Consider the following 144,179-nt stretch of genomic DNA (forward strand, 5'->3'; position numbering starts at 1 on the left):
AGGGCGGAGTGGGTGAGGGAACAAACGCGGGTTAATGACTTCTTAGTTGAAATCAAGAGGAAGAAATGGGCTTGGGCAGGGCATGTAATGCGAAGGCAATATAACCGCTGGTCCTTAAGGGTAACGGAGTGGATTCCAAGAGAAAGCAAACGTAGCAGGGGACGGCAGAAAGTTAGGTGGGCGGATGAGATTAAGAAGTTTGCGGGGATACAGTGCCGGCAACTGACAAAGGACAGGGTTAATTGGAGAGACATGGGAGAGGCCTTTGCCCTGCAGTGGGTGCAGTCAGGCTGATGATGATGATGATATTAACTCTATGCCCCAAATTCGCCGCATGTCTATAGGCTCCGTGCGCTGGTATGGTGGAGCCAGCAGCGACCGCATCGCCAGCGCCCCCGCACGGCACTCCCCGCGTTAACTGGATGCCCAATGTGTTTCAGTCAACCCGTCCGCATAGCAGACGCGCAGTGACATCGTTGCGAGAATGGCACCTCGGCGGGAGACCTGCTTTTATGCGGATTTGTGCAATGTTCGAAATTACAGACCTTTCCCCGCTGAAAATGAGAAGGCGGGAAATGGAGCATAGATGTTCTTCTACAAAAAAATCGTCCAAAAAGATCTTGAGGAAATAATCGGAATTGCCCTCATAACAAAAGGCCTGGCAGCAGTTCAACGTGTTGTTTTTGTTTGGATTACTTTTATTTATGTTCCTGAGCAGAAGTTATGAATCGTTGATGAAGGAGAACCTTAAACATGCGCACCGAATGCCCCTGACGCGGCCTAATAAAGGCATGCCAATCAAATACGCCAGCCTTCTCAGCGCGCACCCTTTCATATGCAGCCGGCATGGCTTCAGCGCCTAGGAAACGGCGCCTAGGAAACAATAAAATGGCACAGACAGGCTTGAAGACAGAGGTATGACTAAACGTGTGGCCCAACTGCAATGCATGAAAAGCAAGAAATAAAAGTGTGAGTGCAAGATTATGTGCATCCTGAAGATCCTGGAAGCAATGTTGAGCCACGATGTGCATTATGAGAGGACCCGACAGAAATTGCATAATTAATCATCTCAGAGGCTTCATGGCGCATCCCTAGCGAAAAATCCAAATTTTTAACCTTTTCAAGTAACTGGAAAATAAATCATGACTGAATGGATTACTATGAACAGCAACTAGCATTCCAAAGCAGCAACTGGCTGATGGGTCCTCATCACTGAACTGCATTGCATAGAATAACAACATGCAAACCCAAGAGCATGACTACACAAGTCCGTGCATGCAAACAGCCTTCTATCTAGAGAACACCAAATGTGAACACAGGCAGAAGCCTCACTTGTGCTATTAACCAGGCATAACTTCCTCTTTAAGAACAATAGCACTTTCAGGAGCATGAGGGTTGTGTGCTGTCTTTAGCCAAATGGCAGATGTTCTCCAGTGTGAGCAAATAGGAGCTGTCACAGGGAAAGCTAAAACCCACAAGTGAATAGATGACTGCAGGTGCTCAAAGGATTCTGAAAAAATCTTTTCAGGCTGCTTAAGAATTATTTCCTTCCTAAATCATTTATGCTCACCTCATTTCTGCTTTGCTGTACATGCTTACATGCTCTTACACCACACAACATTTGGGGCACATTATGGTAAACAAAACCTTGAAAATTAGCTAAACATACAAGGTTCTGTCATGTGCATCTTAAAGGGGTGGAGACACCAAATTTTGAAGCTATAAAAAGCCTGCTATTGGATTCCTATGTATGCAAGGGCACTCACAGCCAGATGTTGGACGCAACAAACGTTTAAAAAATATTTTAATTCGCTTCCAAAGATTACCTAAATGCTCACTCTCACGATCTAGACCCATCGCTAGCGCCATCAACCATGACGTCACAAGGGGTAAAGAAAAATTAAAGTTTTAGTGACGTCATACCAAAATACAGTGACGTACGATCAGCGGGGCACAGCCGCGTGAGCGCAGTCGACGCACCAGCGAGCCGCGTTTGCTGCTAACCGCCACTCGCTCGGTTTGCGGCGCGCTGTTGCGAACAGCGTCGCAACGTCCGATCGCAGCTCGTCGCCTGCGTCCGGCCTGCTAGATGTCAACGGCGGGCCGCTCGCGGCAAACGCAACGACGGGAAGCGGCAGGCAATACGAGCGCGGAGAGCGGCAGCATCATGACGACATATAGGGCGCACTCCTTGGAGCCGGGCGGCCTGCGCCAGTCTTCGTGCCGACCGCCGGCATCTGAAGAACGCGATAGTATTGTTTGTTCACGTTCATAGCAAACCCTGGGATATATGAATATCAAAAATGCATCGTTTCTGACGATCGTTGGCAAATACCGAGTTCCTGGTAGAAGTGATGACTGCGATGCAAGCAAATTTAATCCCATAGCCCGTTCGCCTGCCGTCTGCTAGCTCTGTTGCTGAAGACGTCGTGGAAATCGAACATATATTTTATTATGGGACGAGTTCACAGTAAAGGGGTGCCGAGCGGAGCACGTTTCTGAGCGCTGGCCAGTCCCGAAGCGCCCTCAGCTGCGGAGTCAATGCGAAAGCAGCTAGGCCTAGCGACGACTAGGGCAGTCTGGGACCAGCGCGCAGGTCGTCGGCCGGCGTTGCCGCAGGCAGTGTCGCTGCCGAAAGGTCCACTTTTAGCACAGTCATGCTGTCGTATCTCGAATCTAGAAAGCATCCTTTCTGGTAGCATGGCTGTTTTGTATTTTCTTGTGCGGACGTGAAGTACGCCGAGTCTGCCGGCCGGTAGGTCAGCCTGGATACCGTCTGCCGACGTCATAAAAGCGAGCTAAAGAGTGTTCTTGACGTAAATATTAAACCATGGGACAAGAAATGTGAAAAAAGTGTCATTTTTGAGGATCGCTGACCAATACTGAGCTGCTATTAGAGGTAACAACTGTGATATGAGCCAATTTCTCACAACCGCGCCTAGCAGCTGCCGCTGGCGCGACGTTGGGGTCCGGCTCGCCTGGCGCCCGCTCGCGCCGCTGCCGAAGGCGTAGAGGAGATTGACCATACTATTATTTTATTGTGAGATGATTCTGTTAACACTACAGCTATTTGTGAAAAGTAGGCCTTTTATTATAGCGCAGGCGACTTCCGAAGCGCCGGCCGCTTGCTAAACAGGCTATAGGCCTAGCGACGACCACGGCAGCCAGGCAGCAGCAGAGCTCGTCGCCCGGAGCGCCCGCGAGCGGTGCCGTTGCCGAAAGCTCCCAACATAAGCAGACATGCTTTGTCGCTGCTCGAGTATAGCTGGCAGTTCTGATAACAAGGCGATCTTGTCTTTTCTTATGATATTTGTACACCATCCCAAGCAGCGCTCAGGTACTGCTGCACGGCAACGAAGTGTGACACCGCGGTTGTGGGCGCAGCTTGGGTAGAGCGGCGCAGCGATGCTTACTGGCATTTTGCAAAGTGTTTCGCATCCTCACGCGAACCCGCGAAGGCGATATTAGCGCGCGAACAAAAAACAAAAGTCTACGTCCTCACTCATTGGAATTAGATCTGTCAGAAACCGAGCTGCTGGGACTAGACATGCAGTCGTTTGCTTTCATGCGCTGGTCAGCACGTGTGTGAGAAAGCAGACGATGCAGCAGTAGGTGCCGCGTCACAACTTTTGTGGGCCCACGTGACCAAGCGAAGCAGTTGATCTTCCCCCTCTGTGACGTCACTGTACAACTCGGCGTTCCGAAACCGAAACCGAAAATCGTTCACCTAAAAATGCTATAATAAATTATTCACTTTGAATATATGAGTCTTTGAGTGTGAATCATGCTTCCTGGAGCCATAAGAAACGTTTGAAACTAAGAACGCGCGAACCACAAATTTGGTGTCTCCACCCCTTTAAGGAGAGCCTATTGTAAATGTGGCAAACCTGTGGTAAAAAAAAGAACCACATTATGTCCACATTTAGAATAGTTACATTATGTGTGGTGAACACTGTACCACGTACGTGCTAAATAATTAAGTTAATGGAACAATACACAGCAGCATGACAAAACATAACAGAAGCAAAAAACGCAACCGAAGAGGGCATCACATATTTAAAAACAGAGAAAGTAGAGCAAACAAAAAGAAGCCGTGCTAGTGTTTAAAAAAAGAGAGAGAACTATCAACACACAGGCGATTTTTGTAGACAAACTACTCGATAATGCTTTACCTACATGTTTTCTGCTAGTTTCTTCACATTACCCTCATCCACCTTTCGTTCAAATATATTTGTGATATGTCATTCCGTTTTCGTGCGAAATGACGCAAATAAGAGAAAATGGTAAACTGAACAAATTAATGTGCACATACCACGTCCACAAAACCTGAACTGTAGCACTTATACTGATGCCCACATGACCATGTCACCTACTGCTCACATCCCTGCTCTAACAATAAATGCCTAGGGCACAGAAGCACGCACTGCACATGCTTTTGATTTTAGAGCGCAGCTCTTTGGCGTCCGTTCCTGGGTTTCGCGTCGTCGTCGGCGTTGTCGTCGGCGTCGGCCTCGTAACCAGCTCCACCCCCTTTCATCCGCAGCTGGGGTTGACTCACTATCGGCGTCAGCGGCATCAGTCAGTCGCTGCTATCTCTTCCCTCCTCCCTTTATCGTGTTGTCCGCTTGCTGCGCGCGCTTCTGCCCGCATCGTTTGCCGCTGGGTGTACACGCCGCCCCCCTCCCCCCTCTTCCTGCGAGTCTCCGGTTGTCAAAGCGCCGGCTCGAACTTAATTCCTTTCTTCGCTCCTCCTCCAATGCAACCCCTGTGCGGCGGCAATCAGAGAGCCAGATCGGTGGCGGCGGATCTGTATATGTGCACCGCCCGAGCCGAAATTGCCGCTGCCGTTCGCCCTGTGCGGTGGCAATCAGAGCTAGAGCCAGATCGGTGGCGGCGGATCTGTATATGTGATAGTAAAAATTCTGTGATAGCGCATACATGTGTTGCTCGATTTCTTTGCCTCAATCTATCGAAAAGGTGAAACAGCTTATTTGCTGGGCCCAAAATTTCGCATTAGGAAGTAACGTAATCGTCGGTAATTTTTTCTTTAAAAAAGTCTACTGCAGTGCCATAGCTACCCGCCTGTGAACTACACATAACTAACGGAAGCCAACACAAATAATTTGTCTTCCATACAAACAATACACATACTAAAAAACCAAGCCAGGGAGTGAGCATGTGTGTGGCAGGCTGGAAGAACTAGTGAGACAACTGCAAAGAGCAGTTTCTTAGACCTTGCATTGTTTACTAGTTTGCACATGCAAATTGCATTACTTTTCAGCCCAGACAGAAAGTTGCACTAAACAGTTGCTACTGGGGAAAAAAAGATGTGCAGACATATAGAAAACAAGCTAGCGAGTAAATAAAGAGCCAAACCTGCTGCACAAGTTGGAAGAAGAGTGGTCCAGTTAACTCCAATTAGCCACTGATAAAAACACTCATAAAAAGCATTAAAGGCAAAAACAACTCTTGTCATTGTCAAAATTGCAGTTAAGAAAAACCTCAACATGCATATACAGGAAGCCGTACTCAAAAACCCAAGATTAAAAAATGCCTTGGCAGTGAGCACAGTATACCATGAGCTCCAACTAGAATGAACTGCATTGAGCACCAATAATTTGACGAGTTTAACAATTTGAGAACCCTTATTCAGTTTCCCACAGGCACAAAGTAAGTAAACACAGACCATCTGACTTGTTACCATCTCATGATGCAAACTCTGCCAGTTCCACACCCACTAGCACTGAGTTGCATGAAGCAAGGGAAGGAAATGCAAAAGAGAGAGCGACAACTTAAAGAAAGCCAAGGCCATAACCAAATTAGTTCGTATACACAAATTCTTCCAGCCTCAGAAGAACAACAGTAAACTGCAGGCGACCTGGCACATGCCACGTAAATAGGCATTTCGAATTTTCAACTGCAAGTTTTTCAGGTGCATGTGTTGTAAGCATCTCTGGCTCATGTTTTGCCTAGCCAGCCAATACAGACAAACTGACAGCGTTCTCTGAAAATGAGAACGTCGGCAAGGCTTTGTCCCGCCCTTCTAATCTAAAGCATACTGATCAAATCACGCTACAAGGAACATACACACGGAAACACAAACGGACGAAGCGCATGCGCTTCGTCCGTTCGTCCGTTCGGACGAATGCGCTTCGTCCGTTTGTGTTTCCGTGTGTATGTTCCTTGTAGCGTGATTTGATCAGTATGAAGCACCAACTAGCCCCCGCTCTTGCATTGCTAATCTAAAGCCGCACAGTACTACTGGGCGAACACACAAAGAACTTAGTCAAAGTGATGAACACTTTGACAAAGGTTCCCAAATAAAAAAAAACTTCAAAAAACAAGCTAAAAATGTGCGCACTTGCTACCTGCCAAGCACAAAAATGCCACGGTGTGTAAAATATCCGTGCACATGCGCAAAAAAATCAACATCAAAAACCTTGACATGGCAGATCCCACCAACACAGTGGCAGCCTTCAAGGCTCATGGCTGTTGCAACACATGCACCAATGCAAATCCTTCCCTGCTCACTGATGGGGACATCTAAACAAGAACACCACGAGGTCTTAATATATGCATGGCCAACAGCAGTCAACTGAATTTCGCTAAAACGCTAACAGCCGCAATAGGCATGTCGTCATGCAGCAGCACAGACCACCACAAGGAACCTGCAAAAATATGATTTGATAGTGACAATACTAAGCATCACAGCTGCTCAAATTAAGACAGACCTACACACTACCCACCATAAAATACTGCAGCTCCAAGAGTTTCATACAACAGGAATGATTCAGAGCAATTTTACACAAATTATTTCAAACAAAACGAGCTACAACTTTTGTATACAGAAGTGGGCATATACAAGGTTCTTTTCAGCCATATGGGCACCATGTAGCTCTTAGGAATAATTGGATGGTAGGTAAAACTAGATAACACTGTTCGGCTAGTAGGATCTCAGGCTTTTGAGGAATGGGAGACAAACCTGTGCATGGGCTTACGAGGGACGCTGTGCTCCGGATTAAATTTGATCACCTGGGGTTCTTCAACGTACACCGACACCACATAGCACAATGGCACTTTTGCATTTTGCCTGCATTGAAATGTGGCTGCCGCACCCAGGAGTTGATCACGTGACCTTGGGATCAGCAGCTAAATGCTAAAGCCACCGAGTAACTGCTGAAGAAACAGAAATGATACTAAGTGTTGTTGGTCAGAGAGTTTTACCCTCTCATACACCAGCCCTGTGCAGCTCGTACACTGCTGGTAGAGGTAAAAATTAGCTGGTGGAGCTAAAACGTGGTTAGGCTACAGTGCCACATTACACTGTGGCCTCTACTAATCACAACTGCCTTCGTCTGCTAAGAACAACAATGCGACCCTATGGCTGATAACAGCCTAGCATGCACTTCTTTATTTTTTTTTCCTGAATTCAATTCATCTCATCTGATACAACATGTACACAGTAGAACCTCAATGATATAAATGTCAAGGAGTCGCGAAAAATATTTGTACCATTCCAAATTCATACATAAAAAAAAACTAACACAAGATTCAGCGACAGCTGCTTGCGGTGGCGAATATACTCTTTATACGTTATTACAGTAAAAGCTTGTAAACTTGAATCCTGTTAATTAAAAAATCCGGATAATTCGAACTGTTGGTGTGGTCCCGGCCAACGCTCATGTAAGTCTATGGCATCACTTCACTCGCTCGCAAATTAAGACGCTATGGGTCTCCCATTGGTTAACTCGAATGGCTCCCTAAGTGTCTAGGTACGAGTGCCACAGCAAGCAATCATCCAAATAGTCCTATTCAAATCAGACTTTCATGCTGCAGAGTAGCTCGCACATGCAATGGTAGGCCTGACAACGGAAGGCACCGTCCAACAACAGCCCCACTGCATAGATTCAGTTTCGCCTTCCCGAGCTTTGTGGCAGCCCGCATTAGCCAGCCAACCGAGCTCAGCTGCCCGCCGTTTTGGGCCCTGATTGGCGGGTCTCGCTAGTCTTTCCTATTCCCCCCCCCCCGCCCTTTTTTTTTCTTGCGGCTTCAGTGCCGCTGCGTGTTTGTCTGCGTGGTTCTTCCGTTCTTCCAGCGCACCGAAACTGCATGCCATTCACATGTTGTGCGCAGTTTGTGCGATGAAGTCCCCTAACATGTGAAGCTACAATTTGTGAAGTGTGTGATGCAGCAGCGGTGCAGCTCCACCACTAAAAATAAGTCATTTTCATGTCATTCTCATCTAGCTCAAAAGTAAGCAGCCAAATAAATTTACCGTGATGCAAGCAGTTCCTGCTGGTTTTTTAGCGGCCATTCAATAATACGAACTTTCGGGAAATTCAAACACTTTTCCGGTCTCTGTAGGCATGAATTAACGAGCTTTTTAATGTAGTATCTGTCCTCTCACATAGAGTGTGCTTGGCCCAACTATATCGCCCCTTGTTTTGTCATTGTGCTTGGACCACTCAGCGGGGCAGCACTGCATGCAGACCGCTCAGCGGGACATGGCGTTGCGTCGATGGTGCAGTACCGGGAAATGTGCCCTTAAGAGCTGTCACTGTAAAATTAACAAAATTCACAAGTGAAGCACAAGAAATGCAGTTACAAAAATTTATTTATGGCTGACTGGATTTATTTATACTGAGTGGCAGCACCACTCAGTGCATGCAGTGTGCACTACGTGACTGATGATCGCAGTGCAGGCAATGCGAGGTCAACACTCCGGTGTGGTCGTGGCTCCTGCATTTGTATCATCCGGTATTTGCCGGTGTGGTCGTGGCTTCTGCATCTGTATAATCCAGTATTTGCCGGTGTGGTCAGGGCCCCTGCAATTGTATCATCCGTAGAGGTGCGGGACAGTGTTCGTAACAGCCGACATTCTGCGCAGTGTACACAGTGAACACTGGCTATGGAATTTTATGAATTCATATTATATATTAATTCACATCAGTTGTGAATGTATCACCGAGGTTCTACTGTTTCAGAAAAACACACAACTTGCCGAAAAAGAGTGGACTCAAAACTTGGCAGCATAAGGCATTGAAAAGCAATAACAATGACCTTTACAACGACCCCTAGAAAATTAAATTGGCACTGATTTGCGAGAAAAAGGTGTAAGTGAAAATTTGTTTTCCATTACACATATGTAATGTGTCTGGATGTCCACATTTATGTATCTTTCTACCAATTTGACTAGGGTTAGGAGAACAAAATTACTCAAAAGTGGATATATGTACATCAAACATTTTCTGCATACTTTTCAATAACAGATTTGTCGTTCAAAAGCTACTAGTTTATGCTGTAGCATTTGTGGTGCTATATCAGTTTTTATAAAGCAGCAAGCTTAATAAAAGCTGCTAAGAACTGAAGCACTCAATATTAGTAAGTAAACAAAATGCAGTTTAATCCCTGCCAAGCGTGCAAGTTAAGTGCACTTACAGACAGTGCACTTACAGACAGTGCACTTCGAGATCCCAAATTGCACTTTAGGCTATGTGGTGCTAAACGGGAAAGCAACGCGCACTTGTGGTAACAAAAAAAATGGTGACAGAAAATGAGCAGAATTTTTGAAGTCAATGAAAAAAAAAGCTTTTAAAAATTGATTGTTGCACATGATAGCACAAATAAAATGAGCTTAAACGCTTTTTAACAAAGAAGAAAAATATAAATAGAAGAACAGCCAAGACTATTCGGAATTTTGACAACAGACAAGGAGGCTGCTGCTTCGCTTGCACCTATAACGAAGGAATTAAAAAAAGAAAACAGTGTTATAGCAAGTAAAATGAACTTGTGCCAACGAAGTCGCTGATGGTGAGGCTACGCACTCGGCCCTCAAAGTGTGATCTGTGAACGCATTCAGGTCAGAATGCACACTTTCGCGAGTACACTTATTTCACGCCGTTCAGCTGCACTAGAGTGCACTTTTAGTTAGTGACACTATTCATAAGTGCACTTTATTTTGCACACTTCAGCAAAATAGGCCATCAAGTCTTTGTTGAAGAGAGAGAAACTAGAAAGCAACTATAATCTACATCAACCTAATTCCATTTTCGACTGACACATCTGACAATGCATAGACATGCAAATGCATTAGTCCAAGACTTTATCACATTTTATGAAAAGCTAGAGGATCTGTGTCAACTGGATTGTGTGAGCCAATAATAACTATGAACTTTTGCCCAAAGTACTGTGCAGGCCATCAGCCATTAAAAGCAGATGGACAAATCAGAGAGCTGGCAACAAGAATCAGCTCCACATACTAAGTGGTTTGTGTCAATTACCACGAATTGGCTGTTTCCAGTGGCAGTGAATGCCAGGTGAAAATATATGACCTGGAGAGATTACCAATGAACAACCAATTTTCAGACACCTTGCATCATGCAAATGAAATGAGGTGAAGTTTCTCAATTGCTTGCCCCTTTTATTCCTTTGTGAAGGTAAGATTTATGGGTTACTAGCAGCATAACAGTGCCACTCAATTCAGAATAGGGCTTGTGAAAAATTATGCAGGCATCTAATAAGAGCTGCTGGGTTTACCCCAGAGAATTTGCTATTCACCTCTTTGAGTAGACATGTGACCTGTTTCCTCTACTACTTTTTCGAACAATTAACTACCTGCTGCAAAAAAAGGCCACTGCAAAATGTAAAAGGATGAAGCAGTAATGTTTAGTGCAACTGGTATGTGCTACACTGTAACACTTAGGCTGAAAAAAAATATCCACCTGGGTACATTGAACTACACGTGAAGCTCAGAGACATGACAGCTAAACATAGTGATGCTGAAAAACACAATTGGTCATAAGAGGCATAAATATGCCCAAGTGGATGGTTTTCAAAATAGTAGTTGGAACAAAATGCAGTAACTTCTATAGATTCCAGGAACTGTTCATTGGATCAAAAAAATGATAAAAAGTCAAACCACAATTTAAGCAGAGACTAAAGGCCCCATTTCAAGACTGACACAGCAGTGAAACGGCATCATTCTAAAGGCGCGTTCAATTATGTTATGCCAAAGACACAGCTAAAAGGATGCCAATGTAACACGAGCAGCATGACATACAACCTCAGGCTCCGTGATTGCCATTGCTGATTAGAATAAAGCTGGTTTTGAGTTCTAAAAGACGCCTGGTACCGGTCCTGCTTACGTCTGTGCTCTATAGCGTCAAGTGCCATGAATAGTATCGCAAAAACAACAAAGCTGTTGCAGAAAATCTGTGGCTCACGACACACTTGGGATCAGACTCCATCTGAAAATTACAATTCCGGCTGTCACTTGCATCCTTTGAAATTCCTTCTGTTTTCGAGAACTTTGAACTCCAAAATACACTGCTTTGAAATACCACTGCTGGCATTGGCTGTATAAAGCGAAGAGACAAAAAAAGGGTTTCCACCATTTTGAAACAAAGAAATTATAAGAACTTGCTATGTAGACAAGATAAAAGCACCTAATGGTAGCCCCTTTAACTCTTTCGTTATCACGCCACTGTGCTTCGATCACCGGTGATCGAAAAATTCGAAGCGCTAGGGCAGCGCGACCGCGGCTGCTACAGACTTGCTGAGTCATTCGGTTTGTTGTTCACACATTGAACTTCAACTTCCTGTTTAGTTTATATTTTTGCCAAAAAGCGGCAATTTTTGAGACGCGCTTGAAGTTGAGGGTGCGGCGTCGGGCGCTCCGAACAAGCCGTCATCATCGGGAATGGCGCTCGCTCGAAAAAAACCCATTCCACTCAATTCTGCTGCGTTTGCACCACATATTTTTGATGTATCGATTAGCACAGACCCTGACGACGATGCTCTATCGTCAGGCATTGTTTCGAAGCTCAAACTGGGCAATGAGGGCCCAGAACGCTCGCCTGTGCGTTCAGATTCCTCGTTCCGGTCTGTGTGTGCAAACCGAAGCTCCTCATTATAGCCGTTACGGTGATGTGGCGCCATCTAAGTTGTTCTTCGGAGACTACAGTTTCGGTTTCTGCGTAGAGTGCAATTTTCCCATGACGCACAAATTTTTTAAACGCCCTTGAAGCGGAGGGTACGGCGCGGACGCTCCGTGCATGGCATCGGGCGCGCAGACGGCGCGCGCTCGGAAAAACCTTGCTGCGCCCAATTCTACTGCGTTGACTGCAATTATTATCTATGCTACGAGTAGCAGAGTCTCTGGTGACGATGTTGCATTGTCGTATTTTGGTTCAGACGCTGTAACTGCACAAACTGATCCCGGAACGTTAGCCTGATAGTTTCGCTTTCTTTTTCCTGTCCGCTTGTGCGGGCGCATCTGGTTTGTTGTTCAGACGGTTAGTTCCATTTTCGACCTAGTTCGTAATTTCCCCACTGGTCGTGCATTTTTGAAGCGCCCTTGGAGCATAGGCTTATTGCGACATAATACGCGGTGAGGATGGCGTCGCGTCGAGGTCGGGCGCTTCGCGCGCTCGGAAGAGTCCCGCTGCACGTGATTCTTCAGCCTCTGCAGCTGATTTTTAAGATCCTCCGAGCAGCAGTGACTCGGACGAAGATGTTGTAACGTCGGATTTCGATTCTGCAGCTACATCGCAGCTATACTTATCGCATACTATATATCGCAATATCGCACCTTTACTTTGTTGTGTTTATATATTTTTTTCCAATTTTTGACGTAAATTAAATAAGTTTTGATTTGCATTTTTTAAACCCTCGCTTACCAAGCTTTCGTTTGGCGCATAACATTACATTTCCAATTTTTTTTTGTTGGACTGTAAAAATCATATCAAGGACACTCTCAAACGAGCCTTTTCAAGAGGCATAAAGAAAAAAAATTCTAGCTCGAAAACTATTCAAGTTATAATTTTAAAAATTTAATGCCATGTTTTAGAAAGAATTTGAATTGTTTTGTAATTTCTAGAATTTTTTTGTACAAGTGTTTGGAAAGTTATTGTCATATAAACACAAAACTTTTGTTTTTTATTTTTTGTTGTGTTTACTGATTTTTTTTCACAGCATTTCAAGCAGAATATGTGTTCAAATAACTTTCATTATAAAGCGCATTCTATCTCAATTATTGTTATGCATTTTATTAATTTTATCTATCACTTTTTCTAAAAAAATTTTGCCTCAGACATATGAAAAATGGTCGTTTTCCCGTGGTAACGAAAGAGGTAAACTAAAACAGTAGTGCCATACCTCATGCACGTAAAGGCTGGCTGTAAGAACGATGTCCCGATAAATCAATCGAAATGCCTCTTCCATCTTGGCATGAAGTTCAGGGTTGCCAACAATGCCCGCAGCTGTCTTGACCTCCTTGAGGAGTTCAGCCAGGCGCTGGATGCATCGAACGATAATACCTTCTTGCACCTCAGTCATTGCCATGATGCGTGCAAAGTGCTGCATTGTAAGCATAAACAGGGTGCTACAATCAATAGTTTGTAGCAATGAATACCACCAGTTACATCTTCTATTTGCTTAGAAGCTTTGAACTAAAAAAGTCTTAAAGAGCAGCACATAAACACATAAAAAAAAGTGACAGGACAGTTACCATTGTGTAACTGAGAAATTGAGCAACAGCTATGAAAGGGACCCTGAAATGATTTCATTGGGCATATTCTCGTGCAACAGATCTGTAGAGGTGGTCTTTGTGGGTATTCGAGTCAAGTTTGAAAGCTCTGCATGGAGACCATAATTTATAAATCATTTTTAAAAATCGCTGTTCACAGTAGCTCGCAACCGATAACGGCGACACACCTGACCGCGCGTCCCCTACCCCAATAATGCCAATGGGCAGACGGGGTGAGCTTGAAAGCTGGCTCTTTTGCCCACTGACGTCATTTGGGTAGGAGAGTGAGGTGTGTCACCCTCATCGGTTGCGAGCTTCTGCGAGCAGCAATTTTTTAATATTATTTCTAAATTATAGGGTCCATGCAGAGCTTTTAATTTAACTCGAATATCAAAAGGACCACCTCTACAGATCTGCTGCGCTAGAATATGCCCCTTGAAATCATTTCAGGGTTGCTTTAGGTTTGGTTTATTGGTTTTTTACGTCCCAAAGTGACTCAGGTTATGAGGGACGCCGTAGTGAAGGGCTCCAGAAATTTTGACCACCTGGTGTTCTTTAACGTGCACTGACATAGCATAGTACACACGACTCTAGAATTTTGCCTCCATCGAAATTCGACCCCCGCAGCCAGGATCGAACCCGTGTCTTTCGGGTCAGCAGCTGAGCGCCATAACCACTGAGCCACCGTGGCGGCACTCGGGGTTGCTTTAAGGCATTGATATTCTACGATATGTTGAGGTAGAGAATATGAGAGAGACTCCATATCTGTATAGTTCAAGAACACTCTTTTTTAGTATTCCACACATACTCGGTATTCAACTAGCTCTCCCCTCGAGTCCGTCGCTCTATGGATGGATGGATGGATGGAAAAACTTTATTTTCGTCAGAGAGCATGTGTGGACGATTCCGTGTTAGATGGCCATCAACCCATGGCTGACGGCGACCTGGGTGGCCCACTCCACGGCCCTGGTCTGGACGACCGGGTCTGAGCTGGCCAACACGGCCTCCCACTGCTCGAGGGAAGGATCACGCATAATGTCCGCCGGTGGCGGTGCTATGCTACAGCTCCATAATACGTGGTCATAGGTTGCCAATTCGTGACACCATTTGCACTCCGGCTGAATGTCCGGGTAGATTTTGCTCTACACGTATGGGTTGAAGAAACATCTAGTCTGCAATCGTCGCCAGACGCATTCCTGCGCCTTCACCAATTGCTTGTCCGGGGGTGGGTAAATCCTCCGCTCAAGTCTGAAATGATTAGTAATGTCATGAAAGGCCCATCTCTCGCCCAGCCCATCTCTCGTGGACCTTCCCGGGACGTCCGGCTCACCTACTCGGCTGACGAAACCTCGAGCATTCATGTGAGCCGTCTCGTTCCCAGGGTTCCCAGAGTGTGCAGGTACCCAGACAATTTCCGCCTCCGTAATCCCTCGCTCCGTGACCCGATTCAGCAACCACGCCTCTGTGACAGATATTCTGCCCCTCGCCACATTTCGAATGGCTGTTTTTGAATCGCTGAAGATCAGGTCAGCATTACTACTAGTCATAGCTAGTGCTATCGCCGCTTCCTCTGCAGTTTCTGGGGAGCGGGTTTTGACTGATCCAGAGGTGATCAAGCGTCCCCGCCCGTCCACCACCACAATTGCAAATGCATCCTTGTCCTTATACTCGGCGACATCTACATAGACTGCCCCGTTGTACTTCCCGTACTTAGCATGTAAAGCTTTGGCTCTTGCCTTCCTGCAGTCCTCATGATGTATTGGATGCATGTTCTTGGGCAAAGGTTTTATGTACAAGCCCTTGTGCATTTCCCGCCTCATCTGAATTTTCGTGTCGCCGGCTGGAACGTCAACTCCAAGGCCGATCCTTTCCAATATGTCCCTTCCTGCTTTTGTTTTTGAAAGCCTACGAGCTGCATCACCAAGTGCGCCTCCCGTAGTTCTTCTAGGGTGTTGTGCACCCCTAATCCCAGCAGCCTTTCGGTAGACGCATTCGGAGGCAACCCAAGGGCTGCTTTATACGCCTGCCTAATCATAGCCTCCACCTTTCCTTTTTCCGCCGCGTCCAACTTCAAATAAGGCGTCGCATACACTATTCTACTAAGCACAAATGCCTGCACTAGCTTACACAAGTCTTTTTCCTTAACACCTCTCTTACGATTGGCGATTCTCCTGATTAGCCACACGGTAGCATTGACCGTATTTTTAAGTCTTTGCAAGGACTCGCTATTCTTCCTGTTAGTCTGCAGATACATACCCAGGATCCTGATCGTTTGGACCTCAGCGACCGGTACTCCCCCCACATTCACCTCTAAAGGTGGTGGCGGCATATAGTGCCTCGCATGTATCCCTCTTGGTTTATCCATCAGCACAAGAAGCTCGGACTTGGGCTGAGAGCACGAGAGTCCTGCTTCCCCTGCTAGCTCCTCCACAATATCCACCGCCTGTTGTAGAGTTTCTTCCAATTGTGCGTCACTGCCTCTTGTTACCCGTAGAGTAATGTCATCCGCATAAAATGTATGTTTAAGTCCCGATATCCCTTGCAGCCTGGGTGGTATCTTGATCAAGGCGAGATTAAATAGGAAGGGCGATAATACCGACCCTTGCGGTGTCCCCCTGCCCCCCAATGGGAAGGGATCCGATTTCATTTCTCCGACTGCAATCTCCGCAGTCGTACCCTCCAGAAACGATCTGATGTACCGGAAGGTTCGACCCCCCGGTCCTATGTCCGATAGGTTCCTTAATATTGCCTCATGGGTAAGATTGTCAAAGGCCTTAGTGAGGTCGAGCCCCAAGATAGCCTTGGTGCCCGTGCCGTACCCAGGATCAACCACGTCTTTTTTGAGCTGTAACATGACGTCCTGCGTCGATAAATTAGCCCTGAAGCCAATCATTGTTTCAGGTATCAACTCATTGTCCTCAACATAACCCTGAAGCCTGTTCAGGACTACATGCTCCATCAATTTGGCCAAGCACGACGTTAGCGAGATGGGACACAGATTCTCAATGCAGAGCTTCTTCCCTGCTTTAGGAATAAATGTAATCCTAGCATGCTTCCACTCTGGCGGAATCTCCCCGGCCGCCCAATATTTATTCATCAAATTCGTGAGTGCCCCCACTGACTTGAAATCCAGGTTCCTCAGCATTTTATTAGTAACCCCGTCCGGACCCGCTGCTGACATGGTACGAAGCTGGCCCATTGCAAACTCCACCTCCACCACCGTAAAGTCTGCATCCAATTCAAGGTTTTCCTCTCCCGAGTAATCCGGCAAGCAACCGCCCACCTCTTGGTTTACGTAACGACTTCGGAGTTTATGCATAAATTCCCCAATCGTGCCTTGATACCGATGCACTAACCTAGCCATTTGCCCCTTCTGCGCAGAGTTGGTTGCCGCCGGGTCTAAAAGGTGCCTCAACAACTGCCATGTTTTTTTGCATCCGAATTGCCCATTCATCCGGTCACAAATCTGCCCCCACTGTTTGCACTGCAACTCCAATGTGTAGGTTTCGATTTCTCGTTCTAGCTTGGCCATCTTCCTACGGAGGACACCATTATGCCTTTGTTTCCTCCACCTCCGAAGGAGACTCGCATGTGCTTCCCACATGTGTAACAATCTAGAGTCAGCCGTAAAGCCCTCCTCCTCCGTCGGAACCTCTTCTGTGGTACTCTTCACGGCCTGCTTGAGTGTGTCAATCCAGGCTCCTAAGTCCTCGATTTCCCCGTTCACTGTGTCATTCCTGTATTGTCGAAATCGGTCCCAGTCCGTCACTCGAGTTCCTTTCACCGTGTCTTTGTGCTTAGCAGAACTAAATATCGTGGAAAGGATATAGTGATTACTTCCCAGTGGCTGTCCCGTGTTTACCCACTTTGCGTCCCTGATACCATAGGCGCACAGCTCTATCATTCACCCTCTCCTCATGTGGTGCGTTTCACAGCTGCTGCCACAGATGGACCATGCTAGATTCCTCCGCTCTCGCCATACTCTTCCTCCTCCTTTCATGGCAACCACCCTCCGGATGGTCCCCATGGTAACCCCACTCCGGTTATGCATTCCTATACTCTCATCATAGCCTTCTTCTTCCATGGTGACCATTCTCTTTCTACCGTAACTACCATCCAGGTGGCTTCCATGGCAGCCACCCTCCGCTTTCACCTTATACTCTTGCCGCACCTTCCTCCTTCCACAGTAACCACCCTCCAAGTGGTTCCCGTGGTAATTCCCTTCCAGTAAAGTTATCCCATGTTCTCCCCATACCCTCCTACTTCCACAGTAAGCATCCTCCAACTGGCATTCCTACGCTCTCACCACATGCTCCTCCTCCCACAATAACCACCTTCCCGACAGTTCCCATGGTAACCACCCTCCGGTTATGCCTTCCTTTCCTCTCGCCCTACACTTACACAGTAACTACCCTCCAGTTGGTTCCCACGGCAACCACCAACCGGTTGCACCTTCTTACGCTCCCTCTATACCCTCCTCCTTCCAGGGTAACCATCCTTCAGTAGGGGATTCCTCTGGGCTCAGAATACCTTTGGTTCCGGTGGTAATCACCCAGCGGTTATGCACTCCTCCGCTCAAGTCATACCGCCCTCCTTCCAAGGTAACGCCCTCCGAGTGGTTTCCATGGCAACACACCCACCAGTTACACTGACTACTACAGCTACTACGACATGAAACCCAGGAACGAGCATTTAACAGCTGTCGCTGAAAAAAAAAATTACCGACGATTACGTTACTTCCTAATGCGAAATTTGAGCGCAGCAAATAAGCTGTTTCACCTTTTCGATAGATTGAGGCAAAGAAATCGAGCAACACATGTATGCGCTATCACAGAATTTTTTTTTTAGCAGACGGAGGACTTCCATCGGTCGTCTCGCTCATGGCTCAGAAAGAACTGGCAGATAATTTCTCAGTGGCGAACGGCAGCGGCAATTTCGGCTCGGGCGGTGCACATATACAGATCCGCCGCCACCGATCTGGCTCTCTGATTGCCACCGCACAGGGCGAACAGCAGCGGCAATTTCGGCTCGGGCGGTGCACATATACAGATCCACCGCCACCGATCTGGCTCTCTGATTACCACCGCACAGGGGTTGCATTGGAGGAGGAGCGAAGAAAGGAATTAAGTTCGAGCCGGCGCTTTGACAACCGGAGACTCGCAGGAAGAGGGGGGAGGGGGGCGGCGTGTACACCCAGCGGCAAACGATGCGGGCAGAAGCGCGCGCAGCAAGCGGACAACACGATAAAGGGAGGAGGGAAGAGATAGCAGCGACTGACTGATGCCGCTGACGCCGATAGTGAGTCAACCCCAGCTGCGGATGAAAGGGGGCGGAGCTGGTTACGAGGCCGACGCCGACGACAACGCCGACGACGACGCGAAACCCAGGAACGGACGCCAAAGAGCTGCGCTCTAAAAAAAAACTTCCCATGCTTTTCACATAAAATCTCAACAAAGGGCACTGTTGTAACCGTACTTCGGACCACGTGGGCCCGATCAAGCCGCTACCGTGAACATTCATCGAGGCCTGCTGTTGTAACCGTAATTCGGACCACGTGGGCCCGATCAAGCCGCTATCGTGAACATTCATCGAGGCCTGCTGTTGTAGCCGTACTTCGGACCACGTGGCCCGATCAAACAGCTACCGTGAACAATCACCAAGGTCGACAACCCCGCGACGACCATGGGAAGTGGGATGTTTGGAATGCCCCTCCGAGCCTCAGCGGATTAGTGTAGCAAGAATGTCGAGGGCCATTGTCAGCAGAAACCCCAGCGACCACAGCGGAGATGACCACTATAGCGGCGACGAAGGCAGGCGAGGCCCAGGAGCTTTTGTCCGAGCAACCACCGTGAATGCGGAGGCGACTTGGCGGCGCCGGTCACGCTGGCGGATAATTGAAGAATTCTGTGTCCCCGACTCGCGTTCTGGGAAATCGGCGGGGAGGCAAGTTCATTCCCCTGCTGAAAGACTTCAGGAGATTCCTTTCCCGCGGGGCTGGATGAGTCAGCAATCTCCCCCTCTCTTCGACCCAGCTGCGACAGAGTGGACAAGCTCGCACCTGCCCAGCCGTGGGCGGTAACAAGAAGGTCCCCTTCGGTCCATCCGATTGGACAGTGCTCGTCGACCATTTTTCCCCAGCCAGGGATCTGGGGAAACCGGACGATATTTAACTCGGCCGTGAGTGTGGCCGAGAGAAGCCTGCTAGCTCCAGTCGACTACGGTTGACGAAGACGTTCCCCTTCAGCTGAGAGCCATTCTCAGTCCCGCTCTATGTAAATAATGTAAATATGTGAATACAGTGTTTTCCTTCACTTCCCCTACTCCCCGTCTCCGGCCCACTTTCCTTCCTCCTTCGGCACTGCGGCGGTGATCCTGGACACGATGCCTGGTGGGACACGCTTCTAGCATCGACAAATATATCAACTGGTTGGCAGCGGCGGGATCTTCCACGCTTGGTCCTGGCTTCAGCAGTGGTGAGCGCTTGACTTTCTTTAAGAATCTGCCAGGCTTGATAACTCTGGAAATTTATCACTTCCTGTAGATTGTTTTTCTGCACGTGCTCGCTTATGCATTTCACGTAGCAGCTTGTATTGAAAGTCCTCGTTCGGAAGTTGCCATGGATTTGAGCAAGCTAAAGAAGCCAGAGTTGATGTTGCTGTGTGAAAAGCTGGGTATTGAGGCCAGGAAGAGTCACAGAAAGCCGCAGCTGATTGAGGCTATTAGGGAATGTGGTGCTAAGGAGGGAGACAAAATTTTGGAGACCTGGGAAGTCATTCAGGAGGGAATCAGGAACGCTAAGGAGGAGGCCGACAGGGTTGAAAAAGAGCGCCTTTGCCGCAAGGAAGCCGCTAAGAAGGAGGCTGACAGGATAGAAAAAGAACGCCTTTACCGCAGGGAAGCCGCTAAAAAGGAGGCTGACAGGATAGAAAAAGAACGCCTTTACCGCAAGGAAGCCGCTAAGGAAGAGGCTGACAGGATAGAAAAAGAACATCTTCGTCTCAAGGAAGCCGATGAAAGGCAACTTGCTTTAATGCGTTTGGAGTTGCAAAATTTACTGGCGAAGCGCGCCGAGAGGAATTCGACATTAAATCAGGAGGTTTCGGCGCGAAGTGAAATTAAAATCGTGAATGAAAACTGCGTGTCTTTGCCCATTGCCCGCGTCGCAAACGAGAGCCCGCTCGGGGTGCGTCTGACCGAGGCAGCCATCTCCCAAAACCTGCCTAAGCAGCATCACTCGATTTCCTCAAATCGCTCGGATATGCTGCCCAAAGAAAAGGGCCTTTGTTTTAGAGATAACGCTGCGCAGGTCCTTACCACTTCGAAGGCTCGTGAATTCGCAGCGCCAGCAGAGCACGTAGTTGAAGAGGGCAAACCTGACAGCGACTGTGGAGCTCCAAGCCAGAGCGCGGCGTTAGCTGAAAAGCGCGATGCCGCACAGATTGTCCTTGCAACCCAGATAGGCGTAGGCGCAGCGCAAAAAGGTAGTCCTCCAGAAAGCAGTCGCGCGCTGAAGGTGGCAACTGCAAGTTCTACTGTAAGCGAGGAATGCGCCTCATCGCTGCTTGGAAACAAAGATCAGTTCAGCGATGAGGGAACGACAGCCGCTCGCGACCAAACACCCGAAAATGAGTTATGCTCCAATGAAACCAGCGTCTCTTTGCCAACTGGCCGCGTCGCGATCGAGAGCCCGCTCGGGGTGCGTCTGACCGAGGCAGCCGTCTCCCAAAACCTGCCTAAGCAGCATCCCTCGATTTTCTCGAATCGCTTGGATATGCTGCCCCATGAAAAAGGCCTTTGTTTTGGAGATAACGCTGCGCAGGTCCTTACCATTTCGAAGGCTCGTGAGGTCGCGGCGCCAGCAGAGCACGTGGTTGAAGAGGGCAAACCTGAACCTGTAAGCCCGAAGCCTGTAAATTCTCGCGGTGATGAGCCAGAGCAAGCTCTAGTAAAGACTGACGATGAGACGAACGCCGGCGACTTAACCCGTGACGGCTCCGCGTTACCAAATGACGAGCCAGCCCAGGACTTACTCACTTCTAGCACAGGGCTTAAGAGCACCGATAGTAGTGCAAGCTACAGTGAGTCTTCCGAATCAGGCGCAAGTGATGAGCTGGAGCTAGGTGAGGAATTGAATACCAATCTGGTGTTACCCCACTCGGATGGCTTTCTCGAACTCCTTCGTGTAGACAGGGAAACGTTCACCGCTGAGCAAGAGAAAGACCAATCTCTACGCAACTTGAGTCACCAAAGTGACATAGGTGTGTCACGGAAGAACATACCTTTCCAGCTCCGTTCTGGCCTGCTGTACCGCCAGTATAAGGATAGGAAAGGTATCCAATACGACCAACTTACTGCCCGCGTCGCGAACGAGAGCCCGCTCGAGCTGCGTCTGACCAAGGCAGCCGTCTCCCAAAACCTGCCTATGCAGTATCCCTCGATTTTATCAAATCGCTTGGATATGCTGCCCAAAGAAAAAGGCCTTTGTTTTGGAGATAATGCTGCGCAGGTCCTTACCAGTTCGAAGGCTCCAGAATTCGCAGAGCCAGCAGAGCACGCGGGTGAAGAGGGCAAACGTGGCCCTGTAAGCCTTATAAACTCTGACGGTAGTGAGCCAGAGCAGGCTGGATTACAAACTGATGATGAGGCGAACGCCAGCGACTTTGCCTGTGACGGTTTCGCGATTCCTAGTGACGCGCCACGCAAACCAACAGCCAGGTTTTCCACAGAGCGGCAGCGTATAGAGGTGGCCAAACGGGGAATGTTAATGAAGGGGAAAGTGCGGCTCATGTTGACTACTGCACGAAAAACCGAACAGCCGTGTAACCGCCCCAATTTGGCACCTCAGCGCTCAAGAGATCGCACGCACCGCATGAAGGGAACACAGGCTAAGAGAACGCAACGCGCGAACCCAATCCGAGAGAGACGGATACGCTGGCACGGCATTCGCACTCGTTCGCTCCCTTCTCGCATTCTGCTTTCTGAGCGTCAGCTAAACTTCAGAACCGCGAGACTTGGACGAAGAACAGTTAAGGGTCCCAAGCTGAAATTCCTAGCCTTGTGTCCTGTTGCACCTGCTAGAGCAGCTATCGGACCGCGGCCGCGCAGAGGGCGGCTGAAAAATAGGAAGCAGTAAATTCCTCTGATCGCAACGCTGTTTGCAGACGGATTCGAGGAATAATCCCGTCTTGAGTTGAATGCTTGTCTCTTTTGTTCATTTAACTCTCCTGTACAGAAATGCAAGCTGGAATTCCTAGCATTATGCAATGTCTCATCTGCTAAAGGAGCTGTCGGACCGCGGCCGCGCAAGGGGCGGATATGACGCATAATCTCATATTGAGTTTCATGCTTGTTTTTTGTTCTTTTGTTCATTACACTCTCCTATACAAAAATGAGAGCGAAATTTTGGAGCTTGGCATTGCGGGGCGTTTCAGAAAATTGCGAGGTAATGACAACGCTGATGGCCTCAGCCGAAGCTTTCCCGTGTAATGCCCTTTCCTGACTCCCCAGACGTTAATCCGCTATGCAAATTTGTATTTTGTTTTTTTGCTTTAGCGGGAATCATTTTTGTCTGTTTTGTATGTGTGTTCAGCAGCTCCACCTTCCCTTTGTGCTCTCACGGGCGGTGGCTTTCTGTGACATACACCGTGCTACGGCACCCCCCCAAAATTTTAGGAAATTTTCCTCCCTTTTGGCTAAACAAGCTCTGTGTATTCTGGTTTGGTCAAACATGTCAACTTTCGGAGGAGGACGTAAATTTCACGCTACAGCTCATTTTCTCTAAAGAGATTTTGTTGACCGAAAACAGCTTGGCAGTTCTTGAAGTCGGTTTGGCGCTTTCTGCTTGTTGGGCTTTGGACTTTGCTGGTTGAGCTCGTTACAGCTGTCAACGAAGCAAGAAGAACCTTTGGGCCCAGCTGTGACCAAAGGCCGAACGGACACAACTCCAGGTCTCTGCGCGCAGCAGCGTTGGCTGCAACCACTACGAGACCTCTTCGGGCGGCGGACGTGCTGTTGTAACCGTACTTCGGACCACGTGGGCCCGATCAAGCCGCTACCGTGAACATTCATCGAGGCCTGCTGTTGTAACCGTAATTCGGACCACGTGGGCCCGATCAAGCCGCTATCGTGAACATTCATCGAGGCCTGCTGTTGTAGCCATACTTCGGACCACGTGGCCCGATCAAACAGCTACCGTGAACAATCACCAAGGTCGACAACCCCGCGACGACCATGGGAAGTGGGATGTTTGGAATGCCCCTCCGAGCCTCAGCGGATTAGTGTAGCAAGAATGTCGAGGGCCATTGTCAGCAGAAACCCCAGCGACCACAGCGGAGATGACCACTATAGCGGCGACGAAGGCAGGCGAGGCCCAGGAGCTTTTGTCCGAGCAACCACCGTGAATGCGGAGGCGACTTGGCGGCGCCGGTCACGCTGGCGGATAATTGAAGAATTCTGTGTCCCCGACTCGCGTTCTGGGAAATCGGCGGGGAGGCAAGTTCATTCCCCTGCTGAAAGACTTCAGGAGATTCCTTTCCCGCGGGGCTGGATGAGTCAGCAATCTCCCCCTCTCTTCGACCCAGCTGCGACAGAGTGGACAAGCTCGCACCTGCCCAGCCGTGGGCGGTAACAAGAAGGTCCCCTTCGGTCCATCCGATTGGACAGTGCTCGTCGACCATTTTTCCCCAGCCAGGGATCTGGGGAAACCGGACGATATTTAACTCGGCCGTGAGTGTGGCCGAGAGAAGCCTGCTAGCTCCAGTCGACTACGGTTGACGAAGACGTTCCCCTTCAGCTGAGAGCCATTCTCAGTCCCGCTCTATGTAAATAATGTAAATATGTGAATACAGTGTTTTCCTTCACTTCCCCTACTCCCCGTCTCCGGCCCACTTTCCTTCCTCCTTCGGCACTGCGGCGGTGATCCTGGACACGATGCCTGGTGGGACACGCTTCTAGCATCGACAAATATATCAGCACGAAGAGAGTCGAAAAACGTTTTCAAGGTAGCTATTATCTGAATTAACATTGATTACTGAAGGTACACAATAAACAACATGTTAGAAAGATGCAAATGGAATGAGCCCTTCAACCCATTTGTGTGACACAAACTGGCAAATATGCATGACTACCCGACTTTTAATTCTACCCTCCAATAGACACGACATGTAAACACAGTAGAACTTAGACGTACTATTCCTAGTTGTTGCATTACCCTGGTATGTTACTTTTAAAATTCTACTGAACTACGTCAAGCATGCATAGCCCTGGCGCACAGATAACACATTCCCATGCTCTGTATTCTCACTTGACACATCACTGTTTCTTAGTATCCCTGCATCTTGCACTGCATTTTTGATGAAGCAGTGAATTTAGCAGCAGAAATATGTACCCAAATGAACAAAAATTGTGCACTCAACAAGCAAACAGGCTTCATTCTTAAACAAGCCTTCTAGTTACATGACATAGATGAAGGGTTGGGTAAGTAATTCACTGTAGAAATCTTGAAGCAGAATCCTGAGGACAGAGAGAAAACCACCTGATGCAAACTTTTTACACGAGGTGACAAGACCAAGTGTTTTCGTCCCTTGTACCAGTGGTGGTGGGGGGGGGGGGTGGAGGAGGGGGTATCGTATCCCACTGTCGAGACAAGATTAAATAAAGGAACAAGGCGATAAATCAATGACCAGCTATGTGAGCAAAAAGAGGAAAAAGAAGAAATATATATGCCAGAAATGCTGTGACTGGCCACCTCGAAATCCAATGCAGAGATCACAGTTTCCACATACTTTCCATAAACACGTTGTAGTAGCCACTACCAAGACTGCCTTAATAGGGGATTGCACAAGCACCAACAGTGTTGGTAGGCAGGCTAGAACGAAAACAAGCAGGCGTGCATCAAACTCAAAACTTGTTTGTTTGGGCAAACTTACACCCTCCAGCAGAAATCAGCTCAGTGGCCCCAGCAGCAGCAAGTGCACTATCACTGGTAGGATTGCTTTACAACAAAACGAAAAGATCCTCCACCGACGATGCATGATGACACTGCATCCACTATAATGGCACCTCCCACAAAGATATTTTCAATGACAAAGCACCGCAACTTCGAGATTATGCTGCCAACTCTTTTGCATGGCCCCTCTCTTGGTCGCAACGTGCATCACTGCACTAGAAAATTGGCTCTGTTTTTACCTCGCGTCAAATACCGCAGCACTAGTCAACATAGGAAGTTTGTTATATCAGAATCAGTTTACAGGAATTAAAAAGAAAATATAAGGTAGAAAATTTATACAGAAGGATATCCCGTAGTCAATTACTGCACTGCTGAAACACTGCAGCATCTTCATTACATGAAGTTCAGAAATGCAAAAGCTTCAATGGGAACGGCATTGGGCAATTATGAAAATTTGTAACATCGAGGAACTCGCTACACGGAGGTCCATTATATCCAGGTTGAACTGTATTAAGTGTCATTCAGAAACACTAAAATGTTCGACAAGTTCAAGTAAGCAGAAGAGTGATTTTTAAATACTACCAATTCTATTGGTTGGTTGGTTTATTGGGGTTTAACGTCCCAAAGCAAATCAGGCTATGAGGGACGCCGTAGTGAAGGGCTCTGGAAATTTCGACCACCTGGGGTTCTTTAACGTGCACTGACATTGCACAGCACACGGGCCTCTCGAATTTCGCCTTTATCGAAATTCAGCCGCCGCGGTCAGGATCGAACCCACGTCTGAATACTTACTTGGAACAACAAAAGTGTGGTCGAACAGAATAGAAAATTCTATTCACAAACTACAGTCTAGCCCGGTTATAACGAAGTCGGCGGGAATCGGAAATCACTTCGCTATATCCGCTTTTTCGTAATATGCAGACTACGAAAAAAAAAATGCAAACATCGGCATACCGATTTATTGCCGCTGAAAGAAGTCGTCCAGCGTCCCCTGAACATGTTTCGCGAGTGCGGACTTCAGGATTGCGGCTTCCATACCATCCAACTGCGAACCAAAGATCTGGTCGAACTCCGGACTCCCGAGGTACATCCGTAGCGTGTCAACAGCTGCGATGGCCGCTGCGGAGGTGACCTGCTTAGGGGCACAACTAGCATCGTCGCATTCGCTGTCGGAGGCGCTCTCCGCCGAGGTCTCTTCCATGACACTTCCGGCAACTTCGTCTCTGTTCTTTTTTACATTTTTCCCCTGCACTGCGTGTTCTACCGCTCTACGCCGTGACGCATTTCAAGGACGGCGCAACACGATACCGGCGTGCCATGCGATGCAGTGAAGCAACCTTTCGCTCCGCAGGAGAGCAGACGACGCCACGAAAGGACGCCACGAAAGGACGCCGTCAGCCGAATTTTGCTCTTATTTTCGCGGAAAAAATCGCCTCAAGGACGCAAAAATGTGTTGATTGGCAGATTATTTTTTCGGTTGGTATTAAATCTCTTCGTTATATCCGCTGACGCGCTCTTATTTACTTCGTTAAAACCGGACCCAAAATGTATTGGAAATGCAAAAATGGGAATGGGAAATTGAAATCCCTTCGTTATAACCGGTATTTCGCTATAAGTGGGTTCGTTATAAACGGGCTAGATTGTATCCAAAATTTAAACTATTCACACAGCCCCAATTTGAATGACAGCACTTGCAGTATAGCGCCTAATAACTGCACGCAGCAAAAATGCAAAGCCAACCTGTCCATTTGTAAGCACTTCCCCAGAGGTGGTGGTGTAATCTTGAACCTAGAACCTACAAACCGTTGTTGTTAGCTCACTCTGCAGTGCTCTGTTAAAACACCATATGATTACCACACTGTGCACTACAGCAAAGGTTCAACCGATGAGTGCTTTGCTTCCTGCATAGAATGGTGAGTAGCCCTGTCCAATCCCTTTCCTACTGTCACTTTGTGAGGAGAGAGATTGCTTTTTTTTAACAGATCTGCAGTTTAAAAATATAATTTTATTTTCAGTAAAGCCACTGTTTTGAATTCATTACCATGCACTAGTTAGAGAACTAAGTAGTCCCAAGTGTATTGCAATGCGTTAAGTTTTCTTGGCATTTCACGCTGTTGCGTTGTCCTAGCATTTAAATTCATCACATGAAAAACTGAACCGTGCTTTACTTTCACTTTTATACACTACACTTCATCCAATAGGAAAGATAACAAACTACAGCAATTTTTGAACATTAGTGCATGTGGTTTTGGTACTGCATGGTACTGCATATTACATTCTTAATAAAAGCAATTTACACATTTTCCGAAGCTAGCCCTGAATTAAACAATGCTGACATTCAATACAAAGGCACGTTAATTCAGCCCCCATTAATTTGGAAAGCCAGATAATTTAAATTGCCTGTTCGGTCCCAGCCAATGCCCCTGTAATTCCGTGCCTTCAGATGCTAATTCAGATGCTACGGGTCTCGCACTGGTTAATTTGAGCAGGCTTCCTAAGGGAGGCTGCATTCAGGTATGACCGGTGTGGGTAGAGATCTTCGATATAGTCCTACTGAGACCCTGAGTTCCATGCTGCAGTCACTGGCACACCTCTCACATGTGCACTACGGCAGGCGTGACAATGAAAGGATGGCCCATCTCCGTGAACAGTCCAACCGCTTAGTTTCAGTTCCACTTTTCTGAGCTTCACACCAGCCCACAGCCACAGTGGGTCGACCAGCCAGCATTAGCCAGCCAACCCAACCCAGCTGAGCCCCATTTCAAATGCTGATTAGCATGCTGATGGTGTTTTCTTTCCTTCTTATTTTTTACTCTCCGCTTCGGCACCACAGTGCCATTTCCTTCACTTCCATCCAAGCAGTTCCGTTCTTCCATTGCATTCAAACTGTGCACTCATCACATGCCATTCACAGTTTGTGTGGCAAAGCCTCCTTATGATTTACGATGGGTGTGACGCGGCAGCAGTGGAGTGCCACCACATCGCACCGTGAAGGATGCGAAAGGTCCTTAGAATTTTGAAGCAGTTCTGCTTCAATGCTTCGACAGCATACACGCAATAACGCATTGACGGAGACGTGCAAAACAGTCATTGCTGCACTGTTTTTATCACAAAATCGGGCACCCACTGCCAGTAAATAAACTTACCATGATGCAAGCAGTTCTTGACACTTTTCAGGGTCATTCAATAATTCAAACTTTCAGATAGTTTGAAGACATTTTCCTATATCTTAAAGTTCGACTTAACGAGCCATTGCTGTATATCATATAATGTCAAGTAGTCACTTTCCAATGTGAAGAAACAGATATTGCGGAAAGAAGTACCCACCGTGCCCTTCGCCCAGTGGTAGACCACATCGCAGAGTCCAAAGCTGAATTTCTCATAAAACTGTTTCTCAGGTTCATCAAAGCCACTTTCACGCTGCACACGCCCAATATTGAGGGCAATCTCCCTAAATTTTTCTACTGCCTGAAAAGAAAATGAGAAACTGAATTTACAAAAACAGTGATACTTTTGCAAAAACAAAATGCAAATAGGTCATGCAAGAAATAAAAATTGTCCTGTAATGTATCAAGGCTACTACTACGGTGTCATTATAGGGTGTCATAGGAGACGATTTTCTGCATAAAGTTGGCAAAGTACAGAACAACCTCAAACTGATTGTAAAAGCTCTAGCAATTCAGGGCTTGATGAAAATGCATGATACTACATGAAGATTCACAAAAAAGAAGGGAAAGAATGTCCCACATCATTAAAGCTACTGAAAACAAACCTGCCACAAGCAGCAACCTTTAGCATCCATACAACAATGCACTGAATATGTCAAAACAGACTGTTAATCTGGTACCTCGAATACTTTCACATTCCGGTTGTTTTGGTTGGTTTTGGTTTTATGGGGTTATAAGAACTCGTAGCACTTTTTACACGCGTGACTTTGAAGATGCGCATTCCTGCACAGTACCTGTATTGGAACTGGTTAAGCGAGCAGGCAGCGTAAACATGTTTGATACCCTGCCCTTAAAAAGACACTGGGGACAAATTCAATTTCACCTATGCTAATACAGTACGCATTTGAGCGAGAAAAAAGCTACTTTCATAGAATTAAGTTCTTTATTTACCAGAATACCGGACAGTCTCAAGGGATAAAAGTTACCATGTCGAACATTCCCGGGCCAAAACTTTGAAAATTTGGAAAACTGTACGACACTGCTATGGAAATATTGAAGGTAATGGCCCATTCTTCTGATAGGTAGCAAAATATTTCTTTTAGAGTGCTTCCATCGATCACATACAACAGTTAAGACTGCCATAGAAAACCAGTGGGGAACGCTTTTGACGATAGCAAAAACGTTAATAGAAGAAAAAAAAAGCAAGACGGCCGTTCGGTGATCCGCGGATATGTTGATTGTTATAGTTAAATCTTACAATCTATGAAAAAAATTGTGTTCATAAAGGATTTTGTGCCCAAAAATCTTTTCTCCAGAGTTGTTGGGTATGTTGCAGAGTAGGGTAACAAAATAATTACGAAACTATGTTGACAAGGGCACAAGGAAATAGAGACCTGCTAAAAGTTGTATCATGGCAGTGATACTTCTCATTTTACAATTCTGGAAAGTGCATTTGTAAGGAACAGTAATAGCGTAGAGGTAAAGCATCTGCCTCGCGTGCAAGAGGTCCGAGGTTCGAATCCCGGTGCCATGCAATTCTCCACCGGGATAAAAAAAAAGAACTCCGCGTGTTGATGGAATTACCAGGCCTGGAGTGCGGTCTGATCTCGGTGACCAGAACCGACAATGCACTTCCTCACCAGAACAGGATTTGGCCACCCTGGTGCAGTACTTGGCAGCAACCTTCTATGAACAAACCAATTAACCTTCGGCCCTCAGTCCACAGCGGCTGCGGAGCAACTGACTCAAGGCGGCGGTCAGACCTGTGACGCAGCGGAGGGTGCTAAGAATCACTGGCTCCAAACAGGCCGCCATTGGAAACTGAACCTGGCAACGTTTAACGCTGGAACCTTATCCAGTGAGGCAAGCTTAAGAGTGGTGTTGGAGAAATCAGCGGGTATTAAATGGGATGTCATAGGGCTTACTGAGGTTAGGAGGACAGATGAGGCGTCTCCGACAGATGAGGATGTCTCCGATAGCAGACAGACGAGAACTAGGTGTGGGATTCCTCATAAATCAGGATATAGCTGGCAACATCGAGGAGATTTATAGAATTAACGAGAGGGTGGCAGCTATCGTAATTAAGCTTAATAAGAGGTACAAGCTGAAGGTGGTGCAGGCCTACGTGCCTACATCAAGCCATGATGACCAGATCGTTGAAACCTTCTATGAAAATGTGGAATCGGCAATGACCAAAGTAAAATCACGGTACACTGTACTGATGGGCGACTTTAATGCGAAGGTAGGCAAAAAGCAGGCTGGAGACCAGGCAGTAGGTGACTATGGCAGAGGTTCTAGGAATAGTAGGGGAGAGTTATTAGTAGAGTTCGCAGATAAAAGTAATTTACGAATCATGAATACCCTCTTCCGCAAACGAGCAAACAGGAAGTGGGCGAGGAAGAGCCCCGATGGTGAGACTAAAAATGAAATGGTTGATTTCACGAGGGAAGAACAAGTTAGCTGATGTCACAATGTCCAGCCACGAGTTCAGGCGAACTGTAAATTTATAAATTTATGGTTTGGTTTGGTTTACGGGGGTTTAACGTCCCAAAGCGACTCAGGCTATGAGATACGTCGTAGTGAAGGGCTCCAGAAATTTCGACCACCTGGGGTTCTTTAATGTGCACTGACATCACACAGTACATGGGCCTCTAGAATTTCACCTCCATAGAAATTCGACAGCCGCGGCCGGGATCGAACTTGCACCTTTCGGGCCAGCAGCCGAGCACCATAACCACTGAGCCATCGCGGCGGATTTTTAAATTTACGAATGCTTGGGAGGTTTGGATACTTCAAACAGTAAAATTGCATTGCAAATTGAATAGCATATACCATCTGTAAACATTTTAAAAATTTAAACATCCATACACCCCTCACTACCAGACTTGTCTGGTCAAGACAGCAAATGCTTACAGCTGCCATTGTGGGGGGGATGTATGTCGGGGATTCCGAGCGCTGCTCATAGACGAAGCAGGAGAAGAGGCCGGCTACTTCTGGTGCACCCATGGTGAGCAGAGACTCCTGAAGCAGCAACTCCGTGAGCATCACTTCGTGGGTGGAGAGAGCACGTGCCACACGACCCTTGAGTGTCAGCGTACCACTTGGCTCAACGTAGCCAAGTCGCTGCAGTGCCAGCACGTGGCTCCGGTAGTCAGGCATGAAAACAAGGCTTTCCTCTGAGAGCTGGTGCTCCAGGCGCCGCACCTCCTCCGACAGCTTCCGACGCCGGTGCTCCTGCTCAAACTGCCCGCCCAGGCATATCACATTCAGTGCAACTCCAAGCAAGTGCTTGTTTGCACACTGGCTCTAAAAGTATTTAATGCACAAATAGAAAATCAGCAAAAAGTGCAATGTTAAAAGATTACTTAATACGAAATTGTCAGCTGCCAACAAGCGACAGTAACAAGTGCCACAATACTGGCTTGCAGCAAGAGCCTATTCAGCAAGTGGTTCCCAAGGACGTGCTTTTGTTATTTACACACACACACCTCCTGATCAATTCAAAACTTGCATTGCACAGACAAGGAAGCAGGCGATAGTCATCAAGCCAAGAAGTCCTGAATAAGATAGTTATCTGACTAAACTGCATTCAGGGTTCACTACGAAGTCTAAAGGTGCAGCACTACTTGATCAAGGGTTACAACGAAAATGATGCAACCAAGCATGTGCTTACCGACCACTTGCCTAATAATGTGATGACTACCACACAGACACAGCCAGAATAATACAGGGCAAGCAGTGGTGCTCCAACTCCTTTTTAATTGCCTTCTAATAGGAAGTAGGAGGTTTGGTATCTAATACAGTCGATTCTGTACAATATAAAACCAAGATATATCAAGTTAACGTTTTATTGAATAGCAGTCAAAACAACTCATTGAAAACCCCACGCAAAAAACTTCTAGAGCACTACTGCATGTGTTTACCTAAACTCCCGATCAGCAGAACATTCACTGCATTGAGTGGCATGGCAGCATGCCACGTCCCGGCAAGTTGTGCTTCTTTTAATGGTGCTAGCAGTCATCTTCTGCATGCAGAGCTACATCACTGCACAGCCTTGGAGAGAAGGAAGCACAGCCAAGTTGACTGTGTGGCTTTAGTCAGCTGCTGGCAGCAGTGGCCAGCAGATGACTAAATACACTGTGAAGCTGCATGACGAGGAGAATGGGGGACGTGGTAGGGTGTGAAAGGCAACAAAGGAGGAAGGAGAAACCATGCAAGAGGAGTTTAGTTCTACAGCAACAGCTGTCAAGCGCCCGTTTCTGTGTTTCGTATCATCATAGTAGTAGTAGTATATAGCAGTTGTGTCGTCGTAACCAGTGGGTGTACTGCCATGGGAACCACTCGGAGGGTGGTTACCATGGAAGGAGAAGGGCATGTGAGCGAGTGTAAGTGAGCGAGCGAGAGTGAGTGAGTGAGCGAGAGTGAGTGAGTGAGCGAGAGTGAGTGAGTGAGTGAGTGAGTGAGCGAGTGAGTGAGTGAGCGAGAGTGAGTGAGCGAGAGTGAGTGAGAGTGAGTGAGTGAGAGTGAGCGAGAGTGAGCGAGCAAGTGAGTGAGTGAGTGAGTGAGTGAGTGAGTGAGTGAGTGAGTGAGTGAGTGAGTGAGTGAGTGAGTGAGTGAGTGAGTGAGTGAGTGAGTGAGCGAGCGAGCGAGCATGTGTTGTGTGTGTGTGTATGCGCGAGTGAGTGAGTGAACTTTTATTATCCAACAGAAAAGGCATCTCCCCCCCAACGCTAAAGCCAAGGGGGCAGGGACGCCACCTAGACACAGGCCAGGAGGTCTTGTTCCCTGGCAGCGTCTTCGGCCAGTCAGACGAGGAGGAGCTGGAGCCCATGGTACAGGCTTCGCAGCAGGGTCTCCCAGGTTTCTTATTCAGATCAGACAGGTGCATAAGCTGCGAGTCGAGAGGGTCCCTTGACCACAGAATTTGGAAATGTCGCATTCTACCAGGAGGACGTGAGTGGGTGGTCACCACCAGAGCCATCCAAAGGGTGTCTACCATAGAAGGAGGGTATCCCGAAAGCGGAGGAATCCCCAACCGGCAAAAGATACCATGGAAGGAAGAGGGTATGGTGAGAGCATAAAAAGGCATAACTGGTGGGTGGTTTTTACGAGAACCAGCCAGAGGGAAGCTACCCTGGTAGGAGGAGGGGCGTTACCGCGAAAGGAGGATGGTATGGCAAGATCATAGAAAGACACGACCGGAAGGTGTTTACCATGGGAACTGTACGGAAAGTGGTTACCGTGGAAGGAGGAGAGTGTGGCGAGAGCATAGGAAAGCTTAACGGGAGCAAGGTTATCATGGAAGGAGGAATGATGGCGGGAGCCTAAGGCACAAGCAGAGGGTAGTTGCCATTGGAACTACCCTGACGGTAGTTACCCTGGAAGGAGGAGAGTTTGAGGAGAACACACGAATGCATAACCGGAGGTGGTCACCATGCGAACCATACCAAGGTTGGTTCCCATGGAAGTGGGAGGGAGAGTACGACTAGAACGGAGAAATGTAGCAAAGTTGATCTGGGGCAGCTGCTGCAAAACGTGCCACATGAGGAGAGGGTCAATGGTGGCACCGCACTCCTAGAGCAACAGACTGGACAGGAAAGGTAGTTGAAGAGTATGTGAGGAGAACTAAAAAGAGCACTCTAGAACTACACAGATATGAAGCTGCTCTCATATTCGCTACCTCAACATACCGTATTTACTCGCCAAATTTACGCACTTTTTTTTCCTGAAATTAAAACTTCATAAAGGGGGTACACAAATTATGCAGAGATTTCGCAAACACGTCCTAAAAAACTCTACAAAGGTCACATATAAATCGACCCTACAACTGGCGGCCCTCGATGGCAAAAAAAGAAGAAGAAAAAAAAAGACGCGTACCCACCCCTCCCCTGGGCCCGTCCCAGACCCACATGTTCGGATCAGAGAAGATTGCCGCATGGTATGTGCATCACGGAGTGATGCGATTTGATAGCTGTTATTTTGCGTCCCCCCACAGGCGCACGGTTTTCAAATGCCATGAGAAATGACCAAAATTAGTTGAGCAACATCAGCGAAGGTAATCGCGTTTTCAAAATTCTAAAAACTGATATGGCTAATACTAACGGCTGGCTACAAACCTCTAATTACAATCAGGCACCTATCTGCAATAGTAAAAAAGTTCACTAAAGAATGGTTAATCACAAGTCAACATGGTTTGCTGGTTTTTTGACGTCCACCAACACTGGTGTTACTATGCCGCAAAAAGCTTCTCTTTCCCTTAAAACCCTTATTTTTAATAATTAGATGGCGGGCTTCCCGGTATACCAAATTCTCGATAAATGTGCAATACAGCCAAACCCTGCTAAATATATTTTCACTACAACAAAAGTACAGTTAAGCCTCAATGTAACAAACTTTAGTGCAACAACATCCTCGATTTAAGGAAATATTTTAGTTTTCACAATTTTGCGTCCATAGAACACCACAGATTTCTAACTTCTATATAACAAAGTAAATTTTGCCACTGTCAATGCAGCGAAATTTAACGTTCACTACTGGCTCGAAACAAACCCAAGGAAAAAATTGTACCGTGAGCTCAAGACGCTGAGCAGAGTGCACATTGAGGAGCGTAGCAGGGTGCCTACATGAAAGCGGCCCTGTCCAGCTCGGAGATATAGACTTTTCCAGAGTGTAGATGCAAATGTTGAAACACTCCCTCTCTGAACTGTTGTAAACTGGTCCTACTGCTTCTTCCACAGTGCTAGCACCAGGTGCGCAGAACAGTCCAGCAAGCAATATGGCGGTGCCCAGGGAGCGCTTATTGCACAGGTCATGGAAAAGCAATGATGATAGTGGTAAGTGCGCTGACTGCACCACCATCTGGGGTAGTACAACCAAGGCTGCTGAACGTGGTATCGAGCAAATCCACTAGAAGGCACAAGCGTAGACACGGCCTGCCAGGCCAGCCTGAAGCTCTCATTACCTTTCATCTTGCCCAAAATCTGCACTGAATGCGGCGTGCTACCTGTGCTCAGAAGCAGCGTGCCGCGTTTATCGTGTTTATTGATTCCCGAAGTTAGGCAGAAGGACTTAGAGTCACAACCATCAGCACACCCAGCTGCAAAGCCAGTCGTATGCTTCCCGCCTGACACCTCACTTTGAGCTCATACAATGCACGCACAGGCATACGAATGTGCATGCTCAAGCTTGCAGTGGAAAAGCGACGAGGCACAGGGTGGGCCTGATTTCATTTCATCAGGTGCCATCGACACAGAGGATGAGGGAGGGAGGAGAGGAAAGCCAGCGTGGCTCCCCACCACCAACATATCTTCGTTTCTTTGCCTTTTTCCCATTAGGCAGCAGCACTCATCACTGTCATGTCAACGATGACAGTGAAACTAAAACTCAAGACAGGTGGACTGTCCCCATCACAGACGGGTTGCTCAATGCGATAGACATGATGAGGTGGTTCACGAGCTCACTGCACGAGGAGAGCCACCTGAACAAGTGACAAGCCATCTGCACGTGGTGGCGCCAAAGTGCACAGTGGCGAGTCGTCACTGGAGTCTAAAGGGATTAGCACTGGTGTCACACAGTTTGGTGACCCCCCGTGTGCTGGGCGGGGGTGTGGGTCGAGTGTCATATGTGAAGGCCGTTGGCTTGATAATTGGCTACTCCTGGGCTTGATAATTGGCTTGATAAGGCTTGATAACTGTGCTACTCCTGGGTTGTGCCATTGGCGGAAATTGGTGAAGACTCCAGCATTGGCGTCCTTGTGCGAGTGCGATACGCAAAGGTTCGCAACAGACTTTGGTGGAGAAGTCGGTGGAGTCAGCGGCGGTGATGACAGCAGCAATGGCAAGACGAACCCTTCCCAGAATTGGAGAATGCGCAGATGAGGACCAGCTGTGCGATGGTGTCACATGAGTGGTGAGGATGTGTGTCCGATGTTGATTTGTGGCCATCTCCGATGGAAAGAAGGAACATCGCCAGAGTGCGGGCATCGCCGCCCCGGGGTTGAACCTCAGACCCTCTTGGTGGGCATTGCGTGTGAAGGGTATTTAACCACAATGCATGTAAGGATAAGGAATGGACTTTTGATTTGGATGATAAGGTGAACAAATAAATTTCAACCTGTAGCCCGATAATTCGAATGCACCAAAATACATGAGATTTTACTGACTTCACTATATCAAGGTTTAAACATATGTTCAATTCCCCATCAGAAACCATATAAAATAATGCCATTAATTTCCTACACAATGAACTAGAGTGGGGCTCCACTTCAACACAATTCTTGTGAAGATAAGGAGAATTTAACCATTTTTTCTGAAATGTAAGGGACATAATGCCACCAATTTGTTTATTTCCTCACATTGGTTTGGTTTATGGGGTTTAACGTCCCAAAGCGACTAAGGCTATGAGAGACGCCGTAGTGGAGGGCTCCGGAAATTTCGACCACCTGGGGTTCTTTAACGTGCACTGACATCGCACAGTACACGGGCCTCTAGAATTTCTCCTCCAAAGAAATTCTAGCCGCCGCGACCGGGATCGAACCCGCGTCTTTCGGGTCAGCACCCGAGCACCATAACCGCTGAGCCACCGCGGCGGCTTCCTCACATTCAAAGATGCTTAGTGCGTTCAATACCTCATTTGGATTCACCAATGCCTGCCAAAATCGGCATGCACTTCAATATGCGACCTTCCATTTCCTGCCCATGCTGCAGTGCTCGTCGCTGATCGCTGCTCTACAGCAGACAGGAAAGTGAAGGTAATGTGACATGGACGCCACGGAGTGCTGTAAACTGGTGAATGCTACAGCACCAAAGATGCACGATGCTTGAAACACACACACGAAGGCCAAAATTTGTTGAGCCACAGTGACAAGGGTAATCGCATTTTGGAAATTTTAAAAACTGATATGCCTACTATTAACAGCCAGCAACAAATCTGCAATTGCAATGAGGGACCTAACTGTAATACAGTCGAACCTCATTATAACGAAACGGCATATGACGAAATGGTGAATATAAGTAAGCAATTAAGATTCCTCTACGAAACTTGGTCAACATGGGCTATAACAAAGCTATGGCTATAATGAAGTAATTGCCGGGCCCCTTCAACTTCGTTATAAAGAGGTTCAACTAGCTAATAACATAGCCTTTAGGAATTAGTTAACCAGCTTGGTAGTTAACAGGATTAACCAATTTACTGATGTATGCCAACACTGGTATTGCAATGCCTGAGAGTCATTCTATACCTCAAAAACCCTGTTTGCAAATATTCTGGGTAACCTTTGCAGAAACAGCCTGTACATACCCTCACAGCGTGTGCTCAAGCCACCAAAATTTGGCAACATACTGAAATGCCGATGAACGAATGTCACTTGAACTTTTCAGTTTAGCGAACTTTTGCAGAATCCCCCACCGAAACCACCCACTTTCCTACAGATATGAATTATGAAAAAATTTCAGCACACTGCAACTTTCAGTTCAGTACATTTTTTGATGAGCATCAACTTAATGCTTCTGAATCAGAATGCATTATTTCGGCAGATGTGCAACAAATTTCGTATGCACAGGCATAGTACCACCATGCAGAAGAATGCTTACCCTTCCCGGCTCCAATGCTAATTTATAACAGCAAACAGGAAAGCAGCCTGCTTCAGTGTATGCTAGCTCGTTAATATCATATATTTGAGATTTTTCACAGCTACAAACCAATAAAAACATTTCCTTGGTCTGGGCTGCCACAGGGCAAAATTCATGGCAAAGTGGGGTTGAGTTGGCAGTTAGCATGCTACCTGTTAGGCTGCACACTTACATGAGCCTCAAATAGTGGGCAGGTGAGGCACTTGCTTTCCAGCAGCTTTTCCTCAAGCTGCTGGCTGCGTTTCACCAAGTCCACAGTCTCCATGGCTGACAGGCGAAGGTCTTTAAGCACATTAATGACTGGCAGACCGCCAGGGTGAGCTTCCACTAGCTCGAGCAGTTCTCGACCCAGCACATTCCGACACTCTGGTTGCCTGCATAAATTTTTCACATGACTATGGGAAGCCTTGCTACAAGCCATGGTGTAAGGCATATAGGTGAGGACACAACACACGAAACACACTGGATGCTAGCCGCCAGATAAAGTTCCACTCATGCACCTCCAAATCAGGCCTGTTATCCCAGCAGCTTTTACTGGCCAAGCAATGAAACTCCGCTGGCAGAAACAAAAACATACATGAACTACCTCACTGCCATAGAAACCACAAATGCTTAAAATAAATTTTAATTCAGCTCCAAAGAGTCCTTAAATGCTCTTTCTCACGATCCGAGATCTGTCGCATATAACCTTGGGAACGATAGCACTGAATAGTAGTGGCATCACAGCACAGTAACGTGACATACTATGAATGGCGACGCATGATGCCAGCCAGGGCTGATCGGCAAATATATGCTGCCACTGACACACCAGCCAGCACCAGCATCGGCGGCCAAGTGAAACCTTCATGCCGATGAATTGATGACCTGACTAGTTGCTCTTGTCTATACCTTATCCGTATTATTACTGCTATATTTCATATGTTCACCCTTCCACAATCACCAGTGGTACAAGTAAGCATAGTAAGTCCGCGTACAAGTGCAATGTCGGCAATTATGGAGAGTGAGTTCACATGTTTTAGCAAATACAAATGGTCATCAAGCATAATACTATTACTGACAACAGTGACCTGAAATGAACCACTGCTTACATCTTAGGACGCACGTACATTAATCGGGAAGTGCCACTGCTATGCGGTATAATGCAGTCTGCCGACCAAAGCTGCAGGCACCTGGCAGCAGTCATTAGCACCCCTTGTGCACAACAAATTGAGCCACTTTAATTATTGCAAATCAGGGCCGAACATACTTCTAGATAAACCAGTTTAAAGTCAAGTATTGGACACATCGGAAAAAGCAGTTACAATGAACGAGGAATGGCAGACCTACGCGGTGTCAACAATCTGGTTATGAAGTGTTTCCCAGGCTGATGCTCGCATTCATCGGTGATTCTTTCAAAGTTACCACACTGCGTAAACAAGTAAACACAACCAGAACAAAAAAAGGACATTGTTGACCCTAAGAAGAACGTACCGTATTTACTCGCACAATAGGCGCATTTTTTTTCCAGAAAATCCGGCTCAAAGTTCAGGGTGCGCCTATTACGCGGGGTAAAATTTCCGGAAATTTTTCGACTCACAAAATTGAACACGCCGCGTAAACGCACTCGTGTACGGGCCGCACCCCGTTTTCCCGAAGGAATTATTAAAAAAAAAAAAGATTCATGTAAGGGCCGCACCGAAACTTTCCATGACCCACGCGGGAATAGCCTTCGGAATGCACGCGCCGAGGCCTCCGCGATCGGCTCCGGCTGCGCGCAGCGGGCGCTTGATCGCGGAGGCCACACACGCGCACAGGAGCTTCCAGACGCCGCCCATGGAGGGCGCCCAAGGCCAAGCTCATCATCATCATCAACGTTTTCCTTCGCCGTGAGCTTCCGCTATCCATATCGCCATCAGCATCTTCAGCTCCAGTTTTTTTTTTGTTGCTGTCAAGCGCTGGGATCTGCGGTAGCATGTTAGTTCATCGTGGTTTGTGGCTTTGCCGCCGAGCGTTGCTGTTTTAGCTCGACGGGCAAGCACCTTAACAGCTAAACGGCTGGGAGTTTGCTCTCGAACACGGCAAGCATGCGGCAGGTCGGAAATAAGACGTGGCCGACAAGTGCGGCAGTTGCGACTGCGGCGTGCCTAAATTTTCGTACGAGACTCCAAGCGCCGAGGTTTGCGCGGGCCTAAGTCGGGAATGTTTCCGGCTGGAGATGAAGCTTTCCAAACAGACGCTTAAAGTGAGCATCCCTGAAAACTGTGTGCGGCTGTTCCACGCGATGTCGTTGTACAAGCTGTGGGTCCGCAGCAGCTGCGACGGAAGCAGCATTAATGAGGACTAGCAATCAGTTCAGCAAAAACTTTGTTAAAATAAAGATTGGGGGGCGGGGGGTGGCGAGGCGTCGGCTTGCAATCGTTTAAATACAGTATTGATCACAGTGCCAAGTTCGGGGTGCGTCTATTACGCGCGGAAATAAAAAAATCTGATTTTTCGCGCCCAAACTAGGGGTGCGCCTATTATGCGAGTAAATACGGTAGCTTACATTTCATGCTGAACAAGCCAGCAGTTGCTGCCTGTGCACATGCAGCTATGTAAACAGAAGTAGTACCAAGGTGAAGTTGTTGTCATGGATGCATTCCTGGGGGAATTAAGAACTCGCGCTGTAAATGCCGAATCCTATAGAATTATCTTGATGAATTCATTTAGTGAATACATGGACTGTTCGCTAAAGAAGCAGCAGAAATGAAGTGAGCAGCAGATATCAAAATCAGCAGCCAAGGGATGCGGCTGAGTGGGCGAAGCCAACTACCAACTAGGACTGGCACATAGCTGGTCATTTCGTTTTCTCTTTAAAAGCATTCTCGCTGTTCTGTTACACCAATGTGCATTCCCCTCCCTTAGGTCCACATTCGTAATTCGAACATTTTTTGCGATCCCTTGAAGTTCGAATTAACAAGCTTTTACAGTATAGCATTTTTATACTGTCTTCTTTCTTTCGTACTTTGCACTCAGGAGAACAGATGACTGCCATATAAAGACTGCTTAGCTTTTCATGCTTGGAACAAGTTTTTTTTTTTTGACCATTATTCCTGCTCATGAGATACCATAATTACTCGCATAATGGTCGCACTTTTTTTTTCAGAAAATTGACACAGGTTTAGGGGTGCGATTGGTTTGGTTTGGTTTATGGGGTTTAACGTCCCAAAGCGACTGAGGCTATGAGAGACGCCGTAGTGAAGGGCTTCGGAAATTTGGACCACCTGGGGTTCTTTAACGTGCACTGACATCGCACAGTACACGGGCCTCGAATTTCTCCTCCAAAGTAATTCAACCGCCGCAGCCGGGATCGAACCCGCGTCTTTCGGGTCAGCAGACGAGCACCATAGCCACTGAGCCACTACGGCGGCTTTAGGGGTGCGATCATTACACGGGGTAAATTTTCTATAAAAAAAATATTTTAGCATCGAAAACGCAAACAAGTTGCAGGTCAGAACCAAACCAAACCAATCTTACACTAGCTACTAATAATACCCTTGTCACATGGGCGCGCTTGACAGTGGTTTAGGTAACCGCGGTTTTCACCAACTGTGGTTACTGCAGTCCACACAGCAGACCAAACCGGGGTTACGCAGCTAACTGCGGTTATCGAGAACCGAGCTTGGCGACCTCGGCTTGCGTCGTTAACTGAGAAAATTGCGGCGTCTGCGGACGGAAAGTGCCCGTAGGCATCCGTGCGAGAAAAGAGCATGAGCTGGCCCGCTTCAAGAACATACTTTCTTCGCACTAAATCATGTTTCAAGAGCAACGCATCAAACTAGGTCATGCGACGGCACTTTTGTGCAGCCTTCGATCTTGTCCAAAGGTGCAGCAATGTCCCACAGTGCTCAAGCTACGCATTTTACCGCCGTTACGCCGAAAAATGTCCTGTTCCCGCTGCATCGTTGAAGCAGGTGACACGATTCGAGATAACTGCAGTTAATTTGGTAACTGCAGACCGCGGTTAAGCATAACCGCATTTAGACTGCCCGTGACACATCGGAACCCGTTTGCTGCGGGATGACTGCAGGTCAGCCAGCCGGCGGCTGCCACTGTAACAGTGCGGGACATCAAAACAAAACTGGCGGCTGACAGAGCAAGATGGTCATCTGCATGTGCCATCCGTCAGCAAGTGCTGACAGATAGCAAGTACGATCATCTTCGGCTATATCTGGCATAGGATAACTTGCAGCCAAAAGTTCGGGGTGTGATCGTTCTGCGGGGAATAAAAAAAATTTAATTTTGACAACACAATTCAGGGGTGCAATCATTACGCGAGTGCAATCATTATGCGAGTAAATATGGTATGTTTGTACTGGGAAATGTAAAGTAGCATTCTTATTGCTAATACCATATTTACTCCCACAATAAGTTCACTTTTTTTTTTCAGAAAATCCGGCTCAAAGTTCGGGGTGCGCCTATTATGCAGCGTAAAATTTCCGGAAATTTTCGAGTCGCAAAATTTAACATACCGCATAAATGCACCCATGTACAGGCTGCACCCTGTTTTCCTGAAGGAAACATTAAAAAAAAAAATATCCGTATAAGGGCCGCACCCAAACTTTTTACAACCCATGCGGGAATAGCCTTCGAAATGCACGCACTGTGGCCTCCGCGATCAGCCCTGGCTGCGAGCAACGTTGCTTGATCGCGGAGGCCACACACGCACATAAGAGCTTCCAGTTGCCGCTCACGGATGGCGCCCGAGGCCAAGCTCAGCATTATCATTAACTTTTTCCTCCGCTGCAACTTTCGCTATCTACATCGGCATAAGTATCACCAGCTCCTTTTTTTTGTCGCTGTCAAAGGCCCGGGATCTGTGGCAGTGTGTTAGTTCATCGTAGTTGTGGCTTTCGTATGCTGCCACTGAGCAATACTATTTTAGCACGACGGGCAAGCACGTTAATAGCAACACGGCTGGGAGTTTGCTCTCGAACGCGGCAAGCGTGCGGCAGGCCGGAAATTCGATGTGGCCGAGAAGTGTGGCAGTTGCGACTGCAGTGAGCCTAAATTTTCGTATTTCACTCCTAGCGCCGAGGTTTTCGGGGGCCTAAGTCGGGAAGGGTTCCGGCTGGAGATGAAGGTTTCCAAAGCAGACGCTTAAAGTGAGCATCCCTGGAAACTGCACGGCTGTTCCATGCGATGTCGGTGTACGTGCTGTGGGTCCGCAGCAGCTGTGACGGCAGCAGCACTACTCAGTTCAGCAAAAACTTTGTTAAAATAAAGTTGGGGGAGGGGGAGGCGTCGGCTTGCAATCGTGTAAATACAGTGTAGATCACAGTGCCAAGTTCGGGCTGTGCCTATTATGCACGGAAATAAAAAGATCTGATTTTTCGCGACCAGACTGGGGGTGCGCCTATTATGCAAGTGCGCCTATTATGAGAGTAAATATGGTATACTGCAGTATTTTCCTTAAATATTTAAATGCAGTTCCCTTGGCAACACTTTCACAATAAAGCAGCAGAGCAAAAAAAAACATGACTGCATCATGTGAGACCAAAAAAAAAAGACAAGTAAAGGTGTCATGCAAGGAAAAAACACTGCATTATACTCAACTGTGCTGCCATGCTATTGTGGCAACGCTTTATGTTTTCATAACGCAGCTCTACTTCTCACACAAATAAAATGCACTAAAACTGAAGACTCCAACTCACGACATGCGCTTCGGATCAATCTTGATGCTTTTGGCATAAATGCAGAGGACACTCTTGAACATGACGGTCATCTGCTGTACCGTCAAGGCTCCACTTGGGATCGAAATCTTTTTGCAGAGTGGCCAGGGCAGTGGCGTCCTGTCACTTGCCTGGGGCTGCAGGTAACATGCAGGGCAAATCATAAGAAGTCCTGCAAGGCTGATTAAATAATGTATGGCCAAGATCAGTGCAAAAAAACTTACAGAAATTAGCATACGCAAGGTAAAGTCAGTCTACTTATAAAAATTGAAATACAAGCAGAAAAATAGATCCTATATTTCACTAGCTCATTTCACTCACCCAGTTGCAACACTGGCTGCAAGTCAATCAGTAAATGCTCTCACATAAGTAGTGAAAGTTTGCATGCCAAGGCAGCCTTACCATAGAAAGCTGCATCGCATGTTAAATGCATGCTTTTTGATGGCTTCGTTTTTTTTTTTCAATATTCACTAGCGCAGGCAGTGTGCACGGGTGTTGTGTCTCCCTGACTGGTGCTCATAATGAGGTAGAAATAGGGTTGCAAAAGTGTGTGTGTGTTTGGTTTATGGTTTGGTTTATGGGGTTTAACGTCCCAAAGCGACTGAGGCTATGAGAGACGCCGTAGTGGAGGGCTCCGGAAATTTCGACCACCTGGGGTTCTTTAACGTGCACTGACATCGCACAGTACACGGGCCTCTAGAATTTCTCCTCCAAAGAAATTCCAGCCACCGCGGCCGGGATCGAACCCGCGCTGAGCCACCGTGGCGGTCTCTCTCTCTCTCTCTCTCTCTGTGCGTGCGCGCGTGTGTGTGTGTGTGTGTGTGTGTGTGTGTGTGTGTGTGTGTGTGTGTGTGTGTGTGTGTGTGTGTGTGTGTGTGTGTGTGTGTGTGTGTGTGTGTGTGTGTGTGTGTGTGTGTGTGTGTGTGTGGGCGTGCGCGCGTGCGTGCGTGCGCGCGCGCGCGTGAGAGAGAGTGTGTGTCACAGATGGTACAGAAAATCCCACATATGGCAAGAAAAATTGCTGATGACTATGTTACTTCCTAATGCGAAATTTGAGCGAAATTGGCCGCTACACCGCCACTCCTTCACCAGACGTCTTGTTGCAGTCGAGTGAGTGAGACGCATGGCTCCGAAGCGGCCAAGTGATTCCGCGCCAAGCTGTTCGCGGAAGCGGCCGTGGGTTGACCACAAGGCTTTCGTTAAGCACACTTTAGAATTTCCAAAGTGTCTTCGGTATTTTTTTAGGATTTTTTTGCACCCCCCCCCCCCCCCTGGTGCACCGGTTGCTAAGGAGGGGAGGAGGCTGCGCTTTTACTTTCTCCTTTCCAAGCTCCCGCTCCATTGCTTTCGCAGCTTAAAGGGTGTCCACTGCTGGTGGCAACGGCGACGGCGAAACGCAGAAACGGGCACCTAAAAGCTGCGTTCTAAAAATAGAGGGATGAACATCAAGCAGACGTACGACGCACACAGCACGCTGAGCACCGTCACTTCAGGCAATCCTATACATGTCATTTGTAGGGGTGTGCGAATAGTGGTTTTTTGATTCGAAGCGAATTCGAAGCGAATAGCAATTTCTTCGAATAATTTCGAAGCGAATAGTTCGAATAGTACTTCTGGCACTAAAAAAAGGCTGAATGACAGTAGGCATTTCCAAAACCATTTATTTTCCTAACACACGATGCCATTACATACTGCACTGAGGCTTTATTTAAAACCATGCTTCAAAATTTTAAGAGAGCACCTAAAGTGAGTTAAGAACAATTTTTACCCGTTTGGTAATAAAAAGTTATAACACATAAAAATACCGCCTGCTTTCTAATAAGAAATTAGAGATAAAATACAAAAAATTACAGTATAACAGAACGATGCCAGTAGTACAACCAATAACTTAAACCATAGGAGTAACTGCACTACACTGCAGCAAGAGCACTGAGAACAATAATGAAAAATAAAAGGACATTCTGCACTACCGGTGACCAGTGGTCGAACGGGTCGAATATCCAACAGTGAGCTAGGCAATCACGTTCGGTGCACCGACTTGACACTTGCGTTGCTTGCGTTTCTATAGTTTAGGATCCTCACTTCTTGGCTTGGATTGCGCCTTCTTTTCGGTTACGCCGATGGGACTGCTGCGTCCAAAGATGTTAAAATGGAACATAGGCTGACCGGACCTCCTAGCAGCACTGGCAGCATCGAACCATCGCGTATCCAAAGCTCCCACAGCACCGATAGGTTGGCCGTACTGTCGGGGACAGAGCGTTCAGGATGCGCCGCCCATGGCTCAAATGCATCGCCATCACCTTGCGGCCGGAGATTGGCGCGTCTATTTCGCTGTCCGAGGGGTGCTCATAAGGAAACGTCGGCTCAGCGCTGTCTCTCTTGGGTTTAGTGCGGCAAACTGGCGCTCTTCCCGGCCTATGCCGTCACTCTGACAAGGCGTACTCGCACGTTGCTTTTTTTTTCTTTGCATTTCACTGGCAGCTCGCGGCTGCTGTTTGCCGGAGCGTTGCTTCGCTTATCAAGCTGAAGGATCGGAACATCGTTCCGGTTACATTCCCAGACTACCAATGGAAGCGGCTGTACAAAACTCTAGCGCCGCAAGCGAAACGTCATTCGCACCACTCGCGCCTCCTGGCGAAATTGTCCCCGGTAGTACCTCTTAGCATCGCTCTTCCGGAATGCTCTGAGTTGCGGCGACGGAGTGCGGCACACCACCGAAGACGGCTCAATGCCCATGATAACGACGGCATTCCGTTCCCACCATTGCGCAAGCAGTCAGAATAGCAAGAAAAGACGCCAGTCATAGCTGGATGCGATAATTTCGTTCTACTAAAGTTCGTCCGCAGCCTCCCCAATGCCGAGCGTTAACGGCAGTAATCCTCCACGGGTGCACAATAAGTTTGGCGTTATCAGATGCTAAATGCGCCCTTCCCATTGAAGTAAGTATACACTTCGGCGACATCGAGTCCCCGCGCTGCTGCTGAATTTTTCACGCCTCCGCCGGTAATATGATGGCTTGCTTCAATGCTGCCGAGAACGGTTGCCCATGTTCGGTACGCATGACTCGTCGCCTGATTGGGTGAAGCGATAGCGCTGTAGGGCTGCGTGTTTATCTTCGCATCTGTCCTATCAGATAATCTTTTCCGCAGCTCTATTGGGAAAAAAAAAAGTGGGAGGAGGGGGAAATGAACGCGGGCAAGCAATGCCCGCGTTCGAATACTTGCAGCGTCCGAGCTCATCGATAACGTCACCGCCAGCCAGAGTACTATATAAAGGGTTCACTGACAATAAACTGAGGTTTCTTGTTTTTAAGCTTGGACGACTGTCGGCTGTGTTCTTCCTTCATTGCGTCTGCCTCGACACGGTGGCAGCGACGCGGCTTATGGCAGCCTTAGTGCGGAGGTTCGAAGACGGCCAGAATGCATGATCTTTCTCAAGAGCGCGTCGCCCTCACCTTCCTTTCGTTTGTCGCTGGGTTTGCACCCCAGCCTGATTGTTATTTGCGCATTGACTGACCCCCGAGCGTTGAAAGCGCGATAAAAAAAATAAAGCCATCTATGCGGCAATACTCGGAACCGAAACCACATAAAGCAAGCGGGCAAGCGTCCCAGTAACACTGTTCGCGCGAGACGAATACTTCGAAATGTCGAATACCGAGAATTCGGTTCGAAGCGAATATCGAATGCCGTGCTATTCGATCGAATATTCGAAATTATCGAATATTCGCACACCCCTAGTCATTTGTCTATATATATACTCGCCCGCTGCCCGACCTTTATGTGGCGCCAGTTTTCCCAAAAACATTCGTACCAAAATTGTGATGCAACTGTTTGTTGAGCAGCACTTCGGGTGGTGTCACATGATTTCTCGTTGCAAATAGCTTACATGTGACTGTCAAGTTGGAGGCCACAGGGATTTGGACCAATGACATATGCATTTCTAATTGTATGCCTTTCCAGACAGTTTCACATTTTCCCTTAAGGCGCAGTTGAGGTGTCCACCAAGATGTGAGACAGTTATTGCGCCATTTCCTTTCCTCAAGAACCAATTTTTGTAACAAAATTGTGAAGCAACCGTTTGTCGTACAGCATTCCAGTGGCGTTGTGGGCACATGTGTGTGGGTGGTGCATGTGTGGGTGATGCTGTGTGCGTATGGTGCACGACTGTGTGTGTTGGTGGGCGGGCGTCAATGCACCCAGGGACAGTACTGATTCCGTATTCTCACACGTAAGCAGTCTGAAGTGTCACTGCCAAATTCCCTTGGTTTGCTTTGTGGGCTCAAAGAAAGCTGCAGTAGTCAGAGACGTCTTTCACCATCACTTCTCTCCCTCAGCGGGGCTTCCTTCTTGGAGCGAAGGCCCTATTTAACCCCCGCCAATGACAAATGCTTTGCCCAAGACAACTAGTCCTGTGGTCAAAACATTGGCTAAGCACACCGAGGCTCCCCCCTGAGCACTTGTTCACTCAGCTTTGTTTTGTGTTATCAAATGCAAAGGAGTTAGATCAAAACTGCACACCCAACCAATTTTCAAGGAAGCAGCCAGTGGCAAATCTGCCACTTCAAATCCACTGCCAAAAGACACCACTCATGTTGATGCTTTGTTGTTGTGTCGGGTTTTGTGGTGTGTCAGTGGCTAAGGCTATTGCACGTCAAACACAAGTTTAGAAATATATGTGACTGTTATGCTAGTGGACTATTCGTTTTCAAAATGTTACAGTCTGTTAGGAATCTAACAACCCATGACAAGCCTACAACTGCATTTCCTAATCAGAGCAGGACTAAGAGAAACAGGAAAGGCTCCTAGCAGAGAAGGAACAACAACAGATGTGTCACAACCACCCCTCTGCCATTCCTATGCCGAATGCAAGACCCAAATGGGCCAGGTCCACATAGATCACACCACCACAGACAGCACATTCTTGACAGTGCTCACCCTCACTCAGCTGAGCAAACATCGGTTGCCTGCGTAAGGCATGTGAGATCTTAATGAAACTCGACTCACTCTTATCACCCCCTTTTCTCAGCCACACCATTCCTCTGTCAGAGCTTCTCGCCACGAAACAGCTGGAGGTTGCAGCTTCTATGTTTGTATCATCCATACTGGCACAGAAGCACGTTCGAAACTAAGGAAATTCTGCCCATTGTGTGCAATTCATGAATTCAGTCTGACTATCTTACGCATTCATATCATAACGAACTTCATATCAACTGCAATAGCAGCACTGAAATTCCATTGTATTTTTATTTCAAGCGCATATTAGATTCATTTATCGGCATTTCAATATGCTGCATGTCAGTTTAACATGTCATTTACAATAAAAAATAAACTCAGCCTGCAAAAAAAGCACATCTTAATCATGTTAAGGAAAGAGTTAAACTAAAGTCAGAGGAACCGATACCATCTCCAGATACATACCTTAAGATCAGCTAACACCCACAACGTCAGCCTCTTCTCACGAGGTGCCAGGGAGCCCAGTGCCCCAAGCAGGTTCTGCCCCTCTGGGCAGCGTACAAGCAGCAAGCGGCCTGGAGAGAGGGAGCGCGTGGCCTGAGGTTGTGCGAGTACATGCTCCCAGGCAGCGACACGCACGGCACCTTCTTCCTCCAGAAGTTCATGGCACAGGTCCTGGCACGAGGGGCACTCAACAGGTGCCACAGAGCTTAGCTCTGTCTTCAGCGATGCACATCGCTCAGCTATGCTCGTGCTCTGACTCTGCACACAGAAGCCCACCCCACAGCACAGCTGCAGAAGCCATGTGGCAACAGTCCCGGTTCCACAAATACAATTACACACAGCGGCTGCTATAGACTCATCACAGCTGCCTCGAATTAGCAAAAAACCACATTCAAGCACCACTTGCTAATGACTCTGGTGGCCTAATGATGCACCATATACTGAAACCAAATGCTGGACAACTGCTTTGTGATGTAACAGCGCAAAACACCGGGACAAGAGACAAGCGCTGAGACAAGAGACAAGGTGTTTTGCACTGTTCGATCACAAATGATTAACCAACATGCCCAAGCTGCTGTCCTGGTGGACAAATGCGCAAACTCAAATGTCCCATCACAAGGTGGTGTGTGGTGTGGCACACAATGACAATTCAGCAAGGAAAGGAAACTGGAAGCCCAACTTGTTCATGCCATTCCATTACTGGAAACTAAGAGGCTACCGCAGTGCGATTACAGAAGATAAAAACTCTGTTTCACCCACAGCTTGGCAAGAGCCGGCACTCTTGGCATATGCTGCTGTTGTGCCACATTTTTGTGCAACACAAGTTTACTCGGCTCTCCTGAGCACTAGCCTTTCTACTTTCAGCACCAAAGCACTCCAAATTCATGAAACCTCAAGAATTCACACAGAGGCTCGTGTTGGCAACGGTCTGCTGCTTCAAATTTTTGCAAAACCTACCTACATTCATCTGAAAATGGCAAACATCATGGTTCTTTTTTTCTTCTTTTCAGGCAAATATACTCGCACCTGTCAGAATAGAAACTGTTTACTATAAGCAGATAACAGAGCAGGTACTGCAAATGCACCAAATTGTTTTCACAGCTGAAGAAACAAAAGAAACATTCATGTTTTGCTGCACTTGCACATAAATCATCAGATGGCAAGTCAAACTACCACGCAGTATGCTGACACAACAGTTACGCCCTTTAGTAGCCGCTCACATGCATTCCAAGTTTTATCTTAACACTGTGATGCCCTGCACATCACATTTAATATGGATTGTACTAATGTCAATACTTTTGACTTCTACACCCAGAAAAATATCCCACCACCACAGTATTATATTTCTTAATACACTTCTAAAAACAACCTCAAAGTGTCGGCGGGCTTAGATGCAGAAGGCTTGCTGTAAGATTGCTCACAGCAAAAGCTAACCCTCCTGGCAAATCAACCTAAAATTTCAACAGATATACTGCTACATGAAGAGGCAATGGAATGGCTCTGAATTTTGCTGCTGACTTAATGTAAGGGCTTGCACATGTGTGTATAGTTTTATCGATAAATCCATCCAAAAACTAGCCTAACACGCCTGCTTTTATTTAAAGAGGCACTGCAGCAGTTTTTTTTTACTGCTGATTATTCAGGATAAGTGGATTCCTTGCATGTTTCAGACACGCATGCGAACGAAAGTCATTACAGTTAGATATACTTAGAATAAAAAGATCAGACAACAACACACTTCACTCTCCCATTTCACTCATCCAGTGCTAAAATTAGGCGCTATCTTCTTCGGCGGTCAAGGTGTCACACTATGCATACAAAGAATAAAATCCACATGCTTGATTAAAAATGCAGGGCCCCCTTGGCAGTAATTTTTTCTTAATAAATCTCACTTTTTTATATTTCTGCAATGCAGAGGTAAGACACCACAAACCGATTAATGCTGCGAAACTTCTAACGTATATTTTCATTACCTCAGCATCACAGGGTTAAATAACCACAACCTAACTTAATCACTTTAACCAGTTAGAAAAGGCTTGACCATACTGGTACATAGATTTGTAATGTCTATTTGGTCATGCGCAAAGCCACCGAAACGCAGCTTTGTAACTTTGGTTCTGCTGATAGATGCTACCAGATTGATAAGGAATGTTTGTAACGATAAGCAATTTGTTCTGCATTGTTCAAGATAGTTAAAGGCAATTACCATGCCTTCTCTCAAAAGTTCTTCGTCAGTTTTAAATTGAGCAAGGCCGAGAACGGCGGTGACTCTGTTCTGGACGATCGTTGAGCACCTCTGCTGCTTTTGCTGTCGAGCTATTTATTTCTTTGTGGGCGCACATCACACAAATAAAGTTTATTTTGGAAGCTACTCACCATCTTCCTGACTGCTAGAATGCATCACTTCTACGTGACAATACACAGGTTCATCGTCTAGGACCTATGTTGAAGGCGTTAAGTTGTTCTGTCACAGCAGTTAATAGCCAATTTATCTGCGACCCCAAAAAGAAAAAAATTCTCCATGTTTTACTATCACTTTACTAGTACTTTATTACTACTCCATTACTGCAACTGAACATAAGCAATGCTTCAAGAATGCCACGGCTAACTTTGTATAACCAGGAGCAGTTTCATTTGTATTCATGTGCTCACGTGAGCAAAAAAACTTTGAGAAAAATACTTCACTGAAACTCTAAAAATGTAATCACCAAATAGTATAATTTTTTTTCAAAAGAATCGGCAGTAGTTGCTTTTGCAGTCATGAGTGCATGAATACAAACGAAATTGTAATAACAAGCGTTGCAACAATGGGAATGTTGAAAATGTGTCTCGAAGTTTTTAGCCCTTTCAGGTGCCATTTTTTTGTTTCTTTCAAAAAATATAATTTGCTGCCTAAATAGTATAATCTGATCTCAAGACAGATCGTTTTCCAGGGAAAAATACTACTAGCAGGCAACTTTTTTACAGGGATGTGCAAATTTTCATACAAAGTGTCTTATCTGATAGAAAAGCAACATCAAAATACCAGGACTTGCCAAACAAACATCCAAAACATCGCGAAATCAGTTTCTGTTTTGAAAATGCACAATCTGCCTTACGTTGCTCCTGGGGGGCGACATCGAGGCGAACCCCGGACCAGATAGTGCGATTTCGGAGCAATTGAAGTTGATTGCGGCAGACATACAGGAAATAAAGAAAGGAAAAAATGTAACAAACCAGAAGCTCAGCGTTATTGAAAAGAAGCTGGAAGAGATCGGAAGCCTTCAGGAAAAAGTCATGGAATGTGTAGAAAAAGTAACTGAGTTGGAGCAGCAGCTGTCAGTAATGACAAAAAAAAATTGATGATTTAGAAAATAGAAGCCGACGATCAAACCTGATTGTTTTTGGCATAAAGGAGCAAGAAGAAGAGTCTGACGAACAACTTCAGACAATAGTAACAAAAGATATTCTTGAAGATAAGCTAAACGTGACGGTATCAGGTATTGAAAGAATACATTGACTCGGTAGACGAAAGCCAGACAATGAAGGCAAAGATAGACCGGTGATCTTTAGGTTACTAGACTATCGTGATAAAGTGAACATTTTAAAGCAGTGTACTAAACTTAAAGGATCTACCTATTCGATTAGTGAAGATTTTTCACAAAGTGTCCGAGAGGTAAGGAAAAAGCTGTGGAATCGAACCAAAGAAAATCGTGACAGGAAAGAAAAAGTGAGGTTGACGTATGATAAAGTTCTAATTAATGGTTGTCTTTTCGCCTGGGACAACGATAGCAACGACATCGTTGAACCAGAACCAAAAAACGAAGAAAGCGAGGTAGAGCACATCATGGAACCACGGGCCACTCGGTCAAGGGGCCGCAAGCGTTGATCACTCTAGACATGCGCAGTCTTATCAACGAATACGACGGTCCAGAATCTTGCAATCAAGTCATGATGAATGAAGTAAAATGTAACAAAATATTAACAAACACGTCTTTTCGTTGTCTCCATGTGAATGCGCGGTCTGCCGTGAATAAAACTGCTGAACTTGAGTATCTGTTTAACAAACTAGACAAGTTTGAAGTGTTTATGATTACGGAAACCTGGTACTCTTGTGATGAAGAAGTAATTAATATGCCCGGGTACAACTCGTTCTTCATGAACAGATCATTAAATTGTGGTGGCGGTGTTTGTGCTTTAGTAAAAAAGTGTATAAATTGTGACCTGGTGCCAAGATTTTGTTGTGTCACTTCTGACTACGAAATGGTTTGCTTAAATTTTGACCGTACTATTATTGCGGTTTGTTACTGGCCTCCTGATGGCCGCACTGCAGAATTCTTTTCTTTCGTTGACGTATTTTTGAATTTTGTGAACTCTAACAACTTCTGCGTCATTCTAGGCGGCGATTTTAATGTAAACCTGCTTTCCGATAGCAACACAGCAAAAGATTTTATTTTGCTGCTCTCCGCAAACGGCTGCATTAACACAATTGGTACGCCTACAAGAGTTACTATGCATACAGAATCACTCATTGACCTCTTTATTACTAATTTTGATGAAAAGAGCGTTGTGTCCGCTGTCTTTCATTATGACCTTAGTGACCATTTCCCAATATTGCTAGGAGTGAAACCAGGTATGAAGTACAAACCAGCGCGTGCTTGCTTTCATCAAGCGATTACTGAGAAAAACCTTGCTTCTTTCAGACAGGCTGTTTCAGATGTAGCTTGGTCTGACGTGCTGTCTATGACAGACGTGGAAGCCACTTATGAAAGCTTTCTTGATAAATTTAAAGCACTTTACATCGCACATTTTCCATACAAGGCGCACGTAAGACCTCGGAAAGGGCGCAAGGAGTGGATGACGTCACAATTGCTCAAGGAGATACAATCTAAAGAAAAAATGTACGAAGACTTCATAAATACACGCGACCCCGATCTATTAGCAAGATACAAAGTCCTCAGAAATAAGCTAAACAAAAAGTTAAGGCGTGCTAGGGATTCGTATTACTACGGCAAATTCGAATCATGCCACGGTGATTCTCGAAAGTTATGGAACCAGATTAACAACGTTGTTTTACGCACACCCCAGACTAGCCCTCCTCAAGAAGTACTTATTCAAGGATGAAGTGTAAATGGTCAGGAGCTAGCAGAGGCGTTTAATCAATATTTCGTCACGCGAGAATACGTAAGTTCGTCAAACATGCCATATGATGCCCACATAAGTCAAAGTAGCGATTCTATGTATCTAAGTCCAACTACATCTTCCGAAGTATTCACTGCATTCATGAACATGAAGAACAGCAGATGCCACGATGCGGATGATTTGCAGATACGGCCTGTGAAGCATGTGTTAGATATTCTAGCACCAATTTTAGCACATATATTTAATTTAAGTTTTGTGGGGACGCTTTCGTCCCCTGCGTTCGCTTTCCCTCAACGCGCTAGTTCCCTGTGGTTAGCTCCTCCGCAAAGCACTCCTCTCGGTTCGGTGACTTTCCACTAACAGGGGAGGGCGCTCGCGTCGCAGCGACACCAGCGCCACGGATGGCGTTTTGCTGCGCGCTCGCGGGGAGCTACGGGGCCTCTTCTCCCTGGGCACCGGGAAGCAAGCGGACGTTTCGCTCGCGGCTTCGCTCTTCGTCGACGGGCGCCTCTTGGTCGGAACTTACTCCCGCCGAGCCCGTCCCGCTCGACCTCGAAGCTTATCCCTTTGCCCTACCGTGGGCGGACGTTCGCTCGTAGCCGTGCTGGTGAGTCGGACATCCTAGATTCCTCAGTGTATTTTGTTGCTAGCTGGCGTTATTGTTGCTATAGCAATAAATGCCTTGTTTGTGTCAGCCAGTGTGTCGTTCCTTTGTTCCCGTAGAGCACGGCCCGCCGTGGTCGGCGTGCGCTCAGTAGCGTACGCGACCACGGGGTGGGGTCAGCGCGGTTTTGAACCATGTCAGCCGCGCTTAAAAAGGGAGAACGTGTTTATCTCCCCCATTTTAAACCCCATAGTTTGGAATACGGAGTGTTCCCACAGCGCATGCAAATTGCTAAGGTGACAGCTTTGTATAAGAAAGGTGATAAGCTTTGCGTTTCAAATTATAGGCCAGTTTCCGTGCTGCCAATCTTTTCTAAAGGACTGGAAAAAATTATCCACTCGCGAATATCATGCTTTTGTGACAAACACCAAATAATAACAGATTCGCAGTTTGATTTTATCAAACATAAATCTACAGAGACAGCATTACTAAGCCAAAAAGAGTACCTCTTACAGTGTTTCGAGGAAAAGAAACTTGCCCTTGGCGTTTTTATAGATTTTTCGCAGGCGTTCGACTACATCAGCCACAACATACTTTTGACAAAACTGTTCGACTACGGTTTCAGGGGTCGTGTTCACGCGCTTCTTACGTCATATCTTGCACATCGCTTTCAGTTTGTTGATATTAATAGTTGTCGATCCTCAGTAAAAAAAAGTACCTGCTGGCGTACCTCAGGGAAGTATCCTTGGACCGCTTCTTTTTAACTTATATATCAATGATATCGTTAATAAATGCCTGCATGTGAAGTGCGTTATGTATGCAGATGACGTCTCACTGTTTTTCTCATCAAGCGCATGTGATGATGTGATGAACGAGGCCAATGGACACTAAGTACACTCCATCAGTGGTCCCTTAATAATCTGTTGAAAATTAATGTAACTAAAACTAAGGCAATTATGTTCAAACCAAAAAATAAAAACGTTATTCTACCATGCGATCTTAAGCTAGGTTTGGAAACGATAGAGGTTGTAGATAATATTAAGATATTAGGGGTTCATTTCAACAGCCAGCTAAGCTGGGACAATCATGTTAATGCTGTCATCAGTAAGCTTTCTCGTGTCACAGGTATCATTAACCGGCATCGTCACTTACTTCCATGCAAAGTTAAACTTCTCCTATATAATTCGCTCTTTATGTCCCAAGTGATCTATGCGCATTTAGTTTGGGGAACAACTACAGGTACCAATAAAAATAAGATTTATGTTTTACAGAAGAAGGCTCTGCGTGCAGTACTTAATGTCGGTTCTCATATAAACACATGCGATTTATTCCACCAGTTCAATGCCATAAAAGTATCTGAAATGTATAATATTAGGCTAGCTGAAAGATACAAGAAGGACATAAAACAAAATATGAATTACTTGCATGAAACGGCACACCTTTCACTAAATGTAAGAGTTTATCCTAGCAGACACAGCGAACTGTGGCATATTTCAACCTGCCGCACAATATATGGTACACATAGTCTAGCAAACACGTTGCCCCGTCTTCTAAATAAGTTTCAAACTGCACAAGTTGGTCTTTCACGTGCATGCCGCCAAGTTATACACGATGTATGTGCCACTTTATAGATTCATTGCTTCTTTATCCTTTCACTGCTTCTTTATCTCTTTCGTTTCCGTATAGTGTTGACCTGATTTGAGTAACCGAATTCCTGTTGTTCGATGACGTGTATTTTTCTGTTTCCTTTTTTTGTTAGCATTTTTTGTTGTACACTTCATTCCTTGTCATTTTTCTAATAATACGCAAAACCATGTTTGATAACTATTGTTTGCATTTTGAGATGCTATTTGTTTAAAACATTTATGTTACCTGCTGCCCTGCAATGTAGGGGCCGAGGGGCACGTCAAGCCAAAATTTCTGGCTTTTTTCCCTCGGCCCTCACCATGTGTACATGGGAAAATAAATTGAAATTGAAAAAGTTCTGAAAAAAAAAATTATTGGATTTTGGATTTGGATTTTGTTACTGATGGTGGCGAAATCCGTCCACAAAAATGGCAGACAACGCGCTACCTTTCAGTGTTTCGTGGAATATTATTTACTACGCTCAATATATGGCATAAAAATCAATCTCATTTGTGATGTGAAGGCTATGAATTTCACCTAGGCAACGTAATCACTGCTAGATGCAGTCAGTTTTCAGAAAGAGCTGTCAGTCTGTTACGTACACAACTGTGCACAAAATGCCTTAAAGGGTTGAGCCCCAAGTGGACGAGCAGGTGCATTTTGCGTATACACTCCTTTTAGTCTGTGGGAGACAATGCGCGACACATGATGCACGCATGATGTCGAGATCTGACATGCAAGCGTAGGCGTGAAGATTTATTTATTTACTTTTATTTATTTATAGCTGCTGTTGCTACGGCCAGCGGATCAGTGCAGGCGTGAGTGTGGAGGCGCTGAGGGAGTTCTTTCCAGACATTTGCCCTCACGTATAGGGAAAGGCCGTTGCGCTCATCTGCCTTTACAGCAGACTGCGAGGTCGTTCGAAACTGGAGTTGGCCCGCAAGGGGCGCAGCGGGGTTTATGGAGCTTCTCCCAAACGTACACCCCTAAGGAAAGCCGAGCGCCAGGCCGGGGGATGCTTGTGCCCATTTTACCGGCGGGTGTTCGGCGATGGGTTTCGAACCAACCACCTCCCGCAGCCGAGACGGGCGCTCAATAAATATATTTACTGGGCTTAGGGAAATTCCACATCACAATCCACAACAAAAACCTCCGCAACAAAAATTTAATGTCTCTACTTCTTTAAAGGACTATAGACAACAGATTTTTGCTTCCATGTTTTCCTCTTTCAAATGATGCGTTAGACATTCATATACATGGTATATGGTACATGGTGTATGGTGGTATTCATGTACGACCGCTAAATAATTTATAACTGAATTTCTTCTTGACAATGTTTCGGCTTCGGTTTCATCAGTCAAACTATGACTGTGACGCATGGCTGGTGTTTAGATCACAAAACGCATAAAAAAATCGGCCATATAATTGGTGACAGGTCATTATTTGTCATTCCACGTCTTGGAAGAGGCTGGATTAAATGTCATAGTGCATTAAAACTACATATCAGGGATTATATTAGTTTTTCTAGTGGATCACGTGACCAAAACATCAACTTACGTCCTAGTCGTCGTTCGGTCGATGGGACCGAAACAGCACGAGAGAAGAAATTCAGTTATAAATTATTTAGCAGTGGCAGGCGAATACCACCCAGTAATCCATGTATTCTAATGTTTAATGCATCGTTTGACAGAAAAAAACTCGCAATAAAATTAGGTGTCTATTGTCCTTTAAGGCAGGCTATTTGGCTCAACTCGGTCATGGACTGCACTGCTAGAAAGCCAGCATACTGTAGACACAGCAAGTGCAATGAAAAGGACATGCAATCAATTATAAACGCACCAGTGCACGCAAGTGCCAAATGCAGTGGCAGAATTTTTCTCTATTTCTGCATTTTACAAACAATTAAAAAAGCTCTGAACCATGACCAAATGGTCAACTGACATTTTGTCAAGCTTCTTTTCCAACTTGCAACCTAAATTCTATCTTCCAACAAAGCAGTCCATTTCCTTAAAAACTGCAGTTTAGGTTGCGGCAAGCAGGTTCCACCCATCATGAATGCTTTTAAAGCAATACTTCCAAGGTTTGGTCAGAATAAAAAAGAAATGAACTGAGCAGTTTTAAAAGCCTCTGCCATCCAAGACACACCTGGTTGAAGTTCTCACGGAATGAGTCTTTCATCATGTCCTCCACACGCTTGTTTGCTTGGGCCTTGAGGTTAAGGATCATGGAATAGGTAACACGGAACCGCGATTCCAGTTCTGTTGGCCGGCCCAGCATTATTGCCTGCAGCACCGTTGGCCCTGGCACATCCTCGTTGCACATCAGTATAACTGTGCCCGTCTCATCCTTGCCACGACGCCCAGCCCTGCAGAGATGCTTTGCACATCAGCTGAGGTTTCCAGTTCAAAAACAGGCAGTGCTTCTTTTTCTGCCCCCAAAAATTGCTGGTGTGGTAGGCTTTCACACAGAAATGTAAACAGGCACAGTGTTCTTATTTCCATGGCCAGTAGAACAGGCTTTCAATAGAACATTTGGGGCAGGTACTAATCGAATTCACAATGCTTTTTCCGTCCACATAAGACATCTTTTAGAATTTACGCTATCCAGCAGAAATGCGCTTTCTCCATTGACAAGTATATAACCATGCCATTCTTGTCACACTTTCCGCTCTGCAGGAATCACAATGGCCAGCACAGTGAATACAAAGCTGTTCAATTCCACTTTCCACACACATTAACATCGCCCCGCCGCGGTGGCTCAGTGGTTACGGTGCCCGGCTGCTGACCCGAAAGACGCGGGTTCGGTCCTGGCCGCGGCGGCCGAATTTCGATGGAGGCGAAATTCTAGAGGCCCGTGTACTGTGCGATGTCAGTGCACGTTAAATAACCCCAGGTGGTCGAAATTTCCAGAGCCCTTCACTACAGCGTGCCTCATTGCCTGAGTTGCTTTGGGACGTTAAACTCCAATAAACCAAACACCAAACACATAAACATCATAATTTAAACCAAATCAACATAACTGATTAAATTACAACTCCACACATTGTATTAATCAACACAGAAGCAACCCAATAAATCAATTTTCTTACAAAAGAGCGCTTTCATTAGATGCACCTACGGGACTCACTAGCAATGATGTATCATTACCACAGTGAGTAAAAATGGCCCATAGAATTTACCTAGAGAACTCAAATCTTAACTTCTACTTTTCTGACATATAATATACACTACAATGCATCCATGCAGTCAACAGCGCACATAGTGCGTTTGCTCAAAAATTAGTATCCGAGAAAACATGGAGCTTGCAAACACTATACAGTCAATAAAAAAGGCATAAGACCAACCAGCATCTTATGCTGGTGCATCATAAATAATAGTAGGTAACAGCACTAGCTGCACTGTGGAAGGAGTAAGGCAAGAGCAAAGAAAAGACGACAAGCTTGTGATTTCAAAGAATCTGTTGTGCAGCCACCCAGCACGGCACCCATGAAGCCAGGGAGCAAGAAAAAAAGAATAGCAAACTCAGGGGAGCGCTTTGTTGACCTACACTGCGGTGAGGCAAAAGCCTTAAGTGCGGTGTTGCTGCTAGTGTCACTGATCTGCGGTTAAGTGTTAAGCTTCGCCTCTAAGAGTGGAACGTGACAGCGTCTTGCACCGCTGCCAGGGAGTCCACAAAACACCATCGCCCGTTCGGCTCTACGCCTTGCTCATCAGTAAATTGGTTTTTGAGGAAAGAAAATGTATCTGTCTCGCATATCTCGATGGAAACCTGAACCTCGCTGCAACGGGAAGAGAGGAAGATGGGAGTGAACGAAGACACCGTATTCACTAGACGCGCCTTTGTTCATTCCAAACCATTGAGCTGGCATGACGGAGTGGTTAGTTTGCTCGTCTCGCACTCCGGAGACCCCGGTTCGATTCCCCAACTCGACCAATTTCCTACTCGGTTTTATTTATTTATTTTACTTGGAGCATCACTATACCATCCCTTTAATTGGTTGCATGGTTACTAGCCAAAGTACAACTGGCCCCGTTTGAAATTCGCGCACTATGACGGCACGACCATTTGAACCAATTAAAAAGCGTGACATTTCTATCGACAACTCCTGCTTACAACGATGAGGCATTAAAGGCCGCTTTAAAAAAGTAGTCACTATGGAAGAGGAAGAAAAATACAGCAAAAAAAAACTGACCAAAGCTATTTTCTTTGTCATGCCCTTTCTCGACTGCTTTAGGTCCTGCATAATACAATAAATACTGTCTTTGCAAGCATCACATCGCTAAAAAGCCATTTCATTCACTTCTTTTATGAACTGATATTTGAACGTACCAGGTATGCTCACACTCCTTTTTTGGAGGCACTTCTGATAAGAAGTAACAAATTTTCATGACCCTTTTAAGTTTTTCTCAAAAGCATAAGAATCCAGAAACATTGAACTGCTGACCAACTGCTGACGAATTTGCAAAAAAATTCAAACTCATAAAGTGAACGCCCACTGAATTGTTGATCATGGAAGTGCGCTCGGTATGCAAGGCCTACTGATACAAAACCTTGAGTGTCAGTAGCACATTATCAAAAACAGCATACATTATACCTGTGAATGCACTCCAGTGCAAACAAGATGTGGTTATTGTCAATGAATTGGATGATAGATTTTTATGTGCCATAGCAGTACTGCAGGCAGTGAGGCATGCCATAGCAGAGGGCATCAATTAATTTTGACCACTTGGGGTTCGTAAAAAAACACTAATACCTTAATATACAGGTGCTGTTGCATATCACCCCCATAAAAATACCGCCACATTATCCGAGATCAAACTCGCAAACTCACACTCAGCAACCAAACGCCACAGCCACTGAGCCACTGTAGAGAATAAAGTACTATTAGTGACACATTTCTGCTCAGTCCAGAGTACTGTCATGTGGCACAACCAAAGCCCGGAACGCCCGGAAAGACCACCTTAAAAAAGTAGCTGAAATTTCATACCATACATCTGCCCGCTGGCCCACCTGCCCATTTGCTTGTTTGTCCATCCAGCCATCCATGATCAACAAAAGCACAAGGTCAGCCACGTTTGTGTCGCTAGTGTTCAGCACTCCTCAAAGAATTTTGATCCGAACATTTCGAATACTTCTGGCACACAAAATTGTAGACTGTGAGGATTAACGTCCCAAAGTACACAAGGACTATGAGGGATGCCATAGTAAAGGGCTCTAGATTTACTGAGAACACCTGGAGTTCTTTAATGTGGGCTGACACCACACAGCACACAGGTGTTTTTGTATTTCACCTCCATCGAAACACAGCTGACACCAAACCTGTAATCTTGGAATCAGCAGCTGAACTCCAAAGCCACTGAGCCACCGCAGTGGGTATTTCTGGTACATAAGAAAGGTTTAACAGTCAAATAGGCATTTTAAAAATCATCTATTAGCACATAAGGCCATTACATGAAAAAAAAAGAGCGCATTAAAGCTTTGTCGCATTCATTAAAGCTATGTCGACCTTTTGCAGAAATGGTCATCCGAACTTGGGCAAGTCAACCAATATGTACAGCAGACCTATTTGTGAGGTGTGGGACCTATTTGTAGGACCTCTGACTGCTGCTCTTAAATGTGATTGCATCGCTGCACGGCTGTTACTTTTAAGTGGTGATTCCATGGACACCTGCACGCCTGTAAGCCCAGAACTACCCCGCATCAGGCGTCAGGAAGGAGATACAGATACAGATCTGGGTACCGCACTCGCGCCTGATCACATTTGCTGTCGCGCGCATGCGCAGACCGGCTCCGGAACACGCGTGCAAGTGCATGGCACGTACGCCTAGAAAGTATCCACGGAGTGTGAGCTTTGATTGCATGTGTGCCACGATGCCGTCCCGCAGGAGGCAAGTTGAACCAAAACCACATGAAGCAAATGTTCAAGAATGCTATTCACTTGAGCCGAATACCGTATTTACTAGCGTAATGAACCCACTTTTTTCAAGAAAAGTTGACACCAGTTTGGAGGGTGGGGTCAATATGCGAAGAAAAAAATTTGAATATTTTTTTTTTAGTTGAAATTTCATACCATACATCTGCCCGCTGGCCCACCTGCCCATTTGTTTGTTTGTCCATCCAGCCATCCATCATCAACAAAAGCACATGGTCAGCCACGTTTGTGTCGCTAGTGTTCAGCATCGTTCACTTCAAAAGGTGTTTACTGTATCACGGTGCGGTCAGACGATTTTGTGATGGTCGACCACACCGGCTAATTGCAGCGAGATAGAACATGCTGAAAACCGGCCCTGAAGGTCAGGTGAGCGTTTTTTGTGAGAGGTGAAAAAAAAAAAACTCGCAGGACTGTTATGAGTGTGTAAAGCACATGTTTAAGCATTAGCTGTGGTGTGAAAGGGGTAAGCCATTTTCGCTCCCGATCTCGAGCTTGTCAAATCACTTGGGGGAGCTGAACGTCCCGCTTCCTCCATACTCAGGCGGTTGCAGCAGAATTTGTAGAACGAGGACAATGAAAGGAACGGCCACAGAGACGTGGATGGCGAAATGCTACCCAGGTTGGCCAGCTCTAGACGGGCAGTCGCATATGCCCGTCTTCCTTCGCACGGAGGATCTTTGGCAAAGTGACAAAGTGTGAAGGTACGGCTTGTGGCAGAGTGTAGCAACTCATTGAGTGGGCTGCTCTGACCATAAGCCGTGGGTGGAGCGAACCTGGCAAGCACCCAATGCCATCTTTTTGTTCTTACTGGAGATGAAACCGGGCTAATAATGATGATGATTATCGATTATGACTATGTTATCATTACCGATTATGATTATGTTAAATCTAAGCTGCAACTGCTGCTGGTACAGTGACTAGATGTTCCCTCTAAGTGTGCACAGCACTGTAAGTCGGTCACACCTTCTCTATTCTCCCTCACCAATGCGGCAAGGCACACTGCAGGAAGATTAATGTGCGAGACACTATGCTAAATCAGAGGTTATTCAGCCATGAAATATTAAAAAAATGTAAATTCTCAAAGACAAAGTGGGGTGGGTTCATTATGCATGCGGGTTCATTGTACAAGTAAATATGGTATTTCTGAGATTTCCAATGCCAAACAATTGGATTTAATCCAATATTGAATACTTTAAACTCTTTCCTTACCGTGCCCATTCAGCATCGTTACACACGCACACATTTTGGAACCTTCTGCATTGCTTACTGGCAGGCTACGCGTCCGGCTTCTGGGTATTTAACAATTAAAGTTGCGTTTTCAATGTTGTTCTTTTTTTCCCGAACGGGGGCATTTCTTGAACGTGCTCTGAAGCCTCGGTAGTGTCAAAGTCGCTTGGCAGCCTCTGCATGCGCAACGCTCGCTCTAAAACGTTGCAAATCTCAGGACTCTGCTTCGTCTACAAATTATTTTATTGACGATCCAATCAGAAGCGAGTCCGAAGATACTGCCTTGACGTTGGGATACAGTTCTGACATCGTCAACGACGGAAACTAACCTAGAACTCAGGCGGCCGCACTCTGGTGCCCAACTATAGGGTTTCAAGTTATTGTTTTTAGCAAGAAAACTATACTCGAGATACTAAAAACAAACTACTCAAAAAACTACTAAAAAACTACTCAGGGACCGTCCCGTCATGTCTGCCTGTGTATTCGCCTAAAAACGTAGCGCTGTTTAAATTTCAAGAAAAAAAAATGCATCACCAACTAGCTCTGCAACGCGTTTTACTACTCAAGATAGAACTTCTGAGTTTTTCATAGATAGTGGCCAATAGAATGCCAAACATTTTGCATATTTCAGAAAATTCCTAATGTTTTTCTTTTCATATACAAGCATGTCTTTACAAGTTAAATCCTTTTCTAAAATTGTTTCTGACAAGAAAAATTTTCTATTTCAATGCACAATTCATTATTTAAACTTATATCCTAGAAAGCACATTTATTTTGCTTTGTTTCTGTGTATTGCATTAAATTTTCGATACAAAAGTTTTTACAGAAAAAAAAACTACCGAAACTACAAAAAATGGTCATTTTCCCCAAGGTAAGGAAAGAGTTAATAAGGAAGTAATTATTCATTACCATCTGCCGAAGCGCAGCCATAAGGCTACAAAGTAGAGCTATACAGCTTTCAGAGAAACTTCATGGTTGACGAAAAATTTCTGCTGGTCCTTTTACTACCCCGGACCAGGACAAATTTTTCTTCAACCATGAAGCTTCTGTGAAAGCTGCATAGCTCTCCTTTGTAGCTGTATGGCTGCGCTTGGGTGGATCCAAAGGAGTAATTACTTCCTTATAAAAAATCTACTCCACCTTGGAGAATCCCCCTAAACACTGGACCATCAAATACATTACTTTATGAGTGAATATTTGAAATTATCAAATATTCGCACAAGCCCAATAACAACCACAGACTGGTATTTGCTGCTCACATGTCTAGTGCACTGTCACAAAGCATTCTCACAACTCCTCCTCACCTGCCAGCCATCTGTATGTACTCCGCAGGTATCAGGTCCCTATAGCTGGTGCCATCGTATTTTTGAATGCTGTCAAAAATAACTGTCCGAGCTGGCACGTTCACACCCACAGCAAATGTCTCCGTGGCAAAGAGCACCTTGAAAGAGGCAGATGAGAGACCAGGTATGAGTTCAGGAAAAGCTCCCCACACTAAAGAGGAGGTTTCTACACGAAAACTAGAACCATGTTGCTGAAACATCTTTGAAAAATGGACACCCAACAATGATGCTGATAAGGGTTTCAAGTCTATAAAAAAATATTTGAGCATTTACTCTTGCAACCACAGTTTACACTTCCAGCTTCATGCTATTCAGCAGAGTCCCCCTTTTACTACTCAATGAAGCATGTACCAGGTACCCTTCGACACAAGGCCATTCATTCACTTTGTGCCCCACACTGTAGCTGCAGAACACAGTGCTTCGACAAAGTAAAAATCTAAGGTGATACGAAGAGAAATTGCAGAGGCACAGGGCAGTGAGACAGGGAGGGAAGTGGTAAAAGGCAAAGGAGCAACCCAACCATACGCATCTATGCAGTATCACATTTTTCGCCCAACGACTTAGCAATAGCTGTACTTTGCACCATGGGCAAGTCACTGCACACTGGATAACAGGACAAAAGACCATGCCTGGACAAGAGAGCACATGAGGAATTGACATGAGCAGTGAGTTCAAGCTACATCACCTTCCCCATGTATGATCCCACTTTACTTGACCCTGTGGCTCTCCACCAATGTAGAAAGACGACACTGCAACCACCACCAAGGAACCTACAGAAACCACCTCTGTTGTGAGGACAGCCCCCATCCCCAAGGGCCACCTCCCATAACCAAAGCTCATGATCATTCATTTTTTCTTCAAGTGTAGCTATTACAGTGAGTGCATGTATATCCAATTAATGCACGACACCAAAGGAAGGCCACCACTCCTGTACCACCAGAGTCAGTACTCAATGGCAGATCTCTCAAGAATCGTTTGGCCCACATCCCCATAGTCTGGTTTTGTCAGTAACGTCAGCCAAAAGGCTTACCTCACTACAACTTAACGCCATAGAAAGTGTAGGTATTACTGCCTGAACACTGCCACAAGATGCTGTCGAACGACCAAGCCTTCAGAAAAGCAGCGATGGTAAAGCATGAACCCTCTCCTACCCTCATCCATCATCTCTGAAGTGACCTCATGACTGGAAACCTGCATTACCAGTGCTCATATAAGAGTTGAAATACACACAAAGAAGGAACTAGCAGATGGACATGTCCCCTCGTTCCTTTTGTCCTGACCCTCAGTTTATTTTGCTGCTGGTCATCGAAGAAATCATTAATGACCAACTAGCCCGAATATCCTGCCTGTGCATTTCCTTCTGCCCATGTCCTTATTTTGTTGTGCTGTTGGGCTTCGAAGAAATCTGTTAAGGAGTCTGTTCAACTCCCTCACTTGTCTGTGCTTCTTCCCTGCCCATTTTGCCAAGGGAGGCCATTTGTCCAGAAGACCCAAAACAAACGCTTTCCAAATGGCTTATATTTAGCGTGTGTATGTTCTGTTCCTTGTGGTCAAAGGTGTGGTCCTACTCATTCCCTTCTGTCTTTGTCCTTATTTTGTTGTGCTGCTGGGCTTCGAAGGAATCTGTCAAGGAGTCTGTTCAACTCCCTCACTTGTCTGTGCTTCTTCCCTGCCCATGCTGCCAAGGGAGGCCATTTGTCCAGAAGACCCAAAACAAACGCTTTCCAGATGGCTTATATTTAGCGTGTGTATGTTCTGTTCCTTGTGGTCAAAGGTGTGGTCCTACTCATTCCCTTCTGTCTTTGTCCTTATTTTGTTGTGCTGCTGGGCTTCGAAGGAATCTGTCAAGGAGTCTGTTCAACTCCCTCACTTGTCTGTCCTTCTTCCCTGCCCATGCTGCCAAGGGAGGCCATTTGTCCAGAAGACCCAAAACAAACGCTTTCCAAATGGCTTATATTTAGCGTGTGTGCGTTCTGTTCCTTCTGGCCAAAGGTGTGGTCCTACTCATTCCCTTCTGCCTTTGTCCTTATTTTGTTGTGCTGCTGAGCTTCGAAGGAATCTGTCAAGGAGTCTGTTCAACTCCCTCACTTGTCTGTGCTTGTTCCCTGCCCATGCTGCCAAGGGAGGCCATTTGTCCAGAATACCCAAAACAAACGCTTTCCAGATCGCTTATATTTAACGTGTGTATGTTCTGTTCCTTGTGGCCAAAGGTGTGGTCCTGCTCATTCCCTTCTGTCTTTGTCCTTATTTTGTTGTGCTGCTGCGCTTCGAAGAAATCTGGCAAGGTGTCTGTTCAACTCCCTCACTTGTCTGTGCTTGTTCCCTGCCCAAAACAAACGTTTTCCAGATGGTTTATACTTAACGTGTGTGTGTTCTGTTCCATGTGGTCAAAGGTGCGGTCATCAAGCGTGAACATGAAAGGAGGTCATGCACCAGCCATCACCCCGATGAAGAGTTACAACCACAGTTAAGAACTTTACAAACTTGATGTATTGGGTTACATTTTACTGAAATGCAGAAAATCTTTCACAGAATTCAGCAGTCCCTTTCCTCTATCAAAATTGTATTTCAGTAAAATTTGCCTTTTTTGGCTCACAGGCAAACAAAAAGTAGCAGTGGAAAATGAAACTGTCTTAGCATTTCCATCCCTTGATGACAAACTTTCCTGCCACTGCTATGAATCTTCCAAACATAAATAACTGAATGCACAAGGATAAAAAAAGAGCTGAAATTGTCATCATTTTAAAACAATATGAAGCATGATTGCTTTAACAGTGAGCCAGTTATGCCTTGTCTTGCCAGAAAAGTAAAAAAATACCGACAACAATCATAGCTCACACACTAAAGTTCTGTGCTCCTTACCTCACATAGCATATTAAAAATAAAAGGCTCAAGTGAACTCCCCAATAAGCAAGCATAGCAAAACCATGATTTTGTTCCCCACACTTTTGCTCCTTTTTTTACTCTTCAATATTTTCTTCAAACCAAACCCGGTTTCAAGCACAAGAACATAAGGGTATGCGTCTGCCACACTGACCTTCACAAGACCACGCTGAAAGAGCATCTCAACGGCCTCTTTGAGAATGGGCAGCACACCACTGTGATGGACACCAAAACCAGCTTCCAAGAGTTGACGCATGGAGAGCAGCTGGGGTAGCTCCTGGTCAACCGGGTTTAACCGGGCTATAACGTGAGTTTGAAGAAAACGTCGCACAGACCACTTTTCCTCATCTGAGTTGAGGTCGAGCGAACGAAGTAGTTGGGCATTTTCATCGCAGCGGCGTCGTGAGAAAGTGAAGCAAATGGCAGGCAGCCGGTCTGCCCTGCGCAGGTGCTGGATCAGTCCCAGGTACCGGGTCTTTTTCTAAAAAGCATGGAAGCATGTAGCAAAATATAAATCAGTGGACATAGAAGCACATTAATATCTTTATTTACAAATTTTCCTGTTTCTTTGTTTTATTGACAACTGTAAATTGTAAATTTATTTTACAGATATCAGTATTAGGTACATCATGCAGTATCACGAACACAGTAATCTACATAACTGTTATTCTTACGTTCCCTTCTTGAGCAGCTTGTATTACAAAAGATAACATCTCTAACAAATAATAAATATGCCACAGCAAACAAAAAAAAAACACTAAAGTGCCCAATAAAGCATTCAAGACACTCATAATGTTCTTGTTAATTTTCCTACAAATCCTTTAAAACTAACACAGCACACAGCCATGAAGGCACGACTCAGAGTACACATTAACGAGGTTTCACTGTGTTCGTCTGCAAAATAGTTTATTACTATTAGTGCTGCACACTGTGGGATAAACTGGTATCCTTCATCGTTCTCGCGCCAGAGTCACGAGACGAGCGCGAGCCGCCGCTAGGAATGTTCCCCGTTCCCAACAATGACGTGACGTCACGACAGCGCACTGGCTACTTAGGGAAGGGGCACATGCCTGAGCTTGTGGGCAACTGGTTGCCCCTAGCGAGGAATGCCCTAGGGGTTAAAAAGAACTCGCGGTGGGAACATCGCTCTCTTGCCGCTGACCTCCTGCCGAGCTGCCCCGAAGGATCCCTTCCTGCCTGCCAACCTCCGGAGGACCCAACGCCGGTCAACGACGACATGGTGAGCTACTGAACTTCTATTTTATCGGATAGAACCTTCTTCCGCAGTGTGGTTCACCTCGCGTTAGGACAATAAACTATTTCCCCGCGTGCTCTGCTGTTGCCTACTTCGTCCGAACCTGCCGTGGCTGCGACTCTGCACCATGGGTTGGGGAAACGTGTAGCGTACAAGTAACGCCTGTGTGTAGCCGGCATGATCGCCTTCCCGGCCAGCTGGATGCAGACTGACCCCATAATACATAAACCCTTTCCCTTTTCTCAATGTCAGGCAGACCTTACTAGAGTAATAAGTTATGCTGATGCTGATGACGAGTGAAATAAAATTAATTCGCAACACAAGTATTTTTTCATAGCCGTGTTTGTGAAAAAGCATTTGTTTTTAATTTAAGCTCCTGTATTCGTATTCAAAATTGTCTATATGATTCATAACCAATTTTTATTATTCACATCAACTTCGTGACCAAGAACCGATACCCGCACATTTCTACTGTTTGTCTTGCCAAAGTGCCAAAGCACTAAACACCAGAAGCGACAACCGGCACAACGCTGCTTGCCATATGTTCTGTTGTATGCTACCCTGCTGCCATCGTTCATTATGCATTGCATTACTGAACAGCACACTCCTACTCTTCCAGTTGCATCATCACATTGCACAGCTGCTTTTGGCACTCATATGGGGCTCCTGTTAACAGTGCTAACTGTACATGAATAACTGCCCCCAAAGCTGTCATTTTTTGTGACTCTGCCCACATTGACTACGGCAGTGGCACAAAACTATGTCAACTGGATTATTTCCACCAAACGCAGCTAGGATATTGATCTGCAAAAGGCAGATTATAATTTGAAATCAGCACATAACCCTGCATAAGACTACAAAACAACACTCAGTGATGAAATGTTGCACCAGAAATCAAGCCTCACCGTGCAACCACACACTGATGTATAAAACCTAGCTGCTGCCAAACACAGCATGCTCTTTATTAAAAAAAAAAAGCACTTCGCACTTCTCATTGACCTTCTCACTTTTCTCAATGCATTTCATAATGCAAGAAAAGATTACTTTGACAAGCAATGCTTCATTCGCAGTGACATACGCTAGGACAAAGTCAGCCCTGATAAGATGATATGCATCTATTTTTACCGTGCCTCAAAGGAGTTTCATATTAGCACAAAATATGCACTCATTTGTTGTGTACTATGGACGCATTCTAAGTAACATTCACAGTGTTTAGTTCCAAGTTTGCTTTATGCTACACAACAGTGTGATATATATACAACAGCAAAAAGAAAGGATGACTCACATCGTATGGTCTAGTTATAGTCTCTGTTTCTTTCTGCCTCGCACAGGCCTTATTGTAGCTACAGAAAAGAGGGTACACAGCACATGTCAGACTCACAAAGCAAGCAAAATTTAGCACAAGAACTCAACTTTATGACAAAGACAAAACAAATGTGCCACCAACCTGGCTGTCTGGAAGTTGTTATTGGCATCCAGAACAAGGAAAGTCTCTTGATTGAAATACAGGTGGTGTTCCAAAGGCACAGGGCGCTTTGTTGTACAAATGACGTAGAGCTTTTTCTGCTTTATACGCCTGGATCAGCAAATAAAGGAGATTCATGAATAAAAGCTTTTGAAGCATGAAAAAAAATTTTCATTACCGGACATCAGACATACAGCAGAATCCCGATTATGCGTCCCCTGTTCATGCGACGACCAACAAATCTCCCACAGCGATATTGCATTAAAAGCCTCAATTATATGACGGAAAAATATGCATGCCTCGCTTCTTACGACGACCGGCGGGAACCATCCGGAATGAGACACTGGCGGAGCGCTTTATTGGCAGACATGACACAAAACAAAGGTGGTTCCATATCAGAATCAAGACAGAGACGAGCACACAGCAATGCGATCAATAGCATGACCGCCTGCAATGACGGTTCTGCCGACGGCTTAGACTCGAACTTCAAGCGTGCGACTCCTGGCTGACGGTGCGAGGACGCTCGCCTGGCCAGTTTTTTCGCTAGCTTCGCTAATGAAGGCGTTAGGGAAATCAGCTTGAAGTACCAGCATGAAGTTATTGTACAGGCGGTAAAAAGATTCGAAACCACTTTCCACTACGGCTTCAGTGTGGAGCATGTTAGGCCTAGCGACACCAAGCGAGCCAGGAGTAAGTGGCACGCTGTCACCCGGCAAGCCGCACATCACTGCCGAAAGCGTGCCGGCAGCGCATTCACGCCACCGGGGAACATTGTGTTTTCAATTTTTCCTTTATGACGCAGTTCTAGAGGAAGTCTGAACAGAAAGACATGTCGTTGGCACTGTTGTACTGCGTGGCCGCAAAACGTCTTCGAAGAGTCAGAGCAGCCATATTTCTGGTGCAGCGCTGAAATCATCACTTTCGACGAGTTTGTGATGTCTACTTAACGCACAGGGACGGGAGCACACGCACTCCTCGCCTAAAGCCATCTCTTCGGTGCTGAAAAGCGTGGCTGCGTGCAGTCTCAGACTAATACTCGCAGAACGAAAATGGGCGTGTTTAAAATGCACATAACCCAGAGTAGCAGACACGTTTATTACATGAATGTGTCACTTGTGCAAGATTTTCAATTATACGATTATACAACAACCCGGATTATACAACAGTTTCCTGCAGTAATCTCAAAGTCGTATAATCGAGGTTCTACTGTATCTGCTTGGACATGAGATAAGAATAAGATGCCACTTCAACATCTAATTCATCTAAACTATCCCTAGCCTCAAATGTTCAGCAAATTCAATATAAAGTAAGATACCCAAGATAGACATTTACTATTCACATCTTTGATTTCCAGCCTCTGATGTTTTCAAGCATAGTACTAGTTTTTAAGAAAAGAGACACATTGAAACAAGTGCACTTTGAAGCTTGACTTCACATCTCTCAAAAAGAAGGAAAAAAATGCAAATAGTGCTAATGAAAACACGTACCCAATCCAATTGGCAAGTTTCAATGCATTTGGCACAGTGGCGCTCAGAAGAACAAGTCCAACATGACTTGGCAGCATGATTAGTACTTCCTCCCAAACAACACCACGCTGCAGTGAGAGAGACATAAAATTTATAACACATTAAGAGAGTGCATGCCTGCCTAATATACATTGGTATTTCCTCAAAAGATGCCGCTCTTAGGCAAGACAACTTGAAAAAACTTTTTACGATAAGCTATTTGCAGTATTAACTCTTTCAATGCCAAGTTATTTTTCAACTCGTTTTCATTCCCTCCCAGGTTTTCTCGCATGCCCGTTCAGTGGATGTTTCACGCTGCTTGCATCAATAGACATACTCTGCCTCATGTCGGTGTCAGAATTCATCGAAAGTTCATGAATTTCTTCATCCATTAAATGGCACACAGACAAGCCCTGCTTACTCACAAAGCCTGCATGGAGCACAGAGGTTTTACTGATCAATGACATAAATCTGCTGCCCATGTCTTAACTTTAACTCGTAAGCTATACCTGTACATGACACGTCTGCACCCTTTTCTTAGCATAAGTACAGAAAGTACACATTTGGGTATGATCACTGGGGGATGAGCAGGGTGGTGCACTCAAGTTACCTCATGCGCGGGAGGGAAAAATCACGCATTATGGACCGTAAAGTTTAAAAAAGGTTTCATGGTTTCTCTTTGCGGCATCTTAAGCAGACAAACAAACTACCTTGACAAATAACATGCTAGTCTAGATTTCTATAGCCTCAGAGACCAGACACTGGTATAGGTGGATTTTGAGAGAAGAGATTAACTGAGCATGTAACATGCTAAAATAGATTTTTATGCCCTCAGAGGTTACCAAACACTACCAGAAATGACCATGCATGATTAAAGACAAAGAAGCTTTTTTTCTCATCAAAGCAGGTCCCCCTAACATAGTTTCAGAAATCAAGGCATGGCTCTTAGCACACCTTTACAAAAAGAAAACAAAACAAATGAGAGAAACTCACATCAGGATCACTGATGTAGTGGCATTCATCAAATATTACCCATTCCAAATCAGCCACTACATTCGACTGATTGTACAGCATTGATCTGCAAATGAAAATAGAAAAAAGGAGTGGCATAAAGCAAAAAAGTCACATGCTAAGTGTATAAGGAGCTGAACAGACTAAAAAAGGTTTGAAACAGCTGTGCCAGGCACAAAGAAACCTACATAGCATGCAACCTGTCACAAGACAGCACCAAATATAGATTAGACTTATTCGGACAGCCTGCGCAGCCAGAACAATGACTGCAGGAGAATGACAACTGTTTGCAGTTATGAAAATGGCTACTGTGGCAGCCCCATCCTGGATTTCTATTACTGAACATTAAGACAACGCTTGCAAGCTCTTTAAAACTTGAACAGAAGTGCAACAATTTATGCGCCACTTATGTCATCACATAATGTGTACAGCACCGACAAGTGTGAGTGTCATGATGCAAATGTCAATGTAAAATTGACAAAATTTTCAACTAAATTCTATAAACATGCAAAAAAAGAACTGCACGAAAAATAGTGATGACAGTTAAGACAAAGACTTCTCTGTGTCATTGCTGATGAAGACGGTGAAGTTGATGACGACGACAATGTACAATGCGCAGTGCGAGTGTGTGTTACAGTTTAACACGAGGAGTGCTCGACTGTGGCGATAGCCTAGTGCTCTCGAGCACTAGATAGCAAAGCTGATCTGTTTGTGCCACCCCTGGTTCAAATCCCGGTCGCAACAACATTGGTTTGATTTTTTTTATTCATTTATTTCACTTGTAGCAAACCCACAAACACCGCAAGATACTTGGCACAAACTTACAAACATCGAATATGTTGCTCTGGGTTTACCCATCAGAATGGTGCTTTCACACTGAAAAGATTTCGCAGTAAGCCTGGACCAAAACTGTGGCTCAAACGCTGCGCCTCTTGATGTACAGCACAACTCGCCACCTAAAATTAACAACACTGAACTGACAGTCTGCAATATTATTGCAGCACAACTATGGAAGTAAATAAAAAATGGTAATGTTTTTGCACAGTACAATGTATATGCATGACAGCTGTTTAAAATGCAATGGTATCCGCTACGCTTTTTTCCCTATTTCTTGTGTAAGAACTTAGTTAGTTTATTAGTTTAGTTAGTTTATGGGGTTTAACGTCCCAAAGCGACTAAGGCTATGAGAGACGCCGTAGTGGAGGGCTCTGGAAATTTCGACCACCTGGGGTTCTTTAACGTGCACTGACATCGCTCAGTACACGGGCCTCTAGAATTTCTCCTCCAAAGAAATTCTAGCCGCCACGGCCGCCGCGGTAAGAACTGTATATAATTCATTAGCCGAAACAATTATCACATACGGTATCACCTTGAATGGTACGTGTTCTGACCACAAGAAACAAAATATTAACCGAATAATTAAAAGAATTGTCAATAGCATAGCCTATGGAACGGAATGGGAACATATAGAGACACGAGAAATACCGCATACTAGGAATACTTCCAGTGCATGAGCTATTTAAGTATACTGTGTTGACCCGCTACTATTATTCTAACAATTTTAAGCTATTAGTAAAGAAAGATGTATTACTACGAAAAACTGAGAAATATGTTAAACCACGAGTCTTTACAAACTATGGAAAGAAAGCTAGAAATTATTATGTACCTCAGATATTCAATGAATTAAGTGAGATACTGTACGATTTAAAATCACGAGCTGTAATGCTGAGAGAAGTAAGGAAATGGTGTTCAACTTTGTCTTGTAATGTGTGATTTTTTTTTTTGCCAAGTGGGAAACTTGACGGGTTTCTTTTTCGTTTTTTTTTCCATTTTATCGTTTTTATAGTTTGTTCGCATAGGATTGTATTACTTGTATTTACCTTGTATTATTATTTTTTACCGTTATGTGAATATTGTGAATGTATATTGCTTTATATCCTAGTTTAAGGATGCAACACTGGCTGCCTGGTCTTCTAACAAGCACTATGTGCTTAGATTGACCAGTACTTCTCTTTGTACACTTTGTTATGAAATAAAGACTTCACTTCACTTCACTTCACTTCACTTGTGCAAGATACGTACACTTTCACTGCCATCACTTATGTTCAAGAGCCTTTTGTCACTAGTGTGCAAACAACTCAGAAGAACTTGGAGGAGTTACCGTACTTACTTGCCTAATTTGGGCACCCCCAACATTTTATCCAGATTTTTGAAAAAAAAAAACTTTTATGCGCATATTTTGCGCTCCCTGCTGCACCAGACCACCAGCATGCACAGTCGTGAGCAAAAGTGGTATACAACACGCAGCCAGTGGCAGAGCTCGGGAAAACTGCATCGAAACGCCATCTAGCCACAGCGACAGGGGTTGCGACAGCTCAAGCGGGACCCATCTTATCTGCAGGGATGTAAGTTGAATCCTTTCGGTGTGTCGCGCAACCGCTCGGTGAAATCCCTAGCGGTGCTGCAGCAGAACCGTACCTGTGGTGCCCCTTTTATTTATTTTTTTTTCTTTTCAGCGATCAAGATACCACGGACGGCCGGCGCTTGCTCCAGAGTGAGACTGATATCGCGCCAGAGTGCTTAGGCGAGAAGGAGCGCGACGCATCAAGCTGAGCTATCTGACATGCTTGTCGATAAAATGGGGCACCGCCACGTTTGTCTCGATCCCAGATAGCTGTCGCTAGATGGCGTTCCAATGCAGTTTTCCTGAGCTCCGCAGCCGGCTGCGTGTTGTATACCACTTTTGCCCACGACTGTACACGGGTGCATGCAAGGCAGGCCTGGGAAGATCAGCGCGGCTGCGTCGCCGTGTGCGGTTCCAATAGGTGCGAGTGGCAAGGACACGAATTGCGCACCATTCACCCGGCTCGCTCGCACAGGCAGTCACTTTCCTGGAGAAATAGTTATGCGCACGCCCCAATCCGAAACTATCAAACCGTTTGCCGTTCAGTTTGCTGCTAGTTAGCTGGGCTACACCCGAGTGCGTCATTTTTTTCGCCCGTTACCTCCTTTGACTCCCATTGCTGGCTAGGCGATTGTATCGTAGCACATTTATTGATTTGAGCTGCGCACGTGCCGTCATGTCATCCCGCAGGGAGCTACATAGCGTGGGGTGGGGCAGGAGGGGGTATGAGTCTTATATTTGGGGCCAACTTTTTTGCTGGCCAGTGAGGGTTGTGAGATGGAGGTCTACGTATAGGCTGCAATATACAGTATATGTTACGTGTTACGAACTTGTAAGGAATTTTAGGAAGTGTTCAGAAAATTTTTACGTAATTTGCATACCCACCTTTAGAGCCCTAATTTAAAGAAAAAAGTGTGCAAATTTTGCGAGAAAATACTGTAATTTCCTACCCACTGTATACCAGATGGCAATTTGCCGGCGCTGATAGGGGTGCAAGCATGAGAATGAGCGCACCATTAGCAAAGACGTTAGACCTCTACCAAAGGACCCCACTGTTGGGTAGCTTTTTAACAGCTGCTGTCATAAAAATCAAGGAACCCCAGAGCAGATATGTAAAACAAAACTCAAAGCCACAGACAAACTCCACATAAAGATGCGAAAATAAAAATGCCATTAAAGTAGACATATTAAATTTTAGTTGAGTGTACCTTCTTTGAAATACGCACAGCCCCTTATAAAACATGGACAACAACATGGATTGCACCAACAAGTAACAAATAACATATAATTCTTGTTTCTTTTTTTCAAATTTCTGTTTCAACAGCCAAATGATAGCTGTGGTGTAAAAGAAGAGTTGAGGTCCCCTGAGGCAGGCCAAAACTGCAGCATAATCGCTGCTTTCTTCGTTCCAATTCATACCAACTCTGGAATGACAAAAAATGAACAAGCAGCAATTATATCACAGTTTTTGTATGCCTCACGTGACCTCGACTCTTCTTTTATGTCATAGCCACGGTTCAGCTGTTGAAACAGAAACGACATGTAAAAAAATTCAGTTATAAATTATTCAGATGGCACAGGCAAGTTCCACATCATAACACATGTATACTATAATCCGTTTCATACATAGCAGGCAATGCCTGCCAAGTTAGCACGCCTGTTCGCGCACGATATGTCCACGTCCAAAAGTAGTTCGGCATACAACCGCAGTGAACACAAGCATATTTCATTGCAACAAACCTCAAGTGGCGTGACTTTGTTTTACCTCTTGCTACAATTTTGTCCTGCGACTCACCGAGACTACGAGAAGCAAGAATTACATGTGGTGATATGATACGTGGTTGGTAGGGCAAATCGCTCTAACTCAATCCACACCCAAAAAGTAGTTCACCGTCACTGAAAATTATAGCCAGATGGCCAGAACATTCAGGGTCTCAGAGCTTTAACTGTGATTTTCAATGCTACCATTTTGTTTTTTACCACTCTGTTTTCGTCCAAACACCTACCGAAGTTTCGAAAAGAACGAATGATACTTGGTGGAGCAATACGGTTTTGCAGACATACTAATACTGCAGCCTCCGCGGCATTGCCTGCTGTGTACGAAACGGGGTATATTGTCTTGCGAACTATTTCAAAGAAAAAAAACATGCATTCAAAAATTTGGCACCTTTACTCCTTTAAGTAAAAAAAGGACTTAGCGGCATAAACCAGTAGTCACTGACAACTTTCATCTTCACGAGCCCTTACTTATCTGATAAATCAGTCATTACAGTACATCTCATTCTGACTAACATTATTTTATAAGCAAGAACAATTGCATGCGTAGCTGAATGCCTTTCGGATGTGTTGTTTTCAATGTATATGTATTAAAATGTGACTACGTTGAGGCAAGAGAGAAAATGACAAGACGTAAGTCCACCCGCCAGATTAAGTCCAGGCCCGAGCCACTTGAGCATAGTTATGGACACCACAGCCTCGTGAGATTGTGCCATGTACGTGTGTGGTAAATGACATCAATGCTGCACTCTACAAGAGATGCTTTCTGTGCGAAAGACTCAAAACCAATATGTCAAAAGCCCAATGTAGCACCTAAAATGCAGGGGGCTCGCACACGGCGCACAGAAACGTGTCCCCATGCCCTGCCACGTGCCTGAGCACAGTGTTAACACAATTTCACCAAAACGCTCCAAAACGCACCATACCAGCATGCAGCAAATTCAATGCAAAGGTGGAGTTAAACACAAAAGGTGCAGCATTTCCACCACAGTGATTGACAAACTTCATATCAGGACCAAAGAAATTAAAAAGTGGTCAGAATAGAAAGAAAGCTGGTGCATGCCTCAGAATTTCAGTTGTCATGATGAGACAGGATGATTCCGTGCTGATTTGGACATCACCAGTGATGAGCCCAATGTCTGAAAAGGTTGCTTTAAAATCACGGTACTTCTCATTGGACAATGCCTTGATAGGAGATAAGTAGATTGTTCTGGAAAAAGAAAAAAACTTTCTGTGGAGAAACTAGTGGGTAAGCCTACAGCAACAATTTTTTTCAGAAAGCAAGAACTTTAGTTAGCATCAAGTCTGATCAGAGAGTTCTACTGCAATGATTGCCTAAATGCAGACCTTGTCATGTGGCGTCTGGAAAGAGCAATAGCATATTCAGCAACAACAGTCTTGCCCGCTGAGGTGTGAGCTGCCACAAACACCGACTGCTGGTTCTCCAAGCAAGCAATGGCCTTCTTTTGAAAAGTATCCAATTCAAAGGGCCACTGGAAAAAAAAAAAGAAAGACAAAGCAGGACTAGTTACACCAGTGTACTACCACACAACCTTCTAATGTTATCATGATAGTTTCTGCTTTTTTATGTTCACGTGTCCATGAGCTGAATAAATCCTCATAAAAACGGGAAAAATGCATTACGTTAATTACACAGTTATGGACAAGCAAACCTCCAATGATGGAGTGAGAACCAAAAACTGCGAGTTTCTCTGTGCAGCCACGACAACATGACTCAATGAGGTAAGCACCAGCATGAGAGTGCTTCTTACATCTCTTTTCAAGTGGAATGACCATGCAGTGATAATGCTTCTGAAGGCAGCACACTAGTGAAAAAAAGTGACAGAAGCAAAACTTTGATAAACTTTGCAATAGCAGAAAGTGCAAAGTGCTCAAGGTCGGACTGTAAGAATGATACAAGGTGCATCAAAGAGGCACCCGTTAGCTCCCCTAACACACATTAAGCTAATCCAGGCTTGTTTGGTTTGGTTTATTGGGGTTTAATGTCCCAAAGCGACTCAGGCTATGAGGGACGCCGTAGTGAAGGGCTCCGAAAATTTCGACCACCTGGGGTTCTTTAACGGGGCACTGACATTGCACAGTGCACGGACCTCTTGAATTTCGCCTACATGAAAATTCAGCCTCCGCAGCCGGCATACATGTTTGCACTCTTGAGCCAGTACTTATCTCGCTATCAGTTCATGTTCCTACATGGCATCACCAGCAGTTATTGGTCATCGCTCTGTCAGTTCAGGTCAGCTTATCCATGACAGTACAAAGTGGTAACATTACAATATAATTTTTTCTTTGTAGGGCAGTTATAATGCATAGAGATGACTTACCACACTTTATATTACGGCATTGCAGTACACCTTTTCAACACCCTGAATAGCAGCTGTTTCCAACAGGTGAAACATTAAAGGCATTCAAACAGGATCTCAGGCATGTATGGATCACACTGAATGCAACTCAACATGAAATATTTTTTTTTCCTTCAGAGGTATCAAAAACTTGCTGCATACATGTTGTTGAAGCTCCCCTCGTGACAAAAGCAGCTGACTGATTTTCTGGACACCCATGAATCAGACTTGTAATACGATATTTCAGGTTTTAATGAGGACCCGCCATGCACCTCATAGGTCATAAGAATGTGCAGATATTTACTACCAATGTTTCGAGATCTGTGGAGTCCAAGAAGTTCGATTTTTCAGGCCTAAACAGACAGCAGCGAGTCATTGTGGAGTCTGAAAGCTGAATTTTTTTACCTAACAGATGTGAGCAAGCAGTGCTGCCACAACCAAATGACTCTTCACCGCTATGAAACGCGCCACATTGGATCAAAGTGATTAAATCGGATCGATTGGCTTGACAAGGCACGCTCTTCTGTTCCTATCAAACTGACCTACAAAAAGAGCATGCAGGCCTGCAAACACAATTCGTTGATAACAGGACAGCAGCAGCGTCTGCCACCGCTGAGATGCCACCGTTACTACCCGTGGGGCAAGGGGCAGCTGGAGGCAGTCACTTCTTCCCGAGAACTCCCTCGCTCGGTCTTCCTGACAGCCATTGTCCACGGAAAAGGACTGTGCTTGGCTTGCACAGCATATGTCAGCTGGAACTATGCGATTAATAAAGCAACGGCAAGATGCATGCATTACAACACACTAGCATAGAATTGGTTTATGGCATGGTTTATGGCATGGTTCACAGCATAACCCGTGGCACGACCCGCGGCCGCATCGCACATTTTAGTATCAGTGACTTCAGGTGGGGTGCAGACAGGTTCAGTGCAGACCTGATGGCAGCGTTACTGTGATACAAACATATCATTATCGTTTGCAAGTGGAACATGGAAAATATAAAGTTTAGTATTTTCCGAGTTCGTTTTTCTCAGCAACACAATTTCTTTGAAGTTTACAAACTTTTTTCAGCCTGCTTGATTCAGAATTTTTTTTTGAATCCCACTGAATCCAAAACATTGGTTGATGACCATAAACAGATGCAACACAATGCAAATACAGCCAATGTAGAACAGCAGTTCAGTGATTTTATTTTGCTATGAAATATAATCAGAAAGCTCCCTTAAAGTAGGGAACTACACTTCTTGGAGTACAAATTGCTCTCACTAATTCGAACTTAAAAATGGAGCAGGATATTCGTTCAACTTATATACAGAGTTTTAATTACGAGGAGCTTTTTTAATGCAACTGACACTGACAAGACCAAAGAGCCAATTGAAATAAATTAGACATTAAAATTAAGGGGAGATACAGGTCTTGAAATCAAAATTTTCATTATTAGAGATATTGTAATGAAATTATTTTCTAGGTGTGTATAGACATTCCTTCCTCCTGTTTTCAAATATACAATTAATTTCAATTAGTTTGCATATAATGGGGAAATAAGTGAAGCCCATTTAGATAATTTGTTATAGCTCATTAAGACACTTTCCCTCAATATTTTTTGGTTACAACTGAAATGGAGCTGTAGCCAAAGGCCTGCTATGCGGAGCTATGCTATCTATATTGTTATTGAGGTAATCATCGCATGAAAATGTTCAATTATGTCGAATCACTGTAAAAGTCGTATTAAATGGCCAAATGCCAATGTGCGGTTACATTGCCGCTTCTCAGATTAAAGAAAGCTGTCATGAAAAACTAGTTGTGGGTGCAAAAAACCCTTAGGATACCTTTACTAATGTGAAAGGGTTTTCTGTGGAGCAGATGGGTCGCCTAGCCGCTTAAAAACAGACAACCAGCATATATACTTGAGTAAGGCCTGCACCCCAACATGGCAGCCGGGAAGTGGGAAAAATAAGTTCAGCCAAAAAAGTTCCATTCCATGTGTGTATCATTAACACGTTCAGTGTGCTCCACTAACAGACAGTGAAAGCTGCGTGTGACACTTAGCATGACCACTATGACCATGCCGCTGACGCGCAGTTCCACCAGACTTTGCCTCGCTCGCTGGTACACTGTCTGATGGCACCCTTACTCTCCTCTTAAGCACTGCCCGACTGCACATCAGCAACACTTTCTAATGCAGTCTGCCGCTATGAAGCAGTATGCGTCTTTTTCTATAACGAGTCAGACAAGTTATCAGTCTATCCATTTTCTATCGTACAATGGTGTGGATTTAAGGATGAAACCTTATCCTAAACCTTGCACAGTGTGCTTACAAATTTCCTTCCACACAAATGAACAGCCCAACAAACAAATGCCCAGTGAGGTGGTAATCTTCAAGAGCAGTGTGCAGAAAACTCCACCTGCATTATTATAATCCCCTGAAAACACCGCGCTGGTGTCAGTGAGTTGCTACAATGCCCATCCAAGGTTGTATTCATGTGCATGCAACGACGCTATCCTTCCTTTTGTTAGGCAAAGGAAGTACCATCTGTTTACTTTTTTTGATGTCTGGATGCATGTAGACCGCACATGATGTTCTAAGCTGGCGACCTATACGCTGCCTTTCATGTTCCAGCAAGAACTTAGCTATGCAAGCAACAGATTCGTTAAAATACACAGAGTGGCCACATTGTAGCTGCCACGCATGCAGCCATGTGCCAAGACGCTTACAAACAAGTGCTTTTTATGGCTGTTCTTTTCCCATATCCCTTTGCTCGTTATTTAAGTCATAGATACGGCTCACACCTCTTTCCTCACAGACTAAGTCGCAATCCTAGCATAACTAATAATGCCTAGTTTTACCCATTCGGTGCCTAAACAGTGGATTAAAATGATTGGTCTAGGCACCCAAAATTCAGTTTTAGAAAGCCTCAAGATCACCTAATCAGACCAATGTGAAGCTTTGCATAACTATATCTGAGTGGAGCAAATGACAAAATGCAACGGGCTGAAAATGGACCACAATACTTGGCATACTTTTGGCATCCGATCAATTTAAACAGTGGTTATGGTTCCGGCTGTCTTCCTCTCCCTTACCCTCATGAACACCTGTACAATATAGCTTAACTTAATCTACGGCAAGGCATAGCCAACTCAACATGCTTTCACATGCCGGTCTCTGAATACTTCACAAGAGAAATTCAATGTCTTAAAATAGAGGCACTTAACACATGAAATGATAAGGTCTGGCCACAAACAGCCACTTATATAGCTTAAAAATTCCATTGGTGCACAGATGCAACATACTGTGAACGCTGGATCGGAGACTTTTTCATTGAAGTCCAGCATTGGCTTAGATATATCAACTTGCTCTGCCCACTCAAGGCACACGTTTTGTCCATCTCTAACATGCCTTATGTTCAACACTGGGGCCACGGGGTCCTCCTGAAAAAAGACACAGAACAAGGAGATTGAAACAGACGATATACACAGAAGAAGGCTAGGATGCAAGTATTCAAGCAGTACACTCGCAATCCAGAGAGAGTTTGTATAAAAAATTCCCCAAAGCTGACGATTTTTCGTCACTCAAAGAACCTCCATCACTTTCCACACTTAAAGGAACTGTCTACAGAACTGTAAGGACCTCAATATTTTTTTGGCACAACAAAATATTCAGCATCAAAGGTGCCCAATTCCAGAAAAGTTTTTGTTAGAAACACTGCAGAATTTTTTACAAGGCATTTTTCAACCAGTGCATCCAATCACTTTTATCTATGTCAAAGCTGGCAACAAAAGTGAGCACAATAATGAATGCATGCATGTCAGCAAAAGTAGGACAGCAAAATATGAACTGTCATACCAACGTAACCCAATACTTCCCACCCCTTATCTAATACCCCTTCCCTGGTGCCTTAAAGGTAATAAAATGAACCGAAAGCTAATACTATGGCCCCTGCCACTAGATGGTAATACAGCCGAGTGTGGATATATCAGACCTGGATATTTCGCATTACTGGCTATCTCGAATATGCAGAATATCCCCTTGAAAATCTTGTGTAAAATTATAGGAAAATCTCGCAGTATGTCGATCTCCAATTTCGAGGGCCATTCGCACCAATACAAGTGGTGCTTCTCGAGTTTACTATAGCGAGTAAACTTCTAGTGTGGGTTCTACTGTTTAACACTTCTGAATGAAAAAAAAATCCGGAACTTAACAACATACTATAATAATTTACCAAAGTGTGGTCACGTGATGACCCGCCGCAATGGCTCTGTGTTTAGGACGCTCAGCTACTGAGCCAGAGTTCCCGTGTTCAAACCCAACCGCGGCGGCCGTGTTTCGATGCGGGCGAAACGCAAAAGGCGCTCATGAGCTGTGCAACGTCAATGCAAGTTAAAGTTGCCCCGGAGTTTCGAAATTATTCCAAATTCCTGCACTACGGCACCTCTTTCTTCCTTCACTCCCTCCTTTATCCTTTCCCTTACGGCATGGTTCGGGTGTCCATCGAGGTGTGAGACAATTACTGAGCCATTTATTTTCCTCAAAAACCAATTTTCACCATCATATGGTCATGTGGTGAGATACACAAATAACAGCAAATTTCATTGCAGAATATCGCTCCAGCTTGTTTTATACAACCTTTAATGCCAAACTAAAATTATAAATCTTCCTTTCATCACTACTGGAATGCCAGAGTCTGTCAATAGACCAACACTGATGTGTGACGCAAGGAAGATCCAGCGGTGCTGCTGTCGCCAGGTGGGGGTAACAGTGAGCTATGGGTATGGCCCACAGGAATACACGTGAACAAGAATTTTCAAAGTAGCAGTTTTCCAATTCCACAGTGCACCTGCGAGGTTGCCCCTCCATTAACAAAAGCCGAGTACATCCCCAAAACAGAACTTAAAAGTATGGAAGGTTATTTCAAAGTCTATGCCTGGGTGGGGTATCAGGTTGGAGAGGGAACTGTAGAAACAAATTATGAACAAAACCCTCCAAGGTAATTTTCTCATTTCACAATAAGCCTATCAAGGCACCATGCACTGACAACTGTCGAGTATTTTAAAGGGAAACTCAGGACAGCTCCATGCAATTGATGTTCTCCGTAAAAAGTGTTTTTGGCTTTTTCTGGGTATGTTGATATTTGTTTGATAGCAGAAGATGCCTTTATCAACAAGAAAATTGAATTTAAAAATCTTCCCACCAGTCGATGTAAACATGTGATATCCATGCCGAAAAGGACTGGTTGCCACTGTTTTGAAGAGAATGGCAGTGCAGCGTAGCCTCTGGCATTCATGCCCCAGAATCGGTGTCAATGCACGCATTTTACTCATGAAATAGGTCAGTGATGGCAACACCTGTATTTCGTTCTTTTGTCTTCTAGCTTATAAAAACTGCATTTTAAGTGAGAATGATCGTTCTGTGATACAGAATGCAGTACTCTATCAATACAGCCCGACTTCAATTTGTTCTCAGAGTCCCTTGAAGCAGGGTATAAAAAAGTATGCAGCATAACACAGAACACTTAGGGCGTTCTGCCTATGCAGAACTATCATGAGAGCCACAAAGCCTTGCCACTTCCAGAGAATCATGGTGGTGGCATATGGCATGTACGCCCCAAAGCGACACATGGACTATGAGCGACACCGTGGTGGACAGCTCCAGCTAAATTTCGACCACCTGGGGTTCTTTAACGTGCACTGACATCGCACAGCACAAGGACAATCTGCATTTCGCCTTCATTGAAATACGGTCGCCGCAGTCAGATTCAATCCCGCAACCTTGGGATCAGCAGCCGAATGTCAACACCAAAGACAGAGAAGCATGTTGTGCTTGCAGGAAATTTTTTTTAAAAATGCGGCAGACAACAGAGTACAATTTTTTCGCACACATGTATCCGGCTACTACACATCTCCTGGCTGGTACGGTTTTTTACGGTGAGAGCCATTACTGGGACCACATCCCCAGTGGTCGTGTAACTGAAGCCCATTGTAGTAGTAGCTGTAGAAACCCGCAACCAAAGGCATGTCCAGCCAAGAGAGAGGAGGAGAGAGAAGAAGAAGGGGGAGAAAACTGAGGAGCGTCACGGCTCTCATCGAATGTTTTAATTAAATGACAACCTACTTTAGCCAGTCCGCTTCGTTTTTTTTCCCCATGGTACTGGTACCGTAAGAAACGCAACAGCAGGGTTCTGTTGTAATTTACAGCATTCATATATCAAAAAGAAAGAGCTCTATAATTGGGCAATTTATGCCTTATTTCAGTTCAACATCCCAGGCCCTCACACCTGCGGCAAAGACTCAAAACACAGGCATTTTTAAATTCAAATCTCCATGACATTAACGCATATGACAACATTCAAGTCTACCAAGACGCACTTGATTTCACTTACGGAGTTGCAAAACAAGGCACCAGAATGTCGAATCTGCTATTATGGATGATGCAATAGCAGTTAAAAGCTTGGTCAACTAAAGCTACCTGAAAAAAAAACCTGCTCAGTGAAGTGTAACTGTGGAGCTAGCAGTGAAACCACCACCATGGAACTTGTAGCATAAAGGGCCAGCAACTACTCAATGTGTGCACGGCAGCCAACATACCGATGGAAGCTGCTCCAAGAGTCTAGCATCATCCAGGAGCTGGCCTGGTGCATTCCCATTTGCTAGCTATTTGAAGAGAGAGTAAAATGACCCATTTGTTCACAGAATTTCACATTACAATGCTTCGAGAGCTCTAAAAAATTCAAACATTCCAGAGCTAGCCTAGCTAAAAAGAAAAAGCTGCCAGAGCCACAGACTGGCTTCGGAGGGTGCTGAGCTGATTATTTCAATCTAAAAGGCTTAAATTAACATCTCACTAAGCATCGTATATCAATCACCAAACACTAACAAAATACAGTTTTCAAACAGCAACACATCAAGACTGCTACACATTACAATCATGAGTTTTGGCACATGCGCTCTTTGCACAAAGAGAGAGTCTAGCATCATTCAGGACCTGTCCTTGTGAGCTCCCACTTGCATGACATGCAAAGAGAGCCATCACTGTCACATATTATATCAAAAAACCTTGCACTCTTAGTGTGACCAACAAAAATCCCAACCAGATAACAGCCTACAAGATTTATACAGGACTCCTGCTCCCCACAGCACCCAATGCATAGTTGCAAAGAGAATTGAGGGCAGGGCATTTAGTTCAGAAAAATTTGGGGGAGTCACACAGGCTGCTTCCACAGGTGTGTGTAAACCACTGACCGCACACAAATAAATAATTACAAAAATGAATGTAAGATTTCAATTTTTTAGATTCACCATTCATTAAAACCTAACAAACCGCTACTGCTAGTATGGTTTCATTAACTGCATTCCAACATTACCATCGACATTTTCTCATTAACAAAGTGCATACAATGTGGTTTGTGACCTTCAAATGGCATTTCATCCATAAACAGGGCATAATCGAGCACTGACTTCAGTAAGCGTGGCTGGGACACAGCTGTGCATACCTCGGTCTCTAGGCTTGGCTTCTCTAGGATTTGCTGTTCTCCAGAGCACAGCATATCGGCCAAATTGAGCACATGGCGCTCCGAGAACTTTTCTTCACTGGGAGGTTTCTCGGCCCCAAAGCTCATGCCTTCTACAAATCCAGGAGGACAATGCAGCAGGTCTATTGAAAGGAAGCAAAGCCAAAGTATGTGAGCATGTTAGGCCTTTTATGACATTAAAAACTCAGAAGTCGCCAACAACCTGCAATCCATTATATCAGCTGCAATGGAACAAAAATTTACAATGAGCAAAATGTTTGTACTATTGCCAAGCAGCCATGCCTGGCAATACAAACATGCAATATACTTTGTATATGACGGGAGTCTCAATGGGCAAAACCAAAAGAAAAACAACAGGTTCCTAAAAAAGCAACCTGCTTACTAACAGAATGCCATGAGATATATGAAGATAAAATAGTTTTGTGACTTCAGCTGGTACATTCAGGGGTAAATCTTGAGAAAAATAACCATAAAGCTACATACAAAAACAATGAAAACAAGCAATGTGCACACATCCACGGTGGAAGATGCACACATCTTTTTTAGTGCAGAGGGCAAAACACATGCCTAGAACAACCAAACTCTGGGTTCCGGAGCTCCCAAAGCTGCTGCGACCAAGGAGGCAAAAAATGACGATGAAATTCTATGAGTTTTCACATGTTTACATCCAGACACTTTTTAACCAAATCTTATCGCTAGTTATCGCGTGTTACGCCCGAAACCCACTCAGAGCGTGTTCTAGACATGCGTTTTGCCCTCTGTACATAAAGATATGTTTGTGCAGCCTGTACAGGTGAATTGTACAGCAAGGCTAGCGTTATATCAGTGATGAGAGTGAAATGGAATTTTTAGCTTTAGGTATCAAGATTAAATTTCAGAATTGAAGGCCATCAACATTGAAGGTAAGCCCAGTTATACCTTCTGGACCAGCAGATTAACATGAAATACTAAATGTGAAATTAAGCATGTGAAACGAGCCTATACCAAAACAAAAAGTGCAACCTACGCAGGAAGTAGTATAGCCACAATTCATGCTGGAGGATGGGTAAGGGAGATGCATTTGAAGGCCAAAGCACGAAGCAAGTTGCCTCCAGCACTGGATCAGCGTCTCTATTTTGATATTAATGATTTCCCGCCCCCCCCCTTACCCCCCTCCCGGCACAAAGAAGAAAAACATCACCCCAGTGGGGTGGAATTACTTGACCAACAGCTAAGCCATTAAATTACACAGCCATCACTGCAACTGCACTTCACTAGGGAGGACAAAAAGTAAGTTTCTCCATCAAGTTTCGGTGTTAAGAGAACTTGAGGAACACTGCTTCAGGAACCTTCATTACTGTGGGATTGCATATGGTGAAGATGTTTCACCATTGATAGAAATCTAAATGCACTGAATGCTTGCTACAAATATGAAAATTTCTTGTTTCAGGAATTTTATACTTACTAAATTCCAATGCAATTGGGCTTAACTGTACTACTTTTCTTCTGTTTAAAACCAACATGCCAGCAACAAGCTTTACTTAAAATACAGATCGGTTCCCTTCTTCACACTTGCTCACAGATAAGGAACACGACTATGCAGGGGCCTTTGTACACTATTTGTAGCCAACATTCACACATTCTTCATTTTGTTCCAAGCTGACAAACTCCTGTTCACCATTTTCTTTTTTTTTTGCGAAATGCATTTTCAAATGCCACTCAAATCATTATCCTTCACACCAACTTTGATCATCTGTGCATGAATTGTAACAAACTTAAGCACATATGTGTAACTTTTCACGCTTATTTCAAACTGCATTTTCTTTCCACCTAGCTGGTAAAGGTATTGAGCAATTTTTATTAACACCCTCATAAAGCCATCCCTTGGGCATTAAATAATTAAGGAGAATGTGCACAAGTTTTTCATGTCAGCATGCCCTTTGGGCAAAAATTCTATTTTTTTTTAGATGCCCAGTACTAATGAAAACAGAAGTTAAACTCCAGCCGAAATGCCGAAAAGATAAGTGTTAGCAATCGCGGATAAAGTGAAAGCTGAGAAAATCAACCTTAAAGTTTAATTCTTCATTTGCATCGTTTATCACGTCGCATGCTCCTGCTTTTGATCAGAGAAATGCACCATCATAGCTAACGCAAGCTCCAATTTTTTGCTCACTCCTCTTCATGGTGATACTACGATGGTGGTGCTCCGTCATCAGAAACCCACAGTATTCGTAATGTGCCAGGACGGTCAGAAGCGCGACTCACTCTAAATTTTGATGATAAGACAGATTAGACCCAAGGGGGGTAAACAAAAGAAAATAGAGAAATCAAGAATTGTGACCAAACTGGCTATTTGACATGTCCTCATTAATGCAGTCAAAAAGAAAGCACAAAGAAAGGCCACAATGCATCCAAATTATTTCCTCCCAACAAAACACCGCTGGCAAACCCAAATGCTTGTGCCCAGTTTGTTAGCAATTTAAAATTATTGCACTCGGTAGCAAACTGTAGCCACAAGAGAGTCAAGAAGACTGATGGCACTCACAATGACCTCCGCCGCTTTCCACTCACAGGAAGTCTACTTAATGGAAGAATGTTGTTGCAATATGCATCTTCCATAAAGCCACAACAAAGGGGCTGTGAAAGGTGATCTCAACAAAGATTCGATATGCCTAGGATGCTCAAGGACACAGCGTCACAAATATCCTCCAGCAAAAACTTTTGTGATGCATTTTGTAGAAGCTGAGTTATTTGTAGTCAAATTTGAATTTCCGTGTCTTTGCGCTTTTTCCTCTCTTCTCGTCTCTTTTTGCACGCTGAAACGTCGGTCCGCCGGCTCCACACACTCGGCCCCTCCGCCGACCGCCGACACACGTGGGAATTCCCCAGGCGGCGGAGCCAACGCCTTCTAAACTGGTTTGGCTTCGACGGCGCTGGCGCGGCGAACCAATGATGGCATTCCGCTGCCGATCTAAAGAGCGCTACATGACGCAATGCGAGCGGATTTGGGCGAAAGCTCGGCACCGCTGGTCGCCCCGAGGCGCGGAAGCGGGAGTTCTTAAAATTGTATTGTAAATTATCAGCTCGCTTTTGAGGTCTTGTACTCAGCATGAACGCTCAGTGGCCTGTACTCTACATAATGCAAGCATTTTATAGCCAACCTCGAAAGCCCTTTTCAGGGACCCTTTAAAGAAGCAATTTTCAATGGAGAAGGAGAGTAAGTACTAAAAGACAGCTGCAGATCAATGGAGCACATGCCAGCCACCCGTGCCACTTTTACAAACCAAGCTCTCCGTATGAAGTGTTTCACGTAATAACAATCTTGGGATAACATCTGCACCTACCAAATTCGAAGTAATCAAAAAACATACACCTCTGGCAGCCAGGGATGCAGTGCTACCTATTTGTACCTCATGGCAACATGAGATATGCAATGTAAATAGTAGGTAGCCATCTCTCTTAGAAACAAGTACATGCCTTTCTATTTTACTTTTTTACCTTGAAGGGTCAGTCTACTGAATTTTATCGGTCATATTTTCTTTGCGGCAACCGATAGCTCTTCACTCAAATTACCGTTTAGCCAGGTGTGGTGCCAAGAAGTGCTGTAAAACATTTTAAAATAGAATTTATTGATGTGGGAACACAGCTGTATGAGATGGTAGTCTCATCTGGCAACCATCTGGATTTCCGCCGCGCGGCGACAAACATGGCGGCGCCCGTCGAAGCCGGACCTCTCGCTTCGGACAGAATTCTCGTTGTTGCTGCCTTTTTCACTGCGTTCACTGGCCATAAATGGGGCGCTGGTCTTTCGCTTCGTCTCATCTCGCCTATAAGAAAACGTATAAGTGATAAATTCACTTTATTTTAATAATTAGAGCGACGATTCTGCCGCTTCTAGGCTTAAGTGGAGAGTCGGTTTGTTTACAGCAACGGTTCCCGTCCTGACGACCAGATGGCGCCACTATCGCTGAGTTTATTTTTGCGTCTCTGCTAGCATACGCTGAACTAAAAGTGGGAATGTGCCTGCGTTTAGCGTACGTATAACTATAAATATTCTGAAAGGGGGTTTCTGCACAAATGGTACAGGGCGTGGTGTTCACGGCAGGCGACACAAAGCGGCGAACAGAACGGCGGGCAGCGCAGAAGACGGCCAGTCCAACCCAAGCGATCTCGTGCAGCGCGGCGGCACTTCGTCTTTTAGCGACGCTTCGTCGTCGTCGGCGCTCTGGCAGCGATCGGCCTAGGCGGTATCAGGCGCGGCCGTCGTGGTTCGCTACAATTGCCCCGGGAACGAAGAGGAGCCACCCTGGCGACTTATGGCGAGGGCAAAAGGAGCGGGTCGTAGTAAGTCTTCAGGCGGCTGACGTGGACGGTTTCCCGACCGCGATGGCGCAGGTCCAAAGAGGGGTTGAGCGGCTCCACGATGTAGTTGACTGGCGACGTTTGCTGGACGACGCGATAAGGCCCGTGGTATTCTGTGCGAAATTTAGATGACAATCCGGGTGGTGTGCTGGGAACCCATAGCCAAACTAGGGATCCAACCGGAAAAACGTGTTGCCTGCTAACGTTATCGTGGCGATGCTTTTGGCGGCCTTGCAATTCGGAGGTAAAAGAGCGCGCCAACTGGCGGCAGTCTTCTGCATGCTTGGCGACTTCGGAGAGAGGCGTCCACTCGCAGGCGTCAGGATTATAAGGTAATATGGTGTCCATCGTGGACGACGGCTCACGCCCATACAGAAGGAAGAAAGGGGTAAAGCCGGTGGTGGACTGCGTGGCGGTGTTGTACGCGTATGTCACGAAAGGGAGGACGGCATCCCAGTTGGTCTGATCTGTTGCGACGTACATCGTGAGCATGTCTCCGAGAGTACGGTTGAAGCGCTCGGTCAGCCCGTTAGTTTGAGGATGGTAGGCAGTGGTGGTGCGATGTACGATGCGACATTCTGCAAGTAGTGCTTCAACGACTTGGGAAAGGAAGGCGCGGCCTCTGTCACTGAGCAGCTCGCGCGGCGCGCCGTGACGAAGAACAAAATGGTGCAGCAGGAACGTAGCAACTTCGCGGCTAGTTGCAGCAGGAAGGGCGGCTGTCTCGGCATACCGGGTGAGGTGGTCGACGCCGACGATAATCCAACGGTTCCCAGAGACCGTACAGGGAAGCGGTCCGTAAAGGTCAACGCCAACGCGATCGAAAGGACGTGCTGGGCATGGTAGTGGTTGTAAGGGGCCGGTCACTCGGGGAGTGGAAGTCTTCCGCCGCTGACAGGCGATGCAGGATCGGACGTATTTTCGAATATAGGCGTACATGCCGCGCCAATAGTAGCGCTGAGAAATTCGTTTGAATGTTTTCAGCACACCAGCGTGCGCACACTGAGGGTCAGTGTGGTAAGATGCGCAAATTTCAGATCGTAAATGGCAGGGGATCGCGAGAAGCCACCGCCGACCATCAGGCATGTAGTTGCGGCGGTATAGAAGGCCGTCCCGGAGGGCAAAGTGCGGAGCTTGACGCCGTAAAGTTCTAGAAGGCGCAACGTTTTGTGATGAAGACACGGCGTCTATGAGGGACGCAAGCCACGGGTCTTTTCGCTGCTCCGCCGGTATATCAGCGATGGTAAGAGACGAAAGCACGGGATCGGGCGCCGAGGAGCAGGCAGCGGGAAGAGGAGACCGCGACAAAGCATCGGCGTCCATGTGCTTACGGCCCGAACGGTAGATGACGCGGATGTCAAACTCTTGAAGGCGAAGAGCCCACCGAGCGAGGCGACCGGATGGATCTTTAAGCGACGATAACCAGCAGAGCGCATGGTGGTCCGTGACGACGTCGAACCGGCGGCCGTATAGATACGGCCGGAATTTCGTTAGCGCCCATACAATAGCTAAGCATTCCTTCTCCGTAACGGAATAGTTGGATTCAGCTTTGGTAAGCACGCGACTCGCATACGCAACTATACGTATTCTTCAAAACCATCTTTTCGCTGGGCCAGGACAGCTCCGAGGCCAACGCCACTCGCATCCGTATGGACCTCGGTAGGTGCTGTGGGGTCATAGTGTCTGAGTATTGGCGGCGAAGTCAAAAGATGGCGCAGGGTAGTGAACGCTTCGTCGCACTCGGCCGACCAGCCAGATATGTCATTGGTCCCGCCAAGTAGCTTCGTCAGCGGCGCAATGATGGACGCAAAATTGCGTACGAAGCGCCGGAAATAAGAACACAAACCTATGAAGCTTCGAAGTTGCTTGAGCGAAACCGGCTTAGGAAATTGCGCCACAGCACGGAGCTTGGCCGTGTCAGGGAGAATGCCTTCCTTGGAGAGGATGTGCCCCAATATTGTCAACTGCCGAGCTCCAAAGTGGCACTTCTTGAGATTCAGCTGCAGTCCGGCGTCTGTCAGGCAAGTCAAAACCTGCTTTAAGCGTGCAAGGTGTGTGGTGAAATCGGCGGAAAAGACAACAATGTCATCCAGGTAGCAGAGGCAGGTCTGCCATTTCAACTTCCGCAAGATGTTATCCATCATCCTTTCGAATGTGGCGGGAGCGTTGCACAGACCGAACGGCATCACATTGAACTCGTAGAGGCCGTCGGGTGTAACAAATGCTGACTTTTCTCTGTCAGGTGCAGCCATCGGTACTTGCCAGTAGCCGGAACGTAGGTCAAGGGACGAAAAGTACTCAGCGCCTTGGAGGCTGTCAAGAGCGTCGTCGATGCGGGGAAGAGGGTAATTGTCCTTGTGGGTAATTTTGTTGAGGCGGCGGTAATCGACACAAAATCGGATTGAACCATCTTTCTTCTTGACAAGTACCACCGGCGACGACCAAGGGCTGTGAGACGGACGGATGACACCACGATGCAGCATGTCCTCAACTTGTTCGCTAATCACGCAGCGCTCTGCCGCCGACACAAGATATGGCCGCTGGCGAAAAGGCGGGTGAGAGCCGGTCTTAATGCGATGAGCGACGGTGGAAGTCCGGCCTAGAGGAGTGTGGGCGGCGTCGAAAGCGGAGCGAAACGTGTTTAGTAGAGCTGAGAGCTGCTTCCGGTAGGCGGAAGGAAGAGCGGCGTCGATGGCGGCTTGGAAGAAGGCGTCGGGCAACGGATCGGGTGCCGAATCAGGATGAAGAGCATTGATGGAGGAACTGCGGGAGGTCACAGGGGCATCCAGGTCAGAGAGAAGGTGGGCAGGTTGAACTGAGCCAAGAGTCTCACCACGTAGCAGGGTAAGCGGGCATGGAGACGGATTATAAACTAGCATCTTCGCGAGACCTCCGTGAACATCGAGAACAGCGTACGGCAGCGGCAGGTTTTTGCGATGTACGAAGGAAGACGAGGACGTAAAGAAAACTGCGACGGCGGGTGTGGCAGGGCACGACAGGGATACAAGCGCTGAAGCCTTCGAAGCGATGTCGACGTCTTCAGTTACTGTGATCTTCTGCGGACACAGGAAATGGGAGTCGTCGGCCGGTTCGTCAGACAATACAGAAAATTCGACCTCTGCGCGGGCGCAATCTATCACGGCGTTATTTTTTGATAGGAAGTCCCAGCCGAGAATTACGTCGTGGGAACAAGACGGCAGGACCACGAACTCAACACTGTACAAAATGTCGGCAATGACAACCCGCGCTGTGCATGCGGCCAAAGGTGCGATCCTCTCTTCGGTAGCAGTCCGAAGCGACAAACCAGAAAATGAAGTCGTCACTTTTCGCAACCGACGGCACAGTCTCTCATGAATGACAGGCACAGCAGCACCCGTATCCACAAGCGCGTACACAGAAAAACCATCGACGGAAACCAATAGAATGTTCGCGGGAGAAAGTTGAGGCCTTGAGCTGTTTGAAGAGCACGCAGTTCTTGCCTCGGGAACTGCGCAATTTAGTTTCCCTCGTCAGCAGATGTAGGGCGACGGCGCATAGGTGAAAATGAACGGCGACGTGGGGACGGGGATCGACGGGTCGTATACGGACGATCGTCAGTGGCGTAGGGCTCCGGAGGTGGAACAGAACGGAGCTGCTGAGGTGAGCAGGCAGGAGGCGCAACCGCTCTAGGGTCGACCATTCGGCGACGACAGTGGCGGGCCACATGTCCGGGGAAGCCACATGAAAAGCATATCGGACGATTGTCAGGTGTGCGCCAAGGGTTGTAATATGGCGAAGGGGAAGGATGAAGCGGAGCCGCTGGTGGGGCCGGTGCCGGGCGCAGAACAGGCTGACGAGGTGGCAACACCGCAGGCCGTGCAGCCACGGCGGCGTACGTCAAGGGCGCTGTCACAGGGGTGGATTGGCTATAATGTGCTGCGGCGCCGGCGTACGTCAAAGGAGGGACGGAAGGAACTTCAGGGGGAGGAGGAAGAGCTTCGGCCACTTGTTCGCGGATGACGCGCTGCAGCGAAGGCACAAGAGAAGAGGAAGCGGCAGTACTCGGGTGGACGAGAGACAGCTGTCGAGCAACTTCTTCGCGAATGTACTGCTGAATCTGGGGCAGCAGTAGCGACTGGTCGGAGCCAGATGTCAAAGCGCCCAGAGGCTCCGGTGGAGAGAGTGGAGAGCGAGTGAGAAGACGGCGCTTACGGAGTTCGTCGTAGCTCTGGCATTGTGCGATGACGTCGACGACGGTGGCTGGATTTTTGGCGAGAAGCATCTGGAATGCGTCATCGTCAATGCCCTTCAGAATGTGGTCGATCTTGGCGCGCTCGGGCATCGAAGCATCCACACGTTTGCACAGATACACCACGTCCTCTATATAACTGGTGAAATTTTCACCAGGCAGCTGCGCCCGAGCACGCAGGCGTTGCTCAGCACGCAGCTTGCGCACCGCAGGCCGGCCGAAGACGTCAGCGAAATTTCGCTTAAAGGCGGACCACGATGTGATGTCAGGCTCATGGTTGCGGTACCACAGATTGGCAACATCCGTCAGGTAGAAAATGACATTGTTCAGTTTTAGGGGATCGTCCCATTTGTTGTGGGTACTGACCCGCTCGTACGAGGCTAGCCAGTCCTCGACGTCGTTGTCTCCGGTACCGCTGAAGACAGCGGGGTCGCGCTGGCGCAAAGCTCCAGCGCAGACGACTGTCGGCGGCTGTGGGGCAGGAGTGTGGCAGAAGGATCGGCGGCTGTTCGGAATCTTGAGGCATGGTGAAATTCGGAAGCGGACGGCCTTGAAATGCCAAGAAGGCAGCAAATCCGCACCTCCACCAAGTGAAAGGGGGTTTCTGCACAAATGGTACAGGGCGTGGTGTTCACGGCAGGCGACACAAAGCGGCGAACAGAACGGCGGGCAGCGCAGAAGACGGCCAGTCCAACCCAAGCGATCTCGTGCAGCGCGGCGGCACTTCGTCTTTTAGCGACGCTTCGTCGTCGTCGGCGCTCTGGCAGCGATCGGCCTAGGCGGTATCAGGCGCGGCCGTCGTGGTTCGCTACAATTCATATGATTTACAGAAAAAGCGAGCGGTACGCCTTCTATTGTTTACTAGAACAAACGTACGTTTCTCTGACATTGGGGCATACTAACGGTACGTAGTATATTCACTTATGCTTCTACAAAAAAAGACTACCAACTGCACCAACAAAATGAACGTTTGGGGTCGCCACCATGCATTTTTACGCGACTTTTAACGCCGAAATAAAATTTAAATTCCTGTCTAAAGCGGGAGCAGTTCCCTCGTTGTTGATGTTATAGGGAGCCAGTTACCAGAATATGCCATTATTTATACACTCATCTCGGTGAGTAGACTGACCCTTTGACAGCATTATACTAATGTCCCAGCCTTTTGGATTCCACTAAGGATAATCCTAAACACAGATATGCTATTCATGAATAGTTCTGGTTGCCGAGACCTTTCTGATGACTTTTTCAGACTCAAGCCCTCATCCATGTCACTAATCCGCATAAGCCAGTTAAGAGTTTGGTATAGGTTAAATTCTTTCATAACTCATGCAGCTACTGTAGCTGCGGTTAGTAAGCAGTGTCAGGCCAGCGTGTCTGGAAGAGTGTTAACCTTTGAGCGTGCAAAAAGTGACAAGAGGATGAAGAAAGGCGCAGTGAGGCTGAAATTCAAAATCTGATTGCAGATAACTGAGCTTCTACAAAATGCATTACAAAAATTCTTAATGAAAGACACTCGTGAAGTGGTGTTCTTCAACATCCCACGCACACTGCAACTTCATTGAATAGTGCTGCAGGACCCCTCTAGGCACACTTCTGAAAATTCAAACAAAAATCTCTGGTCCCATGAAGTCTGAGTTAATGACAGTGTACTCTACTCATGTAAGAGCCCCACCCCACAACTTGGCAGCCGGTAATTAAAAAAAATACGTCATCCAAAAGAACTGCGTTTTATATGAGTACCATTGTACCCACAAGGCACATTCCGCTAGCAGCCAACAGGCAGTGACAACTGCCTGCAACACTGAGTACAACCGGTACGGCCATATCGACTATGCATTGCTGCGTCATATTCCATCTACAACTGCTACCACACAGAGGCCTTACCACTACACAGCACTGCCTCAGTGTCGCTAATTCGTCTTATGTGCATTGTGTTCTAGGAAGGACAAAACGTTATCAGAACTATCCCCTACTGTAAAAAAGCCAGAACAGAGTGCACCAAAACTAGCGGCGCACTTCCCTGTGACAATGCACCACTCACCTGGGGTCGTAGCGTGCTTCGCATTGAAGCCGCTGCGATGGCGCTCCGAGACTAGTCACCCTTTATCACAAATGAGCTAACCTTGTAACAAGTTTGTCTACACACGATAACCTCACAATCATTCCTGCCAGTGCAGTGAACGTGGGTGGCGCTGATGAACACTCTCAAGGTTAGGTTACTTGTAAACATAAATACCCCCGAAAGCAGAAGATTTGACAGCTGTCGCCGTAGCTCAGAGGTAGAGCACCGGACGCGTAATTCGGAGGTCGTGGGTTCGGATCCCACCAGTGGCATATGGTTGTTTTTTCTTCTGCTTTCTAATCAATTAGCTTTAAGCGATAACATGTTCAGTAATATTCAAAATTGATCAACCCCACAAAAATAAATAAACTAATTAAAAAAAATCCCCTGTGCCCCTTGGTTTCTGTGGCTGTTGGCTTCTTTCATATTTGTAACGAGCCCCTCATTCCCCTTCCCTTGTTTGCTTAATTGCTTAGCGAGGGCCTCGGTTCTGGCAGCCTTGACTCCATAGGAAGCATAAGAGGGTTCTCACGCAGCTTCCACCCTTTCCGTTCGATGACGTTCTACGTCACTACCTGCGGTAACTAAGGACGTTCTACGTCCGCCGCTTATGAACGTGGGTGGCGCTGATGAACACTCTCAAGGTTAGGTTAATTGTAAACATAAATACCCCCGAAAGCAGAAGATTTGACAACTGTCGTTGTAGCTCAGAGGTAGAGCACCGGACGCGTAGTTCGGAGGTCGTGGGTTCGGATCCCACCGGCGGCAGTGGTTGTTTTTTCTTCTGCTTTTCTAATCAATTAGCTTTAAGCGATAACATGTTCAGTAATATTCAAAATTGATCAACACCACAAAAATAAATAAACTAATTAAAAAAAATCTCCTGTGCCCCTTGGTTTCTGTGGCTGTTGGCTTCTTTCATACTTTTCAGCAGTTGTTTAAAAAGGCCTACTTGCACCTGAACAGGAGGACCCCTGACTCTTTCTACCTCTAGACTTTCTGCATTAATCAATTTTTATACACTATTCCATATGAGTACATTTCTTATTCAAAAAATGTGAAACCTAAAAGCAATAAGAAAAGGCCAGTGAAATGCCTCTGCGGCAAATATACAGAACTAAAAAAAAATCAGCAACATCATAAACAAGAAGTACTCAATTCTAATCAAAATCTACATGGCCAACCCTAGGCTGCAAGGATCATGATCACTTTTTGATCTCCTTGAACATGCCACCTAAATGAGTAGCCTGGTTTCATTATAATATGTTACCAAGGGGCTAAAGAAGCGTTGTTTAAAGAAATATAAGAAAAACAAATGATCCTCATAACAGCATCACAAATACATGTTCATTACATCCAAAGTTTAGAGTAACATTACACTGTGCTAAAGATCTGGTCCAACAACAGCACTTTTCTGCACCTGCTTCGCACAGAGCATTATGAAAAATTCAGTTATCACATCAGAGCATTTACCCTTAGCATCACAACCTGTAATTAACCGGGTAACAGTCAATAACCTTAACAGGGTCAGTCACAAATTTTGCAGATCATGCAATCTGCCTTGCCTTCTACAGTACATCAAGAAAAATAACCGAATACTTCTGAAAAGCACTAGCATGCCCACCTGAAAGCTTGGTGTAGTTTTCATGTAAAATAAGGAAAACTGAGCAAAAGACAAATAGCGAGAGATTATGCACACAGGGAAGACTAAGTAAATAAGCCCTGTTGAGGAGATTTTCGTTTTCTGGCACCAATTTGATGCTTCAGAACAGGAGCACTCAAAAGCATCCCAAAAGTGCTCTCTCTAATGTAGCTGCCTTCCAGTGGGCGAACAGGAAGAGGAGCAATGTGATCCAATGGCAGAACAGGAGCAGTTTGGCGAGGCCGAGAGCAGTCGAGAACAGTTGGAGCTGCTCCCGCGCGAAAGGCGGAGTGCGAAGGAAGTCACGTGACGCAATCGCGTCACATCTTTTTTTTCTTCTTGTGTTTTCATCACTTTGGCTCGATTTGTGTGCAAGAGCAATGGAGGCTCAGAACCGAAGTTTGTGTGTTAATGAGAGCGAATTTGTTGTCGTTGAAAGGAGTGAAAACACGAATTACTCGGCATCGGATGTTCAGACTCTGCCGTTGATATAGCATGAAATGGCGGCGAATCAAGCGTCGCCAATCGCGGAAGGACTTGAGATGTTGGACGACAACGGCAGCGACAGTTGCTGACAGTTGCAGTAAACAGCGTTCCAACCATGTCGCGAACGCGTTAACGTCTAAAGAGGCTATTTTTGCAAGAATACGCGCGGTTTTGGCTGGTCGCGGCATGGAACATCAAATGCGTCTACTCAGATAGCCATACCGACCGCACACTGCAGGCGCGTTCACCGCACAGGATGCTGGGAAGGTAATCGATCTGGTCACGTGATACACCTTTGCCTTCGCGCCTGCTCTCAGAGAGCACTCAGTTGCACTCTCGCTGTGCTACTGCTCTGCTCCTCACTGCTCGTTGCCTCTGCTCGTGTTCTGCCAAAGGAATACTCCCTTAATTTAAGTTTTAGTAACGCTTCCAATCTCGAAAAAACGCACTGTTTGTTTCAGTGTCCGAAAACAGCTAGTCCCACAAAAATAAAATAAATATAACCGCTACAGCGCGGCGCCTGGGTTTCGAATCCACAGTGGTATGAACAGATCAGCTTTTCTCGCCACTGCACGAGACCACTATGCTATCACTGCAACCAATCACCCCTCGTGTTTAACTGCAACACACTCTCGCGCCGTGCATTGCATGTCATCGTCTTCATCAACTTCCATCCGTGCGCAACGGATCCAGAACAGACTGATAGCACAGTGCCCCTTTTGGTCTTTGCCACTTTTTTGTACGCAAGCCAAGCTGTCGGTTTTGAAGACTGTTTAGCTGAACGGAATAAACGCTTTTTTTGTTGGATAACCTGTTTAAGTATGTGTTATACCAAGGGGCTTTACTGTTGGTGTAGGCGGTTCGAAGGGGGACGTATCGGCTGATTAATTCTGAAATTTTTTCTTTGAACATGCGCCAGTTAGTTTCTATGGGCCGATCCTGACAGAGCGGCAAAAAAACATCTAAAAATGAGCAGAGTTCACTGTTGATGGTGGTGTAATCAGCTTTGTTATAATCACGAAATTTTCTTTTCTGTCGGCTAATTTTTGTTTGAGTCATAGTTAGCGTGAAGTGTAATATATCATGATCGCTCAGCCCAGGCAGGTGTGAAACCACGGATAAGTTATCCGCTGGTGACGTAAGAATAAGGTCAAGCAGTGATGATGTGTTTTGCGTTACACGTGTGGGAAGACTAACAATCTGTGATAGACTGAAGTCTGAACAAATGGAAAGAAACAAGTTGGATTCGGCGGACGAAGGGGTAGAAAAGGGATTGTTATGTGACCAGACAATATTCGGAAAATTGAAGTCGCCTAAGAGCAAGATTTCAGCTGCAGGGAAACGGGTGATAATCTGATTTAAGGAATCGTGTAGGTTATCGCAAAATGATGTGTCCGTCGAGGGGGATCGGTAACATGCACCTAGGATTACTTTTTTTAAATTAAGATTTATGCAGCACCAGATTAGCTCTAAATTCGTAGCAATAGGTACTAGAAAGCAGTCAATACACTCATTAATAGCAATTAGGACACCGCCACCAACTCTGCCTGTTCGGTCACTCCGGAAGACAACATACCGCTTTTCACATTTAAACAATTCATTATTCGTTATTTTGCTATTAGCCAAGTTTCTGTTAATACAATGATATCAGCGTTGCAGTCATCGATCATAGCGCATAACTCATCCTTTTTGGGATAAAGACTACGAATGTTCGAGTACAGGAGAGAGTAGTCGAAGCTTTTCGAAGCGCCTCCCCTCTCGTGGTCCTATCTTTTCGATCGCGCGCGACCAGACCGGAGAGGTCGGTCATGAGCCTCGCTTGAGTTTTCAGTAGTGTTTTCAACTGTGTCTTCAGTTGTGCCTTCAGAGGAATTACTGATTTCGCGGATAGTACCCCGATTCTCGTCATATGTGAAGCATTTTCCACCCAGAAAAAGTTTTTTATACCCAAGTTTGAAAGATGTGCTGCCCTTGGATTTACCATACTCTATTAATTTTTTCGTTAGGTGCATATTAACTCTATGTTAGGTGCAATGCTGGCTTTTCTAGTCCGTGCAGATGTGCGCGCGCTTCATGCGGACGCCTACCGCGCAGTCTGATAGTCGATCCTCGACTCAAGGACGCTGGACCAGGCGTTGCGTTCTCAAGGGAGGGAGAAGCGTCTAAAACCACGTTGGTAGAAATGCCAGCACTTCTAATTATGAGTCCTGCCGCACAGAATGAATTTCGCACCCCAGAGTTACCGGCTCTCCCAAGGAAACCGAAACTCCCTCCAGGAGCAGCGGCAAAAAAAAAAAAGTCACACCGAAGCCAATCCAGTCCAATCCCAAAGTCGTCAGCAGCGGTAGGGTGGCCTAGCAGCGGCGCCATGTTCTTTTTGTTGCCGGCCGGCCGGGTGGCGTTGCGGGCGTAGTTTTTTTTTTTGTTGCTGTTGCGCCTTGTGTGGTGTTTACATGCTGTGGTTTTCGAATGTGCTACAAAATTGGTGCGTGACCTGCGCGCTTCGAAAGACCTTCTGAAGCACCTGAAGTTCTCAAGATATTGGACGTCGTATTGCGCCCTGCACCACGCCGTGACAACGCCGGCATCAACGTGGAAGAACGAACGACCTTGTGTGATTGCTTACGAATGTGAGTACAGTTCTTGAAATTATCTTCCAAAATGTTGTACTGGGGTGCGTGAAGTGCTGTAAATGCTGCTGGGTGTTTTCTGACAACTTCTTCGGAGTGCAGTAGAAGTTTGAGTTCGATGCAACGGCTTCCGCAAGTGCGCTGTTTGCACGTGACCGCGAACCTGTCACAGAGCCACGGAAACCGTCGCTTCGCGCCTATAACTTCCTCTCCGCAGCGACGAAGTTGTTACATGGAGTACAGTTGCATGTTTTTTTACTCTCGTGATACCGTTGTGCTCATTATTGCGATGATTGGGACCAACGAGCGGAAAGCACTGTGTTGGAACGACGTATGCTTCTCAGTGGCAGTAGTTCCCGGCGTTTAGTTTTTCGTGTTGTATGTGTGCGTGTGTACAGTTTATAATTCCAAGCTGCACAAAACATGGTCTGCCGAGTCCACGTTAGAAATGCTCACAGTACTGAGGCCGTTCAGTGCTTAGAAGTGGAATGACGATGTAGCTACAACCGACTAGAGTTGCGCACGTCAAATGCAAGAGGAATGTTGCCGATGAGTTTCGCCGCGAAAATAACTTTAAGTAATCACTTTCCGGCGTTATTCGCTCATAGAGAGTGTTTGTGGGCACTGGCTTTGGTTTTTTTTTTTTGGCATTTCAAGCATACTTCGAACTGGTGCAAAATTGAATTGCACACTTACGGCTGTACCATCGCAAACTGCGCATAATGTTTTCGACTATGCTTTGAAATAATTTTATTTCCAAGGAATTTATGGTGACGCATGCGGTTTCTCCAGAGTTTATCAAAGAGAGAAGTACTGAGACCTGGATTTAGCCGAGATGTTCCCACTTGAACTGTAGTGTCATGCCGTAAAAAGCTTATTATTTTATATTGTGTTTTGTTATGTCTGTGGTATTGGTGCTGATTCATTTGCCTGGCTGTAATCTCACTGCTTTTCTGCAGCAACTGGAATATAGCTTTATTGATCTCGCTACCGAGTGCTAGAGATATCGTGAGTTTTTAATTTATGTAACTGAATGGAGTAATTTATATGGATGCAATGGATTATACTGGCTAGCAGTTTAAAATAGTTATGTGACGTTGTAACGCACTTGCTATCTGTCTACAACTATTTCAGCAGTGTCAATCCAGCATTAGTGGAGCAGGGAAGTGAAAAGTTTTCTAAATGCAGCAGGATCAGAATCCATCCCTTTGCTTAATGAGGGGGTCGTCGGCATCACCATCTTGTCAGATGTTTAGTGAGTGCAATTACTGTGTTTGAGTAGCCATTCCGAGAGACTCAGATGTAGACGCTTTGTGCTGCCTGTGAGCTACTGAGGTTGAGTGACAGCTGTTCTCAGTTTTCACTGCACCTAATTTACTTACTGAAATTAATCAGTCACTTGTAAAACACAGAAGACAGGTGAATTAGTTCTCTAAAAAAGAGTGATTGTGATTGTCACTGCATTATAGTGCCAATAAATATTCTGTATTAGATGAATACTGTTACAGGCTAATGTAATAGTTATGTAATAGATGAGTAATTTGTTTAGATTTACTGAATTATATACTTGGCTCTATGACTGCAGTATATATATTCTGAGGTTGTGAATTTGATACAGTACAGTGTGATGTACTAATTTCGTTGCTGTGACGCCTTGTCTGCTGTATTTCCTTTTCATTGTCCTTGGGTATTACACAAATCATGTACCCACCTGCGATGGTCTTGTAGTTCAAGACCGCAGTATTTGTAAATAAAAAAATAAAAAATTCATTCTTATGAAATGTTCTAGTTTGGCAGCAGTATCAGTCACAGCTGGGTGGTGTTTATAGTTCTTTTCGAAGTGTACATGCCATTTATTTTGAAATCATACTTTCTGTATTGTGCTGTTAGTACTCTTCAAAGCTAGATCACTAAAGTACTACTGCTTGTAGATTCTGATCTGATTGATGCTTTTGTTTGCATTAGTGTGAAAGCAGTTGTGTGCTAGGTCTCACTGACTGATTTTTTTTCTTTGGCCTATATGCAGACATCTGGGTACTTCAGACTGGCAAGCATGGGTGGTGCCTACCTGACACCTCCTCGTCTCTGCGCAGACAAGAATGATGCACCTAATAATCTACTGGCCATGTCACATCATTGGCTTACTGCAAGTGATCAGCACAGTTTATGAATGCAAATGCTGGTATCTATGCAATTGAATTATTGTACTGTGGGATATGCACAATAAAGGTCACATCCAAAGAATAGATGGAAGTGCCGATATGAACCAACAGCTGCCTCCTTTTGACCAATTTTTATTTTCAGAATAATGCACTCAAAAGATATGAATTCTAAACTAAATATGTCTATACCAGCATAGTTAGGAAGTCAGATCTTGTATCAAGCATTTGCATATTTTAAATGTGTGCTTTGAGTTTGTTGTTAATATCCCAGGACATTTATCCTCCTTACTATTTACTACAAAGGAATGAAATAGATTGGTTTTCGAAATATTTGTTTCTCCTCTAAACCGAATGTAGCTTTTCTTCTCATTTTTCATTTTGTTCAGTTCACTTGATTACTGCAGCATATCATAGTTTTCTTTAGCAGTGAATTTTGCAGCCTGCTTATGATGGTCTCTTAGATTGTTGGGCAAGCTGACCGTTGTGAATCCAGGCAACACTTAAACTCAGCTCAGGAAAGCATATGCATAGGTATAGTATTAGTTGCCTGTGGACAGCAGCAGTTGAGTGAAGGAAGGGGGCTGTAACAGATGACATTCACAGCTTATGTTGTCACCTAACAAGGATTATTGAGCAGCCAACTTTCAAGCATCCTATTCTGGCCGCCCTGTATTCCCTATGGCTGGATCAATTTGTACATGTGAAGCAATGTAGGAAAACACAAGTTACATATATGTAATGAAAGAAACCAGTTCTTTTGTTGGCACAGTCAGAGATTTGATGTACAGCTTTTTTGTGGTTAATAGCGAGTAGTGCAAACCAGTCTGAATTAAAATGCCAACAAAGGCGCTCCCTTGTAGCAAACGGTAATATGCAGGATGGCTATATGGTTCATTATTGCTCAATGTCAGACATAAAGTACTCCTTGAAATTTGCATCCTCATGGGACAATTTTTAGTCATCTAGAGAAGAAATGAATAATGTACTCTTTGTTTTGTGATTCTTGTACTTTGCGTCTTGCTTGAATTAAGAATTTATTCCTGCTCAAAGGAGTACTGACACCTAACTTTTGGGTGCGTGTTTTCTGCTTTGTAATGATTCGTAAGGCATGGATTATTATGTGGTATTCTAGTATGCCCGCTAAATGATTTACAGTTGAATTTCTTTCTCATGCTGTTTTGGTTTCAACAGCCGAACGATGACTGTGACATCAAAGTGTGCTTACAGGTCTCGCGAGACATGAAGAAACTGTGATATAATCACTACTTTGTCCTTTTAATTTGCTACAATGCTAAAGCCAAGCAGCCTCAACAGCCGGAATGACAACAAATGAAGAAGCAGCAATTTGCTGTTTTTTCATGCCTCATGTGACCTATAAGGGCACGTTAACGTTACATTCCTTGTTCGGCTGTTGAAACCGAAACAGCATGAGAGAAAAATTCAATTATAAATTATTTATAGTTTGCAGCTGAATACCACCCGGTGATCCATGCATAGTAGTGTCTTCCACATTACTGTGGAGAAGAAAGCATGCCACCAAAATTAGGTGCGTGTACTGTTTTAACAAGAGGCAGTTTAATTCTGGACAGTAGATCTCACGTGTCCTCTTCAAAACAATTGTGACTCCATCATGTTCACTCTGTTGTGCACGCAATCCTTGAGACAGCTGTAAATGATATCCTTTCAGAATACTACGTAAAGATATACAGTGTTTTCTAACTTTTAATTCTCACAGAATGAACATGCAGCTAGCCTTTTGCTGTGGCTCCGACTAGCATTGTGTACCTTATGTAGGGCATAAGTGAATAAAGTTAAGGCAGGCATATACTCAGAGCTATTGAAGGCAGAAGGCTAGGCAGTATTTGTTTGAGTCGCTACTCCACTTTTTTTTCGTGAAAACATACTCTCTTTGAGGTGTGATCTTTGCACATGTGGCGCAGAAAATGAATCTAAAATTACTTGATTGTCTCAAAATAAAATGTGCTCGTACTGTTCGTGTGCCATGTCTCCTATAAGTTTCATCATAAATGCTGCTAATTACTAAGGCTCGCCTGGAGCTGCAAACGTTCAATTCCATAAGCCGCTGTAAAAGTTGCTAAGTGAAATAAAGTTAGTTGATTGTATGTCGTGTGCTATTGCTCTGTATGAGTACTTGCATGCTTACAGCAATCAGTGGTTACATCATATATGTTACATTGTACATGCTGGGCTTCTATAGGAATGTGGTGGCCAATTAGTTATTGGAACTCATTACTCAGATCTTATACAGTGTCAAAAGCATCACATTTCAATGAAATAAATGCATTCCAATGGATTTACATAAAATTCATATAACTAGTTTCAAAAGAAAGTTGTTACAGTATTTCTTTTAAAGGATGTTAGCCGTGTTCCTATAACAATGCGGTGGCCAATTAGTTATTGAAACACTGTACCCAAATTCTATACAAATTCAAAAGCAGCACATTACAATGAAATGAGTACACTCAAAAGAATTTCTAAACAATTTCTCAAGGAGTTTCTAAAGCAAGTCATTACAGTATTTCTTTTAAAGGACATTAGCCACATTTCTATAGCAATGCGGTGGCCAATTAGTTATTGAAACACTGTAGCCAAATTCTATACAGATTCAAAAGCAGCACATTACAATCAAATGAGTGCGCTCAAAAGGGTTTCTAAAGAGACTCCTCAAGAAGTTTCTAAAGCAACTCATTACAGTTTTTCTTTTAAAGGACGTTAGCCGTGTTCGTATAACAATGTGGTGGCCAATTAGTTATTGAGACTCTGGACAAAAATTCCATACAGATCTAAAAGAAACTCATTACATTTTAATGAGTAAATTTGAAAGACTTTCTAAAGAATCACAAAAGCAATTTTTGTGCTGCGCTCGCTCGAGAACGAAAAGCGTAAATGGTTTTGCACAAAAAACAATTTATTAAAAGAACATCAGCAGTGACAATCGATGTTCAAAAAGTGATTTTAGGCATCAGTGACATTGCAGTATCAGTAACAGGCATCCTAAAAATCAAAATAAAAAAACACCATTATGTAAACCTAGAAGACATGAGCGCACAGAGAATATATAGGGGATAAAAAAAAAGGTATAGAGGTAGGTACAGTATAGATAATAAAATGCTGCATGACTGAATATAGGTTTGTACGCGACTTTGTAAGAGATTTAGGTAAATAGCAGGGAAGCAAAACATCTGACATGTATTGAAACGCATCAGTCTGTGGCTATGAATAAACACACGCAGAGAAAGGCAGCGAACATATTCAACCTTTGACTTGTGTAGAAGAAATCACAGTGCGTCCGGGCTAGGGACAACACAATATGCTGCAGTGCTAGTTCTTAGTATAAAGACTCCAAGAAAAGCTCACTGTGTGACTCGACATGACGCCAATGACGCTGCTGCAGTGCGAATGTCGCCGACGTCGCCGTTTTCGCTTGCGCGGCTGACCGAGCGTCGTCTGCTTGTCGTCTGCTGCCGCGTTACCCGCGTCGTCATCTTCGCAACTAATTTCTTTGATATCTTATTTTTAATACCTATGGCTGGTTATAATTTAGTTCATAAGCATGTTTTTATTATTGATAGTGGTCGAAAAATTTCACTTTTATTAGGCTTAACTGTAGCTGCGTTTACCGCCGATACCAGGATCGCTGCAATCGTTTCGACCATGGGGCCACCCTCGGCGCGGACGCGCAACTTGCAACATGCCACAGCCCTGAGGGCCTCTCCTCTTTTTTTCCCTTCCTCCATGAGCTTGTTACTCCCATAGTTGCCTGTACTTATTTGTGGTTCGTGGTGTTGAAAATTAAGCGATCATTTTCAATATAGCAACACAGAACACATTAAAAATAAACCTCTAAAACTGTAAACGTTGAAGGTGCTTAAGCATTGCACTTAATTCTTTTATTGTTCTAAACATTGAAATATGCAGACGTATGCCATAGAACTTAGGAAAGTTTCGTTTCGTGTGCTGTAGCAGCTGTAGGTTTCCGAGGGATTCTAGTTCATTGCTACTTACAGCGTAGACTGCAGGACAGAATTAAGGTACAGCAGTTTAATACGCACTGCATTACACACCTCTCCGCGCCATGTGTACTTCGGAATCATGATTGAGGTGCGCGTAGTTGACGAACTCAATTTTCTTCGCGCGTCGCACTGCCGCTTCAAATCAGTGTGCATCGGAGATTCGGCCGGTAGTCGTTGGGCGCTGCAGCCGCACGAAACGACGGCGTAAACGAACGCCACTACGATTGAGCAACTGCGCTTGTCAGCGCTGCTCGAGCCGGCCAACAAAACAGGCGCAGCGGCGAAAGTTGGTCGCTGGTTTGGTTCCCCTAGAGCCGGGACGCGGGTTCGATCACGGCCGTGGCGGTCGAATTTCTATGGAGGCGAAATTCTACAGAGGCCCGTGTACTGTGCGACGTCAGTGCACGTTAAGGAACTCCAGGTGGTCGAAATTACCGGAGCCCTTCACTACCGCGTCCCTCATAGAACTAAACCGTACTCGTTAGCCAAAGAACGTTTCGGGAGCGCAAAACATCCGTGTGTCCATCCCGGCAGCGTCCCAGTTTCAAGGGCACACAATCCAGCAGGGGTTCTGAACGAGAGCAACGAGGGAGAGGTGGGTCGCTTTTGGACGTTAAAGCCCCATAAAACCAAGATTCTGGGATCGAAGCTCAGATAGTGGTCAATGACAGAAGCGTGTCCGTGAAACCAGAGAGCTGCATTTAGTTGACACATTCGCCGGGAAGTGATCGGCGATCCGGCCTCTCGCTACGGCGTCTGCGATGCATGAGCACACCGGGTAAATCTCTGACAAAAGGCGCCGATGAATTATGTCTTGTGTGGGAATCCACAGCGCACAACGTATACACATGACCGGACTTGGGAAGTCCTGTTACCATTCTGGTGCAGTTGTTCTTTTGCACAAAGGTGATCGTGGATTGTCACAACGGCAGCTGATAAGACAGCAAACTGGGCTAGGTAGTTGCTCACGTTTGCACTGTCCGCGCCGTGTTGACAAATTTCGCCACGAGTGTACCTGCTAGCTGACGCTTGATAGTCCGCACTTCGTCAGTGTCGTGTCTCTTTTTCGTGACGGCATCTGACAACACAGCGCACGATGCAAACATGAGTGCGCGGTTTTGGTAGGGTCCGGTACAAATTTTTCGTTATGTCCGGATATCTACTTTTTGATGCCGACTTGTACAGCGCAAGAAGACAAATCGTTTGACACCAGTTACAATGGCCTACGCCAATTAGTTTGGCCGTAACGGACGTTTGAAGTTTCAAGAAGTCACGGTTTGGGGAACCAAAGGTCGTCGGTGCGAATCCGTGTGACATGCTACGCTTTGATTAGACTAGTAATCTTACGCTCCGTAACGCGCTGAATCGTTCGATACCACTCCGAACATTCTACGCCAATTAGGTGGTCCTCAATCTGTGTACCAATGGTACCACCCACTGGTCCCACTTGAATGATCTTGTGTTTCATGCTAACACGACCTTTAGAAACGCGACCATTAGAGCTAACGCTTTAAAACGGAGTGCATGCCCAAGAATTCATTTCAAGGTCAAAGAAAGCACGAGGTCACATCCTTTCATTCAACATTTAAGCAACATTGAAGCAATCAACGGTTCGGCGCAGATACGCAGTCTACAGTTATGTAAGGAGCACCGCAGACGCGTCGCAGCTATCTGGTGCCGCCGGGACACCGATCTCTTCCGCGCGAATGTGCTTGAACGACATGCAGCTCTCCGGTTTCACGGAAGCGCTGCTGTCATTGACCAGTATCCGAGCTTCTATCCCAGAATCGAGGGGAACCAAACCCGCGACCAACTGTCGTCGCTGCGCCTTTTTCCTCGACAGGCTCGAGCAGCGCTAACAAGCGCAGCTGCCGAATCAAAGTGGCATTCGTTTACTACGTAGTTTCGCGCGGCTATTGCGCCCGGCGTCTACTTGCCGAATCTCCGATGCAAGCGGATACCAAGCGGCAGTGCGACACGCGAAGAAAACATGCTTGCGGAGCAGGAGGTCGTCTGTCATGGCTACGTCCACGTCAATAATGGCGGCCGGCGGCGGTCGGGCGCCTCGATGCCAGCGCCGCCGTTCAGCGCTGGCATCGAGGCACCCTAGGCGGCGGCGCACTGCAGCGCCGCGGCGCGGCATACCACCTATGCGAGCAGCTGAGTTCAGCCATTTTGAGTTTTTAAAGACAGACATTAGATATCTTTTCAACTAAGTTCACCTAATTCGGGCGCAAATGGGATAAAACTATAAACGTGCACTTTTTATTACACTACCAGCGTCGCCGCTGCTGCCCCTTCTTTTCATCGGTGGCGCTGGGCAGGTCTTGAACCCGTGCAGGTCTTGCCATAAAAGATGTAGACCATGGCCCTTACCGGAAGAAAAATATTACCCGAGGTCGGCAGACTGCCGGCATCCGTTGAGCTCTTGAAATCTCGGGACATAAACTTAACCACGTTAACTGCTTTTGAAGGTCCGGTTCTCTCCAAGATTTGCGGTCGCGGGAGTACAGCGTGGTTCCGTGCTTAAGACTAGTGCGCAGCGCTTGGGGCAGATTGTGGGACGCGCAACCAATAAGGATGAAAAGCAAGCAAATGGAGTGCAAAACTCACCGTGGCAGTTATTTTAGGCTACTAAGCTGCTATAAGCAGTTATCGAGCAGCAAATATAGCCTAAAATACTCTTCCAGGTACTCTTCCAGGCAGAGACTCTTCCAGGCAGAGACTAGAACCCATGAACACACAATGGCGATGTACCGATGTCCATGTGGTCCGACCTAACACCGCCTGGTGGCGTTTTGCGTATTAAAAAAAACGCATTTTGTCAGAAAGCAAGTTTTTCAAGCAATAAAATTTACTTTTGCGGGGAAATATCGAGTAATATTTTATAGTTATGCGTGAATACAAGACTGCACAGAGTACGTCCGACAGGAACGCAGACGCCACGGGAACGCTTCACCTTCGAGAGTGGCGATGAAGAATCAAGCCACTGCTGTGCGGTCCATGTAATGGCGAGGAACGGTGAAAGAAAGCGCATTGAATCGCCTCGTTCTTACTCTCTGCTATGCCGAGTGCAGCAGTGCAACGAAAGGAGGGCAGAAGCAGGCATTTCTAGGTGTGGCCTCCACTCATCTCCACCAGGGGGCTGAATGGCGCATCGGACGCTCGAAAGTGAAGGCGCCATTCCGGAGCTCTCCACTACGGCACCTCTTTCTTGTTTCGCTCCCACCGTCCTACCTTCCCTTACGGCGCGGTTCGGGTGTCCATCGAGATGCGGGAGAATTACTGCACCACCTCTTTTCCTCAGAAAACCAATTTAAAGTAAGCGGCTTCGTCCGAAAGTCAACCTTTGACAGTGCACGAAGTGGAACATCAGCGCGGTTTTTCAGTTTTCATCTTGGTATATCGTACTTTTTCGTCGCTCTCGTCTTTTTCCACGACAGTAACTACCTGTTGCGCCGTCAACTGGATAAGGAGACCAGCAAAGTTTTCGGGAAAGAGGTTTCAACAAGAAGAGACCTTTGTATCTCAATGGGACCTAGCAGACGACAGGACGTCGCTACACACAACACGTATGGAGCCTTGTCTGCTCAACTCTGTGTCGTCACGTTGCGCTATCGAACACTGTGCTTTATTGTAACGCACATTCCTGCGCTCTAAGCCCAATTTATAAACTAACACCGATCTGTGACGCAAACAATATGCGATGGCGCTGATATCGCCGGCTCGGACTACTCAACGTTCTTTCGCAGCTCCGCTGGCTTAAGTGGTGGTCGCGGGAACTAGTGGCGCTGAAGTCTAGCTTTTCTTAGTGTTCCTGTGTATGCTGCCGCAGGTATGTGCTTCCTGTGGGAGCATACACAGGAACACTAGCTTTTCTTAGCTTTTCTACGTCGTCTGCTGTCGCTGGAGTTTCATTCGCTGCAGTAACGATAGGCTAGTCTGACCTTCAATCTAGCTTTTGCGTGGATGGTGCTAATAGTGATTGTGAAAACTTCTCTGTGGTGAAATCTGTGCACTTTGTGACTTTAAGCAAGACTTACACATGCCATCCTGCTTTGCGGCAACACCACCTAGATGACTAGGTGGTGTTGTTTGCGGCCGGCTGCACAAGTGGCAACAGAAACAACACTACCGATATCATTTTTTCACACCGCCTCGCGGTGACAACCAGTTTAAAGGTGGGAGCAGATAATGCGTCGCAAGAACAGTTGTCTCGCGCGTCGAACATACGCGGGCTTCATTTTGAGGATGAAGATATCAGAGGCACAAACGCGTTGTTAACAAGGAAGAGGTGCGAATTCCTCACAGGAATTGCGCGCTGCACGCTGCTGTCCCTGGACTCCTCCCTGTCTTCCGGAGCGAATCTAAAAACCGAAAAAACGTGAAAAAGGAGGCGAAAGTCACCCAAAAAGCGTGCGTTCATGCAGCCTTATAAGTCCGGAGATACTTGCATCGACAATATGTACTAATACGTAGTCTTCAAGCGAGCCGTTCGTATACACTCATTCCGCATGAGTTAGTGCCGCTTTCCTGCTCGACTGAGACCAGTATTACGTCTGCACTGACGCCTGGTGGCCTGGCGACTGTGATACTACCCTCTACAGACTGGTGACATGAAGCTGCATGCGATGAAATAACAGGGAAGGTGTGTGGAGTTTTCTGCCGCAGAAAGCTAGTTGCAGGCCGTGTAATAATTTCAAAGGCTGTTTTCAAGAAGATGGTAGCTGCGTCGTGGGTGGCTACAAGCTGCGCAAGCAGCTGTTGCAAACTGCATCCTCTGTCACCTACCTTGAGCGAATCCTGATGGAAGCAGGTGGCTTAAATATCTCTGCAGGTGTAAAGAGAAATCTTGGTGAACAGGCAGTGAAGTCGGAAACTGTTCATCACAGACAACTGCCGCGTGGAAGAAAAAAAGAGTAAGGCCCTGGCACTGAAGGCAGCACTCCCAGGAGTTACAAACCAAGGAATTCATAGAGCACTGGTTGATCTCTTACCTTTGCAGCGCCTGGCGTTCATGTCATCAGCGTATGGCATGATAGTGCTCAGCTCAATGACGCTGAAACAGTTCTGTCGTTACATCAGATTGGCGATAACTGCTATAACCAACGAAAAAAACACAGTGAAAAACTAAAATGCTATTGATTGATTGTAAAACATTTTATTCGCCGGGAAGAGCTTGGCAAGAGGTCGCGTTAAGTGGTCGAGAGTACATAGCCCTCGACGACTTTGTCAGCCCACTCCACCGCCAAAACTTGCGTTCTGGGGTCAGAGCTAGCCAGCACGGTCTCCCACCGCTCGAGAGAAGGAGCTGTAACTAGATCACCCGGAGGTGGCTCTATTTTGCAGTCCCACAGGATGTGATCGTAGGTACCACGTTGGCCACAGTGTTTGCAGTTTGGGTTGTAAAGATCTGGATAAATGTGCGCGAGGAGTGATGGGGTGCGTATCGATCTCGTCTGTAGACGACGCCACGTGACCTCTTGTTCTTTAGTAAGTCTTTTGTCTGGAGGGGGGAAAATTCTCCTCTCTAGTTTAAAATGATTGGTGAGATCATGATATGTGATCATGGAGTCCTTCGTGAAATTCAGGGAGCCAGACTCATCCACTGCCCGGTCGACGAAACCTCGGGCTTTATTGTGGGCTGCCTCGTTCCCCGGATTCCCCGAATGGGCTGGGACCCATATCAATTCGGAATAATTTGGTGAGAATTTGGTTGCGTTAAGGATTCTAAGGGAGGTGTTTGTAATTCGTCCTTTAGCGAAATTATTGATACCCATTTTGGAATCGCTGAAGATGATGCTCCCTTGGGTATGCGCTAGGGCGAGGGCTATAGCCGCCTCTTCTGCCGTTTCAGAGGATTTCGTTTTGATTGTCGCCGAGACGATGTGGTCACCATTCTCGTGCACAACCACAATTGCAAAGGCATTGGTATTTTTGTATTCTGCCGCATCTACATAAAGTGTTCCAGCGCACTGTCTGTATTTTTTATGTAAGGCTTTGGCTCTTGCTTGTCTTCTACCCTCATGGTGTAAGGGGTGCATGTTTTTGGGGAGTGGTTTGATTAGTAGGGCCGTCCTATAGTCGCGGGGTAAGTCTACTTTAGCATCGTTATTCGTAGGTTGAAAGTTAATTCCGAGCCTGGTAAGAATACTCCTGCCAGTTCTGGAATTGGCTAATCGCGCTGTTTGAGCCATTAAATGGGCTTCTTTCAGTTCATTGTAGGTGTTATGTATTCCTAACCTCATAAGCCTTTCAGTTGAGGCATTTAGTGGGAGTCCTAACGCAGCCTTATAGGCCTGCCGTATCATACTATCCAATTTGTCCTTTTCTGCTTTCGAAAATTTGAGATAAGGGGTGGCATAGAGTATCCTGCTTAGCGCAAAGGCCTGCACTAGTCGGCATAAATCTCTTTCCCTCACCCCTTGTATGCGGTTAGCTATGCGGCGGATTAATCGCGCCGTCGCTTCTACCGTGCGTTTTAGCTTAGTGAGTGTGTCAGTATTCTTTGGTTTGGTTTGGTTTATGGGGTTTAACGTCCCAAAGCGACAAGGCTATGAGAGACGCCGTAGTGAAGGGCTCCGGAAATTTCGACCACCTGGGGTTCTTTAACGTGCACTGACATCGCACAGTACACGGGCCTCTAGAATTTCTCCTCCAAAGAAATTCTAGCCGCCGCGGCCGGGATCGAACCCGCGTCTTTTGGGTCAGCAGCCGAGCACCATAGCCGCTGAGCCACTGCGGCGGCTTTCAGTATTCTTTCCATTTGTTTGTAAATACAACCCCAGTATTCTCATGGTCTGTACCTCTTTGACAGATCGTCCATTAACATAGACGTTTATTTGCGGGGGGGGGATGTCGTGGTACGCCTACCTCTTTGTTTACGACGGATCACGAAGAGTTCAGATTTTTGCTCAGAACAAGTGAGGCCGGATTCCCATGCGCATGCCTCAATGATGTCCACTGCTGCTTGGAGTGTGTCTTCTATGTAGCCTTCGCATCCTTTGGTTACCCAAAGTGTGATGTCATCTGCATAGAACGTGTGATGTAGGTCTGGTATTTGTGCCAGTTTGGGGGGAATTTTGATGAGGGAGAGGTTAAAAAGGAAAGGGGACAGGACGGAGCCCTGTGGCGTTCCTTTACTTCCTAGTGTGATTGGGGCAGACTCTATTGTTCCGACCGTTATCACTGCTGTTCTGTTAGTGAGGAAGGATCGGATGTAGTTGTACGTCCTTTCTCCGGGGTTGATTTCTGACAAGTTTGTCAAAATGGCTTTGTGGGTGACGTTGTCGAAAGCTTTAACAAGGTCTAAACCCAATATTGCTTTCGTTCCTGTTCCCTCGTCAGCTTCAATTATGTCCTTGTTAAGCTGCAAGAGTATGTCCTGGGTAGATAGTTGGGCCCTGAATCCTAACATTGTTTCAGGTAGGAGGTTCATGTCCTCCGCATAGTTTTGGAGCCTATTGAGGATGACATGCTCCATGAGTTTGCCTAGGCATGATGTTAATGAAATTGGGCGTAGATTCTCAGTGCTGAGTTTCTTACCCGCTTTAGGAATAAAAGTGATTTTCGCGTGTTTCCACTGTGGTGGTATGTTGCCTGCATGCCAGTATTTGTTCATAAGGTCTGTAACCGCCGCGATCGACGTTGCGAACTTAGAACTAAAATGCTAACCACAGCGCGAACAGCTGCTTCGAAACTCCCGCTCCGCAGTACCCCGAGCATGCCGCCGAGTATATTGGTCGCTTCCATGAACGAAGGTGCCTCTGAGACGGTTCCGTCTGAGAGCCGGAGAGGGATCGGTGTAGACGCAACGGTAGCGCTGAGAGCCACTCGAAGCAGTCCTTTCAAAAATGGCACAGAACTACGAAACCAGCGATTAGAATTAGCGGATAAAGGTGTGCTGACTCCTGCGTGAAGAAAAACGAAAACGCTGCGCAATTTTTTTTTATTGTTCCTTGAAACCATACATCGCGTACTGACTGCCATCGTACTGAGGATCATCGCTGCCACCGATGCTGCGTGCGTGACTGAAAGATTGGGTCGCAACAGAAACAAAACAGCACGCTACACTACGAAAAGCACGCGCCTGGTTCGGAGCGCTTTTCGTCTTGGTCCAGGTGGCTTCAGCAGAGCGCGGACGCTCGCCCACAGGGTCCTCTACTGTCTGCGCATGTAGATGCGGCAACTTGGTCCCGAGGTATCAACTCAGCTCCCCACGCAGTCCGCATTTACTGATTTGTGTCGGAAGGGCGCGAATCATTCGAAGAAAGCACAAAGTAAGCCAGAGCAGGCGAAGTAAATGCAAGCACAAAAACAAAAGCCAGTAGGTCAGAAGTTCCGACACAGAGCACAACGGATGTACCAAAAATATTCTTTTATGCGAAGCATATTAACGTAGGTTTCGGGCCTTCGCGCGACGCCCGGCGGTGGCCACCATTGACCTTGAAGTGAGATCACATGATGTGACGTCACGTGATGACGTCACACCGGCTGCAGATGGGGCCTCATATCGCGCCGTCGGACGTCGCCCGGCGGAGGCCTCCACGCTTCGGTTAGCCCGACTCCCAGATTGGACCAAGTTCAGGCAGAATTATAACAATGTCACACCCATACATGAGCAGGGCTACCAGTCTTGGTCACAACAATTGGTCTCTGGCTTTCGCTCCTCAGAAACTCAAATTCAGCTCTCAGAGGCGGTCTCGGATGTGGACAACCACCTGCTCCACCTCTGGGAGGCCCGGCATTGCCTCGTCCGTCGGTGGCGCCGGCAAAAGCACAACCGGAAACTTAAAGCTCGCATCGCCGAGCTCACTCAACGAGCGGCTGAGTATGCGGCCCAACTCGCCGACTCCAACTGGGTGGTCCGATGCAATACGGTCGCGCGGCAAATGTCCAGCCGGAACACGTGGCGACTCTTTCGCGCCCTAATTGACCCAACGCAAACACGCACGGAAACTCAAAAACACCTCCAAAGATCAATACACAGCTTTCAGGGCAACACAAATCAATTGGCGCACAAGCTCCGGGACCAGTACTTGTGCACCACCCAGGACTCCCGCGGGCCGGCGTACTCTTATGCAGGTTCTGAGAACGTTGAGCTGGATCAACCGTTCCAGCTCCACGACCTGAAGGCGGCCCTGGCAAAAATGAAACGCGGCACCGCTCCGGGTCGGGACAAAATTACAGTCAAATTGTTAGCCAACCTCCCCGACCCAGCATACCTGTCTTTATTGAATTACATTAACTCAATCTGGCTTGGGGAAGTGCCCCTACCCATCGAGTGGAAGACCGCCCTGGTCACCTTCATTCCTAAAGCTGGCAAGGCCATCAACACGGACAACCTCCGCCCCATCTCTCTGACTTCCTGTGCGGGCAAACTCATGGAGACGATGGTACGTGACAGGTTGTCCGAGTTCATGGAATCCAAACACCTTTTCGCAGACACCATGTTCGGGTTTCGCCCACACAGATCTGCACAAGATGTCCTGCTACAACTCAATCGGGCTGTCCTCGACCCCGTGGAATGCCCTCACAATGACAAGGTCGTACTCGCCTTGGATTTGAAGGGTGCATTCGACAACGTTACCCACGAGATCATTCTCACCCACCTCTCTCAAACTAACTGCGGCAGAAATGCCTTTCAATACATTCGGCAATTTTTAACCGACAGACAATCTTACATTCGGATCCAGGATAAAGAACATGGCCCTTTTCATTTAGGAACCAGGGGTACACCCCAGGGCGCGGTGCTCTCTCCCCTCTTATTCAATTTGGCTATGATGCGCCTACCAGCCCAGCTGGGCGCTGTCGCCGGTGTGCAGCATGCGCTGTATGCTGATGACATCACCCTGTGGGCCACGCAGGGTTCCCTTGGAGACATTGAGGCTAACCTGCAGGAGGCGGCGACCATAGTGGACCGTTATGCTCGCCGCTGCGGCCTCCAATGCTCCACCCAAAAGCCTGAATTTGTGCACATACGCCCCTCACCAAAGTGCACAGCCAAAATTTCATTGTCTCTCGAGACAGGTCCAATCCCTGAAAATATCGAAGTCCGGGTACTGGGGCTCTTTATACATCAAGACAGACGGTCAGAAACAACATTGGCCAAACTCCGTCAGGTGGGGGACCAGGTGGGCCGCTTGGTCCGCCGGGTTTCTAACAAGCGCGGGGGGTTACGATGTAAGGACGCCTTGCGGCTGGCGCATGCATTTGTAACCAGTCGAATTCTATATTCGACTCCATACCTCCACCTGCGGAAGCAAGACGAGGATTCACTCGAAGTCATCCTCCGCAAAATTATTAAGCGGGCTCTAGGCCTCCCCGTGACCACCTCCAACAAGCGCCTCCTGGGGCTAGGCAAGGTGAACACATTTCGGGAGCTCCGGGAAGCCCACTTGACTAACCAATACACACGTGTCTCGAAGACATCGTCGGGTCGCCGCCTCCTTGCCCGACTACACATCCAACACACCACTCTCATGGAAGAGCGCGTACGTATTCCATCCCAGTGGAGATGCGCCCTCCACGTGCGCCCTCTTCCCGCGAGCATGAATCGTGAGGACCATAATGGCCGGCGCCTGGCGCGGGCGGAAGCCCTGGCCCGCCACTAGGGATCGAAACCCGGCGTATTCTACGTGGATGCCTCAGGCCCCCACCATGGGGGATGGTACACAGCCGCAGTCGTCCACCAATCCAAAACAGTTAACGGCCTTACTTTCCGAGCCCGTGACATAACACACGCGGAGGAGGTCGCCATTGCGTTGGCTGCATCTGATTCCAATTCAAAAACAATTATTTCCGACTCGCGAGGGGCATGTCGGAACGTCGAGCAGGGCTGGGTACCGTATCTAGCCTACCGCATTCTTCAAAACAGCGTCTACACCGGTGACCCCGCTCACCGGCGTATCGTTTGGGCTCCCGCTCACATGGGCCTTGAGGGAAATGAGGCAGCTGACGCCGCCGCCCGCGCGCTCTCTCACCGGACATTCCCCTCCGACCCTGACGATCAGGAACTCGAATTTATTCCAGCTTACACCTTCAAAGACATCGTTTTACTCTATCAATCTGGCCATGGTCTTTATCCCCGCCCGTGTAAAGGTCTGTCAAAGGCGGAGGAGCGGCTTCTGCTCCGCCTCTATACTAATACTTTGCTGTGCCCGGCAGCTCTGAAACACTTCGACCCTTCTTTCTCGGGCAGCTGTCCGCACTGTGCGGAGAAGTCTTCGGACATCTACCACATGGTGTGGGCCTGCCCCTCCAACCCTGCTATCCCCCCTCACCCCGACCCCACCCGGGCGGACTGGGAGTCGACCCTGCTCGGCTGCTCTGACCTGCAGGCCCAACGGGCCTTGGTCGCGCGAGCCCGGGCGGCGGCCGATGCCACTGGGGTCCGGAACTAGGGACCTCCACCTAGTATTTGTAAAGGCTGGCCCCCTCTGGGTCAGCTCATGCATAACCTCCTGTATTATACCTGTACATAAATGTTTTCCACCACCACCACCACTCCCGCCGCTCGTCCGCGGTCTTTCGCACGAGCGTTGTATTCTCTGCTGGTTTTGTTTTTCGATGTTTGATTCGGTGCCGGGAAAGCACTGCAGACGCCAGTCGTCTTCGGTGCGCACATTCGTCGAATGTATTTCTCGTGCGCACGTCGGTCGATGGCGTACAAGAAACTGGACGCTGGAGTTGGTATATTAGAGAGGTGTGCGCCGAGCACGGCGCCGAGACGTCGGCGCGCCGCCGCCGCCGATGAAAACTGATCGGCGCGCTGCCGGCCGCCGCCTACGTTTTCTCTCGGCGCGCCGTGCGGCTCACAACCATCGCTTGGTCATTGAAGCCGAAACCGAAACAGCCTGAACAAGAAATTCAATTATAAATTATTTAGTGTACCTAGGCAAATGCCACGCGATGGTCCATGTATTCTAATGCCTAATGCACCATTTAAAAGCAGAAAACACGCACTTAAATTTGTGTCTATAGTCCTTTAACAGCCTGCAGTCATCGGGCAGACGCGCTAACGCCAGGAACCATGCCAGGAACCTTCCCGCTTCAGGCGGGAGCACCTTTCTATCCCAATAGACCGATTTCACAAGCAGTTGCGCTACGCCACCGCCGCCGCGATGCACTCTGGGAGTTGTGGTACTCCGGCCGGCGGCCGCGTCAGCGCGGTGCGTGGCGCAGCGCGAGAAGCAGCCCTGTTTGCGTCGCCACACGGTGTTTCTCTGCGTGAATGCTGTATTTGCGGGACAAGTTCGTTCACCTGAGGAGTGTCGTGAGCTCCGACAACTGTGCGAAGCAGAGCGTCCCGGATTTTCCGTTTTCTAGAAGAGAAAAAGTAGCCAAGACATTGGATAGAAGCTGTTCACGAGATGCAGCTGAAGAAGTGCTGTTCAGTACATTTAGCCGTACTGTCCCTGTTGATCAGTGCACAATGACAAATGGCAAATTTTCAAATTCTGAACTGTATTAAATGCCTTTTACGCGGCTCTCAGCTTTGAGGCAGTCCCTTAAATTGTTAAAAAGAAGGCAATCGGATTTGCCTTCGTGCTGCGTCGTCAAGCCTTCTTTGCAGCGATTTCTGCCAGGTGCAAGGTTGTAAGGGAACAAGTGTGCTAAGATTTATTGTTACATTCAGGAATCCACAATGTTAGCTTGATGCACGTATTCACTCCTGATGTCTCGAGCTCCCATACTAGCAATAATGCTTTCTTTATTTCACGGAATGATAAAGCGAGGCTATAAAACTGTCGAAATGTGGAATAATTTCCATCGTTTTGTTGCTCACTGGTCGTTGAGTATACATGGTATTCCAGTAACAGCCACATGCCATCTATGCCGGGATATCATCCACATTTTGCCCGTTGTTTTGGATAAAGAAGGCCATCTAGTGTTTACCAATCAGTCAACCTGTTCAGACTCGTACTACGAAAATAGCGAAAGTGAGTCGTACGGGAGACGCCCTGGCAGAAGATTATGTTAACCGAAATAAAAAAGTAATTAGTGTATCAATAATCAAAATAAAACTATTCGTCACGAAATTAATATCCCCGAAACCCTAATTAGGCGTACTCAAAAGCTCCCCGATTGGCTTCTTTTCTCATTTTGTACTGAACACAAGCATTTGTCACATCTCCATTTAGAAAAACGGCATAGCTCGCTCGAATCGCTCACCTTTCCTGCTGGTGACCCGCCGAGCACGTCGTGAATACATGTATGTGTTTACGTGAATAAGAAAAAAACAATCGCATGGCCGGTTTTGATCAAGGGCTATGATGAAAAAATAAAGGCAACAAACGCTGTGTGACACGTCTATAGCGAATGCCTAGATGAATACAGCGAATACTGAAACAGCAAAATGAGGTGGCAAGAAATGTAAATACTGTCTGAAGACGTTAATTAAATCGCGTGCATCGCTATGCGTTCAAATGTTCTGCTGACAAAATTAACGAAAGCGGCGGTCAAGCGCGTTTTTATCGCCACCGGCAGCATTTTCCAAAGCAAGGTTCGAGGAACAAACGCAGCCTCGCCACCGCGGCCACTCCACTTCATGCGGCAACTGACCACCCTCTCTGCGCTGTTCCTACCGCGATTAGCATTGCACCCCTCGAAACTCCGCCGTGGAGCCTCTGTTTCCTTTATAGAGCTCAACACAATAAACGAAACGGCGGAGAGCTACTGCGGCCGGGTATAATGCCAGTCAAGGCGCAAGTAATGTAGGCTGTCGTGCAGACGACGCCACGAAGGACTACAGCCAAGATGGCGGCTGGCTACTTCCGGTAAACGCGCGCATGCGCAGTAGGCTTTGTGAAATCGGTCTATTGAGCGCCGCGCTTTGACAAGCTAGAGGAGGCGCTGGACAAGTCTTCACACAAACACACACGATGCCACGTGGCACTGAACATGCCCGGGCGCGTCGTGCGGCGCCGCGTTGAAAGGAGCCCCGGCCTTCGGTGCGGTCGGAGCGCGCTGCGCGCGTCCTCCCATCAGTCGCAGTCACGACTTCAGTGCTGTAGGCAGTGTGGATGCGGGTGGAATCGGCGATATGTCTGAAGAAGGCATCAGCGCTGGAGATGTAACTTGCAGCGAGATAGGAATTTCCGGCCCTGGTGAACCGACTAGCAAGCTGTTTGGCAAAGTCATCAGAGGCGGACGACTCAAAGCCTTTCGAATCGTAAGTAGAGCGCCTTTTCTTCTTTATGGAACTACTTTACTAGGCCGTTTTGCCATTTAATTGTGAGAATTTTAATATTCGCCCGTCTCCTCCGCAGCTGCAAGGCAGCGCTACGCTAGCACGTCGAACATGCAGAGACACGTGATAGACGCTTACAAACTACAAGACGACTGCAAGAAGGGGGCAGCCAAGACAGCCGCGACGGACAAGGATTATTTCTGGATGGTTCCCAGGTGCACGACAACAAGTATACATCGTCAAAAAAGAGCTTACTCGCCAGAGATCTTGTCCTTTTGATTTCCAGAGACCTGCTGCCTTTTAACATAGTGAAGGGAGAGGGGTTACAGGTGGATTGCGACTATAACGCAGTCTAAGCATTTGCGTTTCTTTTGTGATATTATAAGTGTGAGCACAGACTGAGTTTATTTTTCTTCTGTAGGACTTCTTCATAAAATATGGAGTGATCAGAGAGCTCCAAGAGCTCCCTGACCGAACGACCTTGTCGAGGGCAGCCTTGGATGGTGTGTACCGTGCCATGCACGGACAGGTGAAGAAGATGGTAACTGAGGGGTCGAGGTTCTGTGCCGTCAAGTACGATCTGTGGACCGACAGCTACAGGCTGCGAGCCTACATCACGTTCACTTGTCACCATACTGACGGAATGTTTAGCATGCTGTTTTTAGAGTACTGATAGCAATAATTAAGCGCGTGCCTCAACCCATGTATTAACCTGCAGCGCGTGTTTCCACTATACTTTTCTAAAGTTTTTATTTACTTTAAACTTGCGTGAGCTTTTGAGAACAAGGCAAAGACAAAAAAAAAGCCCGCATGCTTCGTTCTTGCTTCTATATTGAAAACATATATTTATTATTTCACGTTATGATTGCAATAATACTGGGTAAGTGTAGCGAACGCTGAAAAAGTGGTCAATTTTAATGGAGAGGAGAGAGGGCCGGGTTTTGACAGAGAGTGATTGAAATGAGAACAGACCAATTCATGTAAGAATCCTGAATTAGAATATTTTGATCTTTTTCTGACTGTGCTGTTCCAGAGTGTAATGCTTGCTGATTTTATTTCAGAGAACTACGAGCTCGTATCATTGACTCTGAGCACGAGACACATGACCGAGAGACATACAGGCGATGCCATCATGAATGAGTTTCATATGTGCCTCGAAGAATTCAACATGGTGGGAAAGGAAGTGTGTGCAGCCACTAACGCCGGCTCGAACATGAAGCGCGCAGCAAATCTCGCGCAGACGGAACATCACCTGTGTATTGGGCACGGCCTACAGAACCTGGTTGTCAAGGACGGATTTGGAGGCGTCCCAAAACTCAACAGCTTGCTAGTCAATTGCCGTGGCATTGTGAAGACGGTGCACTGCCGAACCTCCGACCTGGAGGAGATAGCGGACTCGGAACTGAATGCGGCAGTGCTGTCGTTGGTCAGTACTGCCGAAGCGCTTGAACATGGCGAAAATGATCCTGTACTTGATGAAGGCTGTCAAATCAGCGATCATGCGTACAAAGCAACTCCAGTAGCACGGGGAGGGGCAGTGACAGTTAAACTGGACTCACCGACCAGGTGGCATAGCATATTAACTATGTTCGAGAGCCTCGTCGCGGCTGCGCTCAGGAAGTTCGCTCGGCTAGGGCGCCCGTTCCCTAGTGTCGAAGTCTGGTGTCTAATTGAAGAGATTGTGCAATTCCTAAGCCTGCTTAAATGCGCGGTGGAGCTTCTTTCGCAGCAAAAATTGAGTACGTTTAAGGTGCTCATTGTTATCCGAAGCGAGCGTTTCGCCTCACTTCAAGACGACATCTCCGGCAGTAGCCTAGTTCAAGAAATGAAAAGAGCGATATAGCCTGCCATTCTGGAGCGCCATATACAGTGGGGGCCCAAGAGAATTATGAGATCAAAAGGTGCCCCATCCTCATTATCAGTGCTTAAATAGCGAATTCCGTGCGCGTCAAGTGGTAGCTCTTTCTTTATGGTCCTTTGTAACACGTCCCAAAAATAAACCCCTTCCCAGCAATGCAAAAAAACATGGTCTATTGTTTCAGGCTGTTTACAAATTAAGCAGTTCGATCCCCACGGTAAAAAGAAGTCATTTCCCTCTAGAAACTTTTTAACTGGTAACGTCCCGGTGTGTAACTTAAAAAAGAAAGTATTTACTCCTGGTGGCACCTGCATTTTCTTCACCCTTTTTAAAACATCCCCTCCCAGGCCTCCACTGTACAAGGCCCTGTACATGGGCTCTGGGAAAACAATATCACAAAGATCATTGTACAACTTTTTCCTTTTACTTTTCCACAAATAATCGGTGGAAAAACGTGCCGAAAGAAACCGAACGCTTGCTACAATCTCTTTGTAGTAACCAAAAGTTCCACCAGAGAGCTCTTCTGTGGATACCACAAACTCCGGCAGCAATCGCCGCAGCTTCACTTGGCACACGGTGCGCAAGAACGGGTCTGTGACGTCGCGAAAAAAACAAAAAAACGGTTCACCAGCCCAAGCAGACATGGCCAACTGCCAACTGCTTGGCAATGGTTGGCACCAGGTTGGGGACTGGTCGCTGGCCTATTTTGTTGGCCAGCGAAGGTAGGGAAAAGCTTGAAGTATGGTTGGCTGCCGACTATGTCGGTTTGTAGTTGGCAAGGTAAGTTGGCCCAACGTTTTGCGAATACCAATAGCCTATCCTCTTTTCATGCACGTCGGAATGCGACGTTTAGCCAACCTCTTTACGGCGTTGTTGGCCAAGTTGAACCAGCGCGATCAGTGTATAAAATGTAGCCGAGGTTTCGTAAAAGAATAAATTAATTTTCTTAGTACCATGTGCGTAAAAACTGGAACTGAATTACTGTAGCAGCAGACACTAATAAAGATGCATATTTTTCGAGCATAACGATTACTTCTCTACGACGCCAAAGCAAGTGCGAAACTGCGGGCAACTGCCGGCAGCCGGTTTCCCCACGCGTGACCACTTTCACGCCCACGACCGGCTTTTTCACGCCTTTTCTTCAAGCGTCAAGCGCCTATAGCCTCGCAGTGTGCCGGTCCTGCTCAGCGGAATACTTCTGTCAAGGCAAGTATATTTCTTTTTGTCTGATCTGTTATCGAGACGGGGCTTGAGAAGCTTGTTGGCGCAAAAGGTCAAACGCATGAGAATTGAAAACAGAAGAGCACCATTTTTTTACATGTATAGTTTCGTGCTGCTATTATATGTATTGAGCGGTTGAAGGCTTCTCGTTGTCTCACTTGCTGTAAAAAGCGTTTATCTTTACTCGTGGCCAAGGCATTGAGCTCGATGTCTCCGCGGCGTGCTCGTATATCACTCGCGATGTAGCGTGCTCTATACATGTCGCGCTGAGAGTTAGGAGGTGCGTTAAAAACGCATTTTTTTTCTGCTGTGTGTGCGCAAGCGTGTTGCGTGGTGGTGCATACTGTACACTAGCTGTGTGTGAGACCCCACTTTTCTTCTTCTCTGTGCACGTCAGCGTTATATATTTGCGTTACTTATCGTACCGCGCAGCCGCGCATATCAGCCGTGCAAGGAGCATTTGTACAAATGCTCCTTGCGCTGTGATTTGGAGATTACAAAATTAGGGGACACTTATAAGCACCGCCATTAACGCGATAGCGTTTCACACAAAAATATTACGTTTTTCACTTTTCTAATTTTGTATTCTTTACTCTCCCTTACTTTCTTTTTTTTTGTGCACCAATACTTAGCATCAGCAAACATAACAGTTTTTCATACTGAGCAATTTGACACCTTTGAACGCATTTTGTATTTTAAATTATTGCAATTAGTTAATTGAACAATTATACACTGTAGATTTCTTCATTAGCATCAGCAAGCATTGGCTTTTTATTCTGGGCATTTTGACTCATTTGAACCCCTCTTATCTAGTTTCTCTTTTTTTTTCAATTGTTGCACTTGCTTGGTCTATTACACTCTAATCTATCTTAATTCGTATCATGCATTGCCTTTTCATACTGAGCATTTTAAAACCTTTGAACACCCCCCCCCCCCCGTTCTCATTTTTCATTTGTTTGATTGATCAATTATTTACCATGATTTTATTAACTCGTCATAGCCTCACATACTCCAAATAATAATCGATCACTAGAACCACAAATTTCCATGATACAATTTTGTATGCAGCCCTTGATTATCTCTGATACGAGGTGCCAACAACTACAACTATCAATATGACGCCGACAGCCTTTTGGTCGAGCGAGATGTATAAGCTATCGCTTAAACTTCGTGGGCGCCGGCAGTGCTAGTGAAACAGAGCACTAGAAGCAATTACTGTGTAGTATTTGAGACATTATAGCTGTACTGCCTTAGTTCTTGATTTAATTAAGGCCTGAAACTTTCAGTGTTTGCTGTTTTCAGTTGCCATATTCCTCATCTGCATTTATAGGGTTGCCCAATGCTGCCAAGCAAGGATTGCAGGCTGTTGTAACAGCTCAGTTTAGATATTTTCCTATTGCTTTCATTTTTTTATGGAGTGACCAAAGCACAATGCTTAACATGCATGGAATTATGGTAAATGCAGCAAGTGATCAAGTGCAGGCCTGCTTTTACGTTGGTAGATTCTGCTGTATTGTGGAGAGTTTTCACTGATAAGACCAAAGTTTTGCTCTCATTCAGTGCATGCAGTGTTCCCTCAATATTACATATCAAGTGCCTAACCAGTGGAGGCACAAGTCATTCCTACCCCTCCATTCTCTTCCCCGTATTCTTGTTCATCTTGCTTACCCTGCACCTGATATCCCCCTCCTCCACTGCAGGCAATTCTATTGTGAAAAAAAAAAATACTTTGTCTACGTGCCTGCTGCATATAGCAATACAGATTTCACGCAGTAACGGTGGGTATATATAGGTTTGTGGAAAGTCTGCTGTATGCACGGTGCTGTATGTGAGACATGTTCAGCTTCTGACGGAGTGTTCCGGTCTGTTTCAGGCTGTCACAGATCTCGCTCATTGTGGAAGGACAAGCATGACCAGGTGAAGTTTGTGGCATCATGGAGAAGGTTTTAAAAGCAAAGCGTCGCAGAGAACTAAGATTAGCATCAAAAGCGGTTCTGCAGTGCTTGAATGACGTTTCAGAAGCGGCTGCTGCTTTGACAGATTCTCCAGAAACTGTTATTCCATCAGTTCAAGAGTTTCTTTCAGAGAGTACCCAAGAACAAATGATTGAAGGCGATGACTTTGATGCGGCATCAACCTTTCGAGATCATTTTGAGGATTCACTACCTGACCTTCATTCTGAGCATCATTCTGAGGGTTCATTACTAGATTTTGCAGAACTCACTGAGCCTATTCAAGGCCTCTTGCAACATTCTACACAGCAATCCCATGAGAGTTTTCAAAGCCAGTTGGCAGCCTGTGCAGTCAAATACTACATCACAGGAGCAGCTATTGACTCTTTGCTAAAAATTTCGAGGCCTCATTTTCCTTATCTCCTGCGCAGCTATAAAAGCCTGCTGTCCACTCCCCGCAATGTACCGGTTGTCAAAATGGGCGATGGGGAGTATGTGCACTTTTAAACATTAGAAACACTTCTTAGACGTCACAGCCATAGTTTGGCTGCCGAAACTGGAAGAGTAAGAGAAGAAATTCGAATGCACATTTTTCAGTGCCGTTAAGGGAATACCGTGAACTGATCCATGCATGCTAATGTCTAAAGCATCGTTTGAAAAAAAAAGAAATTAACACAGAAAAAAAAATTTGATGCCTATAGTCTCAAAGTGCAAAATTTTGCAACAGTATACCTGAAGAATGAGGCACTGTTTTTTTTAGCCTGTTATTTTACTGCATTCATCCAGCAGTAAGAAAAATATTCTAAGATAAACAAAGCCTACATCTTTTATGTAGCTTCTCATTTACATTTTACTTGCGGGTGTTTTACTATACAGCCACGATATGGCAAGGGCAGTTCTCCAAAAAGGCAATGCATGCACAACTTTCTTTTTGATGCTTTGCTGCTATTCTCTGTACGCAGAAACTCTCCTGACAATCTTACAGGGTGAGATGTATATTTCTGGGCTTGAGAATAATAAACATTGGTATGGAACCCTCAGTTGTATGGCCTCAAACTATTGCAAGCAGGTTGCAGTCGACCAGGTTGGCCAGTACCAATCCCCAATGCTAGGCTAACCTGGGCATGCACCCATAATCCGAATGGAAAAGTTGGCCATACGTCCGTGGCCGGCATGTCGGCCAGTCTCCGGCCAGTGTCAATTCCCGACGTAGGACAAACCTTGGCCTGCCAACCAGTAAGGTCGGCCATTTCCCGGCCAGTGTCAATCCCCGACATCGCGCCAACCTCGGCATGCCAACTAAGAACCGACCGGTAAGGTCGGCCACCTAAGTCGGCCATATGCCAGTGGCCGACACGTCGGCCAGTCTAAGGCCAGTGTCAATCCCCACGCTCGGGCCAACCTTGACAGCGAACGTCGGCCCGACCAAAATATGGTCGGCCAAAGTAGGTCGGCAGAACGTCGGAACGAGCTTTTTTCTCTGCTTGGGAGCTGCCTTAAAAAGAGGTGCCCTAGCCCTAGCCCCCCGTCTTTTACCCGCCGGAACAGGTTCGTTCTGCTACAACGTTCCCATTCGGACGCCCATATGAAAACTGCAAAAATCCTGTGTAGCTTCTGAACGTTCACACGCGAGCAATGCAAAACCTGCATCACATACCAGAGTTTGCTAATAAAAAAAAGATTGCAGACTGTAGCTCTGGCGAAAATTGAAAGACTGGTGCCTTTCCATTTCCCAGCTCGGTCACGTGCGTCTTTAGTTTGCTCTTTCCAATACTCCTCGCTATCGCGATAAGCATCGAGCGGAACGCCCAAATACTTGCCTGGGGTCGTCGCCCACGGTACGTTGGCGAAATGGTCCGGGTGGGATGGCCACCATCCATGCCAGAGCCCAAAGCACTTGGACCAGTTAACCCCGCTACCTGTGACTTCGCTGAACGCGCGTATGCACCCGACAGCTTCACTTATGCTCCCCTATGCCAGCTCGATGGTTTCAAATGAACAAAGGCGCGTCTAGTGAATACGGTGTCTTCGTTCACTCCCATCTTCCTCCCTTCCCGTTACGGCGAGGTTTAGGTGTCCACCGAGATATGAGAGACAGATACATTTCCTTTCCTCAAAAACCAATTTACCGACGAGCAAGGCGTAGAACCGAACGGGCGATGGCATTCTATGGACTCCCTGGCAGCGTTGCAAGACGCTGTCGCGTTCCGCTCTGGTTGGTTGCGACTGAGAAAAGGACGAAAAGGAAAGTGCACGGGGCCTGCCTGCCGACTGGCTCAAGCCGAGCCACCACCGCTGCCACGTGGTGGCAGCGGATGCTGGCTGAAAAAACAGATAAGCGGCCGTAGCCCGAAGGCTGCAACCCCCTCTTAGAAGCGAAGCTTAACATCTTAACCACACATCAGTGACACAAGCAGCAACACCACGCTTAAGGCTTTCGCCTCACCGCACTTTAGGTCAACAAAGTGACCCCCTGAATTTTGCCTTTGTGGCAAGCGCAGCGGGAAGATCAACATATCCGGCAGCGTGCACGGTGTTGCCGTTGGCGACAGCGAGGTGAAGTTTCTGGAGCGAATCCGAATCGCCCTGCATAGCACAGTAAACGTCGTCACCTTTAGCTTCGGTGGAGCCACGATGGAGACGCTGCCGGGTCCTGTCCGGGGACTTCGCCTTCGGCCTCAATTATATTTCATTGGTGTTTACGTCGGCGGAGACGATTTGTTCGTTCGAAACTGCAATACAGTGTCAACGGTCATTGCACGCCTCGAGGTAAGCCACTGTTACTGATGTTCGTCATGGTGCGCCGCGTTTTGTAGTCTGGAAGTGAAGCACTGAGTAGTGCGTAGGATCTGTTTTGTGTTTAGGGGCATGCTGCTTTGCTGTTCAAAATCGACGACAGAGGATAAAATTCCTTAAAGCAAAGTACACATTATGTCCGCGATTGTACTTGGTTTACTAGTTGCTACAGTGTGCAGATAGGGCTAACCTTTCTCCTTCTGGAGCAGTTCATTTTTCACTTATGCTTGTGTTTGGTGACCCACAATGTGGGAGCTTGCTTTCGCAATGCTGTGGAAGTGCAGCTTGGTGTCGTACTTGTCTTTGAAACTGTAGGTCTCGCTCTGTATAGAACTTTCAAATAAAGCTGAGAGCTGTCAGTCTGTGCATGTCATTGATGCTGGAAAGTGCTGAAGAGGCAGATGTGGAAAACACGTGCTTGCACTTAGCATTTTTCTGCATTCCCGACGTAAAAATGGTGTTGCAAAAACAAAGCATTGTTCACTGCTCATGATCCAATATTTTCTATGCTGGAGATTGTGGCAGAAGTGAAGCAGTACGCAAGCCACATTTTCGTCTACAAGATAGTGCCCCGAGGGGATGAACTGGGACATGAGGAGTAGGCTGATCGCCTTCATCTCAACAGGCTTCTGGTGCGGCGCCTTTCCAGGCTAGGCGCCACAATTATTAACGTTGACGTAAGCATGTTTTACATTCCAGAATTATCCTGTACTACTTATTCATAGCTTGCACTGATGTCAGTGAAAGAAATTCTAGGATATGCTTCCACCAAGTTGATGAACCACTAGCTCCTGCAGTATGCATTCCATGTCATTTCAGCACGGCAGCGCGCTATATTTCGGCAGTCCAAGCACAGCACTAGCTGCGGTAGGAAACACCCGACGAACAGAAACTTTCTCGCTGTGTGAGTGAACGAAGGCGCACTGAACAGAGCGATAGAGATTGCGTGTGGCGCGCATTTAATGGGCCAACTTTGACCACAAGAAGCGCTAACATCAAGTATGGGGTGCATTCTTCATAACAGGTAAATGCGCAATTTCAACTGTCAAGTATGTGACAATAGTGAAGCAAGGAAAGCGCCAGTGGTTAACCGGATGTTTTTTTGTTAAATTAGTGACCACCCAAGCAGCTCGAGGAGACAAAGCTTGACTGGACTCCATTGCTTCATGCTTGGTGCCAAGCATGAAGATTTCGCACAACGCCAGCGCACAGTGAGGCAATACACAGTGAGAAGAGGCAAGCTGAGGCCCAAGCAAAAACAGCATGCTATTAAGATCGACGTCAACAAGTCTCGCCGGGTGGCCGCCAGTACACCTGCTTCTACTGTGTATGGCTGCGAGCAACTTGAGTGTGATTACTTTCGGGCCTGCCGCCATGGACCGCACGCACGCAGAGGACCCAGGTGACAGCTGGCTTCAATTACGGAGTTTGCCCGGTTGGAATGCAGGACCAAAACCAGACCCCCTTTTTGAAGTGCCTGCACGTGTAGAACGCCGCCGCCGCCTCGGGGAGACGAACGTTATCTTCCCCATTTGCCGTGGCCATGCCGGGGAACAAAGGGCCTCGTTTTCTGTGGCTCTGTGGCGTGCCAAGCACCGCGACAAGCTGGCGGCCATCATCTCCGACCATCGCGAACGTCTCCAGGCACGGGGAACCACTTTCCGCCTTTTTTCTTACTGGCTTTTTGTCCGGACGGCGCGGTGTCTTTGATTATCAGCAGATGTCGGTGACCCGCAGAAACCTTCGACTGGCCGGAGGCCATCACCTACCGCAGTCAACGCTACCTCGACGACAACCTTCTTTCCCTCAGACTCCACATGTGACGGGGGCGTGGCCCTAAGTGCAGTGGTGTGTTTGTGCGCACAAGTTTGTGTTGTTTGTGATCTGGGCCCCTCCCACCCCGGCGTGGGCGTCCTCAACCTAGGGAATTTAGGGAAGGAGAACAGTATAAAAGTCGACAACGAGTGCGGCAGGACAGCCTCCCATAGAGCCTCCCATAGAGCCTCTCTTAGCCTCCCATAGAGCCTCTTTTGGAACCTCACTTCTAACCATGATGTAAAAAGATGTAAATAAACCCTCTTGTAATCTTCCTCCCATCACTTAACTCTTTGACTTGGCGGCACTCCTGTCCTGGTGGTGGTGGTGGGGACGGGTGTCGAAGCTTGACCACGGTTCCGTCAAGCGAGCAGCAGCAGCAGCGAGCTAGCAACGACGCCGAACCGACCCATCTTCGCCAACAACGGGTGGCAGCGTCAACAACTGGTTGGCAGCGGTGTGATGAACCTGGTGACATGGTGCTGCATCTGCGGGTGAGTGTTTGGTTTTTGCTTTGGATCCTCCAGGCTTCAAATTCTGGGTTAATAATTTGAACTGCTGGTTGATCGGGTGTTTGTATGTCTGTAGCACAGGGGTAGTTGCACAGAATCACCATGAGCGAGCAAAACCAATATTTAAAAGCAGCGACCGTGGACCTGACGAGGTTGTCGAGGACAGAACTGTTGTTCTTGTGCGATGAGTTAAGTGTGGATGTGGAGGAAAGAGCGAAAGATTGGGATATTATCCAGGCAATCAAAAGTTTTGAAACGGAAGAAGATGATGATTTTGAAATTGCTTGGGATAATACGCACAAGTGGGCAAAAGAACAGGAGCGTGAAAGAGCTGAGGAAATGGAAACTGAGGAGCGTAAAAGAGCTGAGGAAGCGGAAAGAGTGAAACTAGAGGCACAGCTACAGGAGAGAAAAAAAGCTCAGGAAGAGGCTATGGAGAAGCTAGCAGCGGAGCTAAAAGAGCTCAAACTCGAAGCTGAGAAAAGGCGGCTCGCAAGGCTCAGTGGTCTTAATGGGAACGAAGTAGCAATGAGTGACGCTATCTCCGTTCAGACAGAGCCCTTAACGTTCCAGTCCATCGCCGAGCTGGAGAGACGTGACGCCGTAAGAGTGGATTGTGAAATGGCGCACAATCGGCATGGATGGTACAAGACAGAGCACGGCCAAAGTAGAGAGGCTACAGAGACAGTTTCAGAGTTAGCTAGGAGTAACTCCGCTAGATCTCGTTCAGGAAACGTGTGGAGAGGGCATGGATGGCGTCGGACAAAGCCGAGCCAAGAGAGACCTCCGAGGCTAGCTAGCGAGACCGTTGCCCAGTCAGATAGTCGCAAACCTGCGATTAAGGGCCAAGAAACGGAGTCTAACCGGCACCCGCGGTTTAGAAAAGAGAGAGCTCCGAAGAGAGGCTGTGCAGTGAGAGTAGGAACCGTGGCCGATTTGGTTAAGCGCGCGGACGCTAGAAAGGGGCCTACTGCCCAGGCAAAGCCTCAGGCAGGGCCATCTGCGCCCCCGGCAGGGTCAGCAAACGCTGCCTTGCCACCCCCCAAAAAGGTCTTGCCGTCCCCTGAGTCGGCAGACGATCAGACCACCCCCTCTAGGAGGAGGTCTGAAGTTCGTACACGCGCGGCATCCCCGCGGGCCTCCAGCGCCTCCGCCGAGGCGATGGATGTATCACCCGGCACGCTCGCCCTGCACGGGCGGCAAAGCTCACTTGACCGCCAAAATAAAGGAAGGACCCGAATCACGGGTCCCCCTAAACCAGAAACCTAGGTTCCCACTTTTCCTTAAAAAATCCACAGAAAATGGCGTTCCTTATACAGTGGAACTGCCGTGGACTTTTCCATAACTACAGTGACATAAAAGATCTTTTAGACACTTTCTCCCCTGTGGCGTTATGCCTACAGGAAACGAACCTAGGTCCTAAACACAAGAATTTTTTGAAGAAATACAAAGTCTTTCGTTCTGACAGAGAGCAAACTAGCAGGCTCTCTGGAGGTGTTGCTATTGTCATCCAAGGCGGGGTTGCAACTCGCGAAATCAAACTTCAAACTAACTATGAAGCTGTTGCAGTCACCGTCCTACATTTCAAAACAATTACAATATGTTCTGTATATCTCGGGCCACACCAAACAGTTACACTTAATGACTTGGAAACACTTTTAGAACAGCTGCCAGAGCCATATCTGGTAGTTGGAGATTTTAATGCCCACTCTGTTTTTTGGGGAAGTGAACAGACTGACACTAGAGGTCGTGTTTTAGAAGATTTTATTTTGTGCAACGACGTTTGCCTGCTGAACACAGGTAAACCTACGTATTGTTACCCTGCCTCAGGAAAAATGAGTTGCATAGACTTGTCTTTTAGTTCACCCTCCGTTTTTACTGATTTTAATTGGGATGTTCTCCAAAATCCGTACGGAAGTGATCACCTTCCTATAGTAATTAGCTTGTCATCACCACCATCAATCATTCCTAGCAAACCACGTCGTTGGAAGCTCCACGTAGCTGACTGGGCACTATTTCAGGAAAAGGCCGCACTGGATAAAATTTTTTCGGATGATCTTAGTGTAGACGATCTCAACGAAATAATTACAACTTGTATTATAACTGCTGCGCGCGTAGCCATTCCTCAGTCTTCGGGAGCGGTACGCCAAAACCACAAGGTTTGGTACAACCAAGACTGCAGAGATGCAAAAAAGAAGCAGAACAAAGCCTGGGGAATTTTTCGCAGGTATCCAACAGCTGAGAACCTCATAAGATTTAAAAAAGCCCGCGCAAAAGCACGACATATCCGTCGTAATGCGGAAAAAAACTCATGGCAAAGCTACATATCATCCATAAGCAGTTCCGTCACATCAAAAAAAATGTGGGAGCAAGTTCGCAAACTGAATGGCAGCTTCTCCCCTTTCACAATTCCCTTTCTTACAGACCCTGGTGCACAAACAAGTATAGCAGAACAAGCAGACATCTTAGGCGAACATTTCTCTAACGTTTCGAGCTCTTCACACTACACACAAGAATTTCTACAATACAAAAACACATCTGAGAAACAAAGACTCCCTAAAAGCGCCTGCACAAATGAAGCATACAATAGTCTCATTACAATTCATGAAATAAACAGAGTTTTATCTGCTGGGAAACAGACCGCGCCCGGCCCTGATCAAATTCATTATCAAATGCTGGCACATCTTTCTCAGCCGTCTGTAGAAGCACTTTTGAGTTTTTTCAACAAAATATGGGTGTCAGGAAAAATACCTGAAGCATGGAAAAAGGCCATTATTGTACCATTCTTGAAACCCGGAAAACCACCAACCTCCCCCAACAGTTACAGGCCCATAGCCCTCACAAGCTGTCTCGCAAAATCGTTCGAAAGCGTCGTTAACATTAGGCTGATGTTTGTCCTTAGAAGCCGTGAACTTCTCGACATCCACCAATGCGGTTTCAAAAAATCTTGTTCAACAACTGACCATCTCGTCCGCCTGGAAAATACAGTTAGAGAAGCATTCATACATAAACAACACTGCCTAGCAATATTTTTTGATATGGAGAAAGCATATGACACCACTTGGAGGTTTGGCATACTCCGTGACCTAGCGGACCTGGGTATCCGCGGAAGGATGCTGAACTGCTTAAAAGACTTCCTTTCTGAGCGTTCCTTTCATGTACGCCTAGGTTCCACCCTTTCCAAAAAATTCGTTCAGGAGAATGGGGTTCCGCAGGGGTGTATTTTAAGTACTACCCTCTTTCTCGTGAAAATAAATTCCATAGCCAAGATATTTCCAAAGTCCATTATGCATTCTTTATATGTCGATGACCTTCAAATAGCATGTACATCGTCCAGCCTACCAACCTGTGAACGACAGATACAACTGACATTAAACCGACTTTCGGTTTGGGCAGACAAAAATGGGTTTAAGTTCTCCCCACATAAAACAGTTGCTGTCCTTTTCTCGCTCAAAAGAGGTTTGCAGACTGATCCCACCTTGCATTTAAATGACACCGTACTTCCAGTAAAACATGAACATAAATTTTTGGGCGTAACATTTGACAAGAAACTCTCATTTCTGCCACACATAAGTATGATCAAAAAGAAAGCCTCCCAATCCCTGAATATACTCAAAATACTGTCACGAAAGCGGTGGGGATCTGATAGAAAATGTCTTTTGCAAATATACCGGTCTGTAGTACGCTCCACCCTAGATTATGGATGCGTTGTGTATGGCTCTGCGAGGCCATCATATCTGAAGAGACTGGACCCAGTACATAACCTTGGTTTACGTCTCTCAACAGGTGCATATAGAACATCCCCGATAAGTAGTCTCTATGTAGAAACCAATGAACCCTCCCTTATAGATAGAAGAACAATGCTCACTTGCGCATACGTCCTGAAAATCCGTTCCCTACCGAAACACCTCTGTTATTCCATAGTTACAAAGTGCACCTCCAGAACACTGTTCAACAACAGACCCCAGTCAATCAGACCTCTACTACTACGCTTCGAGGATAGTTGCCAGAGTCTAGGATTACTGGATACCCTTCCTGACATCACCTCAATGCACGACCCACTGCCCCCATGGTACAGCCTGCCCACTGTATGTGACCTTACATTAACGCGTTTTCAGAAAAAACAAACGCCGCGCGAGCACATACTACAGGAATACTTGACATTGCAAGAAAAATATGCTTACCACACAGAATTTTACACAGACGGCTCAAAAACAACGGATTATGTAGGAAGTGCGGTAGTACAAGGGGACTGGAAAAAAATTGTAAGACTGCCAAACTGTACGTCCATTTTTACCGCCGAATGTTATGCTGTTTCTGTAGCTGTTGATAGAATATTAAGTAACAGTATCGAAAAGAGCATCATCTACACAGATTCACTCAGCCTGCTCACCGCTTTACATCCGCAAAATGCAGTTGAACCATTAATAGGGAGCATAATACACAACATAGAAAAAATCACAACACAGGGGCACACAATCAAATTCTGCTGGGTGCCGAGCCATATTGGAATAGTCGGAAATGAAAGAGCCGACTCGTACGCTGCAGAAGCTCACAGTCACGAAATCAGAAAAGTCAGTACACCGTATAGAGACTGCATGAAATTAATACATTCTAACTTGAAAGCTAAATGGCAGACAACTTGGGACAATGAAATAAACAACAAGCTGCATTATGTAAAACCTGTTCTAGGGGAATGGAAGACCTGTACGCACCAGGAGCGTTTTAAGGAGGTAATTTTATGTCGGCTCCGCATAGGACACACACACCTGACACATAACTTCCTAATGACAAAACAAGACAAGCCTCTTTGCGAAACATGTGGAGATGAACTCACACTAATCCATATTTTAATATCATGTTCAGAACTCGAAACACTAAGAAAAAAGCACTTCACTCAATTTTATAACGAACACATTCCTCTCCATCCAATGCTAATCTTGGGTGACAATGCATTTGTAGATATAAGTTTCGTTTTTAGCTTTTTAAGAGAAGCTGGTTTTCTCGATAAACTATAAATTTTAACCTATTGCCTTATTTGTTTTTGAAACACCCCAGCCACTTTCTCACTCCTGAGAAGATGGCTGAGGTCCCTATCCCATCGGTTCGGGGCCTCGGGATCCTTGCTCAGCCAAGGATGGCTGCTGAGGTTACCGAACCCCTTTAAAGCTTTTACCATAAGTCAGTTTTAAAATTTTGTCTTATATTTTTACTAGGTTGCATGAATTAACTTTTTAGGCCCTTTACACCGCCGTTCATTTAGACTCTTGTATAACATCCTACATAAAACAATTTTCGATACCCTGAGCTTGGCGCATGATAGCCTCAGCCGCTTATGCGCCATAAAACCCAACACAACACAACACGCTAGAAAGGGGCCTGTACAGGCGACTAACCGGCACGGATGTGAAAGGGACAACTTCCCCAAAGGTAGAGGTTTCAAAAGGGAAACAAAGGGGAGCCCTTTAGGAATGGTGAATCGTGGCAACTCCGATTTGAGGCGTCACTGCGGTGCCAGTGACAAAGCCAGGGTTGTGGCTACCTCAGCGAAGCTGGCGTATCAAGAGTGCGAAGCTGCGGTTGAGTTAAAACGCAGTATTGAAAGCCAGGCTGAGACAGAGGAAGAGAGCCCGATTCGAAAAGAGCAGTGCGTTTCGGAGGAAAGCACTGCGAGCGATAAGCCAGCTGCAGAGGACTACCTTCAGGGGAGCGAACTGCTCATTTCCGGGGCAGCTGAAGGTCCGTCTGTCAGCTCTGTAGAGATGACCATCTGTTGCGAAGGCAAAGAGGTCAATTTGCCGCCTAAGGAAGGATCAGGAAAGTCATGTCAAGGGCTGGAGGAAACAGTCTTGGTTCAGGCGGTGCACGCGGAAAGTTCAAAGCGAAAAAGGAAAAGGGCAAGAACCAAAAGGAAACGGTTGAAAAGTCAGGCCCCAAATTCGCGTGCGCGTACAGGTGCTAGTGTTAGCACAGATGAAAATGCGGCAGAAGGGAAAGAGAAGCCTTCCCGCATTAGAGCTCGCAAGCTTGCGGCTAAAGTTACTGGTCAGGCGACACGCGTGGATTGTTGTAAACCTGACCGCAGTAACAGAAAGGGAAGACCGCATCTTCCTAGCAGAGCAGGAGGGGGGTTTTTCAAAGGGCATCGGCCTGCAGGAAAGCCCAGACAACCCGTATCTGACAAGAAGGCGGAAAGGGAAAAGGCAAAGCGGCCCGAGAGACCGGGAAGCGCTAGGTTGCGCGACCGTCAGCGCATGCGAGCACAGGGATTGAGAAACAGAGACCCCGCACGCAGGCATGTTCACCGCGCGCAGTTGAAAAAAAGGATGCGTCCTTCACTTTCGGCACTGGATTCCCGGAAGCGCGCAGGGCGAAAGGGTAGCCGAGCTTCGTGCTGGGGGCGACAACAAAGAACAGCTTCCCGCGCTGGTCGCTGTGCGTCGCTGTGCGTCGCCAAGAGCCGGTTCTCGACTTTGCAGGCGTTACCAAGGCTTTCTGAGCGTGTCGAGGGGCCGCGGAGACGACAGAGGGAGTCGTAGATGGCTTTTTTCAGTGGCCTTTTGTAGCGAAATGACAGCAGTGTCATCAGTCAAAGCGCGACCCCAGAGGGCGCGTCTGAAGGGCTAATCACTTCGACACGGCGGAGGTGAGTCAGCTTTCACCCCCGCGTAGCCATTCGAAGTAGCTGTTTTTTTGTTCCTTTTTTTGTGTGTGTGCGAAATCAAAAGGGGAAAGGCTACTTTGTTTTGGGCTAAAGATTTGGAGTTGACGAATGTTACTGTGTTTTCATATAACCTCGGCAAATGTTATTGGGGCCCCTGAGTTAGAAATTGCGAGTGTTAATTTGCCACGCCACGAAGTTATGAGAGCACTCACAGGAGTGTAGCGAAGATTCCCGAGTAGACGATGAGCTGTTTGCTTAGGTGGAGCCGTTTAGAGAAAGCAAGTTTCTTTGTGTTGGAATCCTGGCGCATGATACTTTTGTATCTTTAGTAGATTCAGACGTGTCAGACTTGGTTGAGATTCCAAGCTCTTGTTGCTACATTAACAACAGTGTAGCTAATGCCTTGCGAAAGGCAAAGTGCGTGTATTTGGGCTCATTTGCTTACTCGTGTTTACTGGCGCGTGGTTAGTTATCCGATTGCGGTATTCGGAGATTAACCGAATGAAGTGAAGGTGCACAATTTTGTGGAGAAAAGCTGTAGCAGCTTGTGTATAGGTTATGGTGCCTGACACAACGAGTATAAGAGAAGTATTGCGCCTTTACTGGAATGAGTACCAATTTTGATGAGCAGTCGCATTTTTGTGAGTTTAACTGGAGCAGTTGATTCTCAGTCTCGAGCGATCAAGGTTCTTTGAGAAGAGCCAGAGGATTAAACTGAGCGGGGGCCAAATTTTAAGCAGACTTTCGATATTCGGGTGGTATAGGGGATCAGAGCTTGATTGATAAGGAATGGAGTTTCTATTCAAAATTTGTAGGCTTTGACACACCACCGCTTATCGTACAACGTGGCAGTCTGTCTTTGGCGACCTCAGATGTGACGCGGACGCTCGCTTTGACCCTAAATTCGGGCAAAATTGAGGGGTCAGTATTCGGAAGCAGGATTTTGTTTGGAATTAAAAGGAAGCCTGTTGGGTGTTGAGTGAATTCCAAGCGCTTGCGCGTGGAGCGGTGCTTTGTTGTTTGGAACGTCCCATCTGTGCTTTCCTTTGTTGGTGGTTTGGTGTTTTGGGTTTGCCTCGGGGTGTTGATGTTGCAAGCCAAGACATCAACGTGGACGCGAGCCCATCTCTTCCTGCCCAGCGGTGGGGAACGCTGGCCATTCGAGATTTTCCGGGCCGCGGAGGAGCTATTAAGATCGACGTCAACAAGTCTCGCCGGGTGGCCGCCAGTACGCCTGCTTCTACTGTGTATGGCTGCGAGCAACTTGAGTGTGATTGCTTTCGGGCCTGCCGCCATGGACCGCACGCACGCAGAGGACCCAGGTGACAGCTGGCTTCAATTACGGAGTTTGCCCGGTTGGAATGCAGGACCAAAACCAGACCCCCTTTTTGAAGTGCCTGCACGTGTAGAACGCCGCCGCCGCCTCGGGGAGACGAACGTTATCTTCCCCATTTGCCGTGGCCATGCCGGGGAACAAAGGGCCTCGTTTTCTGTGGCTCTGTGGCGTGCCAAGCACCGCGACAAGCTGGCGGGCATCATCTCCGACCCTCGCGAACGTCTCTAGGCACGGGGAACCACTTTCGGCCTTTTTTCTTACTGGCTTTTTGTCCGGACGGCGCGATGTCTTTGATTATCAGCAGATGTCGGTGACCCGCAGAAACCTTCGACTGGCCGGAAGCCATCACCTACCGCAGTCAACGCTACCTCGACGACAACCTTCTTTCCCTCAGACTCCACATGTGACGGGGGCGTGGCCCTAAGTGCAGTGGTGTGTTTGTGCGCACAAGTTTGTGTTGTTTGTGATCTGGGCCCCTCCCACCCCGGCGTGGGCGTCCTCAACCTAGAGAATTTAGGGAAGGAGAACAGTATAAAAGTCGACAACGAGTGCGGCAGGACAGCCTCCCATAGAGCCTCCCATAGAGCCTCTCTTAGCCTCTCTTAGCCTCCCATAGAGCCTCTTTTGGAACCTCACTTCTAACCATGATGTAAAAAGATGTAAATAAACCCTCTTGTAATCTTCCTCCCATCACTTAACTCTTTGACTTGGCGGCACTCCTGTCCTGGTGGTGGTGGTGGGGACGGGTGTCGAAGCTTGACCACGGTTCCGTCAAGCGAGCAGCAGCAGCAGCGAGCTAGCAACGACGCCGAACCGACCCATCTTCGCCAACAACGGGTGGCAGCGTCAACAATGCGAAGGCCAATGTAGCAGGGACGCTGATTAAGCCGTACGTAGGGTGCCTTGATGCATCGTTCCATATTGAACCACGTAGACGATGACAATGAGCGATTGAACAAGTGGTAGGAGACGAAGACGACAACGAAGTTCTGGCTGTGTTCTCGGTGCCACTCGGAGCTGTTCTCTTCGCTTGCGTAAATAACTGTTAATATATTCTTTCCGGCAACAATATTGTGACGAAGACGATGAAGCTGGCAGTGGCGCGGAACGGAGCGCTCGCGCTAGGCCAGCGGCCATTAAATCATCTCTTCTTCATGGTTCATCACGCCTCATTCTTCGGCTGGCCGCCACGTCACATTTGGTGTGAGGTGCTGGGGTCCCTTCATCGCCATCCTGGTCCCGGAGCTTCGGTGTCCTGCGCCTGCCGTGGACGTCGGCCGTGAGTGCCTGGTCCGCGCCGCCCGGCCATGCCCCAGCCCGCCCGACCTGAACCGACCTCGCCGCTCACCCCAGCCCCGTCCCCCGCCCGGACCACAAGACACGACGACCCAAGACCCGACCGACCCGAGACCAGACCGACCGAAGACCCACACGTGAGGACACCGCCCCCCTGCCCCTGCCGTCCGGTGCGTCCACGGACCTCGGCCGTCAGCTCCTGGCACCCTCCGGCCCGGATGCTACGTGGACCGGGACTCATCCTTCGATCCTCTGATCCACTGTGGCGGCCAGCACCTCACCACTTTCTATCCTCTGAAACTCATTACCATTTCGCACGTCTGTTTGTCACCGATAGGGGCGATCGCTCGGAGGCCCCGGGTAGTGTGACGAAGACGATGAAGCTGGCAGTGGCGCGGGACGGAGCGCTCGCGCTAGGCCAGCGGCCATTAAATCATTTCTTCTTCATGGTTCATCACGCCTCATTCTTCGGCTGGCCGCCACGTTACAATATCAAGGCACCCCAGCCATGTGCTGATCTTTTTTCATCCCGCCCACAGCTGACGGCAGAAATACATGTTTTTGTGAACTGTCTTTCTTCTTGCAGCAAAAAAGGAACTAACATTTACTGGCAGTGCAACATTAACGCCTCGAGATGAGCTAAGCCAGCTCAAAGAGCCTAAAAGTAAAAAAAGTTTTCAACTGACATCTAAACTAGAAATTCGCCTTCCTTGAGCTTGCATTGGTGACAAGCTCTCGCCTACACACTAACATGAGAATTGAGCGATTACGGTGATTTGTGTACTGTGTACTGACAATATGGGCATTTAATGTCCGCAAACAGGCTAACGCCTGCGCTCTTCTCTGCTTCCAGTCATGAGGGGCCAATTTTCTTGCACTGTCGTACCTTTTCCTCGCACTGAACGTGCACTGACACGATCAGTTTCAATTTTTAGGCCTTGTGAAAGGACTGTGCATTCAGAAAAGAAGGTATTTCCATGCACAGAGAGCAAAGGAGCTGGTTGCAGCACAAAACGCATCTGTTTATCCGCATCTTGAAGCATGAGTGGCAGCCAAGTGGTTCGTAAACATGGCCGCCGTAGCAGCGATCTCAATGACATGACGCAATGTCCAAGCTATGTATAGCCTATGGTGGTTCGCGTTGTTCTCAAAGCAGTGTTGCAGATCTACCAATGCAGTGTACTGCCAGCAGACAGCAATGAAGCTGGACAGCTTGCATGACTTTTGCCGAGTTGTTCTTGTTGTTTTTGTTTTATGTTGCTTGTCCTACAAATCATCTGATAGCCACTCGATTCTAGTCTCCATACATGTCATCATTTTTACATACCTCTGCTTCTTCTTGACAGTATTGCGCACCTAACCTTCATTTCCAGGAGCACCTCTGACCTTTCACTTCCTTTGGGCACGCAGATATGAGGTGCATTCAGTGGTAAGCTGGAGCTGGATTTTTGAATTTCTTTTACAGAAGGTTTAATCAAGGTACTAAAATAATTACATTGCT

The 144,179-nt window shown here is 46.5% G+C and overlaps 1 protein-coding gene and 1 long non-coding RNA gene across 3 annotated transcripts; one reads left to right on the top strand and one right to left on the bottom strand.

Annotated features, from left to right (window-relative positions):
* Positions 1–8,596: 8,596 nt before the first annotated feature.
* On the bottom strand, positions 8,597–111,789 carry LOC149353274 (superkiller complex protein 2-like). Of its 2 annotated transcripts, XM_089582442.1 has the most exons (20): positions 111,651–111,789; positions 87,414–87,574; positions 86,509–86,574; positions 83,218–83,355; positions 78,914–79,059; positions 78,630–78,776; positions 73,369–73,453; positions 72,358–72,464; positions 70,853–70,981; positions 70,691–70,748; positions 68,305–68,631; positions 65,229–65,365; positions 58,911–59,130; positions 49,376–49,672; positions 43,941–44,095; positions 38,441–38,642; positions 31,553–31,882; positions 28,800–28,940; positions 13,156–13,356; positions 8,597–8,825 (listed from the first exon to the last, which is right to left on the bottom strand). In XM_089582442.1, the coding sequence occupies exons 2-20, from the start codon at positions 87,537–87,539 to the stop codon at positions 8,817–8,819; spliced, it is 3,021 nt and encodes a 1,006-aa protein (XP_089438568.1). In that variant the 5' UTR covers positions 87,540–87,574; positions 111,651–111,789; the 3' UTR covers positions 8,597–8,816. The 2 variants fall into 2 exon arrangements, with proteins under 2 accessions (XP_089438568.1, XP_089438569.1); XM_089582443.1 differs by lacking the exon at positions 86,509–86,574.
* On the top strand, positions 102,569–107,126 carry LOC149353275 (uncharacterized). Its single transcript, XR_016290949.1, has 2 exons — positions 102,569–102,841; positions 104,868–107,126. It is a non-coding gene; the product is annotated as an uncharacterized LOC149353275 (long non-coding RNA).
* Positions 111,790–144,179: the final 32,390 nt, after the last annotated feature.

The sequence above is a fragment of the Amblyomma mixtum genome, chromosome 3 (genome assembly GCF_055824585.1).
Source record: "Amblyomma mixtum isolate Tamu chromosome 3, ASM5582458v1, whole genome shotgun sequence".
Classification (NCBI taxonomy): Eukaryota; Metazoa; Arthropoda; class Arachnida; order Ixodida; family Ixodidae; genus Amblyomma; species Amblyomma mixtum.

Excerpts from the sequence above, each read along its gene's own strand:
- LOC149353274 (XM_089582442.1), bottom strand. The coding sequence starts at position 87,539 with ATGAGCTTTGGGGCCGAGAAACCTCCCAGTGAAGAAAAGTTCTCGGAG. Across the intron at positions 73,454-78,629 it reads ATGACAACTGAAATTCTGAG|ATCAATGCTGTACAATCAGT; the intron begins GCATGCACCAGC and ends TTTCATTTGCAG. Across the intron at positions 68,632-70,690 it reads CTATAACTAGACCATACGAT|AAAAAGACCCGGTACCTGGG; the intron begins GTGAGTCATCCT and ends CATGCTTTTTAG.